Source organism: Rhinolophus sinicus, linkage group LG15 (genome assembly GCF_036562045.2).
Source record: "Rhinolophus sinicus isolate RSC01 linkage group LG15, ASM3656204v1, whole genome shotgun sequence".
NCBI lineage: Eukaryota > Metazoa > Chordata > Mammalia > Chiroptera > Rhinolophidae > Rhinolophus > Rhinolophus sinicus.
The window spans coordinates 4,090,306-4,234,484 of NC_133764.1; the positions used below are offsets into that span (position 1 = coordinate 4,090,306).

The window sequence follows — 144,179 nt, forward strand, 5'->3', positions numbered from 1 at the left end:
ATTGATGTTTTTTTGGCATTGTGTAGGAAATTAGTGAATTTGGAGATTGACTAGTTACAGTATTTATAAATTCTCAGTCAAATTTCCCATTGAGACCATGCTTATTAATAAATGCTTATTATGTTATTCTAAGATATGCTCTATGTTTCTATCACATTATTCTGAGTATACTCTGTGTCACTGCTTTCATCACTACTTTTATCCCACAGTGAATTGCTTTTGAACCCTTGACCCATTTTGTGGTTCGGGGCTATACCATGAGACAATGGTAACAAAACAAAAAAGAAACCTAAATAAACATCGTAAGAAATAACCTGCCAATAATGAGAAAATATTAGTTGAGATAAATCATACCTTATCAATTGAAAGTTAGCCAAGATGTGTAACCTATTGTAGTCTGTGTAACTTGTACCCAAACTTTAGGTTTAGCAATTTAGGTTGTAAGAACTACTAGGAACATACACTTAATTTTATCTTGAATGATTGGTTTCCTTACATCTTCCCAGAAAAGCACCTTATCATTCCCATCCTCAGCTTCCTATCAGGTGCCTCCAGGGGCATTGCTGATTTTCAATACCCATTTTAGAAAAGCTGAGTTCATGTCAACAATGTTAATTTTGTGGAGAATCACAGAGCTCAAGAGGACAGCACTTCATTCTTGTTGCTTCAGATGCAAGGGTTCCTTCTCCAGGAGAGACAACAAGCTCCCTGCAGGCAGGGGCAGCTTTTGTGATTCTGCCCACTGCCCCCACCACAGGGCTCTGGCTGGCGAATCACGAGAAGCTCTTGACACAAGGGTGAGGCTGCATGTTGCTGCTGTTTCTGGTCTGGCTGCCTGAGACCGGAGAATCACTTTCCCCAGACGGTGAAGCCCAGAGTTGAAATGCAGACAGACAAGTCCACCATGCCCAAGCCCTGTGGTGTTTGCGCTACCCACATCCATTCTTTTGACAAAGCCCGGAGCTCTTAGGGTGCAGGACAGCTCAGCAGTGGAAGCTGGCCCCTAGCATTGCCTCTGGCAGCCCCCACGGGCAGGCTGTGCGCCCCATGCCCTGCTCACTGGTGCCAGAAGGGCACATGGCTGTCCTCTCCCCGTAAGCAGGTCTCCCTCTCCCAGCTGATTAGCTTCTAAGCAAGAACTGGGCTTGGGTGAAATAGTCTGCTCCCTCCTGTAAAAGGTCTCTAAGAACACATCTGTCTGCAGTTCCCTCAGCCCCTTTAGCTGTCTGATTGCACCTCCACGCCCATTTCTCTTTGGGAGTTTGAGGGCCCATTTGCAGCGGGCTTCACATTGCTGTTTCTTTGAATGACCTCCCTATAGTGACCGCCACAGAGGGGGCAGGATCGTGATTGATGGGTTTCCATTTCTACCACCAGTAGGTCTGGGCAAACGTGGCTGTGAAAAATTGCGGTTGGAGAACTGTTTTATATTACCTCCATTTTTGAAAAATCTTATAAAAGAGTGTAGAGTGTTGGTGAGGAGGATGGTTTAGCTGTGGTTCTGGGGGAAGAACTTGTTGGGAGACCTGGGAGCATTATTATTATTGCTATTGTTGTTATTATTATGCTAATATTTATTGCACAGTTACAATTGCCAGACATAGTATGTGTAGTCTCATTCCTCAAAATCTTACTGCTATCCCCATTTAACAGTTGAGGAAACTGAGACCCGAGAGGTTGAGTGGCTTGCCCAAAGTCATGAGCTATGAAGTTGAGACACCTGGCTTCAGGAACTTGGTAAGATGCTGAAGTCATGGTCTCCCTACTTGGAAAATCAAGGGTAGATTGATTGACTTCCAAGAACTTTTTTTGCTCTAACACATATTCCCTTATGTCATAATCTCTGAAAGTCCCTTAGGCCGCCTAAGAAATGTGTGGAGTGGAATCTTCTAGTCATGCTTCTTCCCTTCTCCAGTTCTCACCAGGGCTTATTCCATCCCCTGAAGGGAATTTTGTGTAATTTACTGTTAGTTCTGCTCCTATTAGAAATCCACTTGGATCTTTCACTTACACTAAGGAGTGTGTGAATGATAACAGCTTAAAGTATTTATTTTCCATCTGGTAACGGAATGGCACACAGTAACCAGGAGGCATAAAGGTCCTAATATCATTCCAGTTCTAAAAGTCTGTTTTCCCAATATCGTTCCACCCTACCGCTCACCTCTAACTGGTACAGCAAGGAATTAAGGCTCCAAGAGGGGCTTTGACCAGGATTGTCAGTAGTTTGCAGGCCTGGACCAGAATTCAGGTTTCTGGATCCTCCGCTGGGAAATCACACGGAGGGATGAGTAACATGAAGCCGCTCCCCCCTGGAATGTTGAGATTCCTGGCGCAGGGTGATACAAGGGGCTTGGAACATTCCAGAGGAAACAAATGCAAGATGAGCAGAGAAACCAAGACCTGTTAACACCAGACTCGCAGTACGTGAATGAGGGGGTGGGAAACTTACCAGGGGTGGTGGCTGCCCAGGTCAGAGGACACTAACAGGAAACTCTGACTCCCAGGGTCCCCAGGATGGGAGGAAGTGCTGGCTTTGCCTCTGGGCTGCACTGCTGCGAGGGCTCCATGCTTCAAAAGAGAGTCAGCCCAAGGTGACTCAAACTTCCTGAGAATCCTCTTATCTCAGCCAGCACAGCTATCTGGTGCCTTCCCTTGCCTGAGATGTCACCCATTCAGGGCCACTCCCGCCCTCAGCCAGATCAGTGACCCCTCATTGCTTTGCAGGGAGGGTCCCAGGATTGGCTTCATGACGACGGCTCCGATGACTGTCTCTCTAGGATTTCTGTTTGCTTCCTCTTCCCTATATTCAGAGGCTCCTGCAAGTCCAGGAAGAATTGACTCATTCTCCCCATGAGCTCCTTGCCTGCAGGAGGAAGAGCTGGTCACCATCGCCATAGTGACCATTTTTCCAAACTAAATCACGACTAGAGGCCTGGATGGAGAGAGAGTACTGCTGGGACACGAGGACCATGTGTTTTAAATTGGCCTCATGATTGGGCTGTCTGGATATGGATTGCCCATAGGGAGGTGGTGTAGGGTGGGTGCAAATCACACTCAACTATCTCCACCTGAGTCACCAATGTTTTACCCAGATAGAGGATTACTGCCTACCTCCTCAGACCACATTGGAAGAGACCAGCAAGAGGGGCGATAATCCCATCGGATCCCATTTTCTTGTTGATGGGGTTATAGACCATGGAGTTGTACACACATGAAGGTACTGTATTGTCATCACACTGTTTTGAAAAAAAGTTTTCAGCAGATGTGTACCCTGAGGGCTATTCCTTTTAAGTTGACCTTTAGTCTTAGAGCTACGAGGGATGTCTAAGATCTTTTCATTTTAGAATTTGAGGAAATAGAGTCTCAGAAGAGTTCAGTGATTGACCCAAAACCTCATAATATTAGTGACACTCTTAGACTCAAATGAGAGAATTGTTTCCAATTCCTAGTCTAGTGCGTTTTCCAGCAGATCAACCCTCCTTCCACAGAGTGGGCAGTTTTTATTTTCTAAATAGCTCCTTTTCCAACTAATAAGTTGGTGTAAGATGTCAGGCTCAATATGACAAGATCATAGTCAGGCCAGGTTAATTCCATAGCCCAGATCATCTGATTTAAAAATAGACCTTTTTCTACAAATGGTCAACAGGTACACAAAAAAGTGCTCCACATTACTAACCATTAGGAAAATGCAAATCAGAACCAGAATGGAATATCACCTCACATCTGTTAGAATGGCTATTACAGAAACAAAAACAAATAAACAATCCCCCTCCCAAGAAATAACAAGTACTAGAGAGGATGTGGAGAAAAGGGAACCCTTGTGCACTATTGCTGGGAATGTAAATTGGTGTAACCACTACGGAAAACAATATGGAAGTTCCTCAAAAAAAATTAAAGATAGAACTACCATGTGATCCAGCAATCCCACTTCTGGGTACTTATCCAAAGAAAACAAACAAACGAAAAACTAACTTGAAAAGATATATGCATCCTCATGATGTTCACTGCATTTTATTTACAAGATATGGGAATAACCTGAGTGTCCACTGGCGATGAGTGGATAAAGAGAATGTTTACACACACACACACACACACACACACAGAAATATTATTCAGCGATAAAAAGAAGGAAAGCTTGCGATTTGCAACAATGTGGATGGACCTGGAGTGCATTATGCTAAGTGAAATAAGTCAGACAGAGAAAGGCAAATACTGTGTGATCTCACTTATATGTGGAATCTAAAAACAAGAGAACTCATAGATATAGGGAACAGATTGGTGGTTGCCAGACACAGAGGGTTGGGGTGGGGGAAATGGGTGAGAATTGTGAAAAGGTGCAAACTTCCAGGTATAAGATAAATATATCCAGGGGATGAAATATACAGCTTGGTGACTCAAGTTAACAATATTGAATTATATATTTGAAAGTTGTTAAAAGAACAGATCTTCAAAGTGCTGATCACAAGAAAAAAATATTGTAACTATGTGAGGCGATGGATGTTAACTAAACATTGCGGTGATCATTTTGCAATAATACATATATCAAATCATTATGTTGTACACCTGAAACTAATACAATGTCATATATCAATTATGACTCAATAAAAATGGATGGGGGGAGCCCTTCTAAGAAATTTCAAACATGAAGAATTAGAATACTACCATGTTTCCCCGAAAATAAGACCTAACCGGAAAACAAGCCCTAGCATGATTTTTCAGGATGACATCCTCTGAACATAAGCCTTAATACATCTTTTGAAGCAAAAATTAATATAAGCCCTGGTCTTATTTTCGGGAAACATGGTAAGTAGAAGATATCCGGGACATTCCCCGCTCCGTTGCCAGAGACACTGAGAAGGGAATTGAAAGGATGCATATGTGGGGTTGCTCTCCAGCCTGCTTCCAGGCTATTTGGCACATGAAGGGAGGTCCACCTGCCTCCAGAGAATTGGTTCCAGGAACACAAATACTCCCAGAGCCCAGTGCCATATTGCCCTTGGGAAAACCCCAGTAAGGGAGGCCCCACTGATACCTCGAGGGGCTTACAGTCTGGTGTCGGAGACAGGCATTTAAGCAACTTTTTAGAGCTCAAGCAACAACAATGACATAAGCTATATCATATAAATAAAGTTCTGTGGAAACACAGGGGAGTAAGACGCAAAGTTAGGAGATGGGGGAAGGCTTCACAGGTAGGGCTTTGTTGAACTGGGTTCTGGAGTGAGCACGGTCCCTGCAGGAGGAGAGGGTTGAGGATTCCAGCAGCATCATCTTGAGAAGCATGAGATGCTTCTGGATTGCCAGGAGTCCTGTTTGCCTAGGGCAGTGCTCCTGACTTGTTCCATGGAACGCTAATCCTTGGAGACCAGCCACCAGGAAAGGCTTCCTGGGTCAAGTATGTCAGGGAGCATTGCCTGCTATATGACCTTTGTGGAGTTCCACCCACCACACACAGAAGTAAACTGAAGGCTCTTAGCAAAACAAAACAAGACAAGACAAAACAAAACAAGGCACACCCTGTTTAACTGTTTTTAAGCAAAGGAACCCCCTCTTTTTGTTTCAGAAAACATTTACTTTCTTTTTGGGGAACCAGAGCCACATAGGACTCATTTTGGCCGAAGGTAGGGAGGGGATATGGAGTTTGGCTTTTAAAAAAGCTGAGATCTGTTAAGGAGTTTAGGATTTCATCCTGTGGGCTGTGGAGAGCAGTGGCAGGACTTCTTTTCCTTGTATAACAGCCCCCCTTCCCCCCTACATACAAGTAATGCCTGGTCATTGTAGAAAACTTGCAGGAAAAAAAACTCAGAAAAAAATCTGGAGGTATGCATAAGGCAGCATACAGCTACAACCATTTATTCACTGAAGATACATTTATTTATTTACTGCCTTCTGGCTGCTAAGCTCTGGTCTATATCTTGTGGATTCAGCAGTGAACAAAACCAATGCAAATTCCCAGTCTCATGGGAGCTTACCTTCCAGTCGGGACACAGGCAATAAACAACATGGGTAAATAGATAGTAGGCTGGATGGTGAGAAAGGTAACGGAGAAAAAGGCAGCAGGAACATGGTAAAGAGATGCACTGCCACCACAGGCAGGTGTAGGCTGACTAGAAAGGCCTGTTGGCAAGGTGACAGGGTGACGTTCAAATGACGACCTGACAGGTGAGGGAGTGAAGTGTGCAGATGAATGGAGGAAGGAGGAATAGCAGGTGCAGAGGACTGAGTCAGGAGTGTGCCTGTTTGAGGAACAGCAGGAGGATGGGGCAGGAGAGTAAGAGTAGAGATCAGAGGTTAGACAGACAGTGTGAGCTAGACGGGGCGGGGGGAAGGGGGGACCTGAGTGGCCAGGCTTCTGTCTGCATGAGGTGGGGACCCATGGCAAGGCTTTTAAATAGCCACGTGGAGAGGCAATTTATGGACCATACAATTCACCCACTTAAATTGTACCATTCAATGGTTTTTAGGATATTTAGCACGATGTGACCGTCATCACTATGGAACCCCTTCCCTGTCAGCACTGACTCCTCATTCTTCCCTCCCTCAACCCTTGGCAACCATCAGTCTATTTTCTGTCTCTATGGATTTGTGGCCATAGCATATAAATGGAACACGTAATATGGGATCTTTTGTGACTGGCTGTCTTTCACTTAGCGTAATATTTTTAAGGTTCATCCATGGTGTAGCACATAGCCACACTTCAGTCATTTTTATTTCTCAACAATATTCCATCGTATGGCTACACCCCCTTTTGCGTATCCATTCGTCTGTTGACGGACATCTCCATTGTTTTCCACATCAGGGTTCGAGCAGAGGAGAGGTGGGACCTGACTGTAATGAGACTGATCTGGTTGCTGTGTGAAGGGGCTGAAGGTGGGCAAGTGTGTCGCCTGGGAGGCCGTTGGAGCCTGACGCAATGCAGTTCCTGACGGGTTTTGGAACAGGGTACAGCGGTGGAGGCGGTAAGGAGTGATGTGCTGGAGAACCCCAGGGCGCCATTCTGTATTTTCTTTACCATCTCCACTCACTAAGTGATCTCACTTGGTGTCATGGTTTACGTGTCTTCTAGATCCGAATACTTCCAACTTCAAATCTCCAGCCCACACTCCCTCTGGCTGCTTGCTTGACATCGCGATTTGTTAGCTCTTAACACGCATCTCGAACTCGACACTTTAAAAACTGAGCTCCTGGTCCCCCCACCCCAAATGTGCTCTCTCTGCACACTTTTATATTTCAGTTGATTGCAAGTTCATCCTGTCAGTCGCTCAAGTCAAAAACCTTGAAGTCATCTTTGATTCCTGTCTTTAGCTCATCCTGTATCCAATCTGTCAGGAAAACCTGTTGATTCTACCTTCAGTATATACCTAGAATGAAGCCACTACCATCTCTTGCTTGAATGCCAGCAATCGTTAGCTGGTTTCCTTCCTTCCATTTTTTCTCAACGGACTAGAGGGATGCTTTTAAAATGCAAGCCAGGTTGTGCTACTCCTCTATTCAAAACCCAGCATCAGTTCCCCGTTTCCCTGAAGAAAAGTCCAGGTCCACATACTGGTCTACAGGACCGTGTGAAATCTGGCCTTCTGGCAGCTAGGACCTCATCTCTTCCTTCTTTCTCCCTCAGGGTCTCCGCCTGGTCTCTTTGCTGTTCCTTGAACTTTACAAGCACTTCCCTACCTCAAGGCATTTACACTGGCTCTTTCCTCTCCCTGGAAAGCTCTTTCTCCTGATAGCCACATGGCTATTCCCTTCCCTCCTCCAAATCTTTGTTTAAATGTCACTATCAACGACGCATGCCCTGGCTGTCCATTTAGTATAAAAAACTGGGCACTCCCTTACCTTGGTTTACATTTCCTTTTCTCCTAGAACTTGACAATTCCTTTAGTGTCTGATATAATTTACTTGTTACGTTTGTATTTTATTCACTATTTCCTCCTGTTAGAACATAAGCTTCAGGGAGTCAGTGATCTTAGTCTGTTTTGTTCACAGCAGCGAGTTCAGTGTCTGGCACATAATAGTAACTCATGAAATATATTTTGAATGAATCAATACACTTATCATGTGGATATTTATATAAATGCCACCACACAGCATATTAGACATTTAATTTATTTACTCAACAATATTCATTAAACACATGTTCAATCCCAGGTATTGGATTAAACCTTGAGATGTGACTTGTTCCTCACTGCCTTTGAAAAGGAAATTTGCTTATGATATTAACTCTATCAGAATGGAAAGGTTTGGTTTTAAAGATGACTCATCAGAATTTGCAGAGTCAAGTTTTCAATGGGATAGAGACCAAACGCCTCCCCCAAACCCACAGATCCCTGAATACACTTTCCTGTTCTTTCTGCTACAGCCACACTCTCCTCTTTGGGTCCCTGGACCTTACCACACTCTCTCCTGTCCCAGGGTTTCTGCCTGCCTTCTTGCCATTTCCCCTTTGATGCCACAAAAGGCACTTTAAGGGAAACAAGTTCATAATCAAACTCACCAACTTCTGGTTCTGCAAGAGACTCTGTTAAGAGAATGAACCACAGACTAGGTGAAAAATATTTGCAAAAGACATCTGATAAAATTTTTTTATCCAAAATACAAAAACCTTCTTAAAATGAACAGTAAGAAAACAAACAAGTCAATTAAAAAGTGGCCAAAAGTTCTGAAGAGACACTGCACCAAAGACAATATACAGATGGCAAATATGCTTGTGGAAAAATGCTCAACATCATATGTTATCAGGGAATTGGAAGTTCAAACAACAATGAGATACACACCCATTAGAATAGCTAAAATCCAAAATAGGAACAACGCTAAATGCTGATGAAGATTTGGAGCAACAGGAACTCTCATTCATTGCTGGTGAAAATGCAAAATGGTACATCCACTTGGCAAGACAGTTTGGTAGTTTCTTAAATAACAAATCATGCTGTTCCCATACAATCCAGGAATTATGCTCCTTGGTATTTACCCAAATGAGTTTAAGACTATGTCACACAAAATTGTACATATGAATGTTCATAGCAGTTTTATTCATAATTGCCACAACTTGGAAGCAGCCAACATATCCTTCAGTAGGTGAATGGATAAACTGTGGCATGTCGAGACAATGGAATAATATTCAGCACTAAGAGGAATGAGCTACCATGTCATGAAAAAACACGGAGGAACGTTAAATGTCTATTGTTCAGTGAGGAAGCCCATCTGAAAAGGCTACATATTGTATGATTCAAATTACCTGATATTCTAGAAAAAGCAAAATTATGGAGACAGTAAAAAGATCAGTGATTGCTAGGAGTTTGAGGGGAGAGACGGATGGATGAATAGATGAAGCACAGGGGACATTTAAGGCAGTGAAACTATTCTGTGTGTTACTGCGATGGTGGATACGTGACATTATACATTATAGTTATAGACTATACAACATAAAGAGTGAATTCTAATGTAAACTGTGGGCCTCAGTTAATAATCATGTTTTAATATTGATTCATCCATTGTAACAAATGTACTGTACCAGTGTAAGATATTAACGATGGAACAATGTGGGACAGGCTGTGTGTGGGAACCCTCTGTACTTTCTTCTCAAATGTTCTGTACAACAGAAACTGCTATAAAAAAATAAAGTTTATTCATTAAAAGAACAACAAAAACTCACCAACTAACTTCTCCATAAAACCAGATCCTCTTCCAGCGTGCCCTATCGCAATCAATGATTCCATCAAATATCCAATTATACAAGCCAGAAATCCAGGAGTTGACCCTGATACCCTCTCACACTCAATTCTGCATCTAATTAATCAGAAAGGTCTGCCCCTTTGACCTAAACAGTTCTGAATTTGTTCTTTCCTTCATCCTCTCCCATCACCATCCTGGTTCATCAGCCATCACGAGGACCACAATAGCCTTCCCATTGCTCTACGACCTTCCACCTTGAACCTTCCATTCTTTTCCATATTACATCTATAATGAATTCAAAACACAAATATGCAATCACTCCACCCATATATAACTCTCTGTTTAATACTGTAATGCCTTTTTATTGTTCTTAGGATGAAGACAAACCTTCTTCATGTGGCTTCTCTTCCACATCTGTCCCTGCCAACTTTTCCAGGCTCATTTCCCACTCCACCCCCTTGTGTATTTCAGGCATGCCAAGGGTCACTCGTTTTCACTACTAACTTTTGTACAGTCCGTTCCTTCTCCTGGAATGATGCCTCCTCCTTTGTCTTCACTGAGTGCATTCTACTCAGTACTTTAAATTTCAGTTGAATTATCACTTGTCTGCAATTATCATTTATCAGAAGTCTTCCCTGCCCTCCCCACCCTCCACACTGGGTCCAATCTTCACATTTATGCTCCATGCAACGTGAAATTGTATGCTTATTTGTGATTGATTGATGCCAAACTGTAGGCTGTACAAACTGTAAGTGAGGATAAGCCATGAGCGACCTGAGGTAGAATTGAGCATGTTTTTGCTGACCTCTGCTTCTAATGCTTGTACACAGTGCTCAAAAAATATTTGTTCATGAGTGAATACATAAATGAATGAAAATGTCACACATGATTTTGAAGGTGGTGAATATCCACTGAAGCCTTCACCAGTGGCCACCATCTTTGCCTTTGGTCTAAAGCAAACAAAGAGACTGTGTCTCTTTTGCTTGGGGAGGAGGGATCCATTTGAATGATTCAGAATTTCAGAGGTTGCTGCACAGGTTGAAGCTGTTATTTCAGAATTTTGCCTTTCCTGAAAGCTCACCGACTCATCTGCAAATATTCACTCCATCCGTGATCTCATTTAGGGAGGGAGCATTTTGGGTTTAAACACACTTGGCTGTTGAAGAACCCTGATTGCAAAATCGGGTGACTTCATGTTCTTCTTTTTTCCCCCTTGGAGTAAGTACATTTCTCTTTACACTGGGGCAGCCTGGCAAGGAGTGCCCTGAAGGAACAGAAACAGTACTTAAGAGACATCCAGTTTTAGTTCCATAAAAGGACCATTGTAACAGGGGTTGTGCATGTCCATTTTTAAAAAAATCAATTTTCTGTGTGTCTATCGCAGAATGTCACATCACCAGGCATTATGTCCTTCAGTATGGCTGGTGTTATTTATTATCACCTTCGTGGAGTTCAGAGATCCATCTGCCTCTTTTCCTGCTGAGTACATTTTACATAGCATTTGGGAATCCCATAATCCCCATGAGCTTTCAGAGGTAGCTGGAAGTCAGTTGGTAGATCTACTTGTTCTAATTTATTCATTCAACAAGCATTCAGAGCCCATAACATGTCAGACACTGAATTTACCACAGTGATTTCCTGGGCTTTAAATGACTTATTCTTCCTCCTACCAGAGTGTAAGCTCCAGGAAGACAGGGATCTTTGTCTATTTTGCTCACTGATGTATCTCAAGTACCTAGAATAATGCCTTGTACTCAATAAATACTTGTTGATTGAATGGATGCCTAAATCCTTCATGATAAAATGCAGTCTAAATACTTTCCTAAGTTTTGCCTGCTTACCATTCAACATCCATTCCCCCCCCCCCCTTTTTCTGATTAGAGCCCTGTTTATTTCCATGAGATTTCAGGCTGGGCACTGGATAATTCCCCTGAAGGGAGTTGGGCTCTCAGGATAATGGAAATTATCTCTGTTCTGTCCCAGGAAATGGGAGTTCAGAGTGACTCCTCACCCAGGGTTGAACAAATTTGTCAATGGCCCTGGGAATCTCAAAGGCTCTCTCTGGAATGGGGCGAGGTAAGGCAGGAAAAGACTGTGGCTCCACAGTACACCTGGATTTGGATCTCAGTCTGGCTGCTTCACAGTTGTATTGTTTGCAGATCAATCCTACTGGACTCAGTTTTCTCAGGTAGGAACATTGAAAAATACCAATTTTATGGGATTGTTTAGGAGGACTTTGTGGGGTTTGAGTGGGTACAAGCAGGGGGCTTCTGAGAACTGATGCCCCAGAGCAGCTATCCTTCCTGGAGTCGCTGCCTCATCATGTTCTCAGGTGGGACTCCGATTGCAGCAGCTCAATCTATTGAGGCTTCAAAAGGTTTGCCCATTGTTAAATAAAAACTAATTTGAAGTTGATTCAAATGTTCAGTGATATGTTACGGAATTGGTTAAACCTATCCAAATTTCAGGACTCAAATTCTGGCTCTGTCACTCTCTAGTTGTGTGTTCTAGCAAATTACTTACCCTTTTCATGTCTCACGTTCTTAATCTATAAAATGGGAGAAATACTGGTACATATCAAATAAAGTTGTTAGTTACAGAGTCAGCACTCATAAAATGTTTAGAGCAGAGCCTGCCATATGATATTCAATAAATGTTAGCTATAATTATTAATCCCCCCCCCTTAGAAATAGCTTATTTCTAAGAGTGGCTTTCAGCTGGGGAGGATGGGTAGAGGATCATATCAGAATCATGATATTTAATTTATGTTATTTATTTATTTGAAATTTCAAATAACATTAAAGGAAGGAATTATATTTTAATTTTTCAAAAGAAGGATTAGGTTAAAAAAACCTGCCCTGCTACATGATAAGATTGGGCTTGTCCATGCGTTACTTAGCTCTTGCTTCATATAGTAGTGAGTGTATTCTATGTCAAATATTTTTTTGCGTGTAAATGGAACTATTCTCCATAACCAGTCTGGCTTAGCAACTTGTAAAGGAGAAGCTGATAGCAAAACTCCTATGTTTGCATTGCCCGTGGGCAGTTTATGAACATTTCAAAGTCTGTTCTTCAATTTGATACTCAAAGCATCTTAACAAAATGACTGGAGCTGGTGTTATTATGATATCTCTTTTATAATGAAGAAATTGTGCTCTTAGAGAAGGACAGGGGCCTTCCTAAAGTTCCTGGGTTAATAAAAAGCAGAACCTAAACCCTTCCAATTGTGCCACAGGTGTTTGGAATCATAATATTTACTGCCTGGGGATTATAGGTGTTCAGCAGCCCTGGGAGAAGTATGTTAGGAAGAGATTGCTGCTGTGCTGGGTCCGTAGGCAGAGACATGTTTCCAGGACGTGTGTGGGCATGCAGCATCCTGTAATCTAGGGTGGAAAAGGAAATGGAAAAGTATCAAGTTTGTCTTCCTATAGAAAACCCAGCATTTTCTGGCACCCATCCATTTCAAAGGAATTTTGCAATAAAGTAGCAATTGATCAGCAGTTATTTCCTGGACACTCTCTGTAGAGGACTTGGAAGTATGCACAGGGTCTGTTGGAGGTCCAGAGAGCCACAGGTCACTCACTTCAGGGCTCCTAGAATTGTGAAAAGCATAAATGAGAAAACAACCTTCCAAACTCATTGTGATATTTTTGACGCTTTCATGGAAAAAATAATGCTTTCATGCTCCACATTATATGTCATCAGGGAATTATAAATTAAAACCACAATGAGAAAACACTACACACCCATTAGAATAGCCAAAATTCAGAACACTGATGACACCAAATGCTGGCAAGGAACTTTCATATATCACTATTGGGAAGGCAAAATGGTACACCCACCATTTTGGAAGAGAGTTTGGCAGTTTTTTACAAAATTGAACATACTATATGGTCTAACATTTATGCTCCCTGGTATTTATCCAAATGAACTGAATCTTATGTCCACACAAAAATCTGCACATGAATGTTTAGAGCAGTTTTATTCATAAATGCCAAAACTTGGAAGCAACCAAGATATTTTTCAGTAGGTGAATGAATACATAAACTGTGGTACATCCAGACAATGGAATATTATTCAGCATTGAAAAGAAATGAAGTCATGAAATGACACGGAGTAACTGTACATTCATATTACTAAGTGAAAGAAGTCAATCCTAAAAGACCATATACTATACAATTCCAACTATATGATATTATGGAAAAGGCAAAAATATGGGGACAATAAAAAGATCAGTGGTTGCCAGGGAATAGGAGAATGAGATGAACAGGTAGAGCCCAGGGGATTTTTGGGGCAGTGAGAATACTCTGCCCTAAATTATGATATAGTGATGGACATGCCGTTATACATTTGTTCAAACCCATAGAATATACAACACCAAAAGTGAACCCTAAGGTAGACTACGGACTTTGGGTGATTATTATGTATTAATGTAAGTTCATCCTTGGTAAAAATAATGTACCATTATGATGAGTGATATTGATAATGGGAGAGACTATGTTCGTGTAGGGTTAGGGGGCATCTGGGAAATCTCTGTATCACCCTCTCAATTTTGTTTAAACCAGAAACTGCTCTAAAAAAAAAAAAAAAAAAAAGGTACAGTGCAATATAATCACACTATTTTAAATTAATTGTAGGATTTTAAAAAATAATAATTCAATAATGCTCAGCAGGAGGTGTGCCAGTGACATTGTCAGCCCTTTGTGCCTTGAAGGTAGTGGTAACAGTTGCTACCCTTAAGAATCCATTGAAATACTCTAGTAAACAAACACGTGAAGAACCAACAATATTACAATGAGTTAAGTATGAATGGTGTACTAGGGGAATTCCAAAGAAGGAGATATTGGCTTTGCCTGGTGGGACCAGAGAAGGCTGCATAGGAGCCTAGTCTTGAAGGATGAGTAGAGCTTTGCAAAGTAGAGAAGAGACAGAGGGCATTCTGGGTGGAGGGAATGGCATGAACATGTCTGATGTAGCTGGGAATTGTCAGTATTCTGAAGTGTAATCCACAGTGTTCCACTGAGACCACTGCTTGGCTCATAGAGAAATCCTCAAAAGGTTTTGTTTAGTTCTTATGGGGCAAGATTTTGCTTTTGCCTTCAACCCCTTATGAGGTATTTGAGTCCCTCTTCCATCTTGGTTCTAGGGGCTGTCAAATGGTAGATGTCCATAGTTGATGGGTCAGTGAGCGTTTATAGTTTAGGTCAGCTTGGCACAGAGTCCCTTCCTCTTGGAGCTCCAGGAGTCTTGTTTCAGAGAATCTTCTCTTTCTCCCGTCTCTCTTCTTATTCCCTCTACCAGCACCCTGTGTATCTCCAGATTTTTTCCTGGGAGCGTGAACTCATAGCAATAGTTGCCAATGGTAAATTGAATTAAGTGTGTGGATCTCTTGCAAAATAAATTATGTAAAGTGTTCCAAAGATAAAAGAAATCCCTATGGGTTTGTCTGTTATTCTGGATAACTATATTGCAGCACTCTTTCTTGAGTTGAAAGTAGAGGGTTGACTGGGTAAAATATGTCTTGTGCTCCAATATGTTAACACAATCCAAAGCTGGGAGTTTTGGTGCACACCTAAGAGAAGTAGCAGACAACCCAAACAATCTGGGACATGAGAACTCGCAAGAAAGTGCTCAAGGAGCTTGTGTAAGGAGCACTTGTATATATGGCTTGGTGTTTACTACTCTCTCTTTGTTGTTTTCCATCTTCTTAGCAACTTAGTAACTATCATGATTTGTTGATAGATCTTTCACTCTCTCGGGTTGCTAGTCTTGGAAGGAAGAAAAAGAAGAAAATCAATATGTCTAAATCCATCTATCTATCATCTATCTATCAGATATCTATCTACCTAGCTAGTTATCTAATCTATTTTAATCTGTTATTTATTTAACTGTATCTTCTATCTATTCTATCATCTAATCTTTGGCATATATTTTGAAAGATAATCAGCAGATATTTATCTTTTTAAAAACAGCTTTATTGAGATATAATTCACATTTCATGCAATTCACCAATTTAAATTGTACAACTCAATGGTTTTTAGTATATTAACAGAGTTGTGAAGCCATCACCACAGTAAACTTTTAGGCATTTTCATCACCCCAATAAGAAACTCCACAGCCTTTAGCTGTCACCTCCCCAAATGTCCCATCCTCATCCATCCCCTGGCAACCACTACTCTACTTTTTATCTCTATGGATTTGTCTATTCTGGATATTTAATATTAATGGACTCATATAACATGCTGTCTTTTTTTCATTGGCTACTTGTCAACCCTGAGAAAGAAGATACCTACTAAGAAGGACTTCTTGTGGCTAATTTAAAAACAGAGCCTAGCAGCCATTTCTAAATGGGCCTCTCTTGCAAACCATGCTTCAGGAATAAGTCTGCACTAAGCTGCCTGCCTCCTGCGTTGAACTGCTTGCCTGTACTGTGTTCCTGACATCTGAGCCAACCCTTATAAAAGAGTTCCCGGAATGCTTTTTCAACCAACAGAACTGAGACTTTTCCCATCAAATCAGAGCTGTGCAGCTATATTTACCATTAGCATTTTCTCTGACCAATCAGAGCAGCTCCATCCTGACCAATCAGAAGAGTGCTTTTTGGACCAACCAAACTGTGAGGATTTGGAGTCCTCATTTGCTTGAGGACTGCCATTCAGGGACTAGGTGCAAGGACTTCTGTGTATATAATTCAGCTCCCCTTAGGCTCAGTGTTATGCAGGGGGTCATGCTGGGTCTCAGCTCCCTCTCCCCACATAAGAACGCAGGACATGGTGAGGCCAAAAAGGAACACCCACGGTGTCATAGATAGGGGAGTCATACCACTATATTCTCGCTGGCGGCTGGGTTGGAGACACAGGAAGCAGGAGCCACACTGTCTGCAACCCGCGGTCCTAACTGCAATCCGCGCTTGCCAGCCACCATCTTCTTGCTAGCCCCCATTTTCTGCTAGCGTAGCCACAGCAGTTATATTAGTGGCCAATGGCTCACTGGTTACAGCTGACGGCCAACTAGCCACAGCTGATGGCCATCCAATCACAGTTGTTGGCCATTTATTACCTGAGCCAGCACGTTTCCATGTGAGGCCGAGAGCACTCCTGGCCCTGTCCCCACACTCGGAGAGTACACTTTCCCTTTCCACTGATGACTGAAGGCTGCATTTCCCTGGCTGGAGCTGAAACTCTGAAAATGTCTCACCAGAACTGACCGGAGTAAAGCAGAACTGTCTAGCTGGAGAGGGGCCTCACCCAAGGGCCATCTTGCCCCTGGAACACGTGGCCCCTGTGACGCCTTGCAGCCTGCTCTTTCATAATTGATCTGTAACACTATTGAGCTGTTCCGCAGCCTTGTTTTTCTCACAACTGTGCTGTATCACAGTTGAGCTATTTGCACTGAATAAAGTTTCCTTTTTCACCACACTGCAAATTGGGGATTCCTGCTGGTGTCAACAACCATTGAGGACTTGAGTCCTTGATGCTGTTCTGAAACCAACACCAGTGGTGCCTGTAGACCCCCTTAGACTTGAATTGTCTTCCTCGCAGCGCCTGAGGGTATCCAGACACTACTTTCACTTAGTCTAAAATTTTTAAGGTTTATCTACATAGTAGCTATTTTTCTTTAAAAAAAACACACACACTTTTTTTTTTTTTTTTAAATTGGGAGAATATGGGAGAACAGTGTGTTTTCCCAGGGCCCATCAGCTCCAAGTCAAGTCGTTGTCCTTCAATCTAGTTGTGGAGGACACAGCTCAGCTACAAATCCAGTTGCTGTTTTCCGTCTTAGTTGCAGGGCGTGTAGCCCACCATCCAATGCGGGAATTGAACCAGCTACCATTGTTGTTAAGAGTTTGGGCTCTAAACAACTGAGCCATCTGGCCACCCCTCCGGCAGCTCAGCAGCAGCTCATTGTCTTCAATCTAGCTGTGGAGGGTGCAGCTCACTGGCCCATGTGGGAATCAAACCGGCAACCCTGTTGTTAAGAGCTTGTACTCTAACCAACTGAGCCATCCAGCCACCCCAGTAGCTATTTTTCTTGAGAAAAACTTGTGGGTCAGGTGAAACATAGTGAAAATGACTCCATGTTATTGCCTTTATGGAAATAGGGAAGCAAACTTTGCATGTTGTAGTTGCCCAATAAAGTATTGTTAAAGTCATTTTTCTTTATTTAAACTAAGGTTCCAGGCACTGAATGTCCCAATAGGATGGGGACACAAATCCTGTCTTCCAAAATAGAGTGCTGGTTAAGCAGGTGGGTTCTGGAGCCAGACTGCCTAGGTTGAAATCCTAGGTCTGCCCACCCACCCTTCTGCTAGTTGTATGGCCTTGATCAGGTTATTCAATCTCTTTCAGAGTCAGTTTTCTCATCGAAAAAATGGGGATTAAAAACTACCTAACTTCTAGGGTGGCTACGAGAACCAAGTGAGATCATTGGCGTAAAGCTCTTGGTATATTGCCTGGCTCCTGATGAGCCCTCAATAAAGGATGGCAATGATTATCATTATTTTTTCAAAGAGCTATACAGTGGTACCTTGGTTTTCAAACGTAATCCACGAGTTCTGAAACGTTTGAAAACAGCTGACAGCTGGGCCTCAGGATCTTGCACTCAGTGGAAGCCATGTGACATGTTTGACTTCTAAGTTGTGTTTGAAAACCGAAGCATTTACTTCTGGTTTATGGTGTTCACAAACCAAAATGTTCATCAATGGAGACGTTCGAAAACTGAGGTACCACTGTAGTCCTGTAGGCGTATGAATGATTATAGTGCAATATAATTGTGTCAGAAGACATACGATCAAAGGGCCATGAGGTGCAATGAAGGAAAAAATCAATTCTATGCGGGATGGGTAGCAGGGGAGGGGAGGGGAGGCTTTTTTTTTTTTTTTGCAGGATTGCAACCTGGAGCCGAGATCTAGACCATGTATACACATATATATTTGGGGGCTGCTGTTGTGCTTTAAAAGATTTTCAAATTCAATTCTGTTAGGAGGGCAGTCACCTCTACCTCTCCTTAATGATTTGAACTAATTTGTACTTGAATTGGGCTCATTTGACATTTATGTCCCTAAACTGTTGCTCAAGGCCCTTAAGTTCTGTGCCCCACCTTGGAAGATGTCCTTTGACCTGGAATTTAAAGTTTCGTTCTGAATTAGCCAGACAGGAAGCAAAAGGGTACAGGGAGAGGGTTGTGGGATTTCTTATTTACTTAGTTATTTACTTACTTACTTTACTTACTTAGTACACAAAATTACTATACGATTAGTGTCTCTTCCCCATGCTTCCTTTTAAAAATGAGTTTTTCTATAATGAATAAGTCATACAAGCCTATGTTAAAACCAACTAGACAAAACGAGAACCAAGTTTCCCATCTCTGGCCTGTGCTCTTCCTTTCCCTCCTCAGATGCGGTTGGAATTTCAGATTTTTTTTTAGCATTCCAGAGACCAATCATCTATGCATATTCAAACATTAAAATGTGTATTTCTCTCTCTCATCCATCTTATGAGAACAGTCTTTGAAAATATTTTTAATAAAACATGAAAACAAAAACCACAAAATATAAAAACAAGGCTCAGAACCAAGTGGTTTTGTTTTTGTTTTCACTTCAATTACAGAATTTTCTCAAGTGTACACATGAACAGAGAGGCAAGTACAATGAACCCTCACATACCCATCACCCACCTTCATTTATCCACTCTTACACATTTTTTCCCCACTTATAACTTACTTTCTTTAGTTTTGCTTACTTTCCCTTGGGGTTATGGTATTTTAAAGGCCTTGCCATTTTTACATAAGTATTTATTGTGATTATTGTACATACAGACTTGCCTCATTAATTTAAATAGAAACATAGAATTTCCATTACGAATAACACTTGCATCACAGGGATACAAGGAGAACAGAGAGAGCAGGGGATTGAAAACCTATTTGAAGAAATAATGACTGAAAGCTTCCTTAACTTGGTGAAGGAAATGGATTTACAAGCTCAGGAAGCACAGAGAGTCCCAAATGAGATGAACCTAAAGAGGCCAACATGAAGACATATCATAATTGAGATGCCAAAGGGAGAATCTTAAAAGCAGCAAGAGAAAAGCAGTTAGTTACTGTCGTGCGGGAGACCCTGCTTGCTGCGCCATTTGTCGTGCGGGGAGTCATGCGGGGAGTCATGCGGGGTCTCAGCTCCCGCTCCCTGCACAAGAACACAGGTGTCGTGCGGGGCGGCCTGCGGGGTCTCTGGTCCCACTCCCCATATAAGAATGCAGGATGTGGCCAGGCCCAAAAGGAACACCCACGGAGCCATAGATAGGGGAGTCATACCACTCTATTCTCGCTGGTGGCTGGGTTGGAGACACAGGAAATAGGAGCCACACAATTCTCAACCCTCACTGTGCCGCTTGCAGGCTCAGCCACCATCTCCTTGCTAGCCCCCATTTTCCTGCTAGCATAGCCATAGCAGTTATATTAGTGGCCAATGGCTCACTGGTTACAGCTGACAGCCAACTAGCCACAGCTGATGGCCATCCAATCACAGTTGATGGCCATTTACTACCTGAGCCAACACCTTTCTATGTGAGGCCGAGAGCCTGGAAACTGCTTTCTGGGGCTCAGTCCCCACACTCCACCCCTACAGGCTCTCGCCTCACAATCTACGCGAAAAGCATCTTCTGCGAGGGGCCCTGTGCGAGGAGCCGGGAGGTGAATGCAATATCCTGGGCACAGCTAGGCTCTCTGGGCACAGCCATGGTTTCTCAGGGCACCACCAGTGCTTCTGGGCACAGCCAGACTTCCTGGGCTTCTTAGGGTACCACTAGTTTCCCTGGGCACAGCCAGGGTTTCTCAGGGCACTGCCACTCTCTCTCTGGGCCTCTCAGGGTACCGTGCTGGAACAACAGCAACTCACAGTCAAGGTGCTTACATATTCTCGATGGTGGCCAGTCAAGACACAAAGCAAATATCCCCCAGTTCCACTACATGGTGGTATGCTCCCAAACAAACAGTCAAGCTGTCCATTAAATTAGGGATGGAAGGCAATTCCCCATAGTCCATAGTCATTCACCAGGGCTGTCCTGGGGGTGAGGGATGACCTGGACCTCACCTTCATTTCCCATGGAGGACTCAGCAAGCATTTCTTCCTGGGACTACAAGTCCTGCATCCGGGCTGCCTGAGCAGGAACTTCCCGGCCCACAGGGCTGCAACGACCTTTGCTTTCTCCAGCCTGTGCTGGTTGGGGAACCGTCCACATCTTTCCACCTCTCCACGGGGGTCCATCTCTCCAGCAGCTGCTCCTCTTGGTCTTCCAGAGACTGAGTGTTCATGCACACAAACTGCTCCACCGTCCTTTTGAGAACTTTGGCCGGCACCACATCCTGCTGACTACGCCATGTGTCGTGCGGGGCGTCCTGCAGGGTCTCTGCTCCCGCTCCCCACAAGAGAACGCAGGATATGGTGAGGCCAAAAAGGAACACCCACGGAGCCAGAAGTAGGGGAGTCATACTAGTATATTCTCGCTGGTGGCACTATAGTCTCACTGGAGGCTGGATCCACACTGTCCACAACCCGCCATTCTAACTGCATTCCGCGCTTGCCAGCCCAGCCACCATCTTCTTGCTAGCCCCCATTTTCTGCTAGCACAGCCACAGCAGTTATATTAGTGGCCAATGGCTCACTGGTTACAGCTGATGGCCAACTAGCCACAGCTGATGGCCATGCAATCACAGTTGATGGCCATTTACTACCTGAGCCAGCACCTGTCTATGTGAGGCCGAGAGCCTGGAAACTACTTTCTGGGGCTCTGCCCCCACACTCCACCCCTACAGGCTCTCGCCTCACAATCTACGTGACAAGCATCTTCTGCGAGGGTCCCTGTGGGCTCTGTCCCCACAGTTACCTACAAGGGAGCTCCCATAAGACTATAGCTGATTTCTCAACAGAAACTTTGCAGGCCAGAGGAATTGGCACAAACATTCACAGTGATGAAAAGCAAGGACCTACAACCAAGATTACTCATCCAGGAAGCTATCATTTAGAATCGAAGGACAGATAAAGAGTTTCCCAGGCAAAAAAAAGCTAAAGGAGTTCATCACCACCAAAACAGTACTGCAAGAAATGTTAAAGGGACTTTTTTAAGGAGAAGAAGGGAAACAAAATAAAAAATATGAAAAGGAAATGGCGATAATTACGAGGTCCAGCAATTAAGTTCACGAACTCATCCTAAAAAAAGTGCTACTTACCTCATTGCTGAATATCACTACCATCACCTTTGAAGTACTCCCCTTGGGAAGCTATGCACTAACACCAGTGCCTAGTCCACCCTTCAAAGCAATTTTGGAACTCTTTTTCTGGAATGGCCATCAGAGCTGTCGTCATATTACCTTTGGTTTGCTGATTGTCATCAAAATGTCTTCCTTTCAACATTTCCTTTATCTTTGGGTAAATAAAGAAGTCATTGGGTGCCAGATCAGGTGAGTAGGGAGTGTGTTCCAATACAGTTATTTGTTTACTGGCTAAAAACTCCCTCACAGACAGTGTCATGTGAACTGGTGCATCGTCGTGACGCAAGAGCCATGAATTGTTGGCAAAAAGTTCAGGTCGCTCTAACTTTTTCATTCAGCCTTTTCAGCACTTCCAAATAGTAAACTTGAATAATCCCTCTGATATCAAAAAATGTTAGCAACATCATTGTAACAAAGTTCGTGAACTTAATTGTCAGACTTCATATGTACTTATCAATAATCACTTTAAATATAAATATATGAAATGCTCCAGAAGACATAGGGTGGTGAATGGGTAAGAAAACAAGACCCATACATATGCTGCCTACAAGAGACCTACTTCAGATTGAAAGACACACATAGACTGAATAAAAAGAAATGGAAAAAAGATATTTCATGCCAATAGAAATGAAAAAAATACCTGGGGTAGCAATACTTATATCAGACAAAATAGACATTAAAAGAAAGGCTATTACAAGAGACAAAGAAGGACATTTCATAATGATAAAGGGATCAATCCAACAACAGGATATAATGCTTGTAAACACCCAACATAGGAGCACCTAAATATATAAAGCAAATATTGACAAGTGAATTCAGTAAAGCAGCAGGATATAAAATTAACATTCAGAAATTGGTTGTATTTTTATACACCAATAACAGACTATTGGGAAGAGAAATTAAGAAAACAATCCCATTTACAATTGCATAAAAGAATACCTAGGAATGAATTTAACCGAGAGGGTAAAACACTTGTACTAGGAAAATTATGACATTGAAAGAGATACACTTAAATGGAAACATATATTGTACTCATAGATAGGAAAAATTAACATCATTAAAATGTCCATTCTCCAAAGCAATCTATAGATTCAATGCAATCCCTATCAAAATACCAATGACATTTTTAATAGGACTAGAACAAATAATCCTAAAATTTATATGGAATGGCAAAAGACCTCGAATAGCCACAGCAATCTTGAGAAAGAAGAACAAAATTGGAGGTATTGTGCTATCTGATATCAAACTGTACTACAAGGCTATAGTAATCAAAACAGCATGTCACTGGCGTAAAAACAGACACACAGATCAATGGAACAAAATAGAGAGTTCAGAAATAAACCCCTACGTATACGGTCATTTAATCTATGACAAAGCAGGAAAGAATATTCAATGGGTTAAAGACAGTCTATTCAATAAATGGTGTTGGGAAAACTGGACAAATACATGCAAAAAATGAAATTGGACCGCCTGCCTATACCTATACAAGAATGAACTAAAAAATGGATTAAAGATTTAAATGTAAGACCCAAAACCATAAAACTCCTAGAAGAAAATATACACAGTAAACTCTTTGACATTGCTCTTAGAGATATATTTTTTTATCTATCTCCTCAGGCAAGGGAAACAAAAGAAAAAAAAGAAACAAATGGGACTACATCAAACTAAAAAGTTTTTTGCACAGCAAAAGAAACCTTCAACAAAAAGACAATCTCCTGAATGGGAGAAGATATTCGCCAATGATACATTCGATAAGAGTTTAATATCCAAAATATATAAAGAAATCATACAACTTAGCACCAAAAAACTCCCAAACAATCCAATTAAAAAACGACAGAAGACCTGAATGGAGATTTCTTCAAAGAGGACATACACATGGCCAATAGATATATGAAAAGATGCTCAACATCACTAATCATCAGAGAAATGCAAATTGAAGCCACAATGAGATACCACCTCCTACCTGTCAGGATGGCTATCATTAATAAATCAATAAACAACAAGTGTTGGGGAGGATGTGGAGAAAAGGGAACCCTCAAGCACTGTTGGTGGGATTTCAAATTGGTGCAGCCACTATGGAAAACAGTATGGAAATTCCTCAAAAATTAATAATAAAACTACCATATCACCCAGCAATCCCACTTCTGGGTATTTATTGGAAGAAATCCCAACACTAATTCGAAAAGATGTATGCATCCCTATGTTCACTGCAGCATTATTTACAACAGCCAAGACGTGGAAGCAACCTAAGTGTCCATTGATAGATGACTGGACAAAGAAGAATTGGTACATATGTACAACGGAATATTACTTGGCCACAAAAAAGAATGAAATCTTCCCATTTGTGACAATGTGGATGGATTTAGAGGGTATTATGCTGAGTGAAGTAAGTCAGACAAAGACAAATACCATATGATTTCACTTATATGTGGAATCTAAAAAACAAAATAAATGAATTACAAAACAGAAACAAATTCATAGATACAGAGAACAAACTGATGGTTGCCAGATGGCAGGATGGTTGGTGAGTTGGATGAAAAAGGTGAAGGGAGTAAGAAGTATAAATTAGCAGTTACAAAATAGTTACAGGGATGTAATGTACAGCATGGGGAATATAGACAATAATGCTGTAATAATTATGTGTGATATTAAGTGGGTACTAGACTTATCGTGCGATCACTTCATAAGTTATATAAGTATCTAACCACTATGCTGTACATCTGAAACCAACATAAGATTGAATGTCAAATGTAACTGAAAAATAAAAAAAATAAAAAGAATTTCCATTATGTGGATACTCCATATTTTAATCAGTCTCCGCTTGATCAGCATTTAGTTAGTCTCCAGACTCTTGGCATTGTAAGTGATGTCACTGGATGCATTCAGCTTTAAGCCGTTATGTTACTATTTAAGGCATCCATTCTCCTGCCTGGGGAGTAGAATTAAAATGGCAGAATTGGTATTTCCCACCAATAGCTCCAAGATCTGTACACATTTCAGTGGAGAAGACATTGTTTTGCATTTTGTCTCCACCTCCCCAGTCCCAAAATGTGTTTTATCAGCTAGGATTAGGTTCAACTGTAAGTGTGAGAAAATCCCAAACAGTGGCTTAAACCAGATAGAATTTCATTTCTTTCTCATGTATAAACCTGGCTGTTGGAGAGGCAGAATGGGAGTGGCCCTCCACAGTGCCAAGAATCTGAGCTCTTTATCATGTTGTTCTGCTGTATGTGGCTTCCATTCCCAAAATCATCATATGGTACAAAATGGCTGATCTAGCACCAGCCATCATGTCTGTATTCCAGGCAGCAAGAAAGAGGAAAGGAAAGGATAAAGACACCCTCTCTCTTTTTAGGGATGTTTCCTGAGAGTTGCACATACCACTTCCATTTACAATTCATGGGCCAGAACTTAGTCTCATGGCCATGTAATTGCAAGGGTAGTTGGGAAATGCTATCTCTCTTTGGGATGGATGTGAACTCAGCTACAAATCAGATATAAGCATTGCACTGCTACTGGGAACAAGGTGCTGTGGGAGCTAACAATATGTCTGAAAGGAGGTCAGAGAAGGCTTCCTAGAGGAGGTGATGCTGGAGCTTGCCTACGACAGGCAAGGTTTGCTTTTTATGAGATTTTAAAAAGATAAGCTACGAATTAAAGGTAAATTCGGTTAAAAATTGATATTGTTTTCAAACCTTTCTCATTTTCTCAGAAATTCTGTATAAAGTCCTTAGCAAGAGTCACTGGCCTAACTCAGGAATTATCTCACATTCTCTTCTGCAATTTGTCCTTGTCATTCCTCCATCAGAAAGTAAGATCTATTTTGCCACCCTCTTGAATGCGGGCAAACGCTGTGATTCCTTTGACCAATAGGATATGGCAGAAGTGACACTGTGCTAGTTCTAAGGGTAGCCCTTAACTGGCCTTGTGATTTCCACTTCTTGCCTCTTGAGAGCCCGACACCATGACTACCCTGAGACCACTCTGCTGGTGAGAAGCCCAAACCACAAGGAGAAGCCTGGAGGATGAGACACCATGGGGAGAGACAGAGGAAGTAAAGGGGAGGGAGGGAGGGAGGGAGGAAGAGCGACCAGGGAGCATCAGGACATCAGGTATGTAATGAAGTCATCTGGGAAATGGACTCTCCAGTCCAGCTGTCTTGGCTCATTCCACATGGATCAGAGATGAACCACCCAGCTGAACCCTTCTTGGATTTCCAGGCCCACAAAAGCTTACACGAAATAAATGTGGTTTGCAGCACAGTAACGGATCTCTGGCAATATGCGTTGGGAAGCTATGTTATGGGGTATGCAGGGCTGTCCCTGGGAGGGGCTCTGCATGAAGGAGAACCTCTGAGGAGGGGTGAGGATGTGACCAAAGAGAGCTGTGGGGGTGAGGCTCTGTGCAGCTTCCTGTAACCATTCTCCACCCAAGGAAGAGAAATTGCTCTTAGAGAAACTGCTTATCTCATGTTCCAGATGAACCCAGAACAGCTTGTCACAAAAGCAGCAAGGAAGCTATCAAAGACTTCTAGGGTCATGTCCAAAGGACTCAGGAGCCAGCTTGAAAGGGTTCTGGCTGGCTAGAGAGGGAAGAATTGGAGCATTTATACGACTAAGAGCTGCAATGGATTGAAACACTTCAAAAATATTTAAATTCATAAGTTCATTACAAAAACCAGTAACTTTTGTCAATTTTGGAGCATGCAAAGCAGTTTTTTATTATTTTGAAAACTAATAAGTGAGGGGGAAAAAATCCAGGGTTTGTCGTGCTTTTCCTGTGAACTGCACCTCAGTATAACCAAAGAGTTGACAAGTGTTCCATTAAAGAAGTATTCTGGATATAAAATGAAGAAGAAATGATGGGATTAGAATATTATCAATTTGAAGGTGGTAATGAAATAACTTTTCTAGTCAATAATCATCCACAGCTGATAACATCACAAAAGGAGAGACAACCGGACATCACGAACTTACTGATATTTACAACACCATCTATGGGAAAGCAGAACTGACCTGGTTAAGGCTTTAGATCTTATGGCCAATTTACAGGGGGCAGAAGAACTAGTTAAAGGACACAGTAGACGTAATCAGCACTGTTTAGACTGTGGGAAACTCAGTTTCTTCTTTAAATAAGGAAACAAAACGAGAGTGGGAAGGGGAATCTGTAAAATAAAGGGACTTCAGAGGTCTCTCAATGAATTGCAACGTGAGGACCTCACTTAGGTTTACCATGACCCCTCATGGCTTTTGTGCTACTCAGGGCGTCCTTTTAGCTTTGGCTCCTGCTGCCGAGTGCCAGCTCTTTCTTTCCCTCCTACTTATGTTCCTCAGATAACTGGATGGCCCCTGGTCCTCTTTTTGTTCCAGACCATGCCACAGGTCAGAGACCAGGCAATGGACTGCCTGTTTTGATCTTATGTCTATCTTCTACCGGTTCAACTGAAGGTGCAGGGCCATAGGGGACCCTGCTAGGAAGGAGTCACATGTGCTGATGTTTATAAACACCCTGGAAGGCAACTTGGGGACCTAGAGGGAGAACTGATAAACTTCTGACCAAAAGCATTGATTTTACCCTTTAATTTTCATAGAAAATCTGAGTGTGCTGTATGCCAAAGGGACACCTCTGAGTCCATTTAGCCTGTGATTTGGGGAGGGAGATGGGGAAAAAGTAGGTCATGTAGAAGAGGTCAGAGCTGGGGGTCTGGGCAAGCCCAATGTGGGTTTTGAGTGGGTTCTCACATTGAATTCATGCAGAGAGCTGCCTGGGCTTTTCCTTCATAGTGGCGGGCAACTACCTTGACTTCTCTGTGCCTCAGTTTCTTCATCTGTAAAATGGGGATTAAAGTAGAACCTACCTATAAGGTCCACATAGAAAACTTTGAACATTGGATTAGTTAGTGCATGACAAGGTGAGAACAGTATCTGGCACTGGGTACATGCAAGGGTGACCTAGAGCCAGCTCTGGATCCCCCGGGTGCCTTAACTCACCTGCCCTGAATGAAGGGAAGGGGGCATGCTCAGGCCCTGCCTGTTTGGAGGTCACAGGGAGTGCCAGTGAAGAGGCTGTTGGTGCACTGAGGGAACCCGGAAGTCCTGGGGTGTCTCAGAGCTGGGAGGCACAGAGGCTCGCATTGCACACTCGCGCAGCTCGTCCCTCTCACAGCCCATAGAAGCTGGTGGGTGAGCCCAGAGGCAGATCGTGCTGACTCGTGGGGAATTTGCTGCCCACAGAGGAGGGAAAAATGCACCTCCCTAAAGCCAACAAAGCCAGGCAAGTGGGAGGAAAACAACTCGGGCTGTAGATTTTCTTTTCGAGGCTTGGAGTCTCTCCATGAACAACATAGACACAGACGTGATTAGCATGGCCTCCTGCAGCCCCGTCTGTGTGCTGGCAGGTGGCGGGGCTGATGTCACTCCCAAATGTCACTCCAGGTCTTTAACCAGTCGGTCTAAGGGTCTGGGTCTGGCTCGCAGCTGGGCCCTGGCCCCTGTCACCTGCAGCCTATAAGCAGCTCAAAGAGTCCCTTCAGCTAAGGAGGGCTTTAAGGGTCCTGTCTTTGGAGGTTCTTGTGAAACCGTGAGGTAGGTCAGCTGCCATCCCCCACACTTCAAAGCTCTCCCAGCCCCTGGCCTGTGCACATAAACATATCCACAGTCTTCCTGACACTTGCCAGAGAGAGGACAGAACCTTCTCAGACTTCATCTCCTCCCTTGCTCATGCATGCCCTCTCCGGCCCTTGTTTGGAGTGTCCTTCATGAGACCCGAAAAGAGGCTAGAGGCATGGGAGTTACAGAGTGGGAGAGGACTCAAAGGGAACGTGGGACTGGACTTGCAGTGGATCTGGAGTCTGGAGAGAAGGGAGGATGAGAGGACTGAGGAAGGCTTTTGGAGAGGAACAGCAGTGACGAAGGGTCTGAATGAGGCTCTTGCTCAGGCAGTAGGAAAGTTGGGTACGTGGTAGGGAACATTTAGGGTGAGTTTTCCTGCCACTTAGTGATAATGCTGCAACAAAGAGATAGAGCTTTTGCCGTCCAGTCCTGGCCTTTTTCCAGCATGTGCCTCTCTCTCCAGATTCCAGAGAACCCTGAAGAAGATGAGACAATGGGAAGTGCTCGCTTTGGTTGCCGAGAGGCCAAGGGAATTTATGTTCCTGGCTGGACAGGGTGTGGGCAGAGACTGGAGTGGTGGGGGACAGAGAACATGGACACTGGGAGAAACATTACCGAGGAATTACCAGTAGGGCACGATGATTCTGTAATAGAGAAGTCCAGTCTGGCTCCAGGATTCTGTCCAGCGGTTACACGGCCATACTTCCCAGCCTGCTCTGTGCTGGTCCTCCTCAATTCTTGGAGCATTTTTCAGAGTTGGGGGTCACAGGTGAGATTAGAAAGTGCACACGTGCCCCCTTGCAAACATGGGACAGGTCACTGGACTGGAGGGGGAGGGGCTGATTCCAAATAGCTTTTTGGTGTCAACAGTTCTCTCTCCTGTTCATCCAAAGAGCATCCTGTTTCAGAAGGATACTGAAAAGAGCTTGTTAGAAAGCCAAATTCTTGTGCCACATCCCTGGTCTACTAAATTAGAAAATCTGGGGTGGGACCCAGAAAACTGGGTCTTATTAGGCTCTCTAGATGATTGTGGAAGTCAACCACCGATTACACCCATCTCTGTACCCGGCCAGGTCTAGTGCAGAATAAATATTTGTTGAAATGAAATGAACTCAAGTATCTCATTTGCTCCTCCAGTATCAGAGATTTCAAATGCGATCATGCACATGTAAGGCCAGCACATAGTAGGACTTCACTATAGTGGCAGGTAGGATTGTTCCAACACTAGGGTCTGAGGACTGCATGCTTGGATCGGGCTGGGCTCACAGCAGGAAGAGAACAAGGTTAGAAGATTCAAGGGTGGGGGCATGGCAACTGCTGATGTCACAATGCCCCCATTTACCCCTGACTTCAGGCTCCTGGACCAGATGTGGGTGGCAGAGAGAGGATGCCTGACAGCAGTAAAGAGAGGACAAAGGGGAAGTGGGATTGAGTCTCTGGGACATTTCCAGACCAAACATAAGCACCAGGCAGGAGAACCACGAAGATACTGAAGGAAGCATGGGGGAGCTCAGAAACCTCTCAGGTAGGCCTGGGTGGGGTGCTATTTCACATACAGGAACACCAGGTGTCCCCAAGAGGAGAGTCCAGGGGGAAGGTAAAACTGCAGGGACCCAACTATCAGGAGGCCGTGCCCTTCACAGGAGCCTGTGCTTGTTGAGGGTTGCCAGAGTCTCCGGTATTTTCCTTCAGTGGTTCTAATTCTGGTCGCACACCCCCCTGGGACTCTAAAACATAGCGATGTCAAACCTCATAGCCTGGATTCTGCTTAATTGTCTGCAGAGGGCTCAGTTTTTAAAAATGGTCAGGTGATTCTCCAGTGCCGTCAGGGAGACAACTCTATTTAAACAGGAAGACAAACCAAAACAAACGTGCACACACTCTACCCAAGCTTCCTCCTGGGTGGTGGGGGGCAGGGCACCGCGTTGAGTTTCCTCCACAGATGCCTGGCATCTGGACAGAGCTCAGCAGCAAGGAAATGTGAAGCTAGGACTGGTAAGTGCCTTTACTATGCAGAACCTATAGAAACCTCTAGGGAAGATCACTAACAGCCACAAGGAACAGCAGACTTTTAAAAAAGTAATAATGAATATTCATGTCACTTATTTAAGGGACATGAAAGGTATAAAGAAGAACAATTGGCAAATCTTATGATCAATGAAGGCACTGCAGGGTAGATGCGGGGAGAGGAGAGGAAACTCTCCTTTCTACAGAGGAGGAAGTGCTCCCCTTCCTGTCTCTGCCCAGCCCCCAGGCACCATCCCAGGGTGGCACTTCTGGCAGCCAGAGACCCCAGAGGCCACTCTGTCTGAGTTGGCAGCTCTGGTTTTACACTTGCTTGAGCTACATCAAGCCAGTATGAGAGAAGCAGAAAGGCAAAGAAGGGCAAGGACATGGGGAGCCAGGCTTTCTGGGTTCAAATTCAGGCTCTGCCCAGTGTCAGGGAGCGGACCTTCTGGGTCCCAAGGTCACAGTCTTCCTCCAGACCTCCTGACAAGCACTTCCCTCCCTTTCTCAGCTGACGTTATTTCAGGGATGTCTTCCAAATGCTTACAGCTGGGACTTGAGCAAAATGTGGAGATGGCTTCCTCCCCAGTCATGGAATGGTTAGGCCTGGAACATGTGGATCTTCCCTAGGTGTGGCAATTGTAGCATTCTCACTTTGCTTTCCTGGTTCTGCCAGCATTAGAGGTCTGGAGTCATCAGGCTGAGCAATGGGTAGCACTGGGGTTTTCTCCTCAGCTCCTCTAATCAAACTGAGAGCCTGTTGGCTGCTTTATTGCATGGGTTAGCGTGTGTGTCTCTGTGTGTGTTTCTGATGTGTCTGTGTGTGCCTGTGTATTTGTATGTTGGTGTGTGTCTATGTCTGTCTGTGCATGTGTTTGTGTGTGTGTGTCTCTCCATATGTGTACCTATGTGTATGTATGTTCATGTGCTTGTGTGTATATGTATCTGGGTATGTCTGAGTGTCTCTGTGTGGGCATGTTTGTGTGTATATTCCTATGTGTATTTCTGCGTCTGTGTGTCTCTGTGTGTGTCCGTATGCCTGTGTGGCTGTCTCTATGTGTGTGTATATGTGTTTCTGTGCCAGTGTGTGCATATGTTTATGAGTGTGTGTATTTCTGTGTGTACCCATGAGTGCATGTGTGTTTGGTCTGTGCTTGTGTGCTGTGTCTGTGTGTGTGCATGTGTCTGTGTGTCTCTCTGTGCTTGTGTGCGTGTCTCTGTGTGTGTGTGTCTGTGTGTGTGTGTGTACGTGTGTGCCAGCACACTCACACTTTCTAGAGCACCCTGATGGCTGGGCCTTCTGTTCCTTCCTGTCCAGTGACTGTCAGGGCTCTGAGGATGCACACCAGGCTGCCGGGCCTTGGGGAGCGAGGAAAAGAGCAACAGCTGGTACAGGCCCCTCCCTGGGGAATTTTGGCAGAGAAAAGGAGAAAAATAGAAGTCAGGAAGCTTGGGGTCAAGGGAAGAATTTTTCAGAAGAGGGGATTCTTGGGAATGTTTGAAAGCAGAAAGGGAGGGGACAATGGAGATGGACATTTGGAAACACTGGAGAAGAGGCAGGGAGTGAGGCTGGATGGGAGAGGCATGACGAGGGTGGAGAGCAGAAAATGGATGTCAGCACAACTGCTCTCCATCCCAGGACTTGTTACCAAGCTTGGACCATGGTCTTCAGCCGTGCTCATGTCCCTCTCCATGCCCATCCCTACCCCCAGGCCCATCTCCTCTCCCTCCCCTGCCAGTCCCCACCCCCACGCCCATCATCACGCTATCTAATCCCCCTTCCCATCCTCAGCCCCATCCCCATCCTCACGCCCATCCAATTCCCACTTTTCCAGAAAAAACTGAGGTCAAGAGAGGTCAGTAACCAGCCCAAAGTTACACAGCTGGCAGATGCCAGAGCCAGGACGTGAACCTAGCATCTGGTACCAGGGTGCAAGCCTGAGCTCCGATGCCATATTCCTTCGTGGTGGAGCTCCTAGTCCCTGGCCCCTGTCTGATCTCTGACTCTGTTGTGTGCTTGACCTCCTACTATTGCTTGTCTGCTCCTGACTTGGTCTTTCACTGTTCAAACTTCAACCAGCCTGTGCATCTCAGCTCAGACTTCTCAAGCCCCCGCTTGACCCTCACCCTACCTACTTCTTCCCCAGGACCTCATGGGACTTCCGCAGTCCCAGGGTTCCTCACGCCACAGCATCTCTGATGACAGGACAGGCAGATAGGCAGGGAGACAGGCTCAAAGGAGGCTGTTGAGGAGGAGGTATTTTAAGTTGGAATGGGCCACCTTCACGTTTGTGGCCTCTCGTAAATGGCCAGAATGGAGTCTGCAGCAGAGAGAGAAGATGGTCAGTGAATCCATGGCTCCCAGAGGGTGGAGCCGTGTGGAATGTGCCAGGGAATCAATGAGAAAGGAAGAAAAGGTTTGCCAAGTTATAGTGAGTGCCTGGTGGAAACCAGACACTAGGAATGCGTAGCAGGTCAGGCCTGCTGCCTGAGAAATGCTTGGCCTACTTTGATTTTCAATTTTCATTGTTTATTTCTAAAATAAATGTTTATTTTACCTTTGTAATTTCTAAGGTTTTTAGGAACATGGGAAAGAAAGATTTTGTTCTGGTTTTAGACACTTACTTTTGGCCTTAGAGAGACAAGAGTCAATTTGCTAATTACAGTCCAAAGTCACTGGCTGATAGCCAGGTCTTTAATAGGTGCGGGCTGCCTGCAGTACATCTTTGGTGGCTGTGTTCTTCTCCAGCCAGGCCCAGGGATGATTATTTCACTCACACTCACAAAGACCCTCACCCTCCCCACCGCATTGCCCCTTGTTTTCCACCACACCCGATTTTTTGTTTCCTCTTCTTCCCCCAACCTCAGTCCAAGTCTCCTCACTGATGCTAAAGAGAATCTCTCTGTCACACCCCCCCACACACCCACACACGTACACCCACCCACACACACATACGAGTGTCCACACACCCACACATATACACCCACGTCCACATGCACGCACACATCCACACCCACATATACTCACCCCCCCACACTCACACCTCCACACATACACACCCATACACACCCACACCTCCCCACACCCCCCACACATACACGCATACCCTCATACGCATACCCACACTAATACATGCGTTACTGTAGGCAGAAAGAACAGGGCCTTGGGAAGAGAGGGGAGAGGAAAGCAAGGAGGATGTGAGGGGAGACAAAGGAAGGAGGAGAGGAGATTATTCTTAAGAAAAGGGGCAGCTACCAGACCGGCCAGAGCTAGATTTTGGTGGCTCAGGACCCCGTCTTGCCCCTCAGGTGAACTTTAGCTAATTATAATAGATTGTAATATTATTAGCATTACAAAAGCAGGGAAAATCTCCACCCCCTGTGTTGCCATGATAGTTCTGACAAAGGCTAAATAAGGACAAGACAATCTTACCTCCCAGGAAGGAGTGGTCAGTGAGGACTTGCCTGGGAGTGCCTATAACGCCATCCCTAAATCTTGAATATTTTGTGCCCTCATTCTAATAAAATCCTAAGCCTCTTTGTTCTTCGGGGCACTTGCTGTTCTCTTGGCCTGCCCACTCCCATTATTTTGGGAGTGTACACTTCCTTTCTTTTAATAAATCCTCTGCTTGCTTGGCTTGATCGGTGTGTCCTTGAATTCTTCCCTGTGACTTTCACCAAGAACCCATTTTCCCACAACACACACACACACACACACACACACACACACACACACACCAATCCCCTCCCCCCCACTGGTAGGTAACCCTACAATCACGGAGTGGCTGGATTATAGATAATAGCCAATAATTCTTCCACGCAATCTTTCATTTCCCTAGTTTTGCTTTATGTCTGTCCACTCTTCTCACTTCCTTGCCCAGCCCTGCCATCTTTATTTCTTAAAAATTTTTTTTTTTAAATAAATTTGAAATTATATTAAGTGAACAAAGACATACAGCTTACATGTTTGTGATTTATCAAAAGTGGACACCTGGTAACAACCAACCATGTCAGGAAGTAGGACACTGCTAATCCCCAGAACTCCCCCCATCCTCTCCCATTTCTTACCAGTTCTCTAATTCTCAAAGGTAATTACAGGTACTCTCCTAAATTTGTGGTAATCATGCCCCTGCTTTACACTGAGGAAGTGTATTCCCAGACACTGTTTTACCTGACTTCTTTCACTCAATAATATGTTTGTGAGATTCACTGGGGTTGCACATCAGTATAGTTTATTTATTTTCATTGCTATGTAGTGTTCCATTGAATGAATGTATCGCTGTGTGGGGGCAGAGCCCCAGAAAGTAGTTTACAGGCTCTCGGCCTCACGTGGAGGAGTGCTGGCTCGGGTAGTAGATGGCCGTCAGCTGTGGCTGATTGGCCGTCAGCTGTAGCCAGTTAGCCAATTAGCCGCCAATATAACTGCTGCGGCTACGGAGGAGAGTGGAGGAGAGAGAGGAGAGAAAAGAATGGGGGCTAGCAGGAAGATGGCGGCTGGGCTGGCAAGCGTGGATGGCGGTTTGCGGACAGTGTGGATCCAGCCTCCAGTGAGAGTATAGTGCCGCCAGAGAGAATATAGTGGTATGACTCCCCTACCTATGGCTCCGTGGGTGTTCCTTTTTGGCCTCACCATATCTTGCGTTCTTGTATGGGGAGCGGGAGCAGAGACCCCGCAGGCCCTCCCGCATGACAAATGGCGCTGTGAGCAGGGTCTCCCACATGACAAATGGCGCAGCAAGCAGGGTCTCCCGCATGACACGCTGTCCATTCCACTCCACTCCACTCCACTCCACTCCACTCCACTCCACTATCTATTTTATTCTAGGTAGATATTTGGGTTATTTCAAGTTTTGGGCTATTATAAGTAATGCAGTTCTAAATCTTCTTTGACATGCATTTTCATGTTACACATTTCTGAACCTGAATGTGGAATTGCTTGGTCATGGAGTGTGCATGTTTGTCTTTAATAGATAATGTCAAACTATTTTCAGTTTACATTCCCACTGGTAGTATTATGGGCAGTCTCATTGCTGTCCATCTTCTCTGTACTTGGTGTTATCAGTGTACATAAATTTTAGCCATTCTTATGGGGGTAGATTGGCATATCATTGTGGTTTTAATGCAAATTTCCTAGAGGTTGAATACCTTTTCATTTGTTTATTCTACTGTTTGGGTATCATCTTTTGTGATGAGCCTAGTCAAGTCTCTTGACAATTTTCTAGTTTTCAGGTCTTTTTAAAATTGATTGTGGGGGATTTTTAAACATTTAAAATATATTCTGTGTACAAGCCCTTTTTGGGTATAGGGAGTACAAAAATCTCCCACGCTGAGGCTTGTCTTTTCTTAATGGTATCTGAATTTTCTCAATGGTATCTTTCATTGAACAGAAATTCTTAACTTTAAGAACTCTTTTTCTGTCCTGATGGCATGAGATATTTTCCTATGTCATCTAGAAGTTTTATTGTTTAGTTCTAACATTATAAACATTTGTAAGTACCACCCACCTGGACTTGATTTTTTGGATATTTTGAGAGGATGGGAGTTAAATGTAATTATTTTTCCATATGGATATTCAAGTGATCTAGCACCACTTATTGAAAATACTGTCCTTCACCCAGTGCTGAGCCATAGAGAAACTTCTCTGAGATTTCTAGTCTATGCTATTTGTCTATTTATCTGTTGTTTCAACAATTCTACACTGTTTTAATTATTTTATTAAATAATTATATTTAACAAATTTAAATTTATTGGGGGCTTATAAGTTTTGAAATCCAGCATACTACATTCTTCAAGTGTGTGCATCTTTAAGATTGCCTTCTCTCTCCTTAGCTCTTTTATGTCCATATAAAATTTAAAATCAGCTTGTCAGTTTCTACTAACAATTCTGTTGGGATTTTGGTTGAGATTACATTGAATTTTATGGCTCTGTTTTAGAAGAGTCGACATTTTTACAATAAACATGGTATATCCCTCCACTTATCTAGATTTTAAAGATTATTTTTTCAATAATGTGTAATTTTCAGTAGAGAGAACTCACACAACTTTTGTTAGATTTAGTCTTAACTTTGATATTTTTGAAGCAATTGTACACACTATCATTTTAGGAGTTTTATTTTATGTTTATGTCTGATATTTAGAAATGCAAATGATTTGGTATGCTGTTCGTATATCCAGCAACCTTGCTAAACTCACTAATTCTAGTAGTTTATTTGTAGATGATTTGGGTTTCTATATATGCAATCATAGCATACTAGTTAAGAACACTGGTTTTAGAATCAGATTGACTTGATTTTGAATTCTAACCACTTATTCAATGTAGGACTTTGAGAAAGTTGCTTGATTTTTCTGAGGTTTATTTCTCTCTCTGCAGAATGGTGACATTATCTCCTAGGTTTACAGTAAGGAATAAATGAAGCATATATCATCTCAAGGCAGTCCTGGCACAGACAGGCCTCCATTATGATTTGTTATTACAATCATTGTCCTCGTTTCCTCCCTTCCCATTAACTCCACAGCTCTCCCAATTCTGGCTTTTATCCTGTCATTTAATGGAATTGCCCTCATAAATGCATTTCTAGTGTCAACTTCAGTGGGCTCATTTGGTCCTTGAGTTTCTTGATGTTTCTGTGGTCCCTGACATATCCTCTCTGGGATATCTTTTTTCTGACAACAGATGTGTGGGGTTTTCTACACCAAACAACTCTTCAATTCTCCAACACCAACTGGGTGTCCTACTATTCAATTCAATTCCGACACCATCTACCTGGAGTTAGCACAGACCCCACAGGCTATGGTCTCAGTCCCACAGACTGGCCCCACTTCCCACACTAGTTTCAAGTCCCAGAGGCTACCTGTCTTTCTAACTGGCTATAAATGTAAGAGTTCCCATGGCCCCTTCCTCAGGTTTGATGATTTGCTAGAATGACACAGAATTCGGGAAAATGCTTTACTTACGTTTACAGTTTGTTATAAAGACTACAAGTCAGGAACAGTCAAACGGAAGGGATGGGGGTGGCACAGAGCTTCATGCCCTTTCCAGCCATGGCTCCTTCACAGCACATCACTGTGTTCACAGGCCAGGAAGCTCCCAGGACCTCACTGTATAGGAATTTTTATGGAGGTTTCATTACGTAGCCAAGATTGATTAGATCATTGACCATTGACGAATAGGACTCAATTCCCAGCCCCGCCCCCACCACGGAGCTTCGGGTGGGGCTGAAAGTTCTAACGCTCTAATCACAAGGTTGGTCTTTCTGGCCACTTGCCCCGCACGTTGAAGCTATTTAGGGCTCTTGCCATGAGCCATTTCAGCAGCATACAAACGGCAGTAAGTTCCAAAGGTTTTAGGAGCTCTGTACCAGGAAGAGGACAAAGAAAAAACGTTTCTTTTTTTTAATTTAAATTATATCACAGTCTCCTCGGCAGGTATTTTCTCTTGGCTTCTTGAGAGTACTTCCACACTTCTTTCTTCTCTCTGGTGGCTTCTGCCCAGTCGTGGTTCAGTTCTCATTCTTTTTCTCAACTCATTTTATGTAAATGAGATAAATGACAATCTTTAGTCTCATTTCCCCCCCCCCCCCCAAATCTATATCTATAACCATCGCCATTTTCTTGGATACCAGATTCATATGGACAACTGCTCACTGGGCATAACTACCTGGATTTTGTATAATATCCCAAATAAAACTAAGCATCCTTCCCCAAATTGGCTCTCTGCTATTGTTTGTCTCCATCACCCAACTTAGGGACCCGAGCATCATTCTAGACCCCTGTCTCTCCTTTATCCCTATAGTTAGTTGCGATCACATTCTGTCCTGTGTTCATTCTCACTGCCATGAACTTTGGATTCCTTTATTTCGAGCTTATGAATGGGGAAAAAAAAACAATAAAGGGTCACATTGGAGCATTCATGGGCCAGGTCTGCAGGTAGCCAGAACTCAGACACAAGACTACCTAGGTACTAGGTGGGGGGCATAGAATTCTTGGCGAGGCAATTGACTGCCAGTATCAAGTTGATACGAAGGACGGGCTGTGCAAATCCTTGGTAGGAAGCTATAGGTCTGTGCCACAGGGATCTTTCTGAAAGGCAAAGCTGATAATGTTACTGCCTGCTTAAAGCCTTTCAAGTCACCGTAGTGCCTGCAAGATAAAGACATAGCTTTTCAGCATGAATGTTCTAGGCAGAGGAAACAGGGAGCACAAACCCCAAGGTGGGATTATTATGGTTTGACTTCCATCTTTGTTTACAATTCAGTTCTCTCTACAATCCTTTCCCTCCGCTCATGTGCACCCTACGTGTTGGCCATAATTTCTGTAGTTCTCTGAGTATATTATGCTCACTTTGCTCTTATTCAGCCTGGCTTTCTGCTACTCGTCTTTCAAGGCTCTTGCATCCGGTGCTAGCTTCAGTCTCATCTTCAGCTAATCTTGGTTTTATACTTTATGCTTCAGCAATATTGAAATCGATTTTAAATTTAAAAATCACATCATGCTACTTCATGATATGATTTTCTTCCCTTGTCTTAATAATGCCTACTTGTCATTCAGAACTGAACTCAGGTGCTGGTTTCTCCTGGGTAAGCTGTGTGATCCCCTCTCATATCATCTGCCCTGATTTCCATCAGAGCACGTGACACATAGCATCATGCTGAGCTATAGTCATTGAGGTCTCAGGCAAGGAAATGGTCCAATCTAGTGATTCTCAAAGTGTGGTGCCTAGACCAGCAGCATCAGCCTCACCTGGGAACGCTTTAGACGTGCAAATTCTCAGGCCCCACCCCAGATTTGTTGAATCAGAAACTGGTGGGGAGGTGACAGTCTGTGTTTTAAAATGCTCTTTCTTTAGGTGATTCTGGCACTGAGGAGATAGATCACTGGTCTGTCCCATCCATCTCTGTAACTTGCAGATCTGGCCCAGAATAACTGTTGAAATGAAGTGAATTTAATTCTACTACAGGGAGTCGTCTCGAGTTTCCTAGGCTGGGTGAGAAATCACTTTTGATGTTCTCATGACACCTGTGCTTCCTTTTGTCATAACCTCCCTTATAGCATAGTAGAACTACAGATGGTGGCACCCATCAGGATAGGGATTCTGCTGTACTCACCTTTGATCCACGTGCCTGGTACAAGCAGGTGCTTCAGTAAGTGTTTAGACAGTTTTAGGTCCTGGGATATAGGTGGAGAAAAGACAGACAAGTTCCTTCATCCCATGGAATTTAAATTCTAAGAGAACAGGCAGAAAATAAATTGTAAACAAACAAATTTAAGACAATTTCAGTTAATGATAAGTGCTATAATAAAAATAACATAAGGTGATATGATAGCGATGGACTGAAGGTTAGTTTAGAGTAGGAAGTTAGGGAAAGCCTTTCTGAGAGGGTGACATAGAGCAAATGACCAGAAGCCAGCTTTGCGAAAAATCTGTGGGGAAGCCCATTCCAAGTAGGGGAATAGCTAAAGTTTGATGAGTTTCAGACAGAGAGAGAAGAGCAATGTGATTGAAGAGACAGAGGAGAGAGAGATCTGGGAGGTAGTCAGCCACGGTAGGTATTGCATTCTAAGGGCTATGTGGAAACACTTAGAGGAATATTTAGGCTGGGCAGTGACTGAGTACTGCTCTGTTTTGGGAAAGCCACTCTGGCTGCAGGGCATATAAAATAAATTGTATAGTAAGTCCTCACTTAATGTCATTAATAGGATCTGTGACTTCAAGCAAAATGACACATAATGAAATCAGTTTTAGGCTAATTGATATAAACAAGAGTTAAGTTTCTGGCACCTCGTCCACGTTATAATGAAACGATGTACAAAAATGACATTATTCAAGGACCTGCTGAATGGAGACAAGAGTGGAAGCGGGAGGCCATCCAGAGGCCACAAGCGTATCCTGTGGTTATGGAGGCGGCCCCAGGAGCATGGTGTCTTGTCACATGGATCCTGGGGCCAGCTACCCACAACTGAATCCTGGCTCCACCAGAACAGATGTATGGCTTTGAGCGAGTCACTGAGCATCTCTGCCTCAGTCTTACCCTCTGTAAGAGGGGATACAAATTGCACTTAACTCAGGTTTGTTGGGAAGGCTCAATGAGTTAATACATGCGGAACATGAGCACCGTGCTGTGAGACATTATCATTATCGTTAGTAGTGGTGGTAGCTATTGTCATAATAGTAGAATGTAGAAAACGAGTGGATTCAGGATATTTTTACAGGCTCAGTTGATAGGACTTGGTGGTAACTTGGATCTTGAGGATGAAGGAAAGTGGAAAAAATACTCCTTTTTCTTGGGCAAATGGTATGTTAGTGGTGCTGTTTAATAAAATGTGGAAGACAAATGAAGGAGCAGGTTTTGGTGTGTGTGTGTGTGTGTGTGTGTGTGTGTGTAACAGGGTACTTCTGAGGCACCTAGAAAACACCCAAGGAGAGATGTCCAGCAGGGGTTTACAAGAGCAGGCAGTGAGGTGGTGAAACCAGAAGGAAGAAGGAGCCAGGAAAAGAGGAATTTTCTAGAGTGGCCAGTGGGTTCTATTGTTGCCAATAGGTCAGATGAGCTAAGAAACAAATACAAAGCAAATAACTGAGTTTGGCAACATGAAAGTCATTTGCTGAATGGACAAATGAAAATGTACTTTATTGGGTGGTACTTTTATTTAAAAATTAACTCATTTAGAAAGCCTGGTTGTATACTCTCCCCTATGCCCACCAAGAAGTAGGTGAGGGGGCAGCCCAAAGACAACAGGGCAAACAGCTTTCTCCAAGTCGCCTTCAGATGGAGCTGTGATGCACCCAGCTGAGTGGAGGCAGCAAGTTAAAAGAGATCGCAGCTGTCTGAGTGCTCATGAGTGGAGAAATGGCTCCCACCTCTTCTTCAAAATAGCATTTAGAAACCACCAGTAAAGGGTGACCAAAGTGAGGTGGAAAGTATTTCTGAAACTGGACTCACAAGTTTCCAATGACACCGCAGTTTGGCACAGCTGTTTTGCATCTAGGAGCATGTTGACACGCCCTGTCTATGACTTCCTTGCAGCAAACCATTAACCTTTCAGCTTTTTCTCTAATATCCAATGAGGAGGTGACAAATTAGATTGGGTGATTCTTAAGCATTCTTTGCAAACTTCCTTGTGCGTCAGCATCACCTAGAGGGTTTGTTAAGATATAGGTCACTGGGCCGTACTCCAGGGTTTCTAATGCAGCAGGCCAGGGTGGGACGGGAGGAAACACATTCCTAGCAAGTGCCAGGTGATGCTGCTGCTGGCCCCAGGGCCACCTGGATGATCTCTTGTCTGGAGCATATGCTCCCTAAGAGGAGGGACGGCGTCCCTCTTGCTCACCTGGTTCAAAATGAGCGGATTAAACACGCCGTCTGTGGATCCCTCAGGGCTGAGGAGTGGGGTGAGTGCCGTGGTGAAAGTCAGGGACAGAGAGGCTGTCGCCTGATTTGTTGCTGCTGCTCCACACGCCCTGGCAGTCCCACCCCGAGGCCTGGGCTCAGGGCTTCCTGTGGCAAATCTTTGGACTCTGCATTCTTCTCCTTGAACCCTTCCTAACTTGCGATTTTCTTTTACATTTTGACTGTCAGAAACCTTTTAACAATTCTGTTCAGGCTTGCATCTTCGTGGGTGGAGCTGAGGCAGAGGAACACAGTGACACAAATGACTTAATGCGTAACGTTTTTCTGGGATCCATTATGCAGCCCCCAGTGAAGTGAGTCCTCTCTCCGCTCCCCAGGGCCATAGGAAATGGGGCGGGGACCTGGCACATGGCTTTTGGAAGATGGAATTAAAGGCTCAGTCCGCAGAACTGTGAACGCTGGTGGCCACATCCCATCTAGCACACATGTTCTGATTGGAGGCACTGGACCCTCCCCGTGCACACAGAGCTTTCTTTCTTCCTCCTGGAAAAGTGACTCTTTCACAGCCTGCCGCAGGCAAAGGAAATGGAAAGTCCCCAGCACCCTGAGCCCCACTCAGTTCCTCCAGGGCACTTTTCCTCCAGCTTTTCCCAAGTTCAGGCATAGCGTGAGGCCCTCGCATGCAAGCTGGGTCCTGCGGGGCAATAGTGAGTTGTGTAGCCGGAAGCTGTGGGCAGCACGGCGCTCAAGGGGAGAAGCCCCATGTGCTGACCTCCCAGCCTTGACCATGTCTTAGCCAGAAAACAGTTCTGGAGCCCGGCCTGGCCCTCCTAGCCTGCAGCCCCAAGCACAGCCCCATAGCCAGGGCTTTTCTGAGAAGCTGCTGATCTCAACCCTGCTGGCTCCACATTCCTGGATGATGAGGGAGGGATTCCAGTGTTTACTTTGAACAATGTTTTCCTGTGTCTGAACTGACTGGTTGTTAAATTCTTCCAGATTTCTGGCTCTACATTGCAGCTCCAACAGGACAGAAACAGGTTTACGGCAGTTGGCATGGGAGCGAAAACAGGGTCCGTCTGGGTACCTCCTGCATCTAGTTTCCACTCAGTGGATGGAAAACTGTTAGCCTGGCTCTGTGGGCTCTGCGCCCAGGAGGGATTTGTTGTGGTCTCCACTCAGAGCTTTCACTGTGCCTTTCACATTTCCCACCCTAGAGGGCAAAAGTTAGCTTTTCTCTTTTGAAATGTGGCAGGGAGTGAAAATCAGCCGAGTTTTGAAGCTCAGGCCTTGCAGTGTTTTCTCTGTTAGTATAAACCCAGTAGTTGGGCTCATAAGGAATTCATTTGGTGGGATATTGGGAAACTTGAGTGCATTCCTGTTTCTGTGGCCTGCTGTGCCAGGAGGTTTCAGATATGCAGGAGGTCAGAACTGGATGGGAGATGGTAGAGCAGCAGACACACCCATACGTATCCTTGTTTCTACCCAGGAGGAAATTGAGGAACCAAGAACTCTAGTGACATGAAGGATAGAATGTTAAGCTATAAAGAAAGACATGTCCCCAGCCCAGCTGGTTACATCTCTCGGAACTGGGCCTGTCTGGGATTGTGGTAACCTGTACCTATTGCTATTATTTATTGCTAAGGAAGATAAACAATGGTGACATAACCACAAGGGACCATGGGAGACATTCTTCTCTTTAAGTGTTGATACATGAATGGCTTTACAGATACAGAGAACGTCAGGAAACCAATAGGATCATTTCAAACATAAAAGTGCCTTTTACTTTTACTACAAATAAAGTTTTTTAATTCTTGTGTTCTAGGAGGATGAGCAATTTGGGGACACTCATAGGACTGACCCTACAGTGACTTGCTCTCTGTGGAGTCTTTGGTGAAGCTCCAGTCTCTTAGCAGGTGTTGTCCCGCCTTTTGAATTGGAACAACCCAAATCTGAATAGGACATGGGACAGATGGTGGCCTTGAAACTCACATCATTTTAGACCTTGTGCTCTTAGACCCTGTAACTCTGAACCCCTTTTATGGGGTGTGTGTGTGTGTGTGTGTGTGTGTGTGTGTGTGTGCCCAAGTATGATGGGAAGATTGATGGCAATCCTGATTTCAGGGCCCAGGTGGAACCCAAACAGTATTTATATAGTAGTGTTAGATAAAACAGTTCACTGATAGAACTTGGCATTTTGATCTGGCTGCTTTCACAAAGCCATGATGCCAAGGGCATTTTTACTTGGTCTTAAAAAGAAACCACTAAAATTTCAGCTTTCTATTCCTCTTAAGTAATATGAAAGGCAAGCACTCTAGCATCTCTGAGCCCTCCTTCCCACTTTGTCCCATCCCTTACTCCAATATTGACCCTTCTGGCCACCTCAGTATGTTTGCTGTGTCCAAAGGGCCTTGTCAAAATTGACTGTTAGCAATGGCTCCATTTTTACATTTTATAGCCACAAATTCTTTATGTACATAAGTTTCCTTCTTCAAGCAGAAATGATATTGTTTTCTAGAGATGGGAGTGGACTAAAAGGAGGAATTACTCAGTGAAATGGCTCCCACTACTGGCAGAATTATTTGGCAGAAAGCCTTTCTCTGTTGAGTCTCATGGGTGGGATTTTTCCTCAGAATGTCTGGTAAGGGCCTCGTATCAGTTATCTCTTGTTGTGTGACAAATCACCCCAAAACTTAGTTGCTTAAAACAAACACTTGTTATCTCATACTTTCTGTGGGTCAGGAATCTGTGTGTGACTTAACTGTTTGCCTGTCTCAAGGACTCTCCAGGAGGAGACAGACATTATTTTGGCCGGGGCTGTGGTCCCATCTGAAGGCTCAATTGCAGGAGGATCCACTTTCAATCTCACTCGCATGGCTATTGGCAAGATTAAGTTACTCACAGGATGTTGATCTAACGGCCTCTGCTCCTTGCTGGCTGTTGACTGGAATCCTCCCTCAAGTCCTTGACACATGGGCTTCTCCATAGGGCAGCTCATAGTATGGCAGTTGGCTTCCCTCAGAATGAGAGAGAGAGAGAGAGAGAGAGAGAGAGAGAGCTAAATATTTATAACCAAGTCTCAGAAGTGACATCTTATCACTTTACCATATTCTATTTGATAGAAGTGAGTTGCTAGGTGTAGCTCATACCCAAGGGGAGGGGGCTTCACAAGGATGTGAGTACCAGGAATCAAGGGTCATTGGGGCCATCTTGGAGGCTGCCTACCTCAGGCCATATGGGCCCAGCCGCTGTTGAGTCTGTGCAGCCTGTGGGCCCTGCCATCCCAGCAGTTCTGGTAAGCCAGTGGCTATGATGGGCAGAGGGAAATGAGTTCCATGTTCACTCTTACTCCTCTTGGGAGGTGAATACCTTCATTGGCAAGGCATTCTGAAGACTTCTCAGAGGCACATCATTCTGAATTTCTAAACTGGTTACATGTAACTTTGACTCTCACATCTCATCCCACTTCCACTCCAAGGAAAGCAGATGAGTCTAAAACAGCATCCATACTGGCTGCCCTCTACATGGTCTTTGTCACTCTCTGAATAAAGCGCCAGGATACAGCTGCTTTCTAGAGTTCATCTGGCTCTCACCTTGGATGCCAATGTTATTCAGCATCCTTGTTACCAAAATGAGCCCCCAGTCATAAACCAGAGAATGAAATTTATACCATTAGTTCAGGAGTCTTTGTATTCAACACAAAAGATCTTTGTGGTTCATGAAGTACTTTTATCTGCATTAATTGGATCATCTTAACATCTGTAAAGCAGGATGTTTCTTATGCTAGATACAAGGAAACTGAGGTCCAGAAAGGTTCAGTAATTTGTTCAAGGTTAGACATAAAAAAAGTGAAGCTGGATTTCGAAACCAATTCTCCTGACTTGAAATTCTGCGCTCCACCCTGCGTCCCCTTTAATGCTGCTTGCATACCTAAGCCTCCAGATTATTCCCAGGAGGAATTTGGCGAGACTTCTTGGCCCAATTTCACTCATTAAGTCATTTTAGACCAGGCTGCAGTGACCTGAGAAGAGAAATAGAACTCAGCTGGGACAAGGGATATCAAAGCTGGAGATTGCACAGCAGACATGGCTGGTGACTTAGGAGAGTTAAACAGGGTGAGTGTGTGTGTGTGTGTGTGTGTGTGTGTGTGTGTGTGTGCGCGCATATGCAAATGTGCACATGTTCACGCATGCCCATGTGTGTGATTTGTAGACTCTCATCTCAGGGACTATACAGATGTCCCACTCAGGGCTATGTGTATACGTGTGAAAGTGAATATACATGTGACTACAAGTGGACACAGGCACCTCAGACTGACCTGCTCAGGTCAGGGATGATTTCCAGAGGGTCTCTGTTTGGCGAGCAGAGGGTATAAGTGGTATAAACAAGGCTGTTGGGATCTAAAGAGTGGGGTAAATGGGGTGGGATGGGTGAGATATGGGGACAATCATTTGGCAACATTTGTGTTGGAAGGTTTCCCTGCGCCCATCTTCTGACCTCCTGCTGTTCCAGTCTCTTCCCTGATCTTCGACTTATTGACCTATTTTTGGTGAGATGCATTTTGTTACTAATTTCTCCACTCTGAAAATTGGACCACATTGTTTTGGCATTGTGGAAGATATCACAGTCCTGTATATTAATGCAGAGGATAACAGTCCAACCAGTGGGCCTGGGCCTCATACTCAATGCTTTATATGAATTATCTCATGACAAAAATCCTCATGGCAATCCACGGAGAGTTTCTATTATTGTCCCTATTTTACAGATGGGAACACTGAGACTTAGGAAGTATAAGTATCTTGTTTCTGGTCACATAACTCAGAAGCATTTGGCCTGTACTGAACACATGATCTTAATTCTATGCTACACTTTACTCCAAACAATTGTTTAATAGGCAGCTTTTCCATATTAGGAACTTTGGCTAGTTCTCTTACCAGTTGCCCTCTTGAGATACTGAAATACGTATATAACAATATCACAGAAACACAAGAACAGCAAGGAGAGAGCTGGGTTTTCTGCAGTGATATACAAGGGGGATTATTACAGGCCAGGCCTTTGCTGGGGAGAGGACATCCACCCTACACACTCCATGAGGGCCCTGTTCCCAGATTTTACAAGCATTTGATGCATCCCTCCTCCACTGTGCCAAGGAGACACATTACAGCCCTTGTTGTTTAATTAGATTTCTGACTCAACAAAAACTCCTTTTGTCAGAACTTCAAAATTTCCTGGCATATTACCCATACATATTTTCTATGTGGTTAGAAGTATGTTTCATTGTGTACTACTTGTGTATATTTGTGCCTAGAAAGATTCATTTGAAACTAGTAACTAAATATCTCTACCTAATTTCAAAAGAGCTCTTTCTTAACCTCTCAGGAATTGATAATTGCTATTTTCTCTTTTAACCACAGGTAACAGTTTCTTATATATTCAACTGTCCATTTTTTCCCCAAAGCTATCCATAATAGTTACATTCTGTTATATTTTGCCAGTTTACCTTCCTTAGTCTCTGTTTCTCAGAAACATAGTGAGATGAGCTGCACCAGGGACTTACAAAATCTTCCAGACAGGAGAAGTGAGCACAAGAGGACATCTAAACAAGGTAAGTCGGTCTGACCTTGGGTTTGGACCATAATTAGTCCTCAAAGTAGACAAATGTGAGCCAAGAGTTAACTGGAATTTAATTATCTTACTTCTGAGCCTTCAGAAACACAGTTTAGGGAAAGAGAGAGACATATATCAAGCAAGTAACACACAATGGGATAAACGGTCCTAATAGATGCGGCACAGAGTGGGTTTCTATATAAGCCCATCTAGAAGGCTGGCTGGCCACCCAAAAGGAGTGTCATAGGAGCAGTTCTGGAAGGAGAGATAAAGGGACTGGAGAACAGGGGCCACACGTCTAAATTTACAATTGTTCTGAGGGAAGAAAACATCTGTGAAAAGGCAGTCACATCCACTAATAATAACAGGTGGAAGATACCTCAGGTGCTGCATCTGGTGGAGATGAGACATGCGTATGTACAATGTGCGCACACACACACACACATACACACACACACACACACACACACACACACACACACACACACACACTTGGTCATGTTGGATGGGAGTGGAAGGGATAGAGCACATATTGGATCAGTGGGAATGGAAATGGAGGTTCAGAGGAAAAATGGAGTAGAACTTGAGTTGGAATTCAGTACATTTAGGCCCCAGGGACTTCTCATATCAGACAGGTTTCACTTCACATTTCCTGGACTGCTGTGGTTCCAAATTATTGTACTGTTGCTCTGCTGGGCAATTCACATGCAGTATTTCATTCAATCTTTGCAATAATCATACAAAGGAGTTATGTCATTATCATTTTATAGATGGGGAAAGTTTAAGCTGAGAGAGAGCGAGAGGGAGAGAGAGAGAGAGAGAGCAGAGGAAATGATTTGCCCACTTAAAAGCAGTACGTGACAGTGCTCGGATTTGAACCCAGGCTATTCCATTAGCCACATTTATTCATCATATTTATTAGGATAATGTCCCACATTTTGCCAGTTGACCTTCACTAGTGGTGGCTATTGTAGTCCATGATTTCCTTTGTGTACTGAACAAGTGTGCAGCTGCCTGATGTTTGGATTTCCAATAATCCTTAGAAATCCCAGGAGAAATTGCTGTGGCAATTGCAATAACATCTGTTTATGTAATGATTCAGATCCAAGTGCCTGAGGACAGAACAGTGAATGTGATAGATGAGATCCCTGTTCTTATGGAACTTACCTTCTCATTGGTTAAGAGAAAATAAACAACGGTGTAAATAATAAGAAATGTCAATCAGGAATAATACTATGCAGAGAATTAATATAGGAGACATAGTAGTGACTGGTGGTTACTTTAGGCAGCCATGAAGCCCTCACTGAAAATGCACATTTAGGCTGAATGGAACTTCTCAGAAGGAACAATCTAGGTGAAGATAAGGGAAATGTACATCCCAGGCAGAGGGGGCAGCTGGAGAAGGCCCCTAACATGGGAACAGGCTTGGTAATGTTGAGAAGAGGAGAAAGACCACTGTGGCTGGTGCAGTGAGTGATGGGGGAACAGTGCTAGCTAAGGCTGGAAGGACAGGCGGGTGCTAGATGAAGGTCAAGGTAAGGAATTTGCATTTTATCGTAAATGGAATGGGAAGCCTTTGTTGACAGCAGGAGGTGTTGACAGTGGAATGATTTAATCTGATTTATGTTTAAAACCTATCACTCTGGGTCCTCTGTGGAGAAGGAATTGTAAGGGAAAGAGTGGAAGCAGGGAGACCACCTCGCAGGTGTTCAGTAGTCCAGTGACAAGATGTTGATGTCTTGGGTAAGGATGGAGGTGGAGAGAAGTTAAATAATCCTAGAGGGTGGTGGGGGGAGAGTAATGAATCAGCTGTATTAATAATAAGAAGAAAGAGGAATCAAAGACAACCCTTAGGTTTTTGAATTGGCAATTTGGTGAATTGGTGCCTCTCTCTGAGATGGAAAAGACTGGAGAGGAACATATTAGGGAATAGGTCAAGTGTTCTGTTGGAACCATGAAGAGTGATATCCTATTAGATACTATACAAATGAAGATGTACAGATGGCAGTTGGATATATAAATTTGGACGTTGGGAAGGGGGTCAGGCTAGAGTTAAGATTTGTCCAAAATGAGATGTAAAGCCACAGAACTGACTGATGTCACCTTGGGGTCCTGTGGAGATAAAACAAAGAAGGGAGCTCAGAAATCATCCATGGAGACTGAGAAGAAGGGTGGGGAGTGACATGGGAGGAAAATAGGTCCATGTGGTGTCATGGAAGCCAAATAGGAAAATGTTTCAAGAACATGAGAGTGGTTGGCTATATCCAGGAGCATTGCATGTAGGGAGGTACGAGGGGAGGGGCCCCGGATGCAATGGAGAGGCGTTCTTTGATGAGAATAGGGATGGTTCATCCATGGTAGTGGGAGGGGAGGCAGCATGCACAGGAGCGGTTGACAGGTGTGATGGGGTGGGGCAGGAGAGACAAGGGAGTTCCTGATAGATTCTTGGTTACTGCCCCAAGGAGGGTGAGGCAACGGCATCAGCTGAGAGGGAGAGGGAGGGGAGGTGATGAGGAGGTTTGAAACAGTTGTTTGTGGAGTGGGAAAGTGAAAAGCCTTGGAAAGGAGGGATAGTAGGGTGGGCTAGTTACACTGACTGATAGATGAGGGAGAGTGTGGAATATTAAGAGGATTCTGCAGCTAGACAGCCTGAGTGAAAAACCTGGCTGTGTCACTTAGTTGTGTGACTGTGGATGTATTAGTGAACATCCCTATGGGCTTTCGTGTCCTTGCTTATAAAATGGGGGTCATATAGCATCTAATACATATGATCTTTGTGAGGATTAAATTATTATCATTAATATAGGTAAGGTGCTTAGACTGTACCTAGTACGTAGCGCACAGCACAGAAACTAGCTATCATTGTTTCATGTGAGACCAGTCAGCACAGCTGTGTTTTTCTCTCACCATGTTTAGTTGCTGAGGTGGCACACGCAGACAGCCCACCCATTGGGTTTAACTAGAACTGGGGCTTGCTCATGCAAATATGGTTAGAGGGAGAGATGGATAAGAGGGGTGAAGGTCATTTGCAAGAGGTTATAATGATATACCATGGGATTTAAACAGGATGAAGGAGGAAGTGAGGGCATGAAGGGATGGCTGAGAGAGGGCGGTATAATGAGTGGATCCAGATAGAGGGGTTGCTAGACGGGGAGCTGCTTGAGGGGGCGAGCTGGAAGGACAGAGGAGCACAGAGTGGGATGCTCATCGCTGAGATTGTGGTTATAGGTAATGATAAGAAAAGTGGACTGACCGCAGGGGTGGGTGGCAGAGACTGAGGCGAAGACAAGGTTAATGGAGGTGAGGTAGGTCAAGGAAGGTTGTGCTGGAGATTTGCATGGATCATTCATGAGATGATGAAGAAACCACTGAAGATGGTAGGAGTAAAGCTGCAAAGGAAGCCAGTGTGCCAGGAGCTAACATCGTCAGTGACTGAGGGCTAGAGGCTAGGGATCAGAAGGGGGCAACAACCAGGTGGATGGGGTGGTATAGTCTGATGGCATGAGCTTCCAAGGAGCAGGAAGGAAAATGGTTTGAGAATGGCAGTGGGGAGTAAGGCGGACAAGTACCCACCTCCAGGTCCAGAAACCTGTAGGTCATGAGGGGAGAAACAGCCCTCCCTTGAGAGACCTGCTGGGGACGTGGTACCAGAAGGGTCAGGAGGGAGGACACTTCCTTTGGTGATGATCTCACAAAGCACTCTTGGCAGAAAGTCTCAGGGATACAGGGGGTAGGGTGTCAGCTTTTATCCTCAGCTTTTCAGATTTCAATCACAATTTTATCAGTTTACCCAAGACTGAGTAAACCTTACACCTTTTGATCCCCAACAATTTTCTCAGTATAATGTGGTGAATGCTACTTGTAATAGGGTCATTTTTGTCTTTCCCCAAGAGCACAGGGGAAGGACAGACTCTCTTCCTGGGAGGCTTAGGGAAGGTTTCCCTGAGTCGCTGAGCTACGCTCTGGATTTTGGAGGACATACAGTTCCTTAGAAGTGGGGAGTGGGAAGAGAATTCAGGACAAAGGCAACAGGTCATGCCAAGAAGTCAAGGCATGAGAGCTTGGCGAGCGTGGGTGCTATAGTCAGTGGAGTATCAAGTGTGTCTGGGTGTGTGGAGTGGGACACTCGTGGTGATAGAAGCAAGATTGGGAAGCTTTTCTGAGACTACAGTTTGAAGGGTCTTGTATACCATGCTAAGGAATTGCATTTTATCTTGTAGGCAGTAAGGAGTAAATAAGTTTTGAACAGAAGTGTGGCGTGATCATATCTTTCTCAGTTGGTTTTCTCTGCTTAGAATGACATGTCTGGTGTAGTGCTTGGCACGTAATAAGCATTCAGTAAATATTTGTTGAGTGAACGGATGCATATATTTATAAATGATAATTCTTGCATTAGCCATGTGGAAGATAAACTGGGGGAAAGACAATAGAAGTTCGAAAACCTGTTTGGAAAATGGACCCTGATCCTGGGGTGGAAGAGGGAAGGAGGAATTGAGTTTCTACTTTGAGGGGCAGGAAGCATGATGATGTCATCAACAGAAGCAGGACGTGAAGACAGAGGAGATGTTTGTAGAAATATGGGGTGACAATCAATACTGAGCTTTGTTTTGAACAGATTTAAATTTGATGAAAAGGCAGCACTTAGAGGAACTTGTTTAATAAGCTTTTGGAAATAAGAATCTCTTAGAAGAGAGATGGGTCCTAGAAAAATATTTTGGTTAATCTATCAAGGTCCCAGTGGTACTAAAGATATAAAGTGATCAGGCTTTGGGGAAGTGATTAATTTTGACCAAACTCCAAGGAAAATGATTATAATTTAAGATGCCAATATAATAATTTGTAATGAGACATATACCTATGTGTTATTTGATATATCAATTTTCAGAAGATTGCTGAGTGAACAAGAACAAAAGGTGCCACTTTCACCAAGTCGTATAGCCAAGGAATCTCCCTTTTTGTCCATTCACTTCTCAGAGAACAAATGTTGACATTTCCAAGTCCATGGTACTCCATCCTTTGCACAGTGCTAGAGGAAACTTGCAAATTTTAGAAGGATCTTTTCTACACTTCCTTGCTTTCTCAATAGAAAATATGGGACACAATTTGACAATTTCTTGATGGGGCAGGGACCTCATTAAGAGCATCTATAATTTTTATTGGGAGTAATATTGTTGGAATGGCCTCCTTATAATGGGGCTGGGGTGGGGAATTGAGACTGGTGGCCCCTTCACTAAATGGCTTATGCTTTCTCTACTTTTATAGGAAATTGGTTTGCTTTTTACAGTTCTTTGGCCCCTCAACCATTACCCCATGTCTTGACAAATGGGTGGAGTATTTTGCACCTCCTTGTTTGGAGAGGGTTGTTGGGTGGCCACACTTGGCTCCTACATCTTGAGCTCTAGGCACCAAACCTTGAAAGTTTAGAGGGGATTTTTCCATTGACCCTATTGCTATGTCCTTGCTAGGACATCCAGTTTTAACAAAGCATCACAATGTGTAGGATACTTTTGGGGGCAGTTTCCCTGTGCATAGCTGGTCTTGGCCACGGGGAGCTGATTCTTTTTAATTTCTTCCCTGACCATCCTATGACTGGGGTTGCAGTGGGGGACTCTGGCTCCAGTTCTCCTATCTGAAATCTGCCTCACATCGGCACTGGCAGCACTCATTCACAGACACCATTTCAGTTTCTGGCCTCATCATTACGGTCAGTGTGCTCCAATGAATGGTAGACCTTGGAGCTGGTAAGAACCCTAGAGACCATGGGAGCAAACATCTGACCTGCTGTTTGTCCATGTAGATAGGGGAGCAGGGAAAACACTGCTCACGTCTCAGCATTGGAGGGGTAGTGGCTTTGGCAAAAATGAAATTTTGGGGAGACTAGCAACCATCAGGATCCAACATTTTCTGAGGATTTTGCTGTACAAATATTTATAAAAAGTGAAAAAGCGCCAATGAGTTTTCATTTTGAAAGACACAGCTCTTCACTTACAGTGGCTGACATTGGAAACAACTTAAAGTCCCTAAATGGAGACATGATTAATACTGGTTCATTCAGTTGATGCATTATTAAGCAGTCTCTAAAGTAATTATGAGGAATCTTTAAGGACATGAGAAAATACAATGTAAAGTTAGAGCAAAAATGATGGATTCAAATGGATATGTGTATTTTGTGACCCTAACCATGTGAGAACTGGATGAGAGCACACAAGTGATAGTTGTGTGATGGCACTGGGATTGTGAGATTACAAAATAACATTTGTCCAAACTTTCTATAATACTTATATATTTTTTCAGTTATGAGGACACAGACAAATAAATGTAGCAAAATACAAGTGGCCATCAACAACATGCCACATGCTTTGAATTGCTCTTCTAGGAAAGGAGATGGTTTGTTCTGCTTCCTCCTCACAATCTGCTAGTGAGTGTGATTCTGGCCACACGTAGGAGGGAGTATGGGTTTCTGCTCATTGGATAGAGTTGTCTTTGTGTAGCATTGAAATTAGCCTTCTTCACTCCATCTTCCAACCTTACCAGTGCTGGGTACCATGTAAAAGCGTTCCTTCCTTTGCTTCATCCCCAAATATTGCATTTTCCTTTTGCTTAATTTCCATTTTGTAACTTGTTTCAGGAGTAAAATTATTGCTGAGTATGAACGAAGTGATTCAGGGCAAAGTACAGTCAAACTCTTTAAGTTTCAGGAGGCGATTTATTTGGACTGTGGTTCAACTGGGGTAAGCTCACCCTTGACCACTGGGAGTTTCGATTTAATCATTATCTGAGTTTATCTGTGACCCAAGATTTGGGTACAACGTGCGATGGATGGATTTTCTCACATTTGGATGTGAACTAGGAAAACTGTGTGATACTGAGGACTTGCCAACAGGCTGAGGGAATAATTGAATCCTATATAAAGCAGCAAAGTTAGTTCTTTGCTTCTAGGCAAAGTCTCAAAAGTAAGTCACCTTCTTCAAAACAAATGCTAACCTGGATTGCTAGTGCTTTGAGCACTTCTAAAATGAGGTGGCCTGGCCCAGGGATTGAGGCCAGTCCTGGGAAATGCCTGTCTGTTTCCCCCATGTGTTCCCTAGGCTCATAATTCCCACTTTATCGCAGGGGAGGAGGACTTCCGTTTTCACATTGATTAGACATTGTGAGGCCACACATTTTCATGGTCGCATTGCTCATGAGCCAGCTGTCAGGCAGAGAGGGGTCTCTGAGTGCAAATTACCTAAAGTCTTTCATGTTCAGTTTCCTGAATATAAGATTGCAGGGCTATTTCTTGCTGCCTATTTTTCCGTACCATTCCTTCTTGTCTGCCTATTAATGTGCAAGTCTACCCTAAAGTGTCCACAGAAGGAAAGGTTGAAAAGCTCTCCTCTGATTCTGTCTGTTTGGCATATTCTGAAAATTTAATTTTAAAATTTGGAACTTGATCTATAGATACTATGGCCACATGTGCTTTGTGCCTAATGGGTCTTAAGATGGTAATTTTTATATTTATGAGTGCGTATTCCTTGGATACGTATAAAATTAAATTTGTAGTTGTAGCTGATAGGTGTGCAATGCCCAGTGCTTCTTCCTGTAGTGAATTTGTAAGCGTTTATTCAGCCAACTCAACACTGTAGTTCATAGGCAGAAAACATACCGCTTGGAAACAGCCCGTGTGATCTGCACCCTGGAAGAAGAATGTGGCCCCTGAGCGAAGAAGCACTTCATTCAGGATTTGAAAACACTGAGGCTGACTTGTAAACAATGCCCACTGGCTATCGTCCTCCTTGTCCTTCAAGAGTCAGCACAACCACCCTCTGTTCTTGAACCCATCTCTTGATACCTTTCCCCACTCAGGCTGAGTTAGGAAGCTCGCTGTCTGTCTCCTCATGGGTCTGTGAGCTCCTTGCTCCAAGGCTCTGCCTCATACTGCTGTGTCCCCAGCACCTGCTGCAGGGCCTGGCACACGAGACACACAATAGCTGTCTGCAGATTGACTGATGTGACTTGTTTTGGCCGATGCACAGGGATATCTCTACTTTTTTTCCGATGACAAAAATGACATGGATTCTCCATGGGAAACGAACCTGCTTTGTGAACCCTTGACATTGAGAAAGGTAGACCCCAAAGCAAGAGGGAATGTGGAGCATTCACGATGTGTTTTGGTGAGCGCAGGACCTGTACCAACATAGATTTGTTGAATCATGCATGAACGAATGATTGAATTGATGCTGCATAGCCATAGATACTTGAACTCTATTTCCACTGTTGCATGTCTCAAGGTAAACACATAGTCCTTAGAGAAAATACATAGAGCACAGAAGCATGATCAACAAGCAGGGTATCCCCACCCCCCACCATAACTGGTGAATTGATGATGCCAGATCTGTGTTAGAAGATGGACACTTCTGATTAGACTCCCTCCTCCCCACCCCAGATGAGGTTAGAGATAACTGCTTCCCTCCAGAAAGAGGCATAGTCTATATGAGAACATGGTGTCAACTACCAAAGCTTCCCTTCAGATGCAACTTGATTATTTTTTTTAATTTATTTTTTAAATTTATTGGGGTGACAATTGTTAGTAAAATTACATAGTTTCAGGTGTACAATTCTGTATTACATCATCTATAAATCCTATTGTGTGTTCACCACCCAGAGTCAGTTTTCCTTCCATCACCATATATTTGATCCCCCTCACCCTCATCTTCCACCCCCCACCCCCCTTAGCCTCTGGTAACCACTAAACTATTGTCTGTGTCTATGAGTTTCTGTTTCTCATTTGTTTGTCTTGTTCTTTTGTTGTTTTTGGTTTATATACCACATATCAGTGAAATCACATGGTTCTCTGCTTTTTCTGTCTGATTTATTTCACTCAGCATTACACTCTCAAGATCCATCCATGTTGTCACAAATGTTCCTATACCGTCTTTTCTTACTGCTGAATAGCATTCCATTGTGTATATATACCACAACTTCTTTATCCATTCACCTATCGAAGGACCTTTTGGTTGTTTCCATGTCTTGGCCACCGTAAACAAAGCTGCAATGAACATTGGAGCACACGTGTCTTTATGGATAAATGTTTTCAGATTTTTTGGGTAGATACCCAGGAGAGGGATTGCTGGGTCATATGGCAATTCTATTCGTAATTTTTTGGCAACTTGATTTTTTAACAAAGGGCAGTAATGGGTTTGTTTCTCCTCTCCTTGAAGTTGTGTGTATGTTTGGGGGAGGGACAGTGACGAGGAAGAAAAGGTGGCCGGCACAGGGAGAAGGGAGAGAACCCCTCTTCTTTCCTGAAAGGCCAGCTTGTTCATCCCACCCTTACTTCCCTCAATCTTAACAGCTCCAGGATTCCAAATGCTCCCCAGCATCAGTGCTGCCAAAGGCACATCAAACCATTGTCTTGTATGCACCCCACCTAGAGCCCATCAGGTAGAGGTGAGACTATGGCAAGAGTTTTCCATAGCTTCCATGGGACAGGGCAGGGTAAAGAGGTGGAGAGAGTCATGATAAAGCGGGGCTAGTGGGAAGTCTGTGGTGTGTGCACTGCATTTTCCCAGGTCTGAAATGCAGGGCCTTAGAGCATGTATTTAGCCTGTAAGATGAAGGGGTGGGGGTGGGGGGACACTCAGGATGGATATCAGCACATAAAACACACACTGCACCAGATTGATTCATGCCCAGAAATGTTTCTCCAGATCTTAGAGATAAGCCTTCCAAGACACTGCTGGCTTAAGTGGCAGCTTCCTCTTCAGCCAAAAATAAATGAGGAGCAGCCAGCGGGCAGACAAGGAAACAGAGGGCGGGGGAGGAAATGAGAGGTTGAGGAGGATACCATGCAGAGGTGAAATGAAACTGCATCAGCTTCCTGCTTCAGAACTGGTTCTGTTTCTGGCGCCAGACAAGACTCTTTGGTATGGAAGAGGGAGGAAAGGGAGAGATGAGACACCAGCAAGACAAGACACCCGCAGATGAGAGCAGAGATGAGAGGAAAGAAGCTGAACAGAGGGAAATTGGTCTAGTTTCCAGTAGAGAACTAGGCCCTCATGTTGGCTTGTTTTCTGGGTACGGACACTTTCGTGGGACCAACATTCTGCGGCTGATTTCAGAGGGAGTGAGTCATTGAAGACCCAGCTATACCCTAAGTTCGTCCTTCCATCCTCTTATGTCATAACATTCTCTGATGCTCACAGTTCTGAAACAAGGGCTGCAGAAGGATTTCAGAATCCACACATTTTCCTGGTTATGTGTTCCATGAGATGCCCCACCCAATGAGTGAATGAATAAATGAGTGAATGAATGATTCCATGGTCAAATGAGATTAGAGGAAATCAGTGTATCTTTAGGAGAGTTACAGAATAAGTTAACATAGGACAGGCTCTGAGAAGTCCTGCGCTAAAGGAATGTGTTGAACATGTCAGTTTTCAAACACCTGACTGAGGACAGGCCTGGTAAACTTACATTGCACAGCACCACGGACGATGTAAATAGTGCCCCTTGGATTAAGCAAGTTATGTGGCCGTACAGGGTGATCTTTTATTTTTTTCCCCTTTAAGTATCACCTATTAACACTTTATGAGATTCTTGCATTCTAGGGGACACAGCTTAGGAAACCCTGTGTGGGGGCGGAGCCCCAGAGAGTAGTTTCCAGGCTCTCGGCCTCACATAGACAGGTGCTGGCTCAGGTAGTAAATGGCCAACTGTGATTGCATGGCCATCAGCTGTGGCTAGTTGGCCGTCAGCTGTAACCAGTGAGCCATTGGCCACAATATAACTGCTGTGGCTACGGAAGGGAGAAAAAAGAGAAGAAGGATGGGGCTAGCAAGAAGATGGCGGCTGGGCTGGCAAGCGTGGATGGCGGTTTGCGGACAGTGTGTATCCAGCCTCCAGTGAGAGTATAGTGCCGCCAGAGAGAATAAAGTGGTATGACTCCCCTACCTATGGCTCCGTGGGTGTTCCTTTTTGGCCTCACCATATCCTGCGTTCTTGTATGGGGAGCGGGACCAGAGACCCCGCAGGCCACCCCGCACGACAAATGGCGCAGCGAGCAGGGTTCCCAGCATGACACATGGCGTAGTCGGCAGGATATGGTGCCGGCCAAAGCTCTCCAAAGGACGGTGGAGCAGTTTGTGCGTGTGAACACCCAGTCTGAGGAAGACCAGGAGGAGCAGCTGCCGGAGAGCTGGACCCCCGTGGAGGGGTGGGAGGACGTGGACGGTTCTCCCACCAGCACAGGAAAAGCCATGCAGCTGCTGCAGAGATGGAGCCCCGTGGAGAGGTGGAAAGATGTGGACGGTTCCCCAACCAGCACAGGCCGGAGAAAGCGAAGGTCGTTGCAGCCCTGTGGGCCGGGGAAGTTCCTGCTCAGGCAGCCCGGATGCAGGACTTATAGTCCCAGGAGGTAACGCTTGCTGAGTCCTCCGTGGGAGATGAGGGTGAGGTCAAGGTCATCCCTCCCCCCAGGACAGCCCTGGTGAATGACTATGGACTATGGGGAATTGCCTTCCATCCCTAATTTTTTTCCGATGACAAAAATGACATGGATTCTCCATGGGAAACGAACCTGCTTTGTGAACCCTTGACATTGAGAAAGGTAGACCCCAAAGCAAGAGGGAATGTGGAGCATTCACGATGTGTTTTGGTGAGCGCAGGACCTGTACCAACATAGATTTGTTGAATCATGCATGAACGAATGATTGAATTGATGCTGCATAGCCATAGATACTTGAACTCTATTTCCACTGTTGCATGTCTCAAGGTAAACACATAGTCCTTAGAGAAAATACATAGAGCACAGAAGCATGATCAACAAGCAGGGTATCCCCACCCCCCACCATAACTGGTGAATTGATGATGCCAGATCTGTGTTAGAAGATGGACACTTCTGATTAGACTCCCTCCTCCCCACCCCAGATGAGGTTAGAGATAACTGCTTCCCTCCAGAAAGAGGCATAGTCTATATGAGAACATGGTGTCAACTACCAAAGCTTCCTTCAGATGCAACTTGATTATTTTTTTTAATTTATTTTTTAAATTTATTGGGGTGACAATTGTTAGTAAAATTACATAGTTTCAGGTGTACAATTCTGTATTACATCATCTATAAATCCTATTGTGTGTTCACCACCCAGAGTCAGTTTTCCTTCCATCACCATATATTTGATCCCCCTCACCCTCATCTTCCACCCCCCACCCCCCTTAGCCTCTGGTAACCACTAAACTATTGTCTGTGTCTATGAGTTTCTGTTTCTCATTTGTTTGTCTTGTTCTTTTGTTGTTTTTGGTTTATATACCACATATCAGTGAAATCACATGGTTCTCTGCTTTTTCTGTCTGATTTATTTCACTCAGCATTACACTCTCAAGATCCATCCATGTTGTCACAAATGTTCCTATACCGTCTTTTCTTACTGCTGAATAGCATTCCATTGTGTATATATACCACAACTTCTTTATCCATTCACCTATCGAAGGACCTTTTGGTTGTTTCCATGTCTTGGCCACCGTAAACAAAGCTGCAATGAACATTGGAGCACACGTGTCTTTATGTATAAATGTTTTCAGATTTTTTGGGTAGATACCCAGGAGAGGGATTGCTGGGTCATATGGCAATTCTATTCGTAATTTTTTGGCAACTTGATTTTTTAACAAAGGGCAGTAATGGGTTTGTTTCTCCTCTCCTTGAAGTTGTGTGTATGTTTGGGGGAGGGACAGTGACGAGGAAGAAAAGGTGGCCGGCACAGGGAGAAGGGAGAGAACCCCTCTTCTTTCCTGAAAGGCCAGCTTGTTCATCCCACCCTTACTTCCCTCAATCTTAACAGCTCCAGGATTCCAAATGCTCCCCAGCATCAGTGCTGCCAAAGGCACATCAAACCATTGTCTTGTATGCACCCCACCTAGAGCCCATCAGGTAGAGGTGAGACTATGGCAAGAGTTTTCCATAGCTTCCATGGGACAGGGCAGGGTAAAGAGGTGGAGAGAGTCATGATAAGGCGGGGCTAGTGGGAAGTCTGTGGTGTGTGCACTGCATTTTCCCAGGTCTGAAATGCAGGGCCTTAGAGCATGTATTTAGCCTGTAAGATGAAGGGGTGGGGGTGGGGGGACACTCAGGATGGATATCAGCACATAAAACACACACTGCACCAGATTGATTCATGCCCAGAAATGTTTCTCCAGATCTTAGAGATAAGCCTTCCAAGACACTGCTGGCTTAAGTGGCAGCTTCCTCTTCAACCAAAAATAAATGAGGAGCAGCCAGCGGGCAGACAAGGAAACAGAGGGCGGGGGAGGAAATGAGAGGTTGAGGAGGATACCATGCAGAGGTGAAATGAAACTGCATCAGCTTCCTGCTTCAGAACTGGTTCTGTTTCTGGCGCCAGACAAGACTCTTTGGTATGGAAGAGGGAGGAAAGGGAGAGATGAGACACCAGCAAGACAAGACACCCGCAGATGAGAGCAGAGATGAGAGGAAAGAAGCTGAACAGAGGGAAATTGGTCTAGTTTCCAGTAGAGAACTAGGCCCTCATGTTGGCTTGTTTTCTGGGTACGGACACTTTCGTGGGACCAACATTCTGCGGCTGATTTCAGAGGGAGTGAGTCATTGAAGACCCAGCTATACCCTAAGTTCGTCCTTCCATCCTCTTATGTCATAACATTCTCTGATGCTCACAGTTCTGAAACAAGGGCTGCAGAAGGATTTCAGAATCCACACATTTTCCTGGTTATGTGTTCCATGAGATGCCCCACCCAATGAGTGAATGAATAAATGAGTGAATGAATGATTCCATGGTCAAATGAGATTAGAGGAAATCAGTGTATCTTTAGGAGAGTTACAGAATAAGTTAACATAGGACAGGCTCTGAGAAGTCCTGCGCTAAAGGAATGTGTTGAACATGTCAGTTTTCAAACACCTGACTGAGGACAGGCCTGGTAAACTTACATTGCACAGCACCACGGACGATGTAAATAGTGCCCCTTGGATTAAGCAAGTTATGTGGCCGTACAGGGTGATCTTTTATTTTTTTCCCCTTTAAGTATCACCTATTAACACTTTATGAGATTCTTGCATTCTAGGGGACACAGCTTAGGAAACCCTGGGTTAAGATAATGTCTTGCCTGTCGTGAGTATGCAAATGGCACTACTTTCACAGCATTATTGGGGGTAAAAATCTGAGTGGGGTTGACTTATGTCAACTGATACAGTGCATTCATGTATCAGTCCTGCCTGGAACCCACAAAATCCTGTTGCAAGATGGTTTCCTGAGATAAGGATGCAGCTTATGGCTACAGACAGAGAGTGAGATTAGCTTTCATGAGAATACCGTTTACAGCCACAGTTTTCTTAGCTCAGTCCTTTAAGGCACTGGTTCTCCTTTGATCTAAGTCAGTCAATTCCGGTATTGGCAGGTGGTGGTGGAAATGACCAATTCCGTGGTCATTTTAAGTATTTAAAGGTCACTGATACGCATGCAGTACGTAGAATACATATAACGAAGAATTCTTGAATGAAAATATGTGTCTAAGACCTGCCAAAGGACTGAAATAATCTCCTGTACCTGTTTCTTATCTCTCATGTAGTTAACACTCTGTAAATCCCATAAATCTGCAGTTTTTTTTTTTTTTTTTTTTTAGTTTAGAGTCTATAATAGTGGTCCCCAACCTTTGCTGCACATTAGAATCGAGGTTTGAATTCTGATGCTTGTGTCGCATCACATTCCAATTAAATCACAATGTTGGGGGTGGGAGCTAGGCATTTGAATTTTGAAAAGATCCCTGGTGATTCCAATGTGCAGCAAAGCTGAGGGATCACTGATTTAGAAGCACATTTATTTCCAGACATTTTATTATAACAGCCATGCCTCTGTGAGAGAAGCAAGACAGGAATTCATCCCCATCCTCATCACGTAAGTGAGATAACAGAGGTCCTGAGATGGTAAGGATCATGATCAAGGTCATACACTTGTGGCAGGTTCCAGGCAAGGGTCAACTCCTTTGAATTTATTTAGGCCAAACCCAGCATATCAGAGTAGATTCTGGGAATGGTGGGATAAGAGATTGGGTAGGGGTGGGAGGATTGAACATGGGCCTTCGTGCCCGTAGGAGAAACAAGAAAACCTTTCAATGGTATGCCTCCTGCCCCTCCCATCAATGCTATTCCTGTCTGTACACTGCTGCTTTGCATTTCATTTATAGGGAGACAAAATGGAACCTTTGTGCCAGGGTTGAAGGAAATTATAAAAGCCCACAGCTTGTCTTCAGACTTAATGTCAACTATTTGTCTCCTTTTATTTTCCAACAAACAAGTCCTCGCCATGAGTTTTGAGGCTGTCTCAAACATCCCCTCCCTTGGTTTTATAGTTTCCTAGTTCCCGCATCAGCAGGTATGAGGAAAACCTGCCATTCTCGAGAATCGTCCTTAGCAGCCACGGAGAGCTTTGTCGGGGTCTGATGATGACGCTTTCTTCTCAGGTCGCTGCCGTGGCTCTGGCTAACGAGTGAGAAGTTTTGAGCAAGAGTGTGGGTTATACAATTGCAAGCTGTGGGGACAGAGCCCCAGAGAGCAGTTTCCAGGCTCTCAACCTCACATGGAAAGGTGCTGGCTCAGATAGTAGATGGCCATCAGCTGTGACTAGTTGGCCATCAGCTGTAACCAGTTAGCCATGAGTCACTAATATAACTGCTGTGGCTGAGCTAGCAAGGGCGGATTGCAGTTAGCAAGGAGTTGTTGGTTGGTGGGCAGAGAAGCGGATGGCGGATTGAGGCTAGCAAGTGGGGTTAGCAAGCATGGATGCTGGATTGCGGGTCACGTGGATCCTACTTCCTGTGTCTCGCCGGGGCGCCAGCGTGACTGGGGTGCAGGAAGATCCCTCATTGGGGTACTGGCAGATGTTTGCTTGCGTGTCTCAACCAGCTGCCAGCGAGAATATAGTGGTGTGACTCCCCTATCTATGGCTCCGTTGTTGTTCCTTTTCGGCCTCACCATATCCTGTGTTCTTATGTGGGGAGCGGGACCAGAGATCCTGCATGACACAAGCTCATGTTGAAACAAACAGTTCATTAATAACTGAGCTTCTTTGAGGCTTCAGGGATCATTAGCTAGAAACTTAGAAGGAAGAATAAAAGGAATTATCCAAAATTCTGAAAGTACCACCAGCTCAAAACATTTTCCCACCACCTGACATAATTCAGTAACCCTACTGTACATAGGGGAAGAAGTACAAATGCATTCCTAACAGGTCTACAAATATGGAAGATAAGTCAAGAATTCCCTTCATTGTAGGTGGACAGATTGAGTAACACTTGGATGACAGACTTGATGTTTTTGGGGACTTGGAAGGGATGACCTGAAATTCTGAGGTCCCATGGCAGGTCTGAGAAGGAGAAATAGGATGCTTCCACTTCCAATTTCTTTTCTTACTAGTATGTAAAACTCTCTCAAGTTTAAAGGATTATTGGATCCATTTTTTCTTGCCCAGCCTCAGAAAAATGATACTGTAAATTCTCCTAAAAATGTATTGTCACGATTGTTAGTAAGACTCAATAGCAGGGACTCCTGGATCAGAGGAGGTTTGACAAAAACTAGTTTTTTTTTTTGTTTTGTATTGTTTTTTTTTTGAGAGTATGAATGAATCTCTAAGATGCTATCTTTTGTTAGATGTGTAATAAAATGCTGACATTTGTGAATAATTTACTTTAAATACAGTGGAATTTAAGGTTGTCCTGCAGACAACACACTCACTTGCCTTCCACAATGGTTCTTTGATTAGGAGAGAAAAAGGGTAGAAAACCTGGGACTTGCTTATCTAAGGGGAGTGTTTCACACATGAGCAAGTCAGCTGAAAGAAGGAGTTAGAGTCATTATTCAGCCCTCAGACCCACTGAATTACGTGGTGTTAATTAGAAATGCAAATTCTCAGGTCCCCAAAGCAGAGCTCCTGGATCAGAGTCATGAAGGGTGGCAACCAGGGGTCTGTGTTTGTGTGTTAACAAGTTTTCCAGGTAATTCTAGTGCTCACTAGAGAAGCATTTCCATAGCGTGATGGTTCTCAAATTTGGTCTCCTGACCAACACTGCCAGCATTACCTGGGAACTTGCTAGAAACCACCTGGGACTTTTTTCATTGGGCACTGGCAGGTGATGATAGAAATGCTTCATGGTACATTTTTTTTTTTTTTTTTAAAGATTTTATTGGGGAAGGGGAACAGGACTTTATTGGGGAACAGTGTGTACTTCCAGGACTTTTTTCCAAGTCAAGTTGTTGTCCTTTCAGTCTTAGTTGTGGAGGGCGCAGCTCAGCTCCAGGTCCAGTTGCTATTGCTAGTTGCAGGGGGTGCCACCCACCATCCCTTGCGGGAGTTGAACCGGCAACCTCGTGGTTGAGAGGACACGGTCCAACCAACTGAGCCATCCGGAGCTCAGCGGCAGCTCAGCTCAAGGTGCCATGTTCAATTTTAGTTGCAGGGGGTGCTGCCCACCATCTCTTGCTGGAGTCGAGGAATTGAACTGACAACCTTGTGGTTGAGAGCCCACTGGCCCATGTGGGAATCGAACTGGCAGACTTTGGAGTTAGGAGCATGGAGCTCTAACCGCCTGAGCCACCGGGCCGGCCCTCATGGTACTTTTAAACATCCAAAGGCCACAGAAATGGCAAACCTGAACATATAAAATAACACATTTTCAGATAAAAATTCTCAGATGTGTCTTTTCCAGTTCTGGAACTGGAAAGGAACGGAAAAGTTCTCCTGGATCTCTTTCCTATCATTACACTAGGTAGTTAATAATAAAACCTTACAAATCTTCTGCGTTTCCCTCCCCACCTTTGCTTTAGCACACTGGCTGCTGAATCAGCAGTTATGGAGGTGGGGCCCAGCAGTCTGAATTATAGCAAGCCCTCCAGGGACAGGTACCCCTAAGTTCAAGAGCCATGAGACCACTGTGCCCATCAAATTGCCCGCATACAAGACCACATAGAGCACGAAGACTTCCCTATGTCAACCTGTGCCTGGGGTCCTGAAGTTAACTCCTGGCAGCTGCCCATCTCAACCAGTGCCAGGCTTAAGAAGTGCAACCCGGAGGGCAGGAACTAGACCCACTTTCAGTAACATGACCACACATGGGCTCTGGGAGAGAAGATGGCATGGTTGGGAAGTGGGGACCTTTCTTTCTTCACTTTTTCCATGGTCCAACCTCCACACAGCCCCCAGGGTGCCCAGAAATCAGTCCTTGAAAGCTCAAAGACCAGAAAGCAGAAGTCCTAGAGACTGACATGACCTCCTGTGCTGGGCTCACCCAGACTCTTTCCTTTCCATGGGAGGGGCGTCCTCATCTCTGAGGGCAGGATCATGCAGAAATCTTTCCCTTGGGATCCCAGGGTCACTGCTTTCTTCTCAGGTCACTGCCATGGCTCTGGCTAATGAGTGTATTTTCCCAAAGGTACTTGGACCTGTGATGTGAAGAACCCTCTAAAAATGAACAAGAGGATTGATGCAAGACGGATGAAGACAGACGAAGGTAGGGCATGGGAGCTTAACTACGGGAGCTTCTGCTGTGGGGTTCGCTAAAGTTGGAGGACTTGGGGTGGGGGGTGGGGAGACAAAGAGGTGGGGCACAGGGGTGGCCACTCATGTTACACTGGTAGAGAGACTATAGCGTGTTTGGGAGGTGGAAGAAGGTGGCTGCTCATTTTGTTCTAGATAGTTTTAGACAGTTTTAGTTTCACCTCTGCCAGAGATAAGCAAATGCCCTAACCTGTGAGATCTGTGAATTCTGCATTTGTTCTGAGGAGACAAGGATGAACAGTCAAGTCCGTGCCTGGGAGATTTGAGGCACATTTTCTAGTGAGACGTTGTATCACACATCTTGCTTTCCTTGGGCAGAATGATACCATTGCAGCATGTTCTTTCCTGACAGATCTGTCCCCAGATGAGCTCCAGCTCCTGAACACCCATGAGGCATCCTGGGAATAACTGTGTGATCTGCACTGTCTCTTGATTATCCCCATTTAGAATGCTTTTTACTGAATTCAGGTTGGAGGTGGCAAGATGAACCTTTTAATTCCGCTGCCTCCCAAACTCCTACTGAAGTGGCCAAAGAAATATAAAATCGAGGGAAGTATGCACCACTTGAGAAAACAGGGGGAGGTAAAAGCTGCAGGAGAGTAATTTTGAGGCATTTTCCCACTAATGGAGTGACGTTTCAAAGGGAAGAAGGAAGGACTGACGTGCCCTTGATTTGATATCTACAGAGGAATAAGGCTGCTTGGTAAACTAATGTGTTGAATTTCTAGTCAAGCCCCCTCACCCCCAAACACCTAAAACTTCTGGCCAGTGGCTATAATGAAAAGTTTAGGAATTTTGGAGCCCATTGGACTTGAGTTCAAACCCACCATTTGCTAGTTGTGCCACCTAGTCAGCCTCAGTCTCATCCTCTGTTAAATGGGTATAATATTCATTCTAAGGTGCAATAAGGATGAAATAAAATAATGCAGGCAAGGAGACATAGCCAAAATTTTCATAGTTACCATTTACTGATTACTATATGCCAGATACTGTGCTAGACGCTTTACATAAATTATTTCCTTTAATCCACAAGAAAGCCCTATTAAGTTGATCTTACTCTAACCACCATTTTACACAGAAGGGTTAAGACACTTGCTCAAGGTTTACAAGGGCTAGAAGAGAAGGAATTTGAACTCAAACAGTCTAAGTGCAGAGGCCATGCATTCAAGCCCTAAGCTATACTGTCCCAAGCCCTTAAAATATACTACTTTACTTAATCCTTACAAGAGGCTTATAGTAACCATTTTTTATTGGTGAAAAAATAGAAGCTCAGAGCTAAACTTTGATATTATACAAAGATCTGAAACCAAGCCTGCTTGACTCCAAGTTTCCCACTCTTTACTATCATGCTGTTCTTTAATTGATAAAATCTATGGCATGTCATTCTGTCTCCCAACTTTGGATTGGATTTTATTCCCACTGAACACAAGGAATGGGAAGGTTATTATGCGTGAGGGGGAGAAATTCAGAATGTATTTCCAATACCCTCCAAATCTTTGAAGAATTGAATTATTGTCTGCGAGAGCCTCTAAATTGCCTAATTTCTCTTTGCTGGTAGAACTCACAGAAAACATTGGGCTTCCCCTGAAACTGCTTGAAAAACATGACCCTTGGTCAGCCTATGTCACATATACCTCCCTGATGGTGACAAGACTCATTGAGAAAAGCAAAGCTAGAGAACTGGAATGCATGAAAGCTCTTGAGGAAAGTGGACGGACACTGAGGCAGAACAAGTCTTCCAGCATCATCCAGCTGAGAAGGAGAAAGTCATCCAAGACATCCAGCAACGTGGTGTGCGAGGACACGGAGCCCACGTTATCTGTGTGGGATGCTTTCTCTGTGCTGGCCCCGGGGCACAATGTTTTTCCAGAGCCTGTACACTTGCATACGGATTCCAGAGACTGTCCCACCGCAAACTATAACAAGATCATCTTTTCTCGAAAACCTATAATGAGGATACTTCCATACAGCTCACTTCTGCCCAGCAAGGAAAAACATTTGAATGTTTTGCAAGGAGTCCCTGCAGCTACCCTCTGAAATTGTACAGCAATTAAGCTCCATTTGCCACACATTTCACTATGTCCTTTAAATTTGAACGTTCCCCTGCTTGTGTGGAGGTTACCTGAGATAAACCAGATCAGAATTTGGACTGTGGGTGGGTGGATACATCCCTTCCAGCATCTCAATCAAATGGGGCTGGGAAGCCCCAGGTTCTAGTTCCCACCATAGATGCTAAGGACCTAACTAGTCCGGGTCCAGGCAGGAGACAGAAGTCATACCAGTTATATTACCAGAGATAATTTAATATAAAGAATTATTAACCAGGCAAAGGCAGGAAGAGAACATGAAGTTATCAATGGAGGTAGCACCCGCAGGAAACAGTTACCACCTCCAGGGCTGGGGGAACAAAGGGAAGATATTGGACTTACTGAAAGTTAGACCCTTGGAGAAGGGGCATGTGGGCTGAATCTCAGATTTCTGAGGTGGGGGAGTGGGGATGTTCCTCAGCTGGGGCTGGTGTCTATGAGCTCAGAGGAGAGCCCCTGTGGGGATTGTACCCCTGCCCTTGAGGAGGGGAAGCTGTTTTGGCTGAGGTTGGTTCTGTGAGTTTTGGGAAAACCAAAAACTGGACTCGAATGCTTCTGGAAGGAACTGACACTGCCTAAGTGAACAAGAAGCGTTGCTAGGGGCAAGAGATAGCGATAGGAAGTCAACAGAAATAAGCAGGAAGCAAACCAGGAAGTTGCTTCCTCGTCCTCCAGCCTGGTAGGCTCCCTCTAACGCCCCATGGGCAGAGCCAATCAGGGTGGAAAGCAGGAATGTGGTCTGCAGAATCCCAACCCCAGCATCTCAAAGTATAGAATAAAAGGATGGACTTGAAGCCAAGAGAAAACTAGCTTAATAACCAGAGTGGCAGGGTTCCCAGTGATCCCACCTTGCTGTTCCACTTGACATCTGAACCTTGTATTGACATGTTTTTGCTTTGGAGGTTTTACAAAGTGGCAATAGGGACTTAGGTGTCCCCTGCTGAGAAATGAAGGATTTTCTCCCCTAATACTTCTTTAAGTCTTATCTTGTGGGGTGGAGTTGGTGGAGGAGAAATTCCTGGCTGGACCCCAGTTATTATTTGTCAGATCACAGCTAGAACTGGTCCACTCATTCTCTGAGCTCTTCCTAACTGGCCCCAAAGCAAGGAACACTAACCTCAACTCAGTCTCAAAGCAAACAGGCTTTGTCTTTAGACATAAGGGGATCTTGTTATGATGGGCATACCCAGCTGGTCTCAGATTTGGGGTTTATCTTCTAAGCATAGTTCCATTGGTGGCTTTTCTTTTCTTTGATCTCACCTGAGTTTCTGTGTTTGTATTTCTGAAGCAGTTAATATCCATCCTGCTTTCCTCACAGAGACTTAGAAGATGCAATGTGGTACTTGCTATAAATACCATTTGAGAAAATTGAATTTGCCCTACAAATGCATTCTCTCCATCCCAGAGTGTCGTGGAAACTTTTGTACTCAAGTCTGGCTGCTGTGTGTTGTATTGAGACAGCTGCACAGCTGAGGAACTCCAGACCCATTGCTGGGTTCTCAGCTCTTGGCCAGAATAAATTCTTCAAAAAGTATAGGTGGTTTCCAGTGAATTTGAATAACTGTATCTTGTGTTCAGGGAGCATTTATAGACATGGAGGCAGATGATAAATTCCTCCAACAAGAATTTTTATCTCTTCTATCCTTTTATGGGATTTTATAGCCAGAGTGGATTTGGGAAGCTATGGATTAGAGAGTCTCTTTGAGTGTTAGAATTTCTAGGGATTTGGCATTATTGCTTTGAGGGCAGAGCAGTCACACTGTTTTTTTAAAAAAATATTTTTTCTAGGTGCTTAATTGCTTTTATGAAAGTATGTACTTTCTAAATTTAAATAAAGGTTTTTATAAATAGCATTGTTTAGATTAATTTAATTCTCAGTCTATTATAACAAGACACGCATGAGCCAAAGACCTCATTAGCACCTTATACTGTGATGAGAATTGCTTGCATCTGTGACTGCAGTCCAGCTGCATTGCTTCCTGGGGCACTTTTAAGAAGGAAGAAGAGTAATTCCTTTTGAAATGGAGGACTCTGTTCAAGGCCAAGCTGGGGTTCACAGGTTTGGCCACATTCGCATGAGCACTGAGGAGGCTGCTGGGAAATCTTTCTCCCAGGGAAGAAGCAGATGGACAAAACCAACAGGAACCAGTAATTAAGACTTGATCATGGGGAGAAAAGGGGTGATCCCGAGTACCCTGTCGTGTCTGTTGCTTAGCTTTCTCTCCTGATCCAGACCACTTTGAGCTCCATGGCGGTGGGGACCCATGATTCACATTCTTAAAGAACTCTTTTGCTAAAATTCTGGAAGGCCCTGGAGTACATATGAAAAGTTGGGGAGAGAGCTTCTCCTTGATTTCACAACGTACCAGCATGCAGGGGCCCAGTGCCCTGAGTGTGGACAAGCAGAAGCCAGGTCTGGTAGAGCCCAGTGGACACTTGGCGGGACCAGCTTTGTTCATGAGAAGCCGAGAGACATCCCTGGTGCTCCCAGAACAGGCGTGGAGCCCTTCCAGGGCCTGAAGTCCATCCAACACGAGCAGGTGGGGCACGGAATGGAACATGGATTATTCCTAATGTAACCTCATCTGCCTATTCAAGTTGGAGGGGCCTGGGGTGTCTCAGGTTACTTGAAACATATTAAACTTCCATTTCTAAGAGGGAACTAGCTTTCTCTGATGTTCCACAGCCTCTTCTTATTTATCTCCTCACCATCTGGAATTTTCTGTTTGGCAGGAGAGTTGTTTCTATTAGTCTCCCTGCTGTAGTAGGTTTATGAAACACCAGAATATGTATTTTATTGGCCTGCTGTGTTGCTCTGTTACTAAGGCCCCATTCTGACACATACCGAGTAGCTGCTTTTGAATAAATTCTCTGGTTCCCGTGCACAGTACGGTGTTTACCCATTTGCGAATTCCACAATTGGTGTTTAAACAGTTGATGTTTAACCTCAGCAACAGGACTGAGCCTGCTGGCCATTTTCGCTCTGGTGGGGCTATTGGGACAGCAGATAGTTTCACATTCTGTCACTGCCCAGCCATGGCTTGGGAGCACGTATTGGAGGAGATTCAGCTGCTTGACAGATAAGAGGCTGCGGGAAAGTCTTCAAGGAGGTAACTGCATAAACAAAGGTGCTAGTACAGGTGTGTGCAAGCCAGATGCTTGGGGGGGCCTGGGAGCCGCCTGGAATGGGAAGCTGGGGTAGGACCACACAGAGGGGCTGTGGATTTTATTAGCAGCACAATTGACGAGCGCAGCATGTTCAGCAAACGCAGTTCTTCCTTTTGTTGGCCCAGGTCCTCATGTAGAAATCACGAATGCCCCTTAGTCTTTTTTTTTTTTTTAGGACAGGGAGGTAAACATGTATATCTTGAGGTGGGGATTTTGACCCCTGGGTTTTGATGGGGTCCTCAGAAGTAGCTGAGATGTCTCAAGGAGCAGGCGATACAACACAGGAGTCCCAACCGGGGACTTAAGGTGTGTCCATGGCGACAGAAAACCAGGAGCAGGAACCCCAGCCCAGTAGTGCCACTCGTGTGTCACAGAGGTGATAAAAAGACCGCAGAAGTGCTTTGGGAGATGTGCACAAGCCAATGTCCACATCTGGGCAGTGTGGCTCCTTTCCTCCATGGCTGAGTCATTCATTCCGAGAAGCTTTTAGGAATCCCCACCCTTATCAAGTGAAGGGCACATTTTCAGAGCCTGCAGTTTATCAGTGCCGGATAAGATAGAATGGGAGACTAGGGAGGGAAGTAAACAGGGACCTGAGATTTACTGACCTGATGTTCTCAGAGCCCTGACTGAGGTAATCAGGAAATTCTTGCTCTTCCTCCTTCACTCCCTCCTCCCTCACCCCCATCTCTTCCCAGGGACCCAAAGCCTCAGCTAGTTATCAGATACTTGAGAATCCCACAACATCCTAAACCTGTAGGGCATGGTTGGGCCGGGCCTGTCCCTGGCACTGAGCATGTATGTGGGCTGCCTCTGGGGCTTTGGGAGTGGGGGTGGAGCAAGCAGGGCCAACAGGGGATTCAGGAACACCTCAAGTTTAGGTGGGGCCCACTGCCACCCTATATTCTATACCTTGATCCTGACCATGATACAATTTCTGCATGGGGTCAGGCAGGATAAACACTGTCATGAAAAAGACATTGGACTTAGTATAGAGACCTCTGTCTCTTCTCCTAGGCTCTATATTCTCGGGTGAATAAACACTCCCATCTCTCCTGAGATCTTTCTAGGAAACTCATACTGCTGAGTGCCCAGCAAGACTCATGGCACCAATTCACTTACTCTGTAGATTCAATTGTTCACCTGCTTAGAGCATTCCATTATTTTTGGTAAGAAAGGGATGTGAGAAGCCACAACATTTCAGGCAAGTTAGAAATCCGCCTCTGTGGAACCGCTTCTGTGTGTCTGCCAGTGGGGAGAGTTTTGTGGGGAGCAGAATTAGTCCCAGAGAAAGTTGCAGCTGGAAGGAAGCTCATTCTGAGTGCAACAGGCCCTCTGCCCACACTTTTACATGTCTGAGGTCATCCATGTCCATTTTACTGCCCACAGGCTTAGATCCTTGCTTACCTAGTTGACCAGCCAACACTGAAGTAAGTGAGCCCCTTTGGGACTGGAACCCAGGCTCTCAACTCCAAGTCCAGGCTGCTTTCTCCATAGCCATGTTCCCTCCTCCTCCTCTGCCTCGGTTTCATCAGTGGTACCCCTGCTGGTGTAGCCTCAAGTGGGGCAGATGTGTTCAGCCTGTGGCTGCTGACTTTCAGGTTCAGCTACGCTCCTTCTGCGGTGAAATGTCTTTATTAGAAGTCTGTCCTTGTGGGGCACAGTTACACAGAGCCAATTTCCCATGTGCCGCTGGACCAGCAGAGCAAGGACAGTGAGTCTGGAGGTGCCACGGACCTGGGCAAGGTCAGTCATGTTCACTGTCATATTCCCAAACCCCTGCCCATGACCTGGCACATAGTTGGTGCTTCGCTATTTATTGAGCAAGTCATTTACAATGGTTAAGTCCTAACCCCCCAAACACAATGGATTGAGAAGAGGTAGTTCTTTCATCATGTCCAGGGGCTGGTAAAACCACTTTGTCAGGTTTTGTAGAAAGTGTGAGGCACTGAGCAGGCAGCTTTATTATAAAATTCCTCCTAGACCCAAAGGATCGGTAAATACCTTTGCTGTGCCTTTCCTTAGAGGATACTGGAGGGATAGAAGGAACAGTCTCTTAAAACTTATCACTTTGTGAGGGGTGAAATGTCTAACTAGTACATTGTTTTGTACACCTGAAACTAATGGGAAAAAAAAAACACAAAAAACTTAACACCTATTTCTTCTGTTCCTTTAAAGGACCAATCTATGTCTAGTTGATGAAATTCCTAGTTGATTAAGTTTTTTCCTTTCTGGCCTGTATCAGAAGGGTCGATTTCACAGACTTAACTTGTTCTCTCCCTCCCATGTTTGCAGCCACGATAATGGACACCTGACCAATATGTGCTGAGGGCTTGCTTGTGCCTAGCACTGTGCCAGGGGCCCAGCCGTGAACATGGCAGACACACTCAGGTTTCTAGCTGGCAGTGGAGACATTGGACGGTCATGTTTTCAGTTGCAGTTGTGATGCACATTGCAAAGTAGCACAGGGTTCTGTGAGAGCGTATTTGCTTCAGGCTCATGACAGGTTCTCTCCAGTCTCATGAAAAAGGGATTATGGAAGGAGGCAGGATTAATGTCAGGACAGCTGCTCATAAAAAGGAGTGAGGTCATGGGGAATTTTTGGCCAAGTTGAATTTTAGTCTCCTGGTGAGTTTTTGAAACTTTGCAAAGCTGCTTTCAGTTTACGCTTGGCCCGGGCTTTCATATTTGTTTTTTTGTAGCACCATGGAGCTGTCAGCTAGCTCAGACATGTTTTAGGGCAGGGCCTCTCTCTGGACCCCTTGCAACAATACAGAGGCAGTGCCCACATTTGTCCACTGATTGTTGCAGGACACTGACTCTCTGCCTGCCTTTCTCTCCTGCAGGACTGGGCTGGGCTGCTTCAAAGAGACCCCGAGGCCCCTTTACTCTTCCAAACAGACCTTAGGCCAGGGCCAAGTCCAAGCCTTCAGCACCTGCCCCTAGCCCACCGAGCCTCAGTTCAACTTGCCCAGGTCTCCAGAGCAAAACCCAGTTCTGGTTTTCCGTATCTTCTCTATGACGGACAGTCCCTGCTTCCTGCCAGCCTTGCCAGGTTTTTGTAGACTGGGGCAAGGGGTGCATTTCAGCCCAGGAGAAAGCACTGTGCTGTTCCATGGTTCCCCCGGCTTGACATTGCCCTAGCCCCATTTCCTTCCTCCATTTGGTTGTATCCATAGATCTCCTCCTTCTCGCCATCCCTCCATTCTCCCTCTTTTCCTCCTTCCCTTTATTTTCGTTTTCATTGATATTTGTTTTTCTGTCATTGCAAAATTAAAGGATACTTGTTTTAAGTGACTCAGGCTCCCTGAAGTATGAGTGACCAAGATGACCCTGACCACACAAACTGTAGGAGAAGCACAGCTCTTTAATGCTGAGATATGAAGAGGCTGAGCCTCTACCATGAGAATGATGCGAAGTTCCCAGGTACTTTCTGGAAAGCTCTGAGGAATAATTGCATGTTTCACAAAACCATTTTCTTTTTCTTTTTCTTTTTTTATTTTTTTAAATTTATTGGGGTGACAATTGTTAGTAAAATTACATAGATTTCAGGTGTACAATTCTGTATTACATCATCTATAAATCCCATTGTGTGTTCACCACCCAGACACAAAACCATTTTCACAGCCACCTGTCACCCTGGCCATCCGTCTTACTCCAAAAGCAGTTGCTTCAAGGTCTCAGGTCAGTGCTGTCTCACTTCTCCTGAACCTAGTCATTGGGTCCCCCTGAAACTTCCCAAACCACAGCTCTGCCCAGGTTGTAACAGTCAACACGTCTGACCTCAAGGCTTGGGGATAGCAGAAGCACGACAGAGTAAATTACAATTGCTATCAGAGGTGGCTACTTTGGGAGGTCCACAAGCCTAAATCTGAATTCTGTTCCCTGGTGAAGAGCAGCTCCACCTCCAACATGGATCTCAGTGCATCTCCATTAATTCAGAATCCAGGTCAAATTCCCCCTTAATCCTGGAGATATTAGAGTCTCCTCTGCTTTTCCCCTGACTCTCTCTTTTCTTCATTACAAGGAAAAATTGTCACTGCCATAAGATGGAGTTTAGTTCAATTGGCCCAGCAAAGACAATCACAATACTCAATAGACATTGTGTAATTAGGGTTTCAAGAAAGTTCACCAGAGCAAAGATAGTCCTCTTTAAGGTCCCATTGCCAGAATGCGGGGGAAATTACGGCTCCTGATGTCCAAGAGTGTGTCGCTCTTGGACAGAACACACTCACCACCACCACCACCACCATCTCTATTATTATCACCATGATCACCACCATCACCACCATGATCACCACCACCACCTTCAAGGTCACCTCCTCCATCTGCAATTCCATCATTATCACCATCACCACCACATCACCACTGAACAAATTTATGAAAGTGCAGCCTTTATTTATTGAAAAATTATTTTTTAAACCAGCAAAGGCACAGTCTCAATGAAGGGTCAATTTTATAAGTCAGACAGAGAAAGACAAACACTGTATAATATCACTTAAATGTGGAATCTAAGCAAGCCAAACTCAGAGAAACATAGAGCAGAGTGGTGGCTACCAGGGTCTCTGGGGATGTTGGGGGAAATGGGGAGATGATGGTCAAAGCTACAAACTTCCAGCTATCAGATTAACATGTTTTGGGATCTAATGTCCAGAATGACGATTATAGCTAATAATACTGTATAACATACTTCAAAATTGCTAAGAGAACAAATCTTAAACATTCTCACCACAAACAAGAAACAGTTATTATGTGACAGAATGGAGATGTTTGTTAACGTTATGGTGGCGATCATTTTGCAATTCATAAAAGTACCCAGTCAATACCGTGAACTTACACAATATTATATGTCAATGATGTGTCAATAAAGCTGGAAAGAAAAGACCTCTTTTAGGTCAGCTAACAGAACATTTAATATCTCCACCCGAGGCATCTGCTTTTGGTTATTTGCCTGACTCTCGACATCCCAAGAACCCCTACATCTGCACAAATAAACAAACTCTCTAAAGTGGTTCCTCTCAGAAGAAAAGGAGGATGTAATCAAGAGCCGAGGGCTGACTTTCTAGGATGCAGCAATCATCGACATTCTTCACCTGAGTGCCATGGACCTTCAAGGAGTCCACAAATAGAATTCAGGAATCCATGAACTTGGGTGGTAAAAAAATTTACGTCTTTGTTTTCACTAACTTCTCACTGAATTTTAGCATTTGCTTCAGTGAAGTGTTTATAGTGCTTATGACTTTGTGACCAGTGGACATTACAGGTCTTTTCATACCACGTGATGGTTGTGCATATCTTGAAATATTGTGTATGTTCATTGTTTCTTTGAAATTCTGCTAGTCATTAGACTAGCTGCTACGTGTGGTTATTTAATGCATTAATGCCACCCACAGTACATTTAGCATACATCTGTTGTAAAATACTTTGATTATTTAGTTTCAAATTTTTTGTCTTCCTTTTTTTAGTCCTATGTATTTTATGTAAAAAAATGTTAGGAACTCTTGGCCAAAGGTCAGTTTTTGTGACTTCAACACCTTTTGTGACTTTCAACACCTGATTCTATTGAGCACCTAGGGTAAATCCTGGAATCCCCGTCCCCTCCTCCCCTCCCCAGCCCCTGACATCTACCCCAGGATGTAACCATGTTTACAGTTTGGCATATACCTTCTCAGACCTTTTTTTCCCCCAGTGCAAATACAGATATATTTAATGTATATATACACACAATGCATACATATCATAATACACACAATTATTTTTAATGGGATACATATTTTGCAACTTGCTTTTTTTCACTTAACATCTTTCCCTGTAGATGCATATAAATTGCCTCCTTTCTTTTGGATTGCTGTGAGGTGCCAGAATTCATTTATCCATCCCTCTCCTGATGGATATTCAGGTTGGATCCAATTCTTCCTTATTACAACTGTTGCTGCCGTGGGTCTTGATGTCGTTTCTGAGGGTCTCCTCCCCTCCCTTTCTCATGCTCACTTCCTTCAGTGTCAGCTGCTTCTAAGGCCTGGTCCTGAGGAAACAGGTCAGTCAGCTGTGATGTACAAGTGTGGTATGGGCACCCATATTTGAGCTTCTTTTCCTGTACGCTCTTGAGAAACCTATGTGCCTGGTGGTGGGAAAGTTCTGGCTTCTAGAATGCTCCACGAAGATGATCAGAGATCCTGGTGCTCAAGTGACCTCAAAACAGGATAATTATGAAACAAAGCAAAGGTAGTGACTACCTCACCTTTCTTTTTATACCCTCCAGCTCTCTGCAGTGTCATAGGCCTCCTTGTATAGTTGCACATGCTGAGAACTGCGCAACCTCAGAGCGATAGAGTAAGGACACAATTTCACATAGACTACAATGGAAACAAAACTCCCTGGAGTAATGTAACACGACAACCATGGCCTTCCAGGTATAAACGGCTAAATAAGTATTTTCTTTATTTAACAAAATATCATTGTTTTTACTAATATGAGATCTTACGAAATACGTTTCTTTTGCCTTTCTCACTTAACAATACATGGCTATCAGTGAAGCCAACAGGTAGAGATCTAACTCACTCTTTTAAATAGCTGGGTAACACTCCATGGCAATCAATATTCCCTGATTTGATTTCAGCAAAATCTTAGAGCTCTAGAGTGACTTTCTCCCTAATTTGCCCTCAGATTTGGTTTGGTGTAATAATGCCTTATATTTGTACGGAGTGTACAAATCAGTGTGTTCACTTAACTTACTTAATGTCCTGGACTCTGAGATGGGGAAGACCCAGGTTAAGAGAATGTCACAAGCTGACACCAGCAGAGAAATGACACCTGACTGCAAGGCTTCAGCCTTTCTCACCAGACAGCGTGGCCTCTGCACGCAGGCTTATGTGGGCCCTGCCCATTCCACAGTACCTGTTCTGGATCACCCTGAAGTTAGCAGCTCACGGCTCCTCCAACGAAGGCATGGTGCAGCCACCCACCTCAGGACAGATGTGCCTGACAAATAGCCATGGGATTCTGCCCTGATTAGTCCCAGAACTCACACTTTTCAGTGCTGCCAACTGTCTGGAAACAATCACACAGCCTGGAGCTCAAGCCAGAATGTTGGATATAGGCTGAAGGCCTGGATGGGGTGTGTGTGCTAACAGCTCTGCTGTGAGTCCAGGACTGGCAGTGGACCATGCAAGGTGGAGCTACGGGATCCCTGAGATGGCTCTTACCTGCCAGTTGGGACAGATATCTGAGAATACAGGCGTCTATTATTTTCAGTCACCTGCTGAAAAATTACCTTAATAAACACAGATCTACAATGATCACCGAGGGATAGCACCACCTGGAGCTGTGTGATTGGACCATCTCCCTGTGACCATACAGGGTAGCTCTGGTAGGAAGTGATGCTTGATTGACACTTGAAGAGCAAGTAGTATTTAGCATGGCAAGTGTGTGTGTGTGTGTGTGTGTGTGTGTGTGTGGTGGCAAGGTGGGGAGATTTCACTTAGAAAAAACTGCATTGGTGAAGGTGTTGAGGTGGAGTAGTCTTTTTAAGAATATCCACAAATTCTTTGATACTCCTCCCTTCAAGAAGTGGAGCTTGATTTCCTTCCTCTTGAGCGTCAGGCTGATCTTACTGACCTACTTCTGATGAGTAGAATATGGGAGAAGTGATGGTATTTCATCTCCAAGACTAGGTTATAAAAAGACTGTGACTTTAGTATTGGGGGCCCACTGTCTGCCTCAGATCACTTGCTCTGGGGGAATGAGCTGCCACGTCATGTGAACAGCCCTGTGGAAGGCTCCATGTGACAAGGGCTGAATCCTCTGCCAGGAGCCACATGAGTGAGTTTGAAAACAGATTCTTTGGTCCCTTCAGAAGACCAACACCCCTGAAATCCCATGAGAGATTTTGAGCCAGAACTACCTAGCAAAAGCTCCTACTAGAAACTCTCTGAGATAAGTGTTTGTTGCTTTAAGCTGCTCTATTTTGGAGTAATTTGTTATGTAGCAATAGAGAGCTAATTCAGGTGGAAGGGGATTCAGCACATTCAAGACATTAGAAGGTCAGGGTGGTCTAGCAGAAGCAGTGGATTTCAAACTTCAGAGTTCTTAAGAACTGCCTTATGTGTGTGTGTTAAAAAGACCCCCTCATGATCAGAGAGCATAATTCAGCGGGTCTGGTTGGGGCCCAGAGACCTGCATTTTAAACAAGCATCTCAGATAATTCTGATGCAGGTGGCCTGATGTGCACACTTGCAGAAGCCAGTGTGGGAGAATTGGTGGGCTGAGTGACCCAAGTTAAATTTGGAGTGGTAGGTAGAGGGTGAAGTGGGTCACCTCAAAAAACAAAAACAAAACGCAAACCTTTTTCCTAAGAAAAATGAACAACCAGTGTAAGGATATAAGCAGAACAATAGCTAAATCTATAAACAAAGGCTCAAACCTATTTGGATTTCCTCTCTCACTGACCTGGCTTACCAACAACCCAAGGCAGAACCTGAAATATGAGGAGACGAGGAAAAAGAGGATTTAAGGCCGGCCTTTGGAGAACTCACAAGTGATTTTAAAATGCATATTCAGGAACTCGAAAACTCAATTGAGAACTGTCCCCTTCAAAATTATCAATGTGAAAGGTTATGCCCTCATTCCAACAAAACTGGGACTGCTCAGAACCTTTTTGAATTCCATTTTTGGTAACCATGTTCTGAGTCAGCTCACGGGCTGTCTCAAAATCCAGCTGCTTTAGAACCGTAGAATGAGCGAATGAATGGAGGGGTTGTTCGAGATCATTTTACAGAGATCCTTTAATCTCTCCCAGTCATTTTGAAGATAAGGAAACAGAGGGTCAGAGAGGCCCAGTGATTTGGTTGAGTATTTGAATTCAATACATCCAAGTCTTCCAGGTCCACTGTGGATGTCTGTCATGGACAAGGGAAGGGGACCTGGCGACCAGCACTGGGGTCTGGATGGGAGCAGGTGGAATTCCTTTGGGAGGGTTCCTCAAAGAGGTGAGCATTTTAGGGCTGGGTGTGAAGAAAGAGAATGACATGAATGGATGTGGAGGAGAGAGTGGGGTAGACTATGTATATCCAAACATGGACTAGTAGCTACAATTCCTTTTCTAAATAAATAAATAAATAAATAAATAAATAAATAAATAAATAAATAAATAAATAAATAAATAAACCAGAGGTTTTTTCAAAAGATATTTTTAAATAACTTTTTCTTTTCTTTTTTTTTGCCCACCAGAGCACTAGGCAGATGGTGTTTTCACCCGTGTCCTCTTCCAGGGCATTCTTGGTTTCTCATGGGCTCCAGGAGATGAAGGAGAGATGTAGGTTTTGCAAAACTCCCTGAGCTCATCTCTAAGCTCACTCCATTCCTTTCTATTTGTTCCACCATCTTGTGAAATGAATTAAAGGGCCGTGTCCATTGTAGAAGGTCGAGTGAAAAGAACTTGAGGGGCAAAACACTGTATTTTTAAAAAGGCAAAATGTGTTCTGCAGCAGATAACCCATGTCCTCTCCCATCCATGCACATGCCCTTGACATCCCATTCCAGGGAACTTTTCACCTGGGAACTATCTTTGCATGCCCTGGAGAGAGGGGCTAGGGCGTCAAGGTCACCGGGGCTCCTCTCAGGAATGGCAAATGGGAGTTGGTAGTCTAATAGCCTAGCTTCCTCACCCCTAAGTTGGGTGGATAACGGAGGCATGTTCCACATGGACTCTAGGCTCCCAGCAGGAGGGGGCCTTGGTTGCCCGAGTAGCAATCTGTTCAAGGATACACCTTGCATCAGCCTCTCTCCCTTCTCTGTCTCACGTCTCCACTCCTCTACCAGTGTCCCCTGGGTCCACCTCCCAAATAGACTCCTTGTTCTCAAATTTTCATCTCAGTGTCTGCTTTTAGGGAACTCAACCTAAGACAACATCTAGGCAATCCCTAATTATCCCTCCATCCAGGGATAAAAGGGGCCCTTTCCATGGAAAGTTCTTTATTTTGCATTTCACATGGCGCAAAAGAGCTCTTTAAAAAATTGAAGAAAGCAATACATGTATGGTAAAACAAAGAAACAAAATCTCCTGGAATAGGCAAAGTAATTCTCTCCGTCCCACCACCCTGCCTGCCCATTCCGCTCACTAAAGGCGACCAACCATTAAATGGGCTGATGGGCATCCCTTGGAAATTTTCTCTGTCTGTTCTTAAAACCTGAAGTCAGATCATGTCACACATCCTCTCGGTAAAAAGCCAGAATCCCTCAAACAGCCCACAGACTCTCTGAGTTCCTTCCTCTGGACCTCACCTCCCGGCCTCTCACTGCTGCAGTCTCCTGGGCCTGCTCACTCTCCCTCCATTATGCCACCAGGCTTTCTTTTGTGGGCTTTCGTACCTGCTGTCCCTTCCCTGTTTGTGGGCACAGCTCTCTCCCTCACCTCCTACAGTGAGCTTTTCTTTGAGAACCTTATTTGAAGTTGCAGCCCTTCCCCTGCACTCCTCACACACATCTTTTTAAAAAAACTTTTTAAGTATAGTTGGTATATAAATTTATATTAGTTTCAGGTGTGCAATATAGTGATTTGACATTTATATACCTTAAAATGTGATCACCCCACTAATTCTAGTAACCATCTGTCACTGTGTAAACTTATCAAAATATTATTGACTACCGGGGGTACCAAAAAAATGTATACACGTGACTTGTATTCATCTTTTGTTATTGGTATATATTGAGTATTACAATTTTAATAGTTTTTTCCTTTCTTAAAATGTGTACACATTTTTTGGGGGCACCCTCTGTATATTCCCTTTCACCTTTTTCACCGTTCCCTTTTTCATTTTTCTCCATATCACTTTCCACCATGTGGCCCAACACATTAGCTACTTATAGCTTATTGTTGTCCTCCTATAAGAATACAAGCTCATGAACGCAGAGGGTTTCTGTGTTTTGTTCACTGCTGTCACCTCAGGGCATAGAACTGTTCCTGGCACACAGGAGATGCCGGTAAAGCTTTGTTGAATGAATACCCAAGTGTGTGCATACACATACACACACACACTCACGTCATAGGACACATGTTGTCCTGCCCCTTGCTTTTTCCACTCAGCAACCATGGAGATTGTTCCTCTTAGAACACGTAGAATCATGGCTCCCTTTTAGAGTGTGCTATCGTGTGAATGTTCATAATGTTTTCAGCCAGTTTCCTCTGGCTGAGCATTTTGATGGTTTCCAGTCTTTGGCCATCGCAAACAATGCTGCAGAGTGTTCCACGCCATTGCTCATATGAGGGGGTGCATCTGCAAGATGGGTTCCTCGAGGTGCAGTTACTACATATGTGCATCCTTGTGTGGACAGAAAGCGCCCAACTGCCCTGGGAAAGGGTCACAGCTATTCACACTTCCCACCGTAGTTATTGCCCCATATCTTATTAACACCATGCGTGATCAAACTTTTTAATCTTTATCAACCTAATTGGTAATAAATTTTATAGATTTTAATTTGCTTTTTCTTTTTTCTTTGCATTTTATGCCCCATTTTTTATTTCTCTCACTCTCTCTCTCTCTCACTCTCTTCTGTGAACTACTTGTTTATATGTTTTGCTCACTAAAAAAAAATTGAGTGGTTGGCCTTTTACTTGTGGTTCACAAATCCTATTTTCATATTAAGCCCTCTATATATTAGTACTTTGTTCCTAATCTGTCTTTCAAATATTTCCCCCACCTTTTTGTTTCTATTTTAACATAGTTTTAGTATTTTTGGTATGTTTGAAACTTTAAATATTTATACAGTCAACCTCATCAATATTTTTATTTACGGTTTTTGAGTTTTCTCTTAGTTAGAAAGGCTTCTTTTCCTCTCCCAAGATTGTATGAAAAAATTACTTCATGTTCCTTTCTGATACTCTTATAGCTTTTCTCTTTTTAAAATATATATTTTTACCTGTAATTTATTTTAGTATAATGACATGAAAGAGGACTCAGTTTAACGTTGCCCCCTATAGTTTGCCAGTTTTTCCAACAATATTTATCCAGCTTTCCCTCAATGATTGGAAATTTGCCTTTCTTAAATTGTTCTGTTTTCTAGTCTCTTGTGGGACTCTTTATTTTGGCTCATTGATCTGTCTGTTTATTTACATGCCAGAGTCCAATTGTCTTCATTCATGTAGCTTTAAAAATCTCATTTGCTATCTGATAAGAGTAAGCCCAGAGGCCCTTTCTGAAACTTTTCCTGACTGCCCCGGGGCCTCTTGGCAAGAATGAAAGCGATTTTTAGGTAGTAAAATTGCCCTTTTTTCTCTTAGTGACCAGAATGGATACCGGAAGGTAGGCTCCTTGATCCTGTTAACCAACAAGCCCCACTTTCCTACTGAAAGGTCAAACTTTATAAAAAGGTGATAGTAGCATAAAAGCTAATTGTACTTCTTCGCTTCCCCGAAGTTATAACCCTGCCTGCAACCCTAACGGGTTGAAGCTGTGACGTGGTGCAGGTGTGATCGGAAGGGAGGAAACTTGAATTTACCAATTAACGTAGCAGTCTGCAGGTATTCTCTTTCCGCTTAAATAATACCAAAATAGAAGGGAAATACAATTCAGAAAAAACTGCCACCGATGGCACTGTTGGAAGTGACCGGTGCGAATGATTCTATCAAATAATTAAGAAAAACCGAAAGCGTGAAGCATGGGGCTTAGGCTGTGGGGCTGACACGCAGCCAGAGCGAGCGCAGAAACGGCTTTCCACCGCCCCTTCCTGACCTGCCCGGGGGCTGCCTCAAGTCCCTAGACACTGACTCAGTGGGAGCTTGGTATGAAGTTAATGTTTTGAGTGGGTGAAGCGTGGGAAGCAAAAACAGATATTTAAACATTTTTTTCTTCTCGGTTTCTTTCTCATGGAATATTCCTGACTTCTACAGGAACAGGCCCCCATTGTGCACCCCTGCCTTGGGCAGCTTGGCAAGGGTGCTGTCTGCAGCCTCATCCATCTTTGAGAGTGTGTGGGGGAGCCCAGGTTGCAGAGCTCAGTTCCTCAGAGAAGCAGCTATTAGCCCCAGGCTCACCCCAAAGCAGCCCAACCCTGACTTGCAGTGAGCAGGAACTAGTCAGCTGGATGCCTTCTGCTCCCTTCCTCCAAGCACCTATTGCTACAGAATCACTGAAACCTCATGAACTGAAAATAAAGGTGCCCAGAGTTTGGCACTTAGAAGCCAGGAGGAGCCCACCTCACCTTTATGCACATTCCAGGGAACAGCATTTAGCCTGGGCACCCTCTCATCCACTTATTGAAGACCACGTTGAGATGTGTCTGAAATGGAGAAGGGCAGGTCAGGAGAAAGTGGACGTTCTGAAAGGAATGAATAAACTCTGAGTACCGGTCAGGTGAGAAGGACGTCACCTGCTTTTAGCCCAGGGCACCCTCAGCGTCCTCCCGCAAAGTTCAGTGTCCAGTTCACCTGACAGGTGTTTTGCAGGCCCTGGCCCAGGGGTGAGGCAAGATGGGCCAACACACCTGTAAGTGGCCTGGCCTGTGGGATGTCCTCAAAGATGTTGGTGCAGAAGCCGCCCCTGGGGTCCGCTGATCATCGAGTTGGCGCCACCTAGCCAACTGCGGTCACCCCTGCCTCATTCTCTCACTCAGTCTGTATTGTTCTTTTCAGTTAAAATGCTCTTCTCTGTTGCAAAACTTCCTCCTATGTGCCTCTACTCTCTTCCCAGTGTTCTCCACTTTGTCATTATATTAGGGTTCTCCAGAGAAACAGAAGCAGTAGGGTATATATAGAGATGCATAAGAGGAGATGTATTATAGGAATTGGCTCATGCAGTTACAGAGACCAGAAGACCCACAATCGGCCCTCTGCAAGCTGAAGAATTGGGAAAGCTAGTGGTACAATTTAGTCTGAGAACAGGGGGACTGATGGTGTAAGTCCTGATCTGAGTCTAAAAATCTGAGAACCAGGAACACCAGTGTCCAAGGGCAGAAGAAGATAAATGTCTCAGCTCAAGCAGGGCTAGAGAATTAACCCTTCCTTCTCCTTTTTTGTCCTAGTCAGGCCCTCAATGTTTTAAATGGTGCCCACCCACATTGGTGAGGGCAATCTTCTCTACTCTGTCCATGGATTCAAATGCTAATCTCTTCCAGAAACACTTTCACAGACACACCCAGAAATATGTTTTACCAGCTATCTGGACATCCCGTAGCCCAGTCAAGTTGACACATAAAATTAACCCTCACAGTCATCTTCAGAGAGGTCTGGTAAATCAGGAGATGGAGTCAAAAATGAATGTATAGCATTGCCTTCCCCGCAGACCAGCAGACAATAAATACGTGATGTTCTTAGCTCTAACCACACACAGGCTCACCAAGCAGGGGCCCCTGTCAGACACCTAGTGGGCATCTGCTTCAAATGGCGTTGGAAAGATTAAATGAGGTAATTTATGGAGAAATAATGACAATTGTGGTTGTTTGTTTATTGAATGTTTACTATGTGCCAGGCACTATTCTAAGTTACTTTGTATCACTTCATTCAATTCTCAAAAAACCTGTGAGGTAGCTATTTCTATTATTTCTACTTGTATAGATAAATCACAGTACAGTGCTAGGGTTTTGTGAGCCTGAAAAGGTGCCTGTCTCATAGAAAATTCTCAGTAAGTGTGGTAGCTACAGCAGCCACTTGTATTAACTCATTTAAAGCCAAGTGTGCTCACTTCTTTCCAGCACCATGTACACTTGGTAGCTTGCCAAGTCCATGACATTATGTTGGCAATTTGAAATTGACCATGGTGGGAGTATTTACACCACAGAAATCGGCAAACCCTACAAATCAGGGTTTGTTTTTTTTTGTTTTCTTTTTTTCTGAAGAGCCCATTTCACCAGCATTACTACTAATATTATATTCCTATTGACATAGAAATCATCTTAGACTTGGACCCTACTAAAATTAATGCACGCCAAAAGTGAGCTCTCCCAGATTTGTAAAATGGAGATTTCTTAAATGTCTTCACCAGAGTGATAACAAAATCGAATTAGGGAAGAGTTTGACTCCTGTGGGCTTCAATTGTGGAAGCAGAAGACACTTACGGGGCGGGGAGGGGGTGGTCTGTGATCAGGGCCAAATGGTTTGGAGAACTTCCAGGTCCAGTTTGGAAAGCCATGTGCAACTTGTCATTACTAGGTAAGTTGGGTCTCATTGTGCTGTGCCACAGCATTTTTCTAAAAGCAAAGATCCTGCCCAATAGATTGTTTGAGGGGAGCTGTAAAGAGAGCGTCATTCCAGGAGATGCTGGGGAAGGAGGGGCAGCTGGGCAGAGCGGATTAAATGGGGTAGTGAGGAGCTCCAGTTCCACGTCCACCTCCCTGCGGGAACTCAGGAAAGTCACTGGAACCTCTGATCTTTTCCATAAAATATGAGGGTTTGATTTAGAAGAAGCTGGAGAAGCCAAGCCATCTAGCCCGTCCCTGGCATACACAGATGCTTTGTTCACAGAATGCTCTGAAGACTATAAACCATTACACCAATGCAATTGCCATGATTTTCATGGTGACATTTCTCCTTATTTTTGCGTAAAACCAAGATGTGTGTTGTAAGGAAAGAAAGCTGACTTGGTGTTTGGATGCAATGGCTAACAAGCAGAGAAAGAAGAAACCAGTTGTGTGCATATCTTGTTTATCAAGCAATCAAATGTTTACTGAGGACCCACAGTTACCGACTCTGAGCCGCCTGTGTCTCTTGCATATTTGTAATCGTTTCCCTGCCCCTCCACCCATAGATTATGAGTTTTTTTTTTAGGGTGGAGCTCAAATTGTATTTGTTTCTTCACTGAATTCTATCTACTATGTACTTCAAAGGAGATCAGAGGCAGATGAGATGAAATTCTTCAGATGGCGGCTTACTGGGAGGAGGTTGGCAGAGAGGAAAGTGGTGGGAGGCAGGAGGCAGGATGTGATGGAATACTCCCTGTAAGGTGCGTACTGAAAGTGCCATTGAAGCTGAGGAAAGGTGGGGTCAGTAGGGGGCAGAGGGGTTGAAAGACATACTTAGGGTGACTTGGGGCTGGAGGTGACATTAGTTTGGATAATGTGACTTTACAAGCAAAAGCTCAATAGAGACACAGCCCCTACGCTCGCAAGAAATTTTGATGCATTTGGAATAGTGAACCGAGTTCCCTGGGCCATGGCAGAAGTAAAGAGATGTGAGATTAGAAGTCTCCAAGGCAAGGAGAACAGCACATCTAAATAAAGCATGATGTATAAGTTGAGCTGAGCTGCCAGGCCAGAGCCCTGTCTGTCAAAGCTCAGGTTACTGCAGGCCCATGGCCGAGGAGGGAGCAGACCGTGGAAGGCACCGTGTGCTCTGCCCCGACCCTCTGGGCTGGGCTGGCTGCCTTGAGAGGTACATGCTGTGCATTGAGGAGCTTCATGCATTCAGAGTGATCACTGGCAGCTGGCCGCTCGGTTACACCACTTGAGATGCAACCTGAGGCCCCGGAATCCCTGTGCTTGGGGCCCTGGGTATGCCGAACAAACCAGACACACAGAGAACATCATCCCTCAGCCTTTATGTGCCCTAAAGCTGAAAGCAGGCTCTATAACCCAGGCGCCTCTCATTGGGTGCCCAGGTAGTCCAAACCCCTGCCTGCTAGGGTGGTAGTGAGTACCCCGTCCTGAGGGTAATCAAAAAATGCCATTCCATGGGGGGTGGGGTGAAGGGGTGGGGAGGCTTCCATCCTCACACCAGTGCTGGGGTTAATGGATATGAAGCTTGCTTCTAATGCTGAAATTCTACCCTTCTGAGAAAGTGCATTTGTGGTGGCTAGAGGTATTTATAGACCAAGAATCCATAAAGAAAGCCCTGTAATGGATGCACGCGAACTTGCCAGGTGCTCCAGAAAGTTTCCGGTGCTTGATCACCTTGGTGCCCCTTGGACTAGAGTGGTGTACCTTCCAGCTGGCACTTCCTACAGGACATTTGATCGTGTGCACAAGACTCTCTCCCTGAAACTGCACTGGAAGCCCCTCAAAGGCAAGGATGGCTTCTTTCTCCTCTTTGTACCTCCAGCACTTAGCAAAGTGCTTCCAATACAGGAGGCACGCCACTAAGATTGGGGAACAGAATTAAAGGAGGGCATAGAGCAGGCAGCCACCTGATGTCTCTCCTTCCAGCCACTCTGCTTACTGTACCCCATGCCCAAATGTAAGAACTTTCAGTCCTCCAGGACAGGAATGTCAGGAAAATGGCCCCCAGGACCTGCTTCCTGAGGAAGCACAGCCTTTGAATCAGGAACAGTCATCTGTGGGAAGACGAGCAGCCCTGCCAGCTTGGATTTGCCTTTCCAGAAGGTGGCTTCCCACGGAGGCAGCCGCCATCTCTGTAGAACATTTTGGATCTTGTGGTCTCTTTGGGGGAAGAAGAGCCAGTCCTTTCGGTCGGCTTAATTTTGAAATACTAATTAGGTACATACAGGACCTCCCAAGAGCATCTAAACCAAAGGTTGACCTGCCCTTGAAAATTTCTTGGTTTTGACGTGAGAGTAACTTCCCTGGAGACAGAGCTCCCGTTAGAATTGTTCTTTGTGTTGTAGATTATCTTTCACATTAGAAATGAATTATAGACATCCATGTCAACTTCATGTAGAAGATACGATCCTGAAAAAAGAGCATAGGTAAGTTGAATATTTATATATTGAATGATTTTATATTCACGCAAAACTCATTAGCTCCATCAGTGGCGTGTGAATGTGTGTGTGTGTGTGTGTGTGTGTGTGTGTGTGTGTGTGTAAACTTTTGTAATCATGGAGCCCTTTCTCCCAATGAAATCATGTGGGGTAACCTGCTTGGAGCCAGGAGGAGTCTGGGGTGGAGGTTGAGGGAGGGCTCTGGAGTCTGGTCTGTCCCTCTGTCCTTTCCCTGGAGAAGGCCACAGGAGCCACAGGAGCCTGTGCATGAAAGCTTACATGCCTGGGACCTCAGTAGGAAACTCGCCAGTTTTAAGAAGCCCTCCAATGATGAATCCTTAAGACACGATTTAAAACATTTTTTCAAATGTAAATTGCTATTGTCATGAGCCACATTCCCCCCAGTATTCCATGCCAGGAATTTGGGTTTTAATGCAAACCTTTTGCTACACCTACATGACCAGAAGAGGCTCCTTTGTGCTTCTCTAAGCAGCAGATCCCTTCCCTGGATCCAGCTCTTCCTCCCAACTTTCCTTAGGCCAAAGCTCTCTGTGCCTCTTTGTCTAGTTGTCCACCCGACCCCAGCATTTATCCAAGTGACTCTGCGTGGCCAGAACATACCCTTTGTTCCCCAGTTCTCTCCAGCTGCAGACCCTCCCTGGCATCTACATCAGAAGACCCAGGCTTTAAGGAGCAGACCCATCCCCACAAAGGCCCGCGGAACCCCCTAGGAATGAGGCCAAGCCCCAAGTGTGTCCCAGGCAATAAACAGGGCAGGAGCAGGGAGCCGTCCATCCAGCCCACTCCAGACCCCACCCCCACTGCACAGAACTTTGGGAGAGAAGGGAAGTGGAAGGAAAAGTAGGCAGCATTAATTACAAGAAACTGTGCAGACGAACACAGTTTGCTTCCCCCTCAAGAAAAACTTCAGTAAAGAGTTGTGGTGCTCTTCTAGGTTTGGGGCTCAAGTTTGTGTCTCTTTGGGATGTATTGGTTGCCAGATCAGGAATCAGGAATCAGGAATCAGGAATCAGGAAGCTAGATTGGGAATCCAGTCCGCTGAGCAAATAAGGGGGAGCCCCCGACAGCAGGAGCAATAACTTCACTGCCTTTGCTGAGCAGTCTGAAGCAGCTGCAGTCAGCTGGGCCCAGCCCCACACCCCATGGTTCCACCCGCTCTTGTCATGAGCCACAGTATCAGCATTTCAACATGGCTGGCACCAGGGGCTGCTGTAACAAAGTGCCACAAACTGGGTGGCTTTAATGACAGAAATTTACTAGCTCATTGTTCTGGAGGCCCAAAGTCCAAACCTGTAACCAGTGAGCATCAAAACATGGGAAGAGCTTCAGTCTCAACGAGGGGATTTGAGTTCACTTATGAGGTTCTCCTGTTTCCTCAATCTCCACTGAATTCATCAGAGAAACAGAAACATAGGGAAAAACCCCGTGCTCTGGCTGAAAACAGGGAAGGGTGAGGCCACCAAACCAGACTTCTGAGGAATTTCTGCAAGACACTATGAGGACAGGAAGAAAGGGACAGCTTGGGAATAAGCACGTGTGAGGGAAAAGGGGAGGGGTTCCCCCAGAGTGACCTCTAAGGTGGGGCTGCAGGGACCAAGTGTGCATAGGCCATGGTGCTGTCAGTGGGTGTTAGAGGCTGAATTGTGTTCCCTCCACCCCCAAACTTAGATGGTGAAGTCCTAAACCCCAGTACCTCAGAATGTGACCTTGTTTGGAAATAAGGTCTTCAAGTTAAGGTCATTACGGTAGGTCTTAATCCAATATGACTAATCCCCTAATAAAAAGGGAAAATTTGGACAGAGACACACACAGAGGGAGACAGCCATCTACAAACCAGGGAGAGAGGCACAGAGCGCATGCTTCCCTCACAGTCCTCAGAGGGTACCAACCCTGATGACACCTTGATTTTGGCACCTTCTGTGTGTGTGTGTGTGTGTATGTGTATAAATGAAATAACGAACATTTATGACTGCTAACATTGTCAATGCTTATATTTATTATTGCACCAATCTTAGCTCTTATAATGGCCTTAACGATATGAATTCCATTACCTATACCATATCCACTAATCAACATAACTTTAGGTGTACTTTTTATACTAGCTGTATTAAGTAAGCTTAGCTGTTTATTCTATTTTCTGGTCAGGATGAGCTTCAGATTCAAAATATGCCTTAATTCCATATGAAGTAACTTCAGCAATTATTCTATTATCAGTACTATTAATCATATATATTAAATATCTACACAATTAAATGATATCTTTGCCACCTCCTCCTGGAAAATGAAGAAGGAATCTTCCTTGGCCCTGCCTTTGTTGTCCTGTTTGGGTCAAAGGCTGGAGAAGAGAATAGGGAAAAGCTAAGAGAAGCTAATTTTATCTACATAAGAAAAGCATAACTCTACCAAAACCGGGAGGTGGGGGTGAGAATACACAAAATGGGGAAGGAAGTTAAAAGAGCTTGAACAGAAATAGGAGGGAGAAGCAGGGAAGAACCAATGCAGCTGGGATTTTTTTAGAAAAATAAAATGAGAGGAGAGAGGGAAGAGATTTGAGCAGCTGCTATGTATGATTAATAGTACTGATAATAGAATAATTGCTAAAGTTACTTCTTATGGAATTACTCGTGTGCCTGCTCAGAGTGCACCAATTAAGGCATATTTTGAATCCGAAGCTCATCCTGATCAGAAAATAGAATAAACAGCTAAGCTTAATACAGCGAGTATAAATAATACACCTAAGTTTGTGTTGATTAGTGGATATGGTATAGGTAATGGAATTCGTATTGTTAAGGCCAGTATAAGAGCTAAGACGGGTGCAATAATGAATATAAGCATTAACAATGCTAGCAGTCATAAAGACTACTTGATAAATAATTAAATATTCCATATATATATATGTGTGTACACACACACACACACACACACACACACACACACACACAGAGGGTGCCAAAAATATACATACACATATTTTAAGAAAGGAAAAAAACTGCATTAAAATTGTAATACTCAATATGTACTGAAAGCAAAAGATGAATACAAGTCACGTTTGACTTCTGTAATTACAAGAGGTGCTCAAAGTGGTGCCATCAGCGTCCAGACACTTCCGATTACGGTGAACTACAGCTTGAGCAACATTGACCACAGTGTCCACTTGTGTCGCTGCACATGCTGTTTCAATTTCTTCCCGAAGTACCGCCAGTGTAGCCGGTTTTCTACGGTACACCACGTCCTTTAAGGTCTCCCATAGGTAAAAGTCAAGGCGTGTTAAGTCAGGAGATGATTCTTGAATTTCAAATACCAGTTCAAAATGGTCTTGCATTCCTTGAACAACAACCATTCTTCTGCTAGTTTTGACTGTCCAGTCTGTTGCATGGTGATGCTAGCATTCATTTGATTAGTGTTATCTTTTGAGGAAAAGTCATACTACACATTGCTACTGTAATTCAGTTCAACTTCTCAAAGTAATATATAGATAACATCTCTTAAATGTGTATACATTTTTTGGCACCCCCAGTATACACACACACACACACACACACACACACACACATATACAGTTAACCCTTGAACAATATGGGGGTCAGGGACACCGACCTCCCACATAGTCGAAAATCCACATATAACTTTTGATTCCCCCCAAACTTAGCTACTAATAGCTTACTCTTGATGGGAAAACTTATCGATAACAAACAGTTGATTAACACTCACTTTATATGTTATATGTATTATATACTGCATTCTTGCAATAAAGTAAGCTAGAGAAAAAATGTTAAGAAACTCATAAGGAAGAGAAAATACATTTGTAGTGTTTATTGAAAAACATCTGCATAACTGGACCCATACAGTTCAAACCCATGTTGTGCAAGGGTTGACTGTATATAATTTGAATCCCAGTCACTTAGAGAAAATACAAAATTTGCCTTTTTCTTTGTCTTAGCCTAAAATATTCATGCAGAGATATTCATAATATCAGCCAGATCTCTGAACTCCCCAGACTACACACACATAAACCTCTTTCAATAACTACCACATCTACTACCATCTTCCAGTGCCAATGTTTGTTTTAAAACCTATTTTTTGATTTCACATATAATTCATGTTTACTCTGGAAAAAAATATACAGAGAAGCTAAAAGAAAAGAAAATGAATTCTACTACTTAGAGATCACTATGAACCTTTTTGTATATAACCTTTCGGATTTGTTTTATTGAAATATGCACATGAGTATCTATCTATCTATCTATCTATCTATCTATCTATCTATCTATCTATAAATATACATTTACAAAAGTGGCATTAAACACATACTATTTCTATATTTACAAAAATTGCATTGAATGCACACTACGAGTATTTTGTAAGCCCTTCCATCTTCCATATCAATACACTATTTTCATCTTCATTTTCAATGACTGCTTTGGTCACTGTGGAAGGGTTCCAGGCAAGTAATTTTCTTCACAAGGAAGAGGAAGTAGAGTCATTGGCATTGCCACATTCTGCTACACAGGCATGTATGAAATAATTATTGGTGGACTGAGTAAAACAAAGAGAACAGCTAACGTATCTGGGACACATTATAATGACTTGATTGAGGGATTTTTGGATCATGAAAGGGTTGTCCTTAACTGAGTTGAAACAATATTCTCTAGCAACTTTGATTTTAAGTTTGAGTTTAAAAGTCATACATCCAACCGTCAACTGCCAAAACCTGTTAACGAGGGCATTTGTGAGTCCAGAGGGCCTCCTGAGGAGTGTTCCAGTGAAACCTTCAGGCTTGTTTTATGGACACAGGATATTTAGTAAATCTGGCCAAACTTGAGGAACCACCCACACTTTAGAGAACTTTTAAAACCAAACTTTCTGGGATTTATGCATCACCACACAAAAATTTCCCTTGACTTAGATGACCAAGAGGGAAAACAATACTGTTTTTCATAAACAGTTGAATCTTTTAGCTCAGGGAGCAGTGGCCGAGGAGACACCATAAACAGCAGAATCATATAGATGTCCACATGTCTTCGTCAAGGTCAGAGGCAGACCTACCGAAGCTGCTGTCTGGCTCTGGTTCTATGTGATGGCCATGGTGAGGGTTAAGAGTAAGGAGGTACAGGCAGTGCATGTCTTAATAAATGCCCCAGTGGCTGAACATTGTTGCTAAGATATCTGGCATTCTTAAACATTCCAGATGGTTCAGGGGCTTCTGGCCAGTGTATGTGAATTTAAGAGGAAATACAAAATTATATTCTGGAGTGCCCCATAACCAAAATTGGACCCTTGTTATCTGTGTTCTCTGAAGATTGGAGAAGGGAGACACTCCCAGCCTGGCAGCTCCCTTCTCCCCACTTATTTATGACTCAGAGTGACTCAGTGGAGATACACTGATGTCCCCTCCTTTGGGTGGTTGATTTCTTGTGGTGCAAAAGGCCCCCTCCCCTGCTCCACTCAGTGTGTTATTTCATATCCATCCTGCCAATTAGGAAACTCAGGGCTGCTTCAACTATACAACTGGGGGTGGGGGGGCATAAAGTCAACCCTCCTTAGTTTATACAGGAAAAACCTTGTCACTTTAGTGAGATGGTATTGGGAACTATGTCCTCAAATGCCAATCCCACTTCACACATCAGAGTAGATCTAATCTGCCAATACTGGGATTAGTCTTTGCCTGCCTGTGAGCTCTAGGCATTGATCTCTATCTAGGCTTTTAGCTCCCTAACCTTTAGAGTTATTAATATTTTTGATCAAGGCTAACACTGTACTAATGGGTTTGGTTCCACCTTTGGGTGGCGTAAGAGATTCGTCTGGATGTACGATGTGCTTGAGACATGGACACAGGTGTGGTTACCGTGGCCTACACCTTCCCCAACATCTGGCCTGTTTGCCAAGGACACACCTTGCTCCTTCTTCTCTTACAGGTTAATCACCCAGAAGCTGTAAGTCTGGTTCCTACTAACATGCTCAATATCTTGTTGGTTCTACCTCCTTGAACAGGGTGAATTGTAAAAGGAAGTCATTGATCTTTAGGTCAAAAGGCCCTGATTTTTACATTTTCTAAAATTGTGATAAAATACACGACATAAAATTTACTACCTTATCCAATTTGAAGTGTACAGTTCAATGACGTTAAACATATTCACATTGTTGTGCGACCATCACCACCATCTATCTCCAGATCCCCTTTCATTTTGCATAACTGCAAATCTATACCCATTAAATAATAACTCCCCATCCTTCCCTCCCTCCAGTGCCTTACAACCACCATTCTGCCTTCTGTTTTTCTGAAATGGACAATTCTAGGTACCTCATATAAGTGGAATCATATTAGGTTGGTACAAAAGCAATTGCGTTTTTTGCAATTCTTTTTAACCTATTAAACCGCAATTACTTTCGCACCAACCTAATACAATTTTCGTCCTTTTGTGAATAGTTTATTTCTCTTGTTGTAACCTGTTCAGTGTTCATCCACGTGGTAGCATGTGTCAGAATTTAATTCCTTTTTTATGGCTGAATAATATTCCACTGTGTGTATCTTCCACATTTTGTGTGCAATTCATCCGTCCATGGACACTTTAGTTTCTTCCACCTTTTGCCTATTGCAAGTAACGCTGCTATGAACATGGATGTACAAATATGGCCCTGATTTTTTTTTAATTAAAGTTTATTGGGGTGGCCCCGATTTTTTAATTGAACATTTTTACTTTGAGATTATTGTCAACTCACATGGAGTTAGTTTTATGTAATTTTATTACTTGTTCATCCTCCCGCCACCAAAATCAAGATACAGATCAGTTTCATCATCACAAGGATCCCTTGATTAATAGGCCCCCATGGTCAGCTCTAGATTTTATGTTCCATTTTGAAAGGATGAGAAGCAATCACATAGCTCAGCCCTCATCTGGCGAGGTCCTGATCCAGGCTTCCCACTGGCACCGTAAGTGGAGCCCCTGAGAGATGTGGGTCTAAGTGATGGTTCCTCAGCCGAAGCTTAAGCCACAGCCTCCAGGGTGGTCCCTGGTGCTCAACAGCACCTTGGCCAGCGCTCCCATCTCACACCCCTTGTCCTGGGCATCGACCACCATGCTTATGCCATCGATCACCACACTGCTAGTCAAATCCCAACCAATAGCATTGGAATTAAATCCCAGGAAATGGCCTCTCAAATGAAACACTTCACTAGAACAGCACTGTCCAATTGGAATAAAATGGGAAACCTTATGTCATTTTAAATTTTAAAGTAGTCACATTGAAAGTAAACAGAAATGCTTGAAATTCATGTTAGAAATCCATTGCATGTAATCCAATACATGCAAAGTATTAGCACTTTAACATGGACTCAATGTAAACATTTTCAATGAGGTTTTATGTCCTTTTTCTCATACCAAGTCTTTGACATCTGATGCATAGTTGACACAGCACATCTCAATTTGGACTAGCCACATTTCAAGGGCTCAAAGCCAGATGTGTTGGGCAGTGTAGATTTAGAAGCAAACTGTGCAACCAAGCTCTGTGACTACATGTTGTCCGAGGGACGTGATAATTCCATTGATCTGAGCATCCACCTTGATCAGCACTCAGGTAGCCATGCCTCCAGCCAGCTGGTGGCGGGGAATATACCAGCCTTGTTCTTAGGATTTTGTTACCTTGGGAACCTGTTGTTTATCAGCAGTTCTAGTTGGATCACTTGTTTAGTGGCCTCAACATCAGAACTTGTCTAGAAGACCAGAGAAGAAGGACTTGGCCCTGACATGTATGTTGATGCCTTGTGACACAGTGGAGACAAAGCCAGCTGTCAGTAGCTTTTAAAGGAATCAGAATGGAATTCCAGACTGTTAGAAAGAAGTGGAATTCTGGAACCTGGTACAGTTCTAGATGGAACTCTGGAAGTTGGTATAGTTCCCTGGACCCAAGGGGCTTAGGAATTCCACATTAGTCATCGAGGCTGACCTCATGGGCTCCAGCATGAGGGGCAGTCCCTCTATCTCCCCAGGCACTTCTGTCCCAGCATTCTTCCCAAGAGTTGGCACTGCCACCCACTTCCAGCCACCTCAGGGAATAGCTAGAATACCAGCAGCCCACAGGCGTCCTTTGTCAGCTAAAAGCACCATGGAAATGGGTGGTTGGATAAAAAGTCCTCTGTGTGCCGTAGGCTGGGACAATGTCTGCCACAGCCTACACTTTTATCATGGGAATATTTCTCTATATGCTTAATGCTCCTGAGAGAAGTGCAGATTTTCTGCAAAATGCGTGGCGTAGTGGGCTTGCACACTGGTTGCTTTTCTTGGAGAGGCTGTTATTCAGAGTCTGACCCCTACTTCCCACTCTCATCCCCAGCAAGCCCAAACAGGTGCATAGCACACATGAGCTCCTGGAATAAGAGGTATGTCCAGAGGGAGTCTGTATATTTTGCATAAACTGGATGAAATACATTATTAAGGTAAATTTCACCTGTTTCATTTTACTTTTTTAACGTGGCTACTTAAAAGTTACATCTGTGGTTTGCATTGTATTTCTTTTGGGCAGCACTTCTCCAGTGGGTGCTGGGCTCTGTGACACAGTGGACCGGGGAGTCTTGACAGCCACGTTCCAGCGTTATCCACCACACTAATGAACCAAAGAATTGGAGCAAATCCCTTCTCTGGCCTTCAGTTTCTTCATCTGCGGAACAGGAGAGTTGAACTAGATAACATCCAAGTCACCTACAACTTTCAACTTCTCTGCTACCTAAATAATGTGGGTAATTGAGAAAGAAATGCTGGTTTGGCACAGCCAGTCTCCATTTCTGCAGAAAGACAAGGCTCACACTCACACTGTTCTGATAAAAAGTTAAACAGCAGAGTATTAGTAAATGGACGGGGCATTGTGAGCACTTTGCATTTATTCATTAGCCACCTCCCAGCTGAATTCCCTAAGGACTCTTTTCTCTTTGGAAACCTGAGCTCCTGAGTCTCATCATAGCCTGGCCCAGGAGGTGTCTTGAACCGGAGAAATCCTCTTTGTAGCCAGCTCACGAATGCAGGACCCTGCTTCTCAGAAATCAATTTCAGGGCAAGGGAACAAAGACATTAACTGTCTCTTCCAGGAACACTTTTACAGAAATCTTTTAAGAGCTGCAGGAGGTGAATGCATCTGGGCTCTTGCATTGTTTATGCATACAAACATTAAAATAAATATTTAAGATGGGCAAACAGAAGAGCCAAAATTACTCACTGGACTCTCGTTTGCATCACAGAAGCCTGCAACTGGTTTTTCTGTTTTGCCTTCCTCTATGCAGACCCTTTTTCCATCAGCTGGCCAGCATTCCCTTTCTCTCTTGTCAGTTCTTTGCTTTACAAACCTTGAATGGATTTCTTTTTCTTGGAGACAAAGTTTAGTCTGGTATCCTAGTGTTCCCCTTGCTCTCGCCCCATTCCCCTGCCCAGGCTCCCCTCCCCCACTCTCCTCACTGTTACAGATGATTCCCCTTTTCCCAGGTCAGCCTAGCCCAACTCCCAGCCCTGGCTCACAGGGTCCTCTCTGCTGGGAAGGTCCTTTCCTCCAGTGAAGCTCTTTTGTGTTCATGCCACTCTGTGCAGTCCAACATCAGCTTATATAACACGGGTTTTTTTCTATAATAGCTAAGGAAGCACCAGCTTCCCTTTACTGTGGGCTTACTTTGTGATCCGTGCTATACCTGCTTTATCTCACTTCATCCTCCCCACCCATACCTGGTGGGGACTGTCACCCAGGGAATGGCAGATTGGGGTGTTTGAACCCAGCCAGTCCACTCTGGAACCCACACAAGTACCCTGATGCTGACTCTCCTTCTTGTCAGGATTGATTGATCTTTTCCTCTGCACTCCCGGAGCACATTTTCTTATCTGTATCATAGCACTATGAATCTGCTTAGCTGCCATAACAAGGGACCACAAACTGGGGGTGGCGGTGGGGGTGGGAAAGTTTGAAACAACAGAAATTTATTTCTCACAGTTCTGGAGGCTGGAAGCCCGAGATCAAGGTGTCAGCAGGGTTGGTTTCTCCTGAGGCCTCGCTCCTTGGCTTGCAGACGGCCGTCTTCTCCCTGTTTCATCATGTGGTCTTCCCTCTGCATGTGCATGTGTCCTAATCTCCTCTTCTCATAAGGACACCAGTAGATTAGATGAGGGCCTACACCAATGACCTCATTTTAACCTAATTCTTTAAAGACCCTGTCTCCAGTCACATTCTGAGGTGCTGGGGGTTAGGACGTCAACATATGAATTTTGCTTACCCAAATGTGTCATTTGTGTAATGAAACATAGAAATAAAGTCATCTGCTTTGCCTCTAGGTAGAAGGGGTCTTAGAAGGCCTGGGGACATGGTGGGCTTTGAGTGAGGTCCTGGGGTTCAGGGGAGGGTGGGCTGGGGGCTGAGCTCCAGGTGGAGGAGGCAATAGCACTCATGTATCAGAAGTGAAGGAGGCAGGGTGGGTTTGCAGGCTGCTACGGTGCCTGGGATGCACTTGTGTGTAAGTACAGGCCAGTGAGGGGGCCAGAGAGTGACAATTGAAGTCACCAAGTATAGCTGGAGCTAGCTTGTGGGTGCTACGGAAATCAGCCCCAACCTGGGTTTTCTTGGCTCCTCACTGCACATGAAATCCAATTACAGGGTTAAGATGAGGAGCTGGGCAGTGGGAGGTACTGAGATAGGGCTGATGAGCTTGGGGGTATACCTGGCCCATTCTTCAGGTTCGTGGAGATTCTGGAAAGAGATGTCTTCAGTCCTCATTATTGCTTTCTTTTCTTTTCTTTTCTTTTCTTTTCTTTTCTTTTCTTTTCTTTTCTTTTCTCTTCTCTTCTCTTCTCTTCTCTTCTCTTCTCTTCTCTTTTCTTTTCTTTTCTTTTCTTTTGTAAGAAAGATACAGCAAATCCTGCTGAACTGCCCCTAAGGTTCCCTGTAGTGGTAAATGTCACCGTTCAGGTGCCAAAGCCAGAAAAATGACCTCCACCCAGAGTTCTCCGTGAGTGACTCCATCTGTAGTCCCAGAGAGTCTACCTCCCAACGACCTCAGGAGCTCAGCTCTTCTGCATGACCGTGTGCAAGCCACCAGCATCTAGCTGGCACCCACTTCCGGGGTCTGGACTTCCTGCCACAGCCTACACACCTCCCTTGCTGTTCGTTTTTTGCTCGGCAATCAGAGAGGTCTTTCCAACATGTGAATCACTCCCCTTCTTGGAACTTTCCAGTGATGCTCCCTTGTTCTTAGGATTAAGTCCAAACTCTTCATGTGATCTCCAAGCCTGTGCAAGCCCCAAACCCCTGTGACCTCCCACTATGCCACCACAACCCTCCCATGGGCCACGTAGAACGTTGTTAGAATTCTGCACCCAGCGCGGACCTCCTTCTGCCTCCCGTGCTTGCCTCAGTCTCACTCATCGTTTGCATCAGATGACACCTTTCATGGATGCCATCCCTAATCCCTATTTTGGGATCACACACTACTCTCTACAACCCCTGGCACAACACTTGCCATGTGGAGGGCTCCGATTTACCTGGTTGCATCTTCCATAGATTCTTGCTTTCTTGTACCCCCAGGGCCTAACACATAGGCTTTGCCCAGAAAAGGGACCAATGCACCTTTATCAACCATACGAGAAGCTCATGCACTCCCATGTGAGACCAGTCTCCCTGTATCTGCTTTAACAGCTCTGAGTTCTAAGATGCTGTCCTCTTTCTGACGGACCTCATTAAAGTTGGGGTCTGCAGTCCTGGTTATTTGTATTGAGGCCCAAACTCTCCACCAATCTAAATAACTCCCACAACACAGGTAGGAGGGAAGGAATAACCCAATAACCTGGGTTGGTTCTTCCTTGTCTCTCCGGGGCACCTGGCCAGTTAGAGTGCTATGTAGGATAGGAGCTTGTGGGACCAATGGAGCCCAGAACAGAAGTGGAGTTTGGCATATGCTCTGTTGTTCGGAAATAGCTCCTGTACCAGGTGTTATCGGTCAGGGTAGGACCAGGGGCATACGTGTGTGTGTGTGTTTGTGTGTGTGTGTGTGTGTGTGGTGTGTGTGTGTGCATGTGTGTGTGTGTGGGTGTGTGCTGTAACCTGAGTCGTATTCTGTTTCCCCCTGGGGAAATGAGAACATGCAGGTTGAGAGCTACATTTGCCTTGGTGATACTGTGTCTTTATTTCCATACAGGGGCCTCAGACACAGTGGGAAACCCATGATATTACAGAGGACACAGCCCGACTGACCCCATTGCCAATTGGCAAATGGTAAAGGTGCACTGTGCCCTGCCCAGGGCTTCAGCTGGCATGACCACCTGGACTCAGATGCTAGAGGGAGTTCAGTGATTCATATGTGCTTACCCAAATGTGTCATTTGTGTAATGAAACACAGCTCACATGTGACCAACTCCACGTTTCAAAGTCAACAAAGGTTACTCAGGTCATCAGTTAAAAAAAATTTCTGTGTCTGTCTGGAGAAGTGCATTCCACAGTGGCAGCCATAGAGCAGCGTCTGTGATGCAGTGGGAGGCCAGATACAGTCAGGGCAGAAAGAACTTAGCAAGAAGGACAAATGACCACTTGGGACTTCTAGTTAAAGAAGACAGATTGGATGCGTGTTTATGAAGCTCCACCAACATTGCAGTAGAAGGGTTGAAAAAAAAGGCAGAAGACTGCAACGATAAGGGAAAGGAGGAGGCCTTGGTTGCAGCAACATCTCGGGAGGTACAAAGCATAAGGACAAACAGTAACTGATTTACAGATGTGGGAAGCTCATTGCTGACTCTGAGTGAGGAAAGATGAAAGGCGGTCCCGTTTATACCACATAACCCTCCAAGGCTCAGGAATGGCAGCATCACGTGCCTCCAGAAGTGGAGGTCCAAAAGAGGGTATCCCTTGAAAGCTGTTTAAGAAGTTCGATTACCCCCTCCCCATTTCCTCTTCTGTTCTGCACCACCAGGGGACTACCTGTCCCATATGCTGAGAAAAACCAGACTTTTGTTCTTCTTAAGATGTTTAAACTGAAAGTCTCTGGCCTGGAGGACACTGGGCACGATGAACCAATACCCAAATGGCCATTTTGGAATGCTTCCTAAAGGTGGTGAGTTGGGTTCTGCAAGAGATGGTGGCCTTGAATTGATAAGGAGGGAGGAGTTTTTATGATGGATGATGACTCATGACAAAGTACGGAGGCAAGAAAGGGCTGGTTGTCAAGGAGATGGGCTTGGCTGAAGCTGATGGGGGGATGGTATGGGTTGGACAGGAAATGAGAGAGGAAGGGAAGTGGGCTCTGACCATGATGATGCCAAACTGGGGCTCAAGTTCAGGAAGAAAGCTGCTCGCTACGTTCAGAAGTAAGGACACGAAATGGTGGGAACAGGATTTCAGGAAGACTTTTCTGCAAGTGAATGTCTAGTTTGGGGTCTGGAGAAGCTGGTGCAGGAAGCCCAGGAAAAAGCCTTTGACTGTAAAAGCCAAGGGGTAGGAGAGTTGGAGCTAGGCCAGGGGTGGGATGAAAGTGGGGAAAAAACCCACAAACCGAAGAGCCCTTTCCTGGCCAAGGCGAGTGCTGTCTATTCCTGTAACTCTGCTCATTGGCTTTCCTAGGACACTATTACTCTTCATAAATGCAAACATTTTTGGCAGGTAAGAACACTAGATTGATGAAAGCAAAGTCCCAATTCTTTGAATTATTTGAAGGAATCCTAGCCAAAAAAACGAACTTGACTCTTTAAACAGAAAAAAACATATTCTCTTAAGAGATTTCTCTCTCATCAATCTTTGGCCACCCACACAGCTGTTCACTCAGAGAGACCATCCAGAAAGGCAGTGGACTTTGTCATACCCACTGACAATCAGGCCTGAAGCTTCCCCCAGGTCCTCTCCACCCCACCCTTCCTTCCTTGTGGGACCAACTCTCTTTTTTTCTAATGCTGACCCTGAGCACCTCAACCCAAACAAGGTAAGCACAAGGTACCTCGCAGGTAGGAAGCGTTCAGGAAAGCCAGCTGTTGTTTTCAGTCATTACAGCTAAACCTCACTGATCCTTCCCACAGCTCTGATGGATCAACCTTTGACCTACAAGGAAGTGGGACTCAAAGTGGCTTGATATCACACAGCTGGTTCCATGAGCACAGAGGGTAGGCAAATAATGTTATTGACTTATTGTATGTCATACTTCTTTCTTCAAATTCCAAGACATGTCCAGTCTTGCAGCAGAGATGCTTCTTTTGCCTGGAGTCTAAAGGGTGAAGTCAAGTGTCCTTCCCTCCGATAATATTGGAAATCTGTGTTTGGGTATTTTGTTTAGTCTAGACACAGATCTGCCACTGTTGTGATCCTCTACTGACTTTAAAAAATTTTTTTGGTAAAGTATTCACAATGTAAAATTTACCATTTTGATCCTTTGAAATATACATTTTAGTGACATTAAATACATTCACATTGAGCGCAACCTTCTTAAGATGTTTTAAGGCCGATCTCCCGGGCGCATTCTTCATGAACAGCCTGCTCTCTCTTGCTCCCTGAGGAAGCACCCTCGTTCTAGTGGCAGTCTTGGAGTCAGTAGAGCCTTAGAAATCACGTTGTTCTAACCTCCAGTCAGATGCAACCCTCTCTGCAGCCTCCTGCTCTCTGGTCTCCAGACCTTTGCTCAAACCTACCCTTGAGTTCACTACCCAGTGAGCTAGACCATTTCTTTCCTGGGCCACATTTACGCTGCCAAACCCCACAGGCCTCTCTGTACGGTTGCCTACCAGCCCCTGCTCAGCCTCCTTAAACACATTCCAGAAGGCTCTTCCCTGTTCTGCAGGAGAATTCATCAGGTATCCAAAAAGCCATGCAGTAGCAGAAACACTGCTGACTTTGCAGTCAGATCTGAGTTCAAATCTAAAATCTATTGATGTCCCAGGGAAAATCAGTTATGTTCTCTGAGCCTCAGTTTCCTCTTCTGTAAAATGGGGATTCTACCTTCAAGTTGTTGTGTGGCTAAGGAATACTACACTAGAAGCACCTCACACTATTCATGGAATGTAAGAGGCTCTGGAAATAATTTTTGTTTAAATAATACAGAAAAGACCTCTCTGACCGCACATCACCAGTAGCCCTCACTTTCCTTCACATGGCAGGTTTCTATTTATCTATAATTGATCCCCTCCACTATCATTACATGTACACTCAGTTGAGATTCTATGGTTTTCCATTTGCATTTCAAAAACTGTAATGCACTTAAGTCTGGCTAAATAATCCAGAGAGACAGTAAATAATAATCAGCCACCCATCAAATGTTTATAACACTGTGTATTTGCACAGAACTAGAGGCTTTGGTTATTGTTTATATAACAGTCTATGATTATTTATGTAACAGCTTATGATTATGTAACTGCTTACGCGTCTGAGATGGAATCCAGACATGTCTGTAGAAAAGGAATAGGATGGACCTTGGCAAATGTATTTTCACAAGAATCCTGGGAGGGTGCCCATCCTAAGGCCTGAGGAGCCAGGTAGGATAAGGCTCTTTCCAGTTGCTGCAAGGGAGGGGTGATTCTGTGTGGGTATCACTCACATCCATTCCCAGTACAGCACGTGTGCATATATCCGGATTCAAGAGAAGGAGAGGATCTGAAGTAAAAATGAAGCTGTTCTATTGAGAATGCTCATAGATAATGGGTCAGAAGGAGGAGGTTGGCCAAGAGCCAGGGCGAGGTGGATTATTGTGGTAAATGTTGCCCCATCTGTGTCCACTGGTGATAAGAACAGGAGAAATTCAAATGAATTCAATGCAGAATACTGCCCTCAGGGTGACCAGGGCAGTCAGCAGTTATAATAAAAAAATGCAAGTAGCCATAAGTGGCCACACTCATGTGTTAGGAGGGAGGGTCAGGAAAACTAATCTAGGAGTTCAGGAAATGGGGAGGAGGTAAGGGTGGGAGCAAAGGTTGGGAAAGACAGGCAGCTCTGATCAGGGATGGAGCTGACATTGATAGTTGCCCTTCAATATCAATTCTCCCCACTTAAAAAAAACTTTTAAAAAAATTAGTTTATCTTCCAACTACAGGTGACATACAATATTGTATTAGTTTCAGGTGTACAACATTATATAGACATTATATACTTTATGTAGTGATCACCACGTTAATTCTAGTACCCATCTGACACTGGACTTAGTTATTACAATATTATTGACTAGATTCCCTATGCTGTACTTTACATCCCATGACTATTTTTATGACTGGCAATTTGTACTTCTTAATCCTTTTCACCTTTTATTTTGCTCATCTTCCCAACCCCACTCCCATCTGACAACCATCAGTTTGTTCTTTGTATCTATGAGTTTGTTTCTGTTTGTTCATTTTTAAATTATTTATTTATTTATTTATTTTAAATTACTTTCAGGTGTACAAAACAACACAGTGATTAGACATTTGTATACCACATAAAGTGATAACCCCAATAAGTCTATTACCCATCTGACACTGTGCTTAGCTATTACAATATTATTGACTATATTCCCTATTCTGTACTTTATATGTCTGTGACTATTTTTAAAATTATTGTTGACATTTAATATTATTTTATATTAGTTTCAGGTACACAGTGTAGTGACATTTATATAATTTATGAAGTGATCACCCCGATAAGTTTAGTACCCATCTGACACCACACATAGCTTTCACAATATTCCCCAAACTCTACATCCCTTGACTATTTTGTAACTACCAATTTGTGCTTCTTAATCCCTTCACCTTTCTCACCCAGTCCCCCAATCCCCTCCCATCTAGCAACCATCAGTTTGTTCTCTGTATCTATGAGCCTGTTTCTGTTGTTTATTCATTTATTCTGTTCTTTAGATTCCATATATAAGTGAGATCATATGGTATTTGTCTTTCTCAGTCTGACTTATTTTACTTAACATAATACCCTCTAGGTCCATCCATGTTGTCACAAATGGTAAGATTTCATTCTTTTTTATGACTGAGTAATATTCCATTGTGTATATGTACCACAATTTCTTTATCCAATTGTCTATTGATGGACATTTTGGTTGTTTCAATTCTCCCCACTTATTATAATGATGGAACTCCCAATTTTTATTTGGGGATATGGTCACCCACAATAAAGACATTCCCTAGCCTCCCTTATAGCTGGATGTGACTGTGTGACTAAGTTCAAAGAGAGGTAAGCCAAATTGTTATGTGGCAGTTTCCAGACATAGTTCCTAAAAGACATCTTTCATGCATCCTTTTCCCTCTTTTTTTTTTGGTCCCTTCCTACACTCTGATTCATGGGATGTGACTACGATGAATGGAGCTCTAGGTTCCACCTTGGACCATGTGAATAATAGAGAAATGAACTGGGGGGAGCCAGGATCTCCAAACACCTGTACGAGTAGAAATGAACTCCCTTCTTGTTTAAGGCTGTTATTTTTGGTCTCTGTTTTTCCTCACTAACTCTAACTGATAAAGATGGGCAAGATTGAGATAAATGGAAATGAGGGTTGGGGAAGGACTATTCCCCAGGCAGAGTGATGGCATGAAGCCAATAAATTGAAGGATATGTAGGGAAAAACTGGAAGAACTGTGAGTGAAGGAGGAGAAAGAGATATGACTGGAAAAAAAGTCATTAGGTACAGGTTGGGTAAAACTTTGAATGAGGGATAACGGAGTCTGGACTCTATTCTGTGCATAAAGGGGAGCCACTGCATATTTTTGGGTGAGGAATTAGATAGAGTATGAAAGAACAGACCCTTAGGTAGATGAATCAGAGAGCAGTGAAGGCTGTGAAACCAGTTGCAGGGCTGTTGTAACATCTGGGCGGGAGAAGGGGTGGGCCTGAATAATGGCAGGGGCAGAAGGAATGGAGAGGGCAGGTAAGATTCTCAGATATTGGCCCCCACACATTCTTTAGGAAATTCTTTCTGAGAGTTTTATTAGGAAAGGGGATTAAGAAAACATTGGAACCTTGAGCACAGGAAGAAGAGGTGAAGGAGAGGACACTTGGGAGAAGGCAGAGCACAGAATGGGGAGTTGGGGGCATCTGATGACAAACTACCTTCTGTATAAACAATAGGATTCTGTTATCAGTCTCCTTATATGTGATCAACTTTCATGTTTTGTGTCCATGAGGCATAAATAACTGTTCACTACTTCAAAAATTTGAGACAACGCCAACCATAATCACCTAACCTTCCTCAGGTGAGAGAAGCTGCCGCTTGTTGTCACCAAGAAGTAACAGTGAGAAGATCTAATTGGCTTCTCCAGTCAGAGCCTGGGGTCACCCTTGCAGGAGAATGGAAACAGGGGTCACTACACTGAAGGGAAAGTGATGTCAGCAAACCCCCAAGTGTCTAAAGTGTCAGTGAATGTGAAGTCATAATGGGAGACCTACTTCTGGATGTGTGTATTTTCCTCCAAAGAACTTCTGTTCTGATAGCTAGGTGCCTTTATTGGGATTTACTGGCAAAGAGAGTTTTGTGAACCTGCATTCAGAGTAATGAGAATTAGTCTTAGAAATTGTCCAGCGTTGGCCTGGGGTTGTTCCATGGGCTACACCAACGTAGAGTTTGGGGCACTTGCAGTTGTCAGATGCATCCCCTCCCTGCCTCCTTCCACAGTACAGGGCTGTATAAATACAGACACTTTCTAGACTATGTTTGAGTCACCCATCTTTGGCCATGGCAGCTTGACGTGGCAGGCCATTGTTCTTAGCTCAGAATCACATCACTTCTCCGAGCTGTGGCTTCCTCCTCTATAAAGTAAAGGGCCCAGCTGATGAGGCACAAAAAGGTTAACACTTTGTAAGCGGGCATTTTCCTGCCAAATCGCGTCGTAACGCGGGCCTTTTTTGACATTTTCTCGCCAAAATTAGACTTTCCGTAAAATATTCATATCTTTCGATCTATTTGATATTTTTCTATGAAACTTCCAGTGTTTTAGTTTAAAAAGAGGTCTCTATTTATTTACTTTGCAAAATTTTTGCCGGTTCCAACTAGAGGCGATATGACGAGTTTACTCATTTACCACAAAAAATGTGTTTTAATAAAAGTGTGTCCAAAGGGGGACTGCCCAGGCCTGCATCCCCTCCCCAGGAACCGCCCAGCCTCATCCCCTAGAAATAAATCAAGATGTCCAAACACTCTTAGAAAGAGGAGATAAGACCATAAGCAGAGTAAGCTGGTTCCTGACACATGCACAAACTGCTGAAACCTGTCCATTATTTGAACTCTAGCCTCATTATAATACAATTAAAATAAAATGAACATTAAGACTTGCCCACCCCTCCACCCCGCGGGTTTTTCTGTGTGTATTCTGGATAAGAGCATGAACAGAAAGAAACTAGTTATATAACCAACATCTCAGTTTATTCGTCACATCTCCTGCTATATGGAAATTTACCTACCCTTTCCTCTATAAGAAAAAGCGAATCTAAAGTTAGGTGCAGTTTTCTGCCCCGGCAACTTCTATGCCAGAGTCTTTTTTCTTAAATAAACTTTCCTTACTCTCCTCATGTCAGGCTGAGTCTGTGAATTCTGTCACCTTTTGCAAACAACCAGGGGTTAGTTCCTATTACATAGCAGCAGGCACATCATGATGAGGTCACCCCCAGCCTCAATGCTCCAGCATACTGTGAACACATCTTACAACCTTGGGGATACTAGTGTGAAGATCATGATGCCCAGCCCTAAATCTGAGGGAGTGCCCAAGGGCAATAGAGGACTGAATCAGGAACCAGAGTCAGAGATTTAACACACCCTTTCTCTCTGGATCTTGGGGACACAAGCTGGGGGATATCCTTGGCAGCAGTTGTTTCAACAGTTTCCTGGGAGTGATGACAGTGTTTTGGCCATAGTTGTCCTGCCCGCTACTATTCCACTTGACTCTGGATAATCAAACCAGTCTGCTGAAGGGCACCACGGGTTTCCAAAGTTCCTTTGACTGGAACTTTGCATAAATGGATGAAAAAAATAGGCGGAAAGTAGCCTTAGACATCAGACACTGGGACCCCTCACTACATATTCATGAAGCAAGAGTCTAACTTATGTTAGTATGAAAATGTTAGTATGAATTCTTTCTTTTTGTTATTATTATTTATTTATTTATTTTTATTTATATTAGTTTCAGGTGTACAAAACAATGTAATAGTTAGACATTTGTCATTTATATCCCTCACAAAGTGATAACCCTCCTCTCCCAATCTAATACCCCTCTGAATCACATACAGCCGTTACATTTCCACTGTCTCTATTTCTAATGCTGTACTCCACTTGTTGTGATAATACATTAAATTATACTTGACATTCATTATTATTCAGATTCAGCTTCAGGGGTACAGTGCAGTGATCAGGCATCTACACCATCCCTGAAATGGTCTCCCTAATAAGACAAGTGTCCATCGGATACCCTACAAAAAAAAAAAAAAAAAAAGAAAAGAGAAAAAAAAAGAAAATGTATTCTTCCCATTATTTGCTGACTAAGAGGGACTCAACTTGCTCCCAAATTCTCTTTTCTCCTCCAGGCAGTACCACTGTTTCCTCTCACCCCTGGGGCATATTGGTAGACTGTGTAGAGACTGGGCTGGTGGGAGCATGGTCCTGGTAACAAAGAGGTTGCCCAGCCCCCAAGGCCAGTGGTTGCCACATGGCACAAGTTCCCTCCCCCCGCCCCCACTCCACACAGCTTGTCACACGTAACAGTAGGCCACTTCCCTGTGCTCCTCCATGTCACTACTGTGATATATTTTTCATGCCTTCTTCTCATGGGCTGGTGTTCAAACCAGCTAGGGCCTTCTCTGGTATTCAAAGAGTGCTGGCCAGCGTGTGTTGGGGCATCTGTCAGTAAAGAAGTAAGTGCCTACTCCCTGGCTTCAGAGGTGCTCTCATGATGCAGACAACACATCGTCTGCCATGTGTCCTCTAAAAATGAGAGCTACTGGAAAGTAGAGGTCAGGATGGCATGGGGAGTTGAGGACTGTGGACATCAGTATGGGTCAGCGTAACGTTGGGAGGGGCAAAGGTCGGGTTGGGCAGTATAAAATGAAGGGCCGCATTTTCCCCTGCTCAGCCTCTGCTGGGTGGTGCAGGTGCTGGGGAGTATACTCCCTCCACTCATAACCTCTTCTCTCAAGAAGGGTAATATCAAAGGAAAGTAGAAATAATGAGGTGTATTCCATCTCAAATTTGTCAATTCTGTATTTTGTCACAAAATCAGAACTGTCCTCCCACATTCCTTGGGCAGGTCCTATTGTTTCTAAGGCCTTAATCTCTCTGACATCTACACTTCTCCAGCTCCTGTCCAGTCACCCTTCTCACGTGTAGAGTATTGCAGGCCTGCCTGATCCTGGCCTCGCTTCTGGCACAATCTGCCTCATTCACCATGAGCCCCAGGCTCTCCAGGATGTTTGTTTCTCACTTGACTACCGTTTGCATAACATAGGGGCTCCCTCCCCTCTTCTCCTGCTGAAGTGCTGCTTGTCCTCCAAGGATCTGCCTAAAAACCATTGTCTCTGTAAAGCCTCTTCCAACTGCCCTGGAAAAACTTAGGTGGTGCTTCCTCAAGGCTACCATTGTGTCTGGCACAGGTTTCTATTACAGCATCGGCCAAATTGTGTTTCGTTTGTTTACACCTAGTGGAGAAACCCAACTTGTAATCACTTTTCTACCTTCACATTCCCAGCACCTTGCGTAGTGTTTGTTCAGCATTTATTGGGTACCCAATAAATATTTTTAAAAAATTATTTCATTTTCAGAAAAAAGGAGAATAGTAAATAAAGAGGTGGGAATGTTGGGATGTAGCACTGATCGAAGGGTAGATGGATTCAGAAACAGTGTTTCAATATTTTAAATAAATGTTGGCTTGGATATGCAAGGAATAGTGATAAAACGAGTTAGAACTTGTTATTTTTCTCCATTCATGGAATTTTGGGGTCTTAGAAGTCAGAAATGTAATAAAGACTCAGTTTTGTCATGGGGGTGTGAGGGGGAAGATCTTGGGGGAGGGGGAGGTGAGTCAACAATGGCTGTTTTACACCCATATTTCTGGTCCCCAGCTAGCTGAATTTGACAGTGAGGAAAGCCCTGGGCCAGGCATCATGAGTCATCTAAAGGTGAGCAAGTATTACCCCAGGGGCTAATATAGGGCTTTCAAACTCCAGAGAGCTTTTGAATTTTACCTTGGGAATTCATTTTTTCAAATATTTAAAAACATTAAACGGGTACCTGCTGTGTGCTAAACAGGAAGGTACTAGGCATCTGCAGACTACTGAAATATGGTCCCCACACTTATCAAATATAGTCTAGTGGGGAAATGTGAATATAGAGAGATAATCCCAACAGAATGCAGTAAGTGCTGTAGGAACAAAGTGAAGTGAAGACTGACTGCATTCGTTAAGATCAGGATCAGATGTATAAAACGTAAGCCCTCAAAGTAACAGTGGCTTACATAAGATTTAAGTTTATTTCTCTCACCCATAAGAAACGTCCAGAAGTGGGCAATTCTGGGCTGGTATGATGGCTCATGGGCATTGGGATTCCAGACTTTTATCTTCTGTTCCATCATCTTCAGTGTGTGGGAAAGACAAGTCCCGTCCCATCTCAGGTCGCTCTTTTAAGCAGCCTTCCTTCCAGAAAGTCCCACACAGCATTCCTGCTTGTGTTTCAGTGGCCAGAACTTAGTCTCCTGGCCATAACTAACTGTAAGGGTGGCTGGAATTTGTTTTCATTCAACAACGTTCCCAACTAAAAGTTGAGGTTCTGTTACCAAGGAGGGAAGGGGACATGAATGTTATTGTGGTCACCCAGCAGCTTTTGTCACACTAACCCCATCTGAGGGGTTCTGGGAGTCCACTTGGATCATACAATTAACACTACTTGAGAACCTATCTACCTCTCATAAGGAAAGGAGGGCATGAGCTGTAAATGTCAAGGCTGGGCTTCTGAGGAGGTGTGCTATGCCTGGGCATTGGAGATGTACAGTTAGGGATTTGCACGCTGGTTTTGGTGCTTGAATTCTGAGGCAAACCGCTTCTCCCCTCTGAGAGAGAGAGAAACACACAAGAACATGCTGGATACTCTTCACTCCCCAGGCAGAACTCTCTGATAAAACTGAATGGGTTAATGTAGCTTTGGTCAGAAGGTCTCATGGACTCCTGACCCCCAGAATCTGGGGTGGTCGGTGCAGAGCCACTGAAACTGGACTCCCTCATCCAGTCTTGGATGCAGAGGATTGGAAACTGAGAGGCTGTGTGTGGATCTCCTCCACCTTTCATGCAGTGACCCTACTCCCTTATCAAACTTGACCCAGTGAATTTCTCAGACTCTCACCAATCAGATTATCAACCGTTCTTCCCTTGGGAATCATCTAGTTCTAAGATGGAAGCTTCAACAATTTCTTGACCTCTGGGCTGAGGCTGAAGTGGGGACAAAGGGAAAAGTATTTTCCCTTATTCCCAGCATCTAACTGAGTAGGAGGGTAGATGGCATGAGGTATAGTAGAAATGGCACTGGATCAGATGGTTGAATTGCTCTGACCTTGTTTGCTTCTTCATGACAGGTGACAGTAGCTTCTGTTCTCCCTGCCTTGAGTTTGTTGGGATGATCTTACTACTATTTCCAGGTTTTTTTTTTCATTTTTGTTTTTTTTTGTTCAAATTCCTAAGAGAGAGAAACTAATAGAAAGATATAGGAACATAAAGAAAATTCATGCAGTGAAAATTTAAGAAATAAAGAAGCACAAACAACTGTAAAAAAAAAAAAAAAAAAAGGTGGAGGCCCCAAGCATTAGGGTAGAAGATACTAGAAATAACGGGTAATATGAGGTAGATTGGTGTGTCAGGGAAAACTTCAAGGCAAATTATGTTGTTGTTTAACGGTGTGTGGAGGTATAATTGACATACAATAAGTAATATTTAAGTTTTTGCATATACATATCCATGAAACAATGAAACAATCACAATAATGAACATATTCATCATTCACTAATATTTTCGTGTCTCATATTTATCATCCTTCCCTTTCATTCCTCCCTCCCTTATCCTGTCCCCAGGTAGCTACCGGTCTGCCTTTTGTCACTATAGATTGGTTTACATTATCTACAATTCTATACAAAGGGAATTTTACAGTATACGAGTAGTCTGTAGTATTTTTTGGACTGCTATAATTAGTTTAAGATTCATCTATGTTGTTGCATATAGCAATAGTTTATTCCTGTTGATTGCTAAGTAGTATTCGATTATATTGATATACCACATTTTATTTATCCATTCACCTGTTGATGGACATTTGGGTTGTTTTCAATTTTTGGCTATTAGAAATAAAGCTGTTACAAAATTTAAGTATATGATTTTGTGTAGACATATGCTTTCATTATTCTGGGATAAATACCTAGATATGGATGGCTGGATCATACGGTAAGTGTACGTTTAACTTTTTAAAATGAAACTTTTAATTTTGAGAAAATTATAAACTTGTGTGCAGTTGCAAGAAGTCATGTCCTTACTCTACTTCCCTCCGTGGTGACATATGGCAAAACTAGAGTACACTATCACAACCAGGATATTGACATTGATATAATCCATTAATCTTGTTCACATTTCCCCAGGTTTATTTGTACTCATTTGTGTATGTTCATGTGTGCTTAGTTCTACACCATTTTATCAAAAGTGCATGTTTCTATATCTACCACTTCAGTTAAGATACAAAATGGCTGCGTCACTTCAACCATCCCTTGCATCGCCCATTCACATGCTCACTCACCTCCCTTCTCCCCTTTCTATCCCGTCCTTAGTCCCAGCAAACACTAATCTGTTCTCTGTATCAAGAGTGTTATGTAATTGGAATCATACAGTATGTAACCTTTGGGGATTGACTTTTTCACAGCGTAATTCCCTTGAGATTCCGTGGTATGAATGTCCTGCAGTTTGTTTAACCATTTGCCTGTTGAGGGACATTTTGGTTGTTTCTAGTTTTCGTCTATCGTGACTTAGGCTGTTAGGAGCATTTGTGCTCAGGTTTTTATGTAACTGTATGTTTTCATTTTTCAGGGATAAGCACCTAAGAGTGTATGAGTTATATGGTAGTTGTATGTTTAGTTTTATAAAAAACTGCCAAAATGTTTCCCAGAACGGCTGTACCATTTTCCATTCCCACTAGCAATGTGTAAGCAACATAGTGTCTCCACATTCTTGCCAGCTTTGGGTGTCGGCATTAATTTTATTTTAGCGATTCTGGTGTTTAGGTGTTTGGTGATATCTCATTGTGGTTTTAATTTACATTTCTCTAATGGCTAATGATTTTGAACATTTATCCATTTGCTTATTTGCCATCTGTATATCTTCTTCAGTGAAATGCCTGTTCATGTCTTTTGCCCATTTTCTAATTGGACTGTTTATTTTCTTAATTTTAAGTTCTGAGAGATTTAAAAACATATATATTCTAGATAGTAGTCCTTTGTCAGATATGTGCTTTGCTAATATTTTCTCCCAGTCTCTAGCTTGTCTTTTCATTCTTTAAACATTTATTTAACTTTTTAAGTGCCAAAGTGTTTGTACCATTTCACATTCCTACCAGTAATATATGAGAATTCAGTTCTCTACGTCTTTGCCAACACTTGGTATAGTCAGTCTTCTTAATTGCAAATATTATAGTGGGTGTGTATGACATTGCATCATAGTTTTAATTAGTATTTCCCTAATGGCTAGTGATGGTGAACATCTTTTCACTTGTTTATGTGCTGTCTGTATATCTTCTTTTGTCAAGTGTTTGTCCAAATATTTTGCCAATTTTATTGGGGGGAGGGGTTGTCATCCTCTTATTAAGTTGTAAGAGTCCTTTATATATCTTGAAATAAGTCATTTGTTAGGTATATGTGTTGCAAATATTTTCTCCTAATCTGTGGCTAGGCAAACTATGTTTTAGGAGACCTCTTTTTCCTATGAGAAAACTGGATTTCATTCATCTGACTAGAATTAAGATTAGGGAGATTAAATTGTTCACTAAGTATAGCAAATAATGGAACATTTTCTTCCATATTGATGAAATGACAGAGAAAGGAAGCAAGGAGAAGCCAAAGACTGACACATGTTTTTTAAACGTTTCCTAATTTTATTTGAAATGAGATATCACTGTTTTATTTTTCATTAGTTTTTTTGCTATTTAATGTTTGAATAATTGCTGTTACTCTGATTTGACTGTAATTATGACTGAGATTTAACATCTTTTAAGTGAATTGACCATTTGTGTTTCTTTTTCTGAAATGCCTGTTCATCTCCATTTGCCAATTATCTGTGGGATTGTTTGTCTTTTTTGTTGTTGTTGATTTATATGATTTGTATATCAATTAATATTTGCACATATATTTGCATATGACTTGCAATTTTTTTTTGCCAGTTTGTTATTTTGTTTTGTTGGTGTGTTTTTTTCATACAGAAGTTTTTAAGTTTATGAGCAGGACTGTAAAGGGTGAGAGATGGAGATAAAGATTTCAGATAATTGACAGGGACCACACCTTTCCTTTGGTACTGGTGGGCCACTGGGATGAGGAAAAGGTTCTGAATATTAGGGGAGAGGATCAAGAACCATCTGGACTTGTTCAGAAAAGGTTTATGGAAAGAGAACAGGCCTGCCAGTTAAGGATCCTTGGGTTCTAATTCCTGTGCTGCTACTGCTCAGTAGCACCCTGACATTGCACCAGGCAGCCATCCCCTCAGGGCCTCTGCTTTGACAGCGTTAAAATACTGTTTCCCTGAAAATAAGACGTAGCTGGACCATCAGCTCTAATGTGTCTTTTGGAGCAAAAATTAGTATAAGACCCGGTATTATATTATATTATATTATATTATATTATATTATATTATATTATATTAACCCGGTCTTATGTTATATTAAAATAAGACCAGGACTTATATTAATTTTTGATCCAAAAGACACATTAGAGCTGATGGTCCTTCTAGGTTTTCTTTTCAGGGAAACATGGTAAAGGGTTTAGTCCAGATGATCCCTAGAGTCTCTTCCTGTTTCAACATTATTTGAAACCGCAGTGTATAGCCATCACCTTGACATGTTTCTGCTGCTGGGTTTCCTTGGACAGACAGCATCAGGATGTCTGTGACACTCAAATCAGCATCGAGGCTTGGGAAGTATCACCCCATTTTCAACTTTCTCTTCAGTCAGCAATTCTGCATGTTTCCCTTTAATGGTTTTTGCTCAAAATATGCCGCTTGTGGGGAAGGGACAGGAAATTGCACAAAAGCCCTCAGATGATCCTTGGTGTCTGGGGCTGGCAGAGCAGTAGGAAGGCAAGGACACTGCCTTTGAGCCTGGCGGGTTTGGCCCTGATCCTAGCTCTGTCCCTCCCCAGCTGCATGTCCTTGGATGGACGCCTGAGACTCACGGGGTGTCCACTTCCCTTCCATAGAATTGCCTTATCTGTCTTTCTCCTGGATTAGTGTGAGATTCCATACTAAACAAATAAATATTTTCTCACCTATTATATTATGATAGTAAAATTTCAATGATTATAAATACACTATGCCTAGTAAGTGCCTTGCATCTACTAGGGGCTTAATAAATATTTGTTGCTTAAATGAATATACGGTATGGGAGAGGGAAATGAACACTCTCAATGATTGTTGGTGGGGGTTTTAAATGGTACAGTATTTTTAGAGGCTGATCAGCACTACTTATCGGTAGTCTTAAAATGTGCAAGCCTTTTAATCCAGCAATTCTAGTTCTACGATTATTTTTTTTTTCCTAGAAAAATAACTGAAGACTATGTAAGGATATTTGGTGACAAAGTATTCATAATAGTGAAAAAACTGACACCATTTTGAATGCACAATAGTGGGGGTTTGGCCCAGTAAAGTGTGGTTCACTCCCAGGGGATCTGTGCAGCCACAGCACATGCCGGAAGTATAATATTTGGTTTAGAGAACAGACCTTGGTGCCTGCCGCGAAGTCTGGCTCTGCCGCTTGCTAGTTCTGTGGACTGTGGCAAGTTTACTTAAGTTCTCAACACATTAATTGTCCCATTTGTAAAGTGGTTATAATGATGCCAACCTCATTGGGTCAGGAAAAATCTGACAAGAGCTTAGGACAGCTGCTGGCAGGCTGCCAGGGCTCCCAAAAGGCAGGAATGATCAATTCACATGAAAAAATGGAGTACATCAAATAAAACAATGTAAGCTAAAGAAACCATACGATCACATTTTTGTGAAAAATAAGTACACATATAAGTAAACAGGCACAGAAAATGTCTGGAAGGATGTATGTATGCACACGTATTGATAGCAGTTATCTTAGGGTAGTATGGATAGTTTTTAGATTCTTTGTTCATTTGCATGTTCTGTTTTCTACTATGTATTATGATAATTTATGCACTAAAAACACATTCAAATGATATATATATATATATATATATATATATATATATATATATATGGTAATTTTTAGGGTATTTGGAAAAGAATTTTTGGACTATTTGGAATAGTTTGATGACTTTTCCATAAAGATGTATTACCTGATGGGCAATTTTACTTAATCTGATTAAAGTTTATCTGATAAGAGCTCCATTCTTTTTGGATGAACCTACATTATTTTCCCAGGGGAAATTGGATCCTAATTCCCTGGGCAGGGCTCGGAATATAGCATCAGAGTCACCACCACAGTCGGCCTTGGGAGGCCAATATGGCAATAATAATAACTAACAATTTTTTGAGCACTTACTATCTGCCAGGCACTGTTCCTGTCATAATATGCACTCTCCCTGTCATAACAACCCTGTAATATGGAAATATTATTACCTTTATTATGTGGATCAGGAAATGGAGACATAGAGAAGTAAAAAAAACTGCCCAAGGTCTCATGGCTACTCAGTGTTGTAACCAGGACTTACTATATTCAAATGCATTGCCTCCCAGCCAGAGGGTTTGGATCAGTGACACACCTGGATGGTACCCAAGGACATTATTAGCAATGAGCTTTGGTTGTCAACGTGATCTTGTGCAAGTTTTCTCATCAATAAAAGGGCAGTATTCATGGTGCTCAAGGTGAGGAATCTATGAGCTAGTGCATAAAAAGCACTAGTCACAGAACCCAGGTCAAGTGACAGTTTAATTATATATGTACATATGTTTCATAGGTATGTTTTAGTACATGTGTTTTGGCATGCTTCCCACTGAGCTCCATCACAGCACCCTTCCCAACAGGACCCCAAACGACTGTCCCAGTCAAGCTGATAGGGCAGATTCACAGAAAACTATCCCTGTGCTATCATTTCCTCGATATTCTCACAATGTCTTTTCAAACACTAAAAATGCAAGCTCTGGTTGTATGTGGCTATTCTTTCACATTCCTGCGCTGAAGCAAACTTTCCCATAATCCTTGTGCCATTCTTCAAGCTGTCTTGCCCTCTTCTTTCCCCAGGAACAGCTCAGATGTTAATAAAGATGATGATGATGGCAATAATCATTATTTTAATACTTTCAATAATCCCATTTTCTAGATTAAGGTACAGTTAAAAATTAACGTAACGAAATTTTACTAATTACACTTGGCATTACTATTTATGATGTTATTTGTATTTTTATTGTTTCCTCTTTCTCAACTGCTATCTTGCCATACATTTCATAATTACAGTTGTTTTCTTATGATGATATACAGTGTTATTAACTATAGTCACCATGCCCCACACATAGTTCCATTTTTTTCTTTGCTATACATTTAAGTTTGTAAATTCAACCTTAAAAAAAGTTTGTTTACTCTCTAAGAATATGGAATATTGATGTGGATGAGCTGTCATCTGATGGTAGTTCTTTGTCTACATGATCCAGACTGCAAAGTTTATCTAGAGATTAAACAGCTGTGTATGACACAGTGAATCATGCATTTTGGCTCTGGGCCAAATGGGTATTGGCGCACATTGTGTAAACCTCAGTTTCATTTTCATTTCTTATCCTTCCAGTGGGCAGAATATTAAGCTTCGTAAAAAGAAAATTCTATGTCAAAGTCTGGAGGAAATCAGTTGTATAAAAGTGAAGAAGAGTAGTATTCTCAGAACATCTAGAAACTCACAAGTATGTGGATTTATTATCCTAATGAATACAACAATGTGTTATTCAATTTTCCTTTGTCAGATGGAAAATGGTGGAATTGCTTTTACTTTTTAAGTATGGTAAGGCCAGAATGAGGTCCTCTCAGCTTGGGGTTGCTCTCCATTCTCTGCTTCCCTCAAAGAAGGTGCGGCAGGGAAAGGGTGAGAAAGATTAGCTGTCATTTTCCAAGCGCCTAACAAGCACTTACCACATGTTAGGCACTGTTCTGACAACTTGATGTATTTTAACTCTTTTATTCCTTATACCAATCCCGTGTAGTAAATACTTTTTGTCAGATTTCACCGGTGATAAAGCTAAGATACAAAGGAGAATTTGCCCACTTCATATGTAGTGGGGCCAAGACTTGAACACATGTGGTCTAATTCTAAAACTTGGCTCTTAACCTGTATATTATTCTGCCTCCTTATCAGCAACCCTGGTTTTTAACCTACAGTCTTCATTATTTGTGGATTCTGCATTTCTGGATTCTCATTAATTGTGAATTTGTCTACACGCTAATATTTATTTGTAACTCCTCCATCAGCATTCACCACTGTCCTGGTTCTTCTTAGATATGCACGTGCGAAGTGTCAATAAATGTGAGATGTCTGATGAGAACAAGGCCACGTTCTGCCTTCTTGTTTCGGATCTCTGGATTATAAACACGGGTTGTTTTTGTAGTATATTTAGTGCCACACTTGTTACATTTTTTGCCTTTTCTTGGTGATTTTGCTTTTCAAAATGGCTCCTAAGGGTACTGTTCAAATGTTGTCTAGAGTTCCTAAGTGCAGAAGGCTGGGATGTGCCTTATGGAGAAATTTAATGCTTTTGTATTGTGTACATGTGCTTTGTCAGGTATGAGTTATAGTGCTTTTGGCCATGAATCCTATGTATATGAATCAACAATATATATAATCAATAAATGGTGCTGGGAAAATTGGAAAGCCATGTGCAAAAGAATGAAATTAGACTGCAATCTGTCACCACATACCAAAATTAACTAAAAATGGATTAAAGACCTAAACATAAGACCTGAAACAATAAACTGCATAGAAGAAAACATAGATACTAAACTTATGGACCTTGGGTTCAGAAAGGATTCTATCAATTTGACCTCAAAGGCAAGGGAAGTAAAAGCAAAAATCTGAATGGGATTATATTAAACTAAAAAGCTTCTGCACAGCAAAACAAACCATCAACAAAACAAAGAGGCAACCAGTGGAATTGGAGAAGATATTTAGAGACAATGCCTCTGATAAAGGGCTAATATCCAAAATATATAAAGAACTCATACAACTCAACAACAAAAAAACCCCAAACAATCCAATTAAAAAATGGGAGGAGGACCTGAACAAACACTTCTCCTAAGAAGACATATAAACAGCCAACAGATATATGAAAAAATGCTCAACTTCACAGGCTATTAGGAAAATGCAAATCAAAACCACAATGAAATATCACCTCACACTTGTTCGAATGCCTATCATCAACAAGACAAGTAATAAAAAGTGTTGGAGTGGCTGTGGAGAAAAAGGAACCCTCATACCTGGTGGGTGGGAATGTAAATTGGTGCAGCCGCTATGGAAAACAGTATGGAGGTTCCTCATAAAATGAAGAATAGAATTACCATACAACCCAGCAATCCCTCTTCTGGGTATCTACCCCCAAAATCTGAAAACATTTATCTGTAAAGATATATGTAGCCCTATGTTCATTGCAGCATTATTTACAGTGGCCAAGACATGGAAACAACCAAAGTGTCCTTCAATAGATGATTGGATAAAGAAATGTGGTATATATACACAATGGAATATTACTCAACCATAAGAAAAGATGAAATACTGCCATTTGCAACAACATGGATGGATCTTGAGATTTGCATGCTAAACGAAATAAGTCAGACAAAAAAAGTCATGAACCATATGACTTCATTCATATGTGGGATATAAAACTTAAAGCAACAAAGGAACAAGACAAAAAAAGAAACAAAAATTCCTAGACACAGAGAACAGTTTGGTGGTTACCAGAGGGTAAGGGAGGAGAGTGGATGGTAGAAGAGGGAAAAGGGGGTCAAATATATGGTGAGGGAAGGAGAACTGACTCTGGATGGTGAACATACAATTCAATATATAGATGACATATTATAGAAATGTACACTTGAAACCTGTGTAATTTTACTAACCAATGTCATGCCAATAAATTTAATAAACAAATTAAAAAGAAAGAAAGAAAACTATATATATTAAATAAAATAGCTTTAAACAGAAACACATAAAATAAGGTTATGTATTGGTGGGTTAACAAAAATGTTGTGACTGAAGGCTCACAGGAACCTAACACTGTTTCTCCCAGGAGTAATGATTCAGTATTTGCTAATTTAGTATTCTCAGTGACTTTATAGACTATAAATACTATGAATAATGACAGTCAACTGTACATGTATTATCTATATATCTATAAAAATAATTAAATTTCCACAGTATTAAAATATTTCATTATACTGAAGACTCTACAGCAGAATGGGAAAGTGACTCCTCAGTTGGGACTAACTCAGAGCCCTCTCTCTTGCTGAGTTGTGTGTTGTGTAAGAACATTGTAAGCTCCTGGGACACAGTGACCAATGAAGGACGGCTATTATGATGATGACGATGACATTCTGAATCACACAGGTGGGTTGGGATAAATGAGTAAGATAATTTGTAGAGTAGACATTAAACCCACACCTTGTTACCACCCTTCCACTAATAAAAAGTTCAAACTTCATAAAAATTAAATTATATGCCAAAGTCCAGTGGAAGTGAATCATGAGAGGTGAAACTCTCAAAGAAACATCTTATATGAGTCAAGAAAGTGAATTCACCACCTAATCAGGGCTCAAGTATATTATTATTATATTATTATTATTATTATTATTATTATTGTTATTATTATTATTTTGCAAAGGATTTGCTCCCACTATTTCAAGCTTGACAGCTCAGAGTTGGTTCAATTTAATTGGGAATACCATGCATCATTCAAAGATTTGGATTTGTTCATTTTATGGTGGTTGGCTAGATTCTTGCCTTGAGACAAACCATGGTTAATTTTCATAAAGAAACAAAGTTACAAAATTGTATATTTCTAGATCTATGAGAAAACTTAGATGTGAATTCATTTACTCTTATGTTTTTGTGCACATGAAAAAATTAAGATCTCCCCCTCCCCGCCCACAGTTAGTGAATGAGGCAGCCTCAGGTGTAGATCCCATGACTTCCATTAGGGTTCTTGTTAACACACTCTTTCCCTATAGTCAATGGAACAAATCCAATCTTCTTGGGAAAAAGGAAAGCTAGGGTGTCCTAGACATGGTGGACAGTAGGACACTGGGCTGTCCCCTGTCTGTCTTCTCCACACTACCCAGTGGTGGTCAGTCCTTAAGATATCTGAGCTCAGTTAATGTCTGAGTCATCAAAAAGTATACCATTAATCTGTCCAGCCACCTCCTGAATATATATGAGTAGCCTCAAATGAGATTAAAAATGTGTGCATCAGGGTAAATCCCTCCAAGATGGAAAAATGTTTTAAAGCACATCCTACCCATTCTGGATAGGCTCTTTTTCTATAGTTCTTGAGATAATTGAAATAGGCCCATTTACTGCTTACTAAGTACCAGATACTATTTTAAGTATGCCACTATTTTAAGTATTTCCCATCATTCAGTGCTCCTGAAATGCTATAATAGAGGCACTGTCATTATGCCCATAGTAAAGTAGAGGAAAGCAGAGCACAGAGATGTGCTCATTTTATAGCTTATGGATGGATGAGGCAAGATATGGACTCAGGTAGTCTTACTACTATGCCAAGATTTCCTCTCAGAAGAAAGGATTCCTGTGTGGTAGATCAGATATTTAGGTAATGCAGGTAGACGGATCTGGATTAAAATTTCAGCTCTGCCAGTTGACTTTCCTCTAGCTACTTAATTTCTTGGGTCTTCAGTTTTCCTAGTTCTAAAATGGGCATCATAATACCGGCCTACCTAATGAGCAAGTTTTACTATGTATGTCTACAATTAAAAAGATGTAACACAGCTTTAATATTATTTAGCTATGAATCAAAATGATGAAACACATATTTCTATGTGTGCCTGAGGGACCTGGGGGTGGGTGGGGGGTGTGAGTGAAGAGGGAAAGATGTCTTTCTATAGCTCTATCTATGTGCTATGAACAAAATAACCCCCCCAGCCTTCTAGAGACCAAGTTCTTAAGGCAAAAGTCCTCCACCATAAAATCAACTCTTTAGAAAGTGTTACCTTTTTCTGAAGAGGTATTTGCTTTCCTCCTCCTTTCATAGACCACGGTCCATGAATTCCTGGAATAGTAAAAGCCAAGATCCAGGACATCTACAATCGACTCTCTGGACTAAATGCCTGTGTTCACTCCCACTGGCTGGAATTTTTTATGGGAGTTCAGACAAAGGCCATTTTGTGGTGACTCCCTCTGCCCCTTGCCCAGAACTGGCTCTACTGGAATGCACTAATTGCTGCTGAACAAAAGGACGCCTTATGTTCCTCTCTATCCCATGGCTGTGCATTGATTCTTTATGGTGTTGGTATCAAAACTGCCAGTGTTTCCTCCCGACCTCTTCTCACAGTGGCAGAACATCGCACCTCGGTCTCCCCGCACTCCTGGGGAAGTGCTTGTGCGACTGTGGTATGCATGAACTGACAGGCTCCATTAACCTAGCAGCCTGGGGAGAAAAGCACCTTCAACTGGTCATAAGGGTTCCCTTTGTTTTTTTGGGAGTGTACAGCTAGGACGGACTCTATGGGTCCAGCCCAAGTATGGAGACCCATTCAGCACCATTGGAAAGGATTAAATCCGCCAGCTGAGTGTTAAGCTAAGAAGAAACACGGCCCTATCCAGAGAGGCTTTTAAAGAGAAGAGAAGTGAAGGGCATGACAAGGGGCTGGACTGAACACCTATATGAAAGTTTCTTGAAATAGTAAGTCTATAATAGCATGAAAATGGTACATATACCTTTAGTCAATAAGGATGGAGGGTAACTTTTGAAGATCTGGCAGGGGAGGGGGCGAAGGGAGGGCAAGGCAGAAAGCAGAAATTCACTGAGAATATCCCAGTGAAATGCTGCTATGCAGATGCAGTGATGTGAGGAAGCCCAGCACCAGAGTCTTCATATGAAAAACGGGCACAGATAGGACTCCTGGGTTTTCTTCAAGGGCATTAACTGGAGAGCTGCATTTGGAAGGCCAGCAAGTCTAGGTAACCCCTTCCCCAACTCCTACATTATGAAGCAACGACTTTTGCACATTAATGCAGATGGTGAGAGTGAGCACTTGGGGCTGAAAAGGAGGTACTCCCACAGGCTACAGACTCCAAGAGGGATGGAGACCTGCCCACACCTAGAACATCCCTTCTCACTGCCACCAAGAGCAAGGTCTGATGAGAATAAATCACATCCACAGACAAAGAAGGAATCTCCAATACAAAGGGAATCACAAGGACCGCCGGACATTTCAGAAAACAAACACTGTGAAAGGGAAGCACCAAGCTTAATGAGGGGAATAAAAATCATCCTCCAAGGAAATAATGAAAACAGAAAAATACTTTAAAACATAGATAATCAATGTCTTATGATAGGTTAATTAGGGATTACAACAAAATAAGAATAGCTGATGTAAAAAAAGAACCAAGTAGAAATCTGATAAATTTACAATAAGATAATTAAGTAAAACTTCAAAGTATGGAATGAACAACTCAATGTGAAAAAACAACAAAAAAAAATCAATGAACCAAATGGTCAAATCAAGAAATTCTTGATTTTCTTATAAAATGTATATTAACAAAAATTTTTTTAATTGTGGTAAAATACATACTCATATAATTTAAAATTTATCATCTTAATCGTTTTAGGTGTACAATTCTGTGGCATTAAATACATTCACACTGTTGTGCAATCATCACCACCATCCATACACAGAACTCTTTTCATATTGTAAAACCGAAACTCTACCCATTAAACACTAACTTCCCATTGCTCCTTCCTTCAGCCCCTGGAAGCCACCATTCTATTTTCTATCTTTATGAATCTGACTACTTTAGGTACCTCATATAAATGGAATCATACAGTATTTGTCCTTTTGGGACTGGCTTATTTCACTTAGATGGTGTCTATAAGATTCATGCATGTTGTAGCATGTGTCAGAATTTCCTTCTTATCTAAGGCTGAATGTATTCAATTGCATGAATATATATACCACATTTTGTTACCCATTCGTCCACTGATGAACACTTGGGTTGTTTCCACCTTTTGGCTATTATGAATAATGCTGCTATTTTCTGGATTTTTATACTGTAGGACAAACAGATGAAAGAATGAGACAAAAGGTAAGAGATCTGGAGATCCAAAGCTCCAAACACCAAATTTTGAGATGTTTGAGAAAAGGTAGAAAACCTAAATAAACCAATAACCACAGAAAAATGGAAAAGGCAGTCAAAAATCTAACCCTTCAAAGGATACAAGGCCCAGATTGTTGTGTTTTTTTTTTTTTTGACAAGTTCTACCAAGAAATATATTAACTCTCCTAGAACATAAAAAAAAAAAAAAAGAAAAAAGATGTAAACTGTCCCAATTCATGCTCTGAGCTTAACTTCGTAACTGGAGAAGAATAGAAGGAAAACACCTGGTAAAAGATGGTAGATTAAATATATGTGTGTATCTTTCCTCTCTCCCCATCACTCCATCCAAGAGCACTCTAAAATAATGTGATAGAAGGACAAAAGGTACAGGTTCATAGGGCTAAGAAGGCAAGACAGGAGCCACCAGTGGACAGGATATTTAAACAAATTTCTGGGAGAAGAAAAACTGATGGGAGAGAGCAACTGTCTTAGTAAAGAGAAAGAAACTGCATTCTCCTGTCATTTAAGCAGGGAATATTGAAGGAAAACAAGCTAATTAATTCCATTAAACCTCTTGAAGACTCTGACTCGAGAGCATCAGGTACCACAGAAAGTTGCAGGTTGATGTTCTGGACAGATTAAACAGAAAGACCTCTGGTTTTGGACATTTCAGGCATAATGGGGTACGGGGTGTGGCATAGGGATAAAAGTGTGTATGAAATGAAAGTCTGCATCTTCTACCTTCATCTTGGCTCCCTTCTCTTGCTCTGCTCACAGAGTGCCAACAGCTATGCCCAGGGATGAGTATTTGGGGATTCTTCCCCAGAGAAAATATCTCCACACACTGAAATCTGGAGGTGCCCGGATGTGGAGGTCACTGGCCAACAAGCTTTCTTCACGTACTGAGAGCTTCCAGTCATCTTGTTAATGCCTTGCTCTGAAACATAAATGAGCAGCCAAGAATCACCAGACCTTTGAGGCAAGTGTCGAAGACAAACACAAGAAAAGAGGAAAGAAATTATGCAGGGCAGAGAAGAAAACTGAAGATACTGTTATAACTAATGTTTCCCAAGAGGTGTGAGATGACGTTGCATCTACACAAGAACACAGTGCTCGGGGGAAAAAAATCATATAACAATAAAAGACTCCTGGAAATTAAAAATATCATTAAAATCAATGTAACAGAGGGCTGGAAAATATAGTTAAGGAAATCTCCCACAATGGAAAAATTAAATGGCAAAATAATGGAAAATAGGAGAGAAATGATAAGAACATTAGACGTTCGATTCAGGAGAAACAAAATCCAACTGATATCGGTTCCAGAGGAAACAGAGGAGCAGATTTTATCAAGGAAATAGTACAAAAAGTAGGGACCCACCAAGTATCCAGCACCATGACAAATAAAACAAAAAACAAACAACAATCACATAACCAGTTTATCTTTATGACGTTTTAGAAGAATAGGGATTAAGAAATGACCCTGAAAGTTGAAAGAGGGAAACCAGGTCACATTGGATTAAAAACAAAAATGGTATCACACAATCCTGGAAGTGACAAAATGACAAAATTCTGAGGGAAAATGATTTTCAACCTAGAATTTAATACTCAGACCAAATGTCAATCAGGTGTGAGGGAAGAATAATGACATTTTCAAATATAAGGGAATCACAAGTTTAACTGTCCATGGAAGCTATAAGGATTTATTCCACTGAAGTGAGAGAGAAAACCACAAATGAAAAAAGCAAAGGAACCAGAAACAGAATATTTAGTAGAGAAAAAGAAAGGTAAGTGGAAGTGTCAGGATATCAGCTGTGGAAAGTGATGCTTACATGTGCTCTCTGAAAGTCACATTGAATTGGGCTGGGGAATGTTCCCTCCTGGGGTCAGAGCACCCGAGTTCTGGTCCACATTCTTCCAATGGTCGGACTTTGGGCAACTCATTGAACCTCCCTGGCTTTTACTTTGGTTTCCTTGCTTGTAAAGAAATGAGATTGAACTGGATAATGTTTGAGTTCCCTTAGATTTCTAATATTCTCCGCTTTGTAGAAGAAAAGGAAGAGGTCACTGAATAACTTTCCACAGAAAATAAAAGTGCAAGTATATGTATTTTTCACTTCTGTGGAACAAATATTGATACCAGAATAAGACAGAAATAAAAATAAAGCCACTTGACACACTTTCTAGTTCTAACGTCTACTATGTGTTCCTTTGTGTAAGTAATCATTGAAGTTTAATTTGGAGTGGTCTATATAGTACATGTGGCAGTTATGAAACAGAACTAAGTCAGGTAAAAATGCACTAATTGTCATCTTTATTGAGGTCTTGAAATGGCTGTCGTGCACTGGCCTGAGTCCCTTTCAGTAGACGTAGTAGAAGCTGAGGTATCTCTACCAAACATACCATCCATTACATTTAACTAATATTTAAATTAAAAAACATGTCCTTAAATTTTATGGTTATTTTTAGTCAAACAAACACCTGGCTGGGAAAATAGGTGGAGACCCTTTGACCCACTATACTCAAGCTCTGTGCCTGTGCTATCTCATAACACATGCTAGTCCTGTGGGCTGGAGTTCCCCTCGGAACCCCACGTAAGAAAGAGTTCCACAGTTATTCAGTGCTCTCTACTCTGGGATGTAGCTAAGAGATGATGGCATGCCTGATGGAATGCACCAAGATTTAAAACCTAAGCATCCCCAGGCACTTTAAGTAAAAATCAAGTTTCTTCTGAGGAAACAAACAGTGTAAGAGTCAGAGAGCTATGGATTCAAATTCCATCACTAATTGTTTAACTCTGGGCAAACTAATTTAGCTCTCTAAATCTCAGTTTTCTCATCTGTAAAATGGGGTTAATAATGTAGCCCCTTTGTAGAGGGTTGTTGAGTTTCAATGACATAAAACATGTGAAGCACAGTGCCCTATCTGGGGCACAACGAGCACTCCGCCTACACTTACTGCGATACAGCACTTATCTTAAGCAAAGGCAAGTTCCTTAAGGTACTCTAGAATTTAATAGATACGGGAAATTTTGCAATATGTATGCAGACAAAGTAATGTGGTGCATGGATAAAAACAATGAATCAGCAAATAGTACAGGGAAAAGAACTTTCATTTTCTGGCTTCTGTTATTTGTGATACTGTGTGGATTTTTGATACATATCTTAGCATTATTTCAGAGTACTATATAAAATCATGTAATCACATAGGGGTGTTAGAATATTTCCCTTGTTCTCTGTACGTAGACACTCATATTTAGAACGTTTTATTAAGGTGAAATTCAAATGATGTAAAATTAACCCTTTTGAAGTGAACCAATCAGTGGCATTTAGTATATTCACAATGTTGTGCAATCACCACCTCTATCTAGTTCCAAGTTATTCTCATCACCCCCAAAAGAAGCCTCATATATTAAGCAGTTTTTCACCGTCCCCCTTTACTCTCAGCCACTGACAACCACCAGTCTTCTTTCTGTCTCTGTGGATTTGCCTATTACGGATATTTCATATAACTGGCATCATACAATATGTGATCTTTTGTGCCTGGCTTCTGTCACTCAGCGTTTCTGTCACTCAGTGTTTTCAAGGTTCACGCACTCTGTAGCGTGTATCATACTTCATCCCTTTTTATGGGTGAGTAATTTTCCATTGCATATAAATACTGCAATCTGTTTCTCTATTAATCTTTTCGCAGACATATGGGTTGTTTTCACCTTTTGGTTATTGTGAATGGTGTTGCTATGAACATGCCTGTACATATATTTGTTTGAGGATCGGTTTTCAATTCTTTTGGGTATGTACCTAAAAGCAGAATTGCTGGGTCATATGGTAATTAACTTTTTGAGGAACCTTCACACTCTGTTTTCCATAGTGACTGCATCATTTTACATCCCCACCAGCAATGCACCGTTTCTCCATATCTTCACCAAAATTTGTTATTATTATTATTTCTAAATTATTGGCACACTAGTAGGTGGGAAATGATACCTCATCATGGTTTTGATTTGCATTTCCCTGGAGGCTAATAATATTGGGCATATTCTCATGTGTTTGTTGGCCATTTGTATGTCTTCTTTGGAGAACTGTCTATTCAAATTCTTTGCCCATTTTTAAATTGGATTGTCTTTTTATTCTTGAGTTGTAAGAGTTCTTTATATTATCTGGACAGCTGACCCTTATCAGATATATACTTTATAAATATTTTCTCCCATTCTTTAGGTTTCCCTTTCACTTTCTTTTTATTTTTTAATTAAATTTATGGGGGTGAAAATTGTTAGTAAAATTACATAGATTTCAGGTGTACAATTCTGTATTACATCATCTAGAAATCCCATTGTGTGTTCATCACCCAGAGTCAGTTCTCCTTCCATCACCATATATTTGATCCCCCTTACCTTCATCTCCCACCCCCCACCCCCCAATCCCCTTACCCTCTGGTAACCACTAAACTATTGTCTGTGTCTATGAGTTTCTGTTTCTTATTTGTTTGTCTTGTTCTTTCCCTTTCACTTTCTTGATAATGTTCTTGATGCACAAACGTTTTTAATTTTGATAAAATCTAATTTTTTCTCTTGTTGCTTGTATTTTTTTGTGTCAGATCTAACAATCCATTGCCATAGCCAAGGTCATGAAAATTTATCACTGTTTTCTTCTAAGAGTTTCATGAAACTAGCTTTTATATTTATGTCATTACGGCATTTTGGTTAACTTTTGTATATGGTATAAAGTAGGGATCCAACTTCATTCTTTTGCATGTAGATAACTAGTTGTCTCAGAACAATTCATTGAAGGGACTATTCTTTTCCCATTGAATGGTCTTGGCACCCTTGATGCAAATCAACTTACCATAAATATACAGGTTTATTTCTGGACTCTTGATTCTATTGCATTGATCTTATCTCTCTCCTTATGCCTATACCACACTGTCTTGATTACTGTTGCTTTGTAGTAAGGTTTGAAATTGAGAAGTGTGAATTTTTCAACTTTCTTGTCCATTTTCAAGATTGTTTTGGCTATTCAGGATTCCTTGCAAGTCCATATGAATTTGAGGACTGGCTTTTCCATTTCTGCAAAAAAAACAAAAAAAAAAAAAAAAACAAACAACAACAAAAAATGCCATTGGAATTTTGAAAGAGATCAAATTGAACCTGTAGTTTATGTTGGGTAGTATTTCCATCTTAGCAATATTAAATCTTCCGATTCATGAACATGGTTGCTTTCCATTTATTTATGTCTTATTTAGTTTCCTTCAGCAATGTTTTGTTGTTTTTGATGTAGATGTCTTCCACCTCCTTAGTTAAATTTATTCCTGGGTATTTTTTTTTTTTATGTTCCTGCAAATAAATTTTTTTTTCTTAATTTCCTTTTTAGATTGTTCATTGCTGGTGTTTAAAAACGCAACTGATTCTTGTGTGTTGATCTTGAACCCTGCAGCTTGTTGTATTCCTTTATTTGCTCTAAAAGGCATTCTTTGGACTCCTGGGAGTTTTCTATGTGTAGGATCATGTCACTTTCTTCCTTTCCTATTTGCATGCCTTTTATCTCTTTTTATTGCTAATTGCTCTGTCTAAAGCTTCCAGTACAATATTGAAGAGCAGTGGTGAAAACAGGCATTCTCGTCTTGTTCCTGATACTAGGAGGGAAACTCGCAGTCTTTCACTATTGAGTATGACGTTAACTATAGGTTTTTCACAAATGCCCTTTACCTTGTTGAGGAAGTTACCTTCTCTTCCTAGTGTTCTGAGTTCTTTTATCAATAAAGGATATTTTACATTGTCAAATGCTTTTATGCATTAAATTGAGATAGTAGTGTGGTTTTTTCCTTTGTTTGATTAATGTGATAGTTACATTGATTGCTTTTTTAAATGTTCAACCTCCTTTGAATTTCTGGGATGAATCCCTCTTGGTCTAGGTGTATGATCCTTTCAATATGCTGTTATACTTGGTTTGCTAGAGTTTTGTTGAGATTCTGGCATCTATATTCATAAGGGACATTGGTCTGTAGTTTTCTTGTACTGTGCACACACATTTTATGCTATGTGTGTTTGTGCACACATATACTTACACAATTTATGGTTTACCAAAAATCCAAGCTTCTCCAGATACTTGAAACAGAATCTTTGTCCAAATAAGTACATTATTATAAGATACCTCAGGAGAGATGGCAACCAAAAATGTGATCTAGCCTCTCTTGCTATTGTTGTTTCTTAGTTAAGATTCTCAAGAAAGATTCTTGTCAGTGCAATTTACATCAATCAAGTATCCACCCCTCATCTTATGAGCTATATCCAGAGTACTAGCACCAAGTTGTCAAGTGCTTCTCAAACTTCAGTGTGCATACAGCTCACCTAGATGTGTTGTTAAACTTCTGATTTTATAGACCTGTCATAAAGGCAGAATCTCAGGTTCTGCATTTCTTATAAGCTCCCAAGGCATACTGTTGCTGCTGGTGTATGGACAGCACTTTGAGCAGCAAGTTTGCAGCCATGAGTTAGGTGGGGGTGGGTCCATTCTTGCTTTGATCACTGAATTACCTGTAGACAAAGCTCTCTAATCGTGAAGGCAGCCACGTTAAAACAAGAATCTTTCAGAAGTTACGTAAGAAATACAAATGTGCCTGTGTAAGAAAAGCAGATTTCGTAATGTGGTGTACTTGTGACACTGCACATGAGCTAAGATTATCTATCACTCGGTACAATTTTATTTGCTTCTACCCAGCTGAAAGCAAACAGGGTCAGGCCTTAGCAACACTGTGCAGCTGATGAAGTTTTCCTCCAGCGTGTTCAGCTTCTGCTTTTGGTGGCTTATTTTGGAAAATGAAGGCCCCTCCCTGACCTCACGGGGCTCAGTGTCCCTGGCCTGCTACTTCCTGCTCCTTTTTTCACATTGGGATGGACATGCTGACCAGTCAGTTGCATTAACTCCAAAATCCACTTTTTGGCAGGGTTGTCCAACTTCGTGGCACACCCCTGCCAAGTTTCAGGCACAGAATTTCTTCCAGGGTCCATCCTCCTGTTTTTGTTTTTGTTTTTTTTAATCAAGGGGGAGAAGGCTATTACAGCGGCAACCATATATTTGTCCTTACCAATAAGGGGTTTGACTAATGGTGACACTGGGTGGAGAGTTGGTTCATCTGCAGGTGCCGGGGACCTTGAGCATGGGTTGGGGAGGGAAACATTGTTTTTAGGATTAGGCTCTGTCCTGGCATGTCCCCTCTACATCCTTTCTCTGCTCCCTCCCCTTTAGTTCCTGCCCACGCACAGGTAGGGGCCATGGTGCACATTTTTGTCGTCTCTCTTACCTCACAGTTATACTCTGAAAAGAGTCCCAAAATCTTTCATATTATTCCTACTTTTTGTAGGAAGAGATTGACTGAAATGTATAACACTAGAACATGTCTTCACGAATAAATTATGCCAGGCCTATCCCTGTGAGACAGGGCTACAATCAGCAGCCTTGGGTTAGAAAGCTAGAAAATGGACAAAATTTCCTCGGGAGTCAGGGATGGGAGCTGCCAAATCACCACCATCTGGCCACACTAGAGCCGCAGACTTCAAATCTTGGGGATCATATAAACTTAAAAGAATTTTGAAAAATTTTGTAATCTCTTGCACTTTTAAAAGTTGATGAGTTAAAAAAATTATTATAAGTTTAAGTAGTTGCAAAGGAACAATTTTCTTTGTACCGCAAATATTGATACTCACAAGTAAACGTTCAGCATCCTTTTTGATATATCCAGTTAAATATCATAATGCATAATACCCACCACCATCCATTTAAAAATAAATGAATAAGATTTTCTTAATCGTCAGAAATTTTACATCATCCTTTGAACTCATTTTCCCATTCACTTCTCCACAAAGTTTTATTTTAATGTAATACATATTTAGGTTTGAAAAATCACCCATTGACCACTCAATCATATTTCTCTGCTGCAAAAATATGTATATAAATGAGATATTTAAAATGTTAAATTCTTTATAACACATTAAAAAGACTACAAGTGTAAAAAAATTTTAAACTTCTAATAATCAGTATACTAGTGATCTAAATAACATACATTTATTTCATTGTTAAATTCCCAAAGTAAAATTTTATGGGAAATGCATTTCTCCATGAGATGGATGGGACATTATTTACTTATTTTACTATTAATACACATATCACTGCTAAACCGAGCTGGGTTTCGGTAGCAGTTCTGTGCTAATGTCTCATTTTTATAGATGTTCATGTTGAGAAACATTGTTCATACAGATTATACAGGACTGCAAATCCTTCTATCAGTTTAACTCAATTTAAAATATAAGTCCTTTTGAGTTATATGCCAAAATGACAATATCATTTATCAACCAAAATTATTTGGTAAGTACACAACTGTTAGGTCTCCCTTCAATCTTGTAGGAAACATACTGAAAACCACTTGATTGGCAAAAGAATTCATTGCCTAATTATTAGTGTGATACACATTCTGATCCCATTACCAGGTCTTTGAATTGTCGCTTTTGCACCCCAGGATGTTTTACACCCAAGGGCAGCCCACTACTGAAAGTAACAAGAATCTTTGTGACAGGGACAGGGAACCAGGAGGACACCTTGCCTTGACCTTGCCCTCCAGGTAGATCAGTTGTAGAAATGAATATGTAGCTGAAGACTGAAAATTGATGCCCTAAAACCACTGAGTGCCCATATGCCCCTTGGGAAAAGTTCCAGTACCTCCAGTAGGCTAGTCCAATTGTCCAGTAATTCCCACTGGGCTGGAGAAAGGAGCTGTGCTGCCTCTCGGATGATGTTCCAGACCCAGCTGAGACTTTCAAGTTCTCACTACTTTGTTTCTAAGGACAACTGGGAACCACAGTAGGCTCACGGCCCTCTTTCCTTTACAGCCTCCTCCTGGCTCTCTTAGATACTCCAGAGAAAGAGTGTAGCACTAGATAAATTTTTTACACTTCCTTGGTGTGTGTCAGGTAATATGTATTAAGTAGTAAATGTAAGTATAAATATAAATCAAGTAATGTGTTTCCATTATTATTGCTAAGCTGTGTGGTTGGATATGCATATGAACTTCAGGGATGTAGGAGTAGGGGAGGAAAGGCCAGCTACAGGACTCACAACAAACCCTGATCTAAATTAGGCCTTGGGCCAATCTGCCTTATGCTGAGAGGAGAGAGAAGAAAACACTTTTTTGAAAAAAGTCTAGTCATTTAAAAATAGTTGTCACCTTTCAAGAAGCGCTTGGTCATTTTCTGTAAGAACTGATGAGCTCATCCAGTGTTGCGGCTAGCTTGCAGCCACATATAATTAAGTTCGGTCTTGCCGAGGTTCTGCTGCAAGATAATGCAATGCTTCCCTTCCCGCTAAGAAGCCGTGGGAGGCAGAGGCCAGGAGAAAATAGCTGCCCCATGTGGCCCTGATGGTTCACAGACCTTCCCTCTTGTTCCATAGGAAAAACAATATACTCTACAGAGAGGAAGGGAGCTATTATTTCACCTGCATTCTTACATAATTTACATAACAACTGAGACTGTTGGTATATATTATCCCAACATTACAAATAAGGACACTGAGTCTCAGAGAGGTCAATGATTTGTTCATTGTCTTGGACCAGTAGGAGGCGATATCAAGACCACCCGTCCAGGTCAGCCTCCTTAGAAGTAGGGGTCCATGTTCTTTCCAACATGCCACGGGGCCACTTAGGTAGAGGAATGTCTCCCATTGCTCTTCTCCTGGTGGGAATACACAGCTCCCTACCTGTGGCCGGTACCCAGGGTCTGAGCATGGGTGGAAATGACTCTGGTCTTCAGAAATGCTAGCAGATGTGTGTCTAGAACACAGCTTCCTAACCCTTTCCACATCGCAGTACATGGAGAGAAGGAAAACGAAGTCGGCAGTTTGGGTTGTACAGAAGGCTAGAGGCAAAGGACGAAATCTCAACCTGGCTGCTGTAATTCATTCAAAGCATGGGTGCTGGGTGCTCCGACACACAGCGCACAGGTGCAAACCAAACACAGTCTTAATGGAACAGCCACTGTCACAGGCGGGCCTCTGCAGAACTGCATCCCTTCATGGGATAAGCAATAGGTGATCTCTTTTTGAATCACAGCGATGACGCACTTAGTGTCCTGGGATCATGAGTGACTGAATGATGGAATGGAAGAAAGTAAAAGACACTGTGCTTGTGGACAGCTCTGAGTAACATCTCTTATCTTGGGAAGAGGAGAGATTGCCTCCGGATCATAACATTACTCACTATGTTTTCCTCTTTTTATTGGATGATAATTCAAAGGTTGTGATGAATGAGTTGAGAAGAAATAATACAGTGTGGAGTTTATGACTCTCACTTTGGACTCAAATAAATCATTTTCATGGAAATAGAGTATATATATATATAGATGTACATGTACATACACATATATATCTGTGTTTAAACATATATGTGTATGAATGTATGTATATAGAGAGTGAATATATGGGTATATATTCTCAGCAGGTGTGTGTAAGCAGGCTCTGGGAATTTTGGTAAATGAGAAGACGTTAGAGTATCTTGAGGAATAGTGACATTTTCTTTTTGTTTAATTAATTAATTAAATCTTGAATGCTCTCCTTTAGTGAAGCCTCAAGGCAGTGATGGATGGATCCTGTGTAGCTCAGGTCCGATCAAGCAGAGGGGAAATGGAGCTGCCTAGGTGGGGCGACTTCAGAGCTAGTACGCCCACCCCTGCTCAATGTGGCGGAAAGTGCTGTTTGCAAAACAAGACTAGAAATTAAGATCTGATGAGAATACTCTCACCAGGCCTCCCAGGTGTAGGGGAGACCTCAAAGGATGTTGGCGACAGGTCTCCCAAGCTACTTGGGTGACATAGGGCAAGTTAATCAAACTCATTCATTGACTTCAGTTTTCTCACCTAATAAGGGGGGCTGGACTGGTGAGCTATTCAGGTCCTTCTGGATTTCACTTTCTGTGATTTAATTAACTTCAATTCAGTTACCTAAAACCTCTCTCCAAAGACAGTGTGTGCTTCAAGGGATAGCTGAAGGAGAAACAGGAGAAATTTAAAGATTTCTCCTGGATACTTAAAAAAAATTTTAAACTTAATTTATATTAGAATTATAAGTAACTATGTTAAAAATCTCACTCACAAGTGAAAATTTGGCAACTTGTTTACAACATTGGTTATGTTAGTTTAGAAATATCCTTCTCAAACAAAGGAAATCAGAATACTGAGTGCCTTCTTCACCTTTAAAAATCCCCAAGATTGAAGTAAGGGGCATCTAAACAAAACGTTAGATCTGGTATTATTGCTGAAATCCAAGTAAATTCCTCCTCAGTATGGATTCCCAGGCCCCAACCTAGCCTTACTGAATCAGATCCCCTTGGGTGAAGACCCTGAAATCTGTATGTCAAAAGCTCTCTGGGCAATTCTGATGAGTCATGCTCTGGGAATGTTCCAGCAGAGCAGTGTTGTAAGTCTGATGAGCTAATTATTGGCCCAAGAGGATCCCTTAGTATTTTTATGAACGTTTTAGAGAAATGTCTGGTGTGGGTGGGGGAGGTAATGTTGACTCCAGGCAAGCAGGAATTCTGTTTGTTTGCTTCTGCTTGTGTCTGTAAAATTCTGGCTTTCCATTTTCACTATGGAAGGTTGCAGCGTTGATACCTCTCATCTCCACACCCTACCTGGTCTGATACCACAGATCATTTGACCTTCATTTCAAATAAAGATGTTTGCCCTGAGCTCCTGTCTCTTTCTGGGCCCTGGTGAGCTGGGCGAGGTCAGAGCAAACCTGGAGCAAGCCCCAGAACACATGCCTCAGTTGCCATTCTTATCTGGCCCTTTTATCACTAGAACTAAAGTGCTTTCTTGAGCAAAAAGAACCCAAAGACTCAAAAGGCCAAGAGGCTCAACAATCGTGGCTTATACATTCCTGGTTTATAGTCTTTTCAACTTTTTCTTTCTACTATCAATCTGCTCCCCAGTTTGAAAGCCTTATCTTGGCTGCCGCAAATGAGAAAAGGGGTATGGAAGACAGAAGGGGATTAGCTACTTTTTCTATCAAGCAAGAGCACTGGTCTGCCTCCTCTCAGCTTTTTAGTATCTCAAACAGGTTTCCTTATATCTTCATTGCTCATCTTATTTAAATACTAATTTGGCTTCATGTTGCTTCTACTCAAATCATTATGACCTCCTTGATAATTTTCAGGAAACTTTCCTTGAAGCATTTGTCAGTGAGTGGCCAGAGAATTGGGTCTACCAAAGAGGCGACATCAGGTTGTTTGAAAAATAGAGATATCCAATGGCCTTGAGCAATGAGGATTATAGGAAGAAGACATGTAGAAATAAGAAAACCTCATGGATGTGGGAAAATGTATGGAAACTGGAAAGTCATTGAGGGTGCAGTAGAATTCCAATGACAGGATTATCTCATTGCTCCTGGGCTCTTCAAGTCTATGAATCTCAGAGTTTTGCAATATCAAATATAATGACTCATCTACTCTCTGTATGACTCAAGATCATACTTCCCCAGAGAGGATCTGCGTAGGTTGGCTCTTGTGCGAGGCCACCTCAGTCTGCCGGCAGCCTGCAGAAAGGCTACCTTTGAGCTAGGTGCCCACCTGTTGTCCAGTCAGCTATGGCCAGGGCATTCTGGATGGAGGTGAGGAGCACATCATATGAAACATGGCCACTGTCTTAGGTTGCATTCCCTAGAAGCGGACCCTGAGGACTAGTGTGAAACTGACTTATCAGAAAATGTTCCCTGGAGAAAACTACTAGAGAAATGAAGAAGTGGGATGTAACAGGGAAACCAGGAGAAGCAAAACTCCCCAGGAAGGTAATTGGTTCAGTGCCATAGGAGGAGCTCTGGAGACAGAGCATGTCACATCTCAGAGTTGTCCCAATCAGGGCCCAGAAACTAGGGTATATGAGTACACAGCCCTGAACTCACTGGTATTTGGTTAAGCCTGGGCCTGAGGCACAAATTCCCAGACACTTGCAGTTTTTCTTGTGCAGGCAAAGTAGATTCTGGTAGTCTGAAGGCAACAGTTCAAGGAGATATACTGTCCACTATTGGGAGTGAAAGCACCCTGGGAGCCTGTGCTCAAGAAATGGTCAAAGGATCTGAGCTGATGCAGCTTGGGGCACTAACAGCACCTGCTCCAGCTACCTAAAGAATTAGCTAGAAAGGCTTCCTTCACCAAGGTGCTGTTGTCATGGCTGACACCATAAGCTGCATAGTCTTCCCTACATGGCCTGATGGTGACAACAAAAAATCGAGTCTGAAACTTAGGTTCAGGTTGTAAACGGTGCAGTCAGTTATCTGGTACCTTTGTCTATAGTGTGGCATCTTTGGAAACAGCCAACATCAATCAAAGGCCAACAGAAAGCAGACTATGATGAGAGAAATAAAGAGTTAATGTGAGCGGGCTTGTAAGCTGGCAAGATGGGACAGGCAAAGAGTTAACAGGAGTGAGCTTGTGGGCTAACAGGAGAGAGTTTAAATATTAACTGCTTGGCTCTAACTCCCCTGGCTAGCACTGCACATGCAAGCTGACAAGCACCTTACATCCATCATAGGTGAGAACAGGACAGTTCCCAGGAGAAGACAATTGTAACAGCAGCCTCCCCCCGCCCCCAACCCCCCGCAAGCTGACCAGCACCCAACATCCTGCGTGGGAAAATATAAAACCCCAGCACTCCTTCTCATTGGTGCAGCTGTCCCCCATAGGACTCTGCCCTGGCACAACTTCATTTGCCAGTATTTCTCTCTTACCCCTCTGTCTCTGCAGCTGTTTCCATCAGACTCTGCCCTGGCAAAACATCTGCCAGTTCCAAACAGTACTCTCTCTCTCTCTCTTTTTGACTTTCAATAAATCTTTGCTTACTCTTGTAGAGTCTCGTAAATTCTTTTTACGTTCTGTGAACAATCAGGGGTTAATTCTACACTAAGACAGACTAAAGTTGATGCTAGTCAGACTCTGGCTATTTCCAGGTTATAAGGAAGAGATTAACTATTTTCAATGATTTCAACAAAAATAAATTAACTTTCTTGTTAAATCACTGAGAAATGTCATTTCAAATATCTTATAAAAATATAGCACATCTGTCTGTATCCAACTTTATTTTCTACCAACTCTCATCAGTTTAAAGAGCTACATGGTTTTCCATGTAACCTGTATATGGAGTCCCTGGCTGATAGTGCTTTTCCCTCTTCAGATCTCCTGAGACACTGGTTCCTTCGTAAAGGCTCTTGCCACGCTGGAACCAACACCGTAGGGGTTTTGCCCCTGTCCCACCAGAGGGTAATCTCTTTAAGGGTAAGAACAGGGTCCCACTTGCAATGATGTAAATATTTACAGCTGGCTCCCTGGGAAAAAATATTTGCATACATAAATTTATTATACACTTTAATGATATAAAGCATGTATACCACACAATTAGTAAATAATAATAAACTATACAATATGCTATTGTAAATTCCATATAGACCATTGATTTTCATAGAAAGCTTATACTGATTTTGGCTAAACTCTTAAATATAGGAGTTTATAGCTGGCCAACTTCTAGTGGTGACTGATGAACAAGAAGAGTTCCAAGAGAATGTTTTGGTTGATATTTTCAAGTAAGAAAAAAATGAAGAAGATGTATGTTGAAAGTCATTCAATGACATGAGAGTGACTTTTTTTTTCTGAGTCAGATAATTGTCTCCAAATACTGGAAGAATATAGCTGCAGGGTTTTATTTGTTTGTTTTTGTTTTTGCTTGTCACAATTTAGTGGCTACAGACATGAGACACTTTTAAGTTTAATCTGAATTATAACATTTTCCCCCATTTCTTTCTTGAGTCTAGACAATCAACAAAACAATAAGTCAAGGCTTGATTTGTAGCTTTTGATGATTTCCATGGTGTAAATACTACCATTGTGATCAATTCTAACTTACCAATATGAAGTTGCTGAACTTAAAATGGGGAAGGGAGGCCATCATTAGGTAGTACTTCCACCAGAAGGATGAAACAGATGAAAATAAACTCAAGAGGATAAAAAACAGTAAAATGTTGTAAAAGTATTAGAAAGTAATGAGTTTTGAGTATTTATTGCCATTGTTTTAATATAATTTATTTAATTATAAATTTATATAATTTAGCTTTTAATAGAGACTGTGTTTAATAACCAGCTTGCAAAATTCCTGCAAACTTAACAATGGACTCTTGTGAGCCAGTATAAACCAGTTGCAGCACAGCATTGCTCTGATTCATTGCCTTACATGCTGAGGGGTGAAAAATGTTCACTGATCGCATGAGTGATGTGAGTCCATTTAATTAGAGATGTTGACTCTCTTGCTCTGTTTGACATGTTCTATCTCACTGACAAAATTCTAACAATCTCCCCATGGTATCTAAGCTCAAAAGCTAAGTTTTCTTAACTAATGAAGGTCCTGTTGGCTTATCTGGATGAAATACAGTGTGTCTCTGGTAGAAACCAGCCTACTCAGACCTGTCAGTCTTTCTCTGCTTGTACCGTCCACGTTTCCTTAATAATGAATAGTCTCTACAGAATCTTAGAATATTACAAAGTGGCCTCAGATCCTAAAATGTCAGCTCTTTTGAGTACCTTTGATATGTTCCCCTGTTTTTTTAAATACATACTATGAGGTATAATCCATAACCCAATACTATCCATTACCCAACATTTGCCATTTTATGGCTCTTAAAATTAATCCAAAAATTTCTCGCCCTGTGTCCTGTTTGTTTCTTCCCTTTGAGTGTCAGGATCTCCCTACAGCACTTAATATGAGTCATTTTTGTTGTTGATGATGATTAATTGATGACATTGGACTGTCAATAAATTCCAGGAACTTGTAAATGGAACTTGATGATTAAATTTCAGAGGAGCCTCAAATCATATAAGAAAAGCTTTTAGGTCATGATGACCAATCATCTAGCCATCTCAGCTGCTGGGATGGTTACTGATTAATTACTCTATAATGCAATTCACCTGATAACTCCAATCTGCATTTCTTTTTCCTTGACTTTTATTTCTTTTTTTGGATGGGGAAGAGAAAGAGAAGCAGTCCCACTGCCAACCCCTGTAGAAGCAGGGGCCATTCTATTTAGATGGGCTAAGTACTCTTAGCTCTTCCAGAACCACTCAAAAGTGAGCATCCAAATTTTAATCTATTTTCCGGGAAGGATTTCAATAAAACATCTGATTAATTCTTTCCCCTTCTGTCCATTGGAGCGTCATTATCCCTATTTTATAGAGACCCAGCTGACCTGGGGTGATTTGGGAATTTACCCAATACAGCATCACCAGTAAGTGCCAGGGAGGGAAGCTAGTCCCTTTTTCTTTAAATGCTCATTCATTCATTCAACAGACACGTACGAGGAGTACAGCCTAGACCAAGCTCCGTGGTAGGCAATAAGGATAAAAAGGAGAATGTACACGAAGGATGTACACCTGTTTGATGTAGGAGGAAGACCATGGGCTTTGGGGTTAGACAGACGTAGGCTGGACTCCAGCTCTCTGAGCTCCTGGCTAACGTAGCCTTGGTCCAGTTACTCAACCTGTAAGTCCTTGTAAAAGGGGAATCATATTATCAAACTTGTGGGGTTATTGTGAGGATCATAGATGATGTGTATGAAACTGGCACAGAGCACGTGTCACAGGAAACAAAAATGGTTCCTGTGACTAAGGCTAGAAGAACATTGTAGGGCTCATAGTCTAATAGGGGAGACAATATGTAAAAACCTATGACAATGAGATAATGACTCTGATGGAAACAAAAAAGGGAGCCCTGTGGGAGCCCATCCTTTTCCACTTGATCAGGAGGCCACAAACAAAAATGTGACCTTGGGATTGTCTTTTAGCCTCTAGAATCACAGCTCCTTACCTGCTAAACAAGGGAATTAGAAGGCGATAGCTAAACTTGAGTGAGCCTGTGTACCTTGGATCTCTGGAGGTGCTCCCAACAAGGTGTGCCCTGCAATTTCATGCTATAAAAGGTCTATTCAATTACAAAAGCTTATGGTGATACACACCCCCAATAACTAGCTTAGTAACATAAGCAAAACATAACAATGGCAGCTGATATCACTTTACTGTTATTGCAAATGATAAAATTCTCAATGAATGCATCACATGCTCAAGTTTCTCCGTCAGTCCTCTCTGTAAATATTATTGTTATATTCTGTACATTAAGTCCATTTGGATTCCATAGTAGTTACAGATTACATTGCTGTTTCCACAAGTACTGATCCCTAATACAGTACTCAAGGAAAATAATACCATTCATATGGATGGTGCACATTGGACTAAAATGCCTCACATCTGTTTCTAAGTAATTTCCAAGAAAGATTATGAAGAATACATTTCAAGAACTTACATTATTCCAAAATTTAGACTGCAAACATTTCTATTACCTTGCTCACCTTTGACAATGCAAATGTTTACAATGCCCTGTATAAATAGCTATAAAAATGGACTTATGGAATTAAAATAATTTAGAAGGAACAAGCAGATTAGAGACAGTTGGCTATAAAGGCAATATTTTCTATTCCCAATTCCTAAACATTCCTACTCACACCTCCATTAACCTCTTTCACCTCCCTTTCTCTCTCCTTTTCTCCTTATTCCTTCAGTGTTCCATGAGCCACCCTTTAACACACCACCCTCCCCTCCACCACCCCACACTCCTTAACAGGCTACTTAGAAGGGGAACCATCATCAAATGACATTTAAGTTAGAATCTTTTATTGAATACACAAAGAAATCATTTATTTATATATGGCTTTGGTTTATATCTGTAATTAGCTATGCATGGATATAAATTTTTCTTTCTCTCACTGGCACATATTTTCAGAACATATTTTATTCTAAACCAGGGTTTACCAACTGTGTTCCGTGGGACATTAGTTAGTGTCCGTGGAGATGTTAACAAGTGTTCTGAGTTTTAAAAACTGGCATTGGATCTTGTGGGAAAATGCAACATGGCATATTAAAGACTGAGAGTTCTTGTGTTAAAGGAACCTATTTAATTCTCCCTGTGCCAGAAATTCACAAACTTATTTGATTATAGAACTATTATTGATTGACTGATTGATTGAATAGCCTCTTTAATGGTCCAGGGAACACACTTGGGGAAACACCCATCAAATGCAATAAGAATGTTCTTTTTCCTGTGCTGAAGAGCTGAGGAAAGGAACTCTCTGACTCTATTTCCGCCTCCAAGGGCTGCCCCTCTCATGATGGAAGCTGGGCTACCTGTTTACTTTCTCACTCAACTCATTACCTCTTGTCCTGTCATGCACCCTATTATAACCTTGCTGACCTTTAAAGAATTTCGCAAAGTAGCTGTGAGCCACCATCAGCTTTCCAAGCCCATGCTCTTGTGATTCTATTGGACTTTGTGCTGAAAACAAATGACTTCTTCAAGGATGCCAATCCTAGAACCTTGAGGAGGTTGTGTTCAAATTCTCTTGGACCAGCCAATGTACCCCGCTCTGCGGACCATACACCCTCCCTTCTGGGGTGTGTCTAAATTATTTAAACTGCCTTATCAAAGGTAGTATCTCTACAAAAGTTGACTGTGAAATCTCCTAACAGGGGACCTCTGCCTCAATGCCAGCTTAATCTGCTGTCACCAGGTGCAGACAAGGTAACTCAGCAGGCCAACAGCATCCACTGATGTGCCATGAGGCAGCAGTACCTTTCTCATGGGGGTGTTGGTGAGTTGAAGGAATTCACAGATGTGAGGGTAGTGCCTGGCACAGCGTAAT

The 144,179-nt window shown here is 42.9% G+C and overlaps 1 protein-coding gene and 1 long non-coding RNA gene across 6 annotated transcripts; one reads left to right on the forward strand and one right to left on the reverse strand.

Moving 5' to 3' along the window:
- The first annotated feature begins 30,402 nt into the window (after positions 1-30,402).
- On the forward strand, positions 30,403-69,986 carry CDRT4 (CMT1A duplicated region transcript 4). Of its 5 annotated transcripts, none has more exons than XM_074320030.1 (5): positions 30,482-30,539; positions 46,370-46,445; positions 47,420-47,501; positions 65,927-66,004; positions 67,610-69,986. In XM_074320030.1, the coding sequence occupies exons 3-5, from the start codon at positions 47,432-47,434 to the stop codon at positions 68,086-68,088; spliced, it is 627 nt and encodes a 208-aa protein (XP_074176131.1). In that variant the 5' UTR covers positions 30,482-30,539; positions 46,370-46,445; positions 47,420-47,431; the 3' UTR covers positions 68,089-69,986. The 5 variants fall into 5 exon arrangements, with proteins under 5 accessions (XP_074176133.1, XP_074176135.1, XP_074176131.1 ...); XM_074320031.1 differs by lacking the exon at positions 30,482-30,539 and adding an exon at positions 45,911-46,011; XM_074320032.1 differs by lacking the exon at positions 46,370-46,445 and having other exon boundaries at positions 30,403-30,539.
- On the reverse strand, positions 37,261-42,719 carry LOC141568847 (uncharacterized). Its single transcript, XR_012492078.1, has 3 exons — positions 41,880-42,719; positions 39,656-39,773; positions 37,261-38,690 (listed from the first exon to the last, which is right to left on the reverse strand). It is a non-coding gene; the product is annotated as an uncharacterized LOC141568847 (long non-coding RNA).
- Positions 69,987-144,179: the final 74,193 nt, after the last annotated feature.

Bases quoted from the DNA above. Each gene is read 5' to 3' on its own strand.
- CDRT4 (XM_074320032.1), top strand. From the start codon at position 47,432: ATGAGCTGCACCAGGGACTTACAAAATCTTCCAGACAGGAGAAGTGAG. The intron at 47,502-65,926 runs GTAAGTCGGTCT...ATTTTCCCAAAG, and splicing joins CAAGAGGACATCTAAACAAG to GTACTTGGACCTGTGATGTG. The intron at 66,005-67,609 runs GTAGGGCATGGG...CTTTGCTGGTAG, and splicing joins ACGGATGAAGACAGACGAAG to AACTCACAGAAAACATTGGG.